General features: G+C 46.8%; 1 protein-coding gene across 1 annotated transcript; it reads left to right on the forward strand.

The window, feature by feature from the left end:
* The first annotated feature begins 1,125 nt into the window (after window positions 1-1,125).
* Window positions 1,126-105,641, forward strand: FER1L6 (fer-1 like family member 6). The gene is made up of 41 exons (XM_037048486.1): window positions 1,126-1,161; window positions 3,802-3,881; window positions 8,483-8,603; window positions 11,457-11,511; window positions 11,648-11,779; window positions 15,300-15,362; window positions 18,755-18,833; window positions 20,028-20,184; window positions 20,783-20,969; window positions 21,942-22,134; window positions 24,411-24,763; window positions 29,575-29,683; window positions 30,719-30,902; window positions 35,792-35,912; window positions 36,495-36,595; window positions 40,169-40,259; window positions 43,505-43,624; window positions 45,031-45,183; window positions 49,449-49,626; window positions 51,185-51,309; window positions 55,204-55,338; window positions 58,224-58,373; window positions 65,840-65,950; window positions 66,201-66,362; window positions 67,500-67,680; window positions 68,643-68,860; window positions 70,339-70,461; window positions 71,931-71,970; window positions 73,147-73,262; window positions 74,292-74,423; window positions 75,359-75,484; window positions 78,714-78,841; window positions 82,759-82,929; window positions 87,331-87,491; window positions 89,671-89,813; window positions 92,003-92,091; window positions 92,533-92,631; window positions 95,169-95,410; window positions 99,857-100,020; window positions 103,164-103,264; window positions 104,760-105,641. The coding sequence occupies exons 2-41, from the start codon at window positions 3,809-3,811 to the stop codon at window positions 104,941-104,943; spliced, it is 5,571 nt and encodes a 1,856-aa protein (XP_036904381.1). The 5' UTR covers window positions 1,126-1,161; window positions 3,802-3,808; the 3' UTR covers window positions 104,944-105,641.
* Window positions 105,642-144,179: the final 38,538 nt, after the last annotated feature.

A 144,179-nucleotide genomic window follows, 5' to 3' on the forward strand; every position in this document is an offset into this window, starting at 1 on the left:
GACTCCCCGGGGTTTGGGCCTGGCCGTGGTGTGGGGACAGCTGTGAAAGCTGCCCTGTATGAGTCTAACGTGCAGCCAATGTGGGACACTGATGCCCCAAAGGAACAGGATCCCGAACAGGTAAGTCGTGGTGAGAGGACCACAGGGGGCGAGGAATAAAAGTGTCAGAGTCTGGACAGAGGCAGGAAGTCGCACGGATGTTTATTTTAACATTCTTCTGTCACAACCCACAATGCAGCTGTTTCTGTGTTTGGTGGTTTGCCTTTATGAGTATATCCTAGTCTTAGGAGTAAGATGAGCACAAGGGTGGGATACTTCTCAGAAGGCATTTCCCAGAAGGCATTTGGGAACTTACTTAGGCCTCTTTAGGTACCTTAGAATGGGGCCGAAGCTTTGTTTTGTTTGGCTCTTAGAATAGACCCGTTATATGCAATTTTATTGCTCAGATAAAGAAATTTTATTAAAGATATCACTAAACATAATTTATTTTTGTAAGTTTGTAAGAGTTTTGGCATGAATAAACTCACAAACTGTCCAAGTTTTTTTTTAAAGTACTGAGGTTGTGACTCTGGGTTTCGAGGATGAGGTGCACAGGCCACCTGTGTCCTGCGTCCTCTGGGGTGGGGAGGAGAGCAGCAGGGGCCAGCACTGGTCACACCCGTGGACACAGTTAACTTAGTCTTTTGTCCGTTGGCCTGAGCAGCTTCTATTCCCCACTGAAGGTGGAAAAGGTGAGCCCAGTAGGGGAACTTGGTGATGCAGCGGAAAACCACAGGAGACCCTGCTTGCAAGCTATTTTCTAATCCCGGCTCCATGAGCTTTGAACATCACATCCCATTAGCTCTTAGTAGGGCTCTTTAGGGGTTCACCACGGGGGTCGATTAAGTCATATAAACGACACCCCAGGGAGCAGAGGAGCCTGGAGAGAAAGAAGCCCTGTGGCCAGCCGGGGACAGAGTGAGAAAGTGTGGATGGGACCCGAACCCCAGTGGCCCAGCTCCGCTTTCCGTGTGCCAGGCAGTGGGGCCCCGGGTTTCCACACGGAGCACCGCCACCTCCAACAGACGTGCTGAAGCAAGTCTAACACGTGCGCTGTCTGCTATTCTTGTTGTTTGGATACAGATATCGGAGTCACGGTAGCTTTCACCCCGAGGAGACCAGGTTGGTACGGGGGTTTCTGTGTGTCTCTCCACTCACCCCGGGGTGGCCCTGGGAGGGGACTCAGTGGATCCTAAGCCAGAGTCTCAGTCACTGTGGGACGTGGGAGGGTTCCCACCCTGGGATCCCGGGCAGACTGGAGCCGGGGGTGTGATGGTGCCTGCCCTGCAGACTTACAGGTGAGTCTTCCTGAGGTACTGGCCAATGCCACCAAATGGGCTGGAACCCCCTGACAACCTCTCGTTTGTAACAGTTGGTAATGACGATGTCTGCCTGGTGATACGTTGTAGGAAGCCTAGGAGACAATGCATGTGAAATGGTGTTCCTGGCACGTACTGAATTTCAATACGTTTGTTTAAAAATGTTACATGCATTCAGGGGCATATTCTAACCCATTTCCTTGTCATCAACATTGCAGTAATTTGTAGCGGTTTACAAGCATCGTTTCCTGTGTTAATGTTGCCCCGTGAATCAGGTCAGAAGTGTCCTTGTGCCACATGTGAGCACAACACGCTCATCCAGCCCCCACGTCCTGGCGAATTAAAGCCCCTGAGCTGAGTCTCGTGTCACCGAGTTACCCAGCACGCCAGTGGCACCATCGTTCTGGGCTGGTGGCTCTGTGTCCTCTCTGCTGTGGATGTCATGGGCCGAGGAGGAGAAATCAGGTTTTATCAAGAAGGCTTTTCACGCTGGGTGTCAGGCCGGGAGTGCCCCTGACAACTGACTCGGGTTCAGGCGACCACCTCCCGTGCTTGTGGAACAAACGTCAGCCCGCCCGAGGCAGCCGAGCTGGTGGTAAATACTTTGGGCAATTCTGAAGCATTTCTCTGCGCCCCCTGAGCAGGGAGTCTGAGGGGCACCCAGACCTGGCCTTTTGGAGCTGGTCTTCTCCGAAGCAATTACAAATCTCTCAAAGTGACTCCAGGCATCAATATCTTTTAAGCTTCCTCGTGGCCTCTAGTGGGCAGCAGGGCCAGGGGCTCTTGGTTTCGGAGACCCAGGAGCGCCTGTCTGTAAGAGGTGGGGTGCCTCTCCCCCCTTCCTGCCCAGAAGCAGTTTCGGGCATGCCCCAGTGCCTCAGTCACGAGCCGCCCAGCGGGAGACTCAGAATGCTGAGGCCATTGATGGGGAAGATGTTCCTAAAGGAGCCTAATGTCTCCCTCTGGTAGATACTGCCATTTGTCAGAAGCAATTTCCTATTCGAGGATGGAGGTAACTCTGCCTTTACAAGTAGTCTGCAGGGACCATTGGCCAAGCTCCCAGGAACTCAGCTTCTGCCCCTGTGAAAGTCGTGGTAGTGAGCTCTCTGGGACCACAACGGGCGATTCAGGGTTTGGAAGGTGCTGGCCGTGGGCCCTCAGCCTGGTGACTTTCCTTGGAAAACAGGGTAGTGAGAACTATTATGGGAAGTTTCCTTTAAGAAATTTCAGAAAATGGTAAGTTGAGGGTTGTTAAGCGACCTGTTTAAGGTTGCAAACTAGTGCTGGGGTCGGAGCCCGGGCAGTCTGGCTGTGGCGTTCCTGACCTGGGCCTCCGTGCTCTACCCCTCCTCCTCCCAGACTTGTGAGCACAATGGAAAACTCTCCTGGTCGGCCGGTTGGTCCAGGGCCTCTCCTCCCGTTGTCCCAGAATGGCAGGAATGGAGGTGGACAGGGTCAGAACCTTTGCTGCTCTCTCCCCACCCCTCCTCCAGGCCTCCCCTGCTCTTCCGCCCCCTACCTCCTCGGACTCAAGGCCAGGACTCTTCCTCTGAACTGGGACTTCCCGCCCCTCCATACAGAGACGGCTGCTCTTTGTTCGGTCTCTCAGCCCCAGAAGGGGATTCTCTCAGGAGGCCCGCAGAGTGTCGGGATGCGTTTACCGTCTGTTGGAGAGAACGGACTAGGCCCTCTTCCAGAGATGGGAGGGAGGCTCCCAATGGCTTCCCGCCCAGGCTAAGAATAACAATAATAATAGTAGCTGACCTTCAGGTCCCATACCCCGTGTTAGCTTCTGCGTACTTGTGGTGTGACCCCCATGAGTTCCAGGGCCTGTTGACCTTGGAAATGGTTGGAGAGCTGGCTCTGGAGAGGGTGTTCATAATGCTCAGGGGAACCAGCAGGCTCAAGGCCACCAGGCTAGAGCCTGGGTTGTGAAATCGGACAGACCTGGGTTCCAGTGGTAGCTCTGACTCTTGACACTGTGTGGCCTTAGACACATCACTTACCCTCTCTGGGCCTTGGCTCCTCATCTGTTAGATGGATAGGGGAGGGTTGCTGATTGGCATCCTGATTAAATGTTGTCATTTAGTTTGCATGTGTACACAGGTGAGTGAAGAAAATTGGAGAAGTACTGGCTAGTACTGTTAGTATTAGGGTTAGGCCTCATTTAAGTGCAGTTTCTTTTCTTTCTTTCTTTAAAAAAAATGATTTCTGTTCCTGTGGGGTTTTCCTGGTTTCTAGACAAATGGAACTGCCTGGATCCCTGGGTGGGTCATCCCAACACCTGTCTTTCAGTCCCCGTCCTGGGCAGATGGGGAGGCTGGTCAGCTTCCAGGAGAATTCAGTGTGTGCGTGTACACGTGTGTGTGTGCATTTTCTCCTAACACATCTAAATGAGTCAAAGTTACTATGACTGTGTTCATGTTTTTCTTCTTCTTTTCAGAAAGGGGATGTTTGGGAAGCTGAAGAAGAACAAGAATAAGGCAGAGAAGGGGTTAATCCTAGCCAACAAGGCTGCCCAAGGTGAGGTTTTCATGGGGGTGGGGGACCTGACCTCTCCCCTGGGGTCTATGGGCCTTAATGAGTGGACAGACCCCTCCTTGGCTGAGAATTCCCTTAGGGGTGAGGCGGGAAAGGTGCTTCCTGCTGGGTCTTCAGACCCTGCCGATCACAGGTGTGGGCCAAGGCAACCCGCCCTAGGATGGCTGGTCACCTGGTCTTCGGGCCAAATGGGCGGAAGGGACCCATGAAGCAGCAGCAGCTGGATCTGAGCTCCTGTGTCTTCTGCTCTAATATGCAGTGTGGTCCAGGATGCGTCACTCAGTGCCTCTGAGTCTCGGTCTCCCTTTGTCAAAGAGACACAACATGGGTCGCCGAGTTGACCTCACACGGCCAGATACTTATTTACTCAAATTAAAGTTCTCAGGGAGTGGGTAGGAAAGGCTTAGGGTCTTTCCTGGTGTCCTCGAAATTATGACACTGTGGTAGGTCCTGGGGACACATGCTTGAATAAGGTCCTCCTTCAAGAACATTATGGAAAGTAATAGTTATGAGACATTTAATGAGACCGTGATGCTTTCTACTTGACATTCATCATTCATTACTCTAAAATGGAGATTCCTCTGCCCCTGGTTTACAACAGAGGTTCAGAGAGGGTGAGTGGCTTGCCCACAGCCTCACAGCTAGGAAGTGGAGAAGCTGGCTCCCGAGCCTGGGTCAGTCTCACACCAGAGCCTACGCTTCCCCGCTCCAGCTAGGAGCCCTCCCAGCACAGGGGAGGGAGGAGCATGCTGCCCGAGATTGAGGGCCGCCAACCACAGGTGTTTCGGGGGAGCTGGCTCCTGTGGCTCCTTCTGATAGAGTCTTCAGCCCACAAAGCAAACAGGGCAGAGAGAATCAGCCCCCTCCTGGAAAGTAAACAGCGCCCATCCTGCTGGCCAGGGGCCACCCTGCAGGAGGCTGACGAAACAGAGTCCATGGAAGTGAGTCCGCATTGGTGTTTCCTTGTTGGGCTGGCCTCGGGGGTTATGGCTTTTCTGGGTGAAATGTTTTCAGATTCTTGAAGTCTGTGGCTCTTCTGTTTGTGTATTTTGAGGCACACTGGCTATGCCCTAATTTTCTAAAATTCTAGTTACCTCAACTCCTCTGTTAATTGGTTACCCGGCAAAGAGTTCTTCGGTACCTCCCACGATCCCCCATTCATTCGTCTGCTCCACAGACAATGGAATGTTCGCTGAGGGCTGGGCACTCTGCTGGGTCCTGGGTGCACAATGGTGAACACAGGGTGGTCTAGGAGGGGGCAGCTCTGTGTAGGTCTCTTCCGTTGGCCCCTCCGGATCTACTCTGCACCCTTCTCCACCTGCTCTCTGTCCCGGGAGGCTAATTTCTGTGGATGTTCCACCCAGGTCCCTTCCCTGTGGGGTGCTCCAGCAGCAGGTCTGAGAGAGGGAGGAGTGTGAGGTCGTGATTGGGGTCCCTCAGCTGAAGACTGGGCGCTGCTCCTAATGGGGAAGCTGACCGAAATGTCTAGGTTCTGGTAGCTGCTCTCTCTCCTCACTTTGGGGCGCCTCCAAGGGCTAACAGCTTGTTGCTGTGAGCCCCAGCAAGCCACAACCCTCTGTGGTGCTCCCACACCCATGCCTTTGCAAAACAAGGCCTCAGGTGGCCCTGCTCCGGATGGGCCATTCATTATCTATCGGGGTCCTGATGAGGCAACTGCGTTACAAGTTGAGAACAGAAGGTCAGGAGAACAGACGGTGTACTGCACCAGAGGCTGCAGACAACATTGTTCAGACGGTCAGAGGGGGGTTCTCTGGGGAGGCACCATCTGAGCTGAAACTTCAAGGGAGAGAAGCTGCCTGCCAGGGGTGGGCAGGGAGGCGGCTGAGACTCCGTTAGAGGGAGGCCTGTGAAGACAGATTCCAAACGGGAGAGAGTTTGTTTTCAGTTCCTGTCTAGACTCACAGGAACTGAGACAGGCCCGTGAGGCCAGACAGCACGATGGCAGGACAGAGGGACAAGAGGGCTAGGAGGAGGAGACGAGAGCCACACTGAGGAGTGAACTTCAGCTTCATTCTAAGTACAATGGAAGGAAAGCCACGGAAGGGTTTTAAGAAGAGAAGCCCCCCCGAGGCGAGCTTTGTTCAGACGGACTCTCTGCACACTCTGTGCTGAGTGGGTTGGAGAGAAGACGTAGGAACCTAGTCAATGAATGAATGCTTGCATGCCAGCCCCAGGGGAGGCGGACTGCCTTCCTACCTCCCGGGTCTGTGCCACCCTCCAGCAGGTGACCTAGGGGGAGGGGTCAGCGTTTTGTTCCGTCTTTCGTCCTTGGTGTGTAACAGAGCACAGTTTCTGGCATGTGGAAGTACAGAGGCATGTTCGCTGCTTACATTTGGTCCCCATCCTTGAGGCCTCTGTTGCCACGTGAAGGAGAAAGACTTAATTTTCTCTTGCTGCTACCGGAGAGCAGCCAGGCGCTGGCCTTTTGTCTGGCATCCCTGCCGGCGGGCTCCTCTTTTGTTTCTCTGGCGAGAGAAGAGTCCGCGGTGACTGTGTCCATTTGGTCACCCTTTCCGCGAGTACTGAGCACCTGCAAAGGCCTGTGTCCCCGAGCCCCTCTAGCCCGGGGGATGCATTACTCCGCCTGCTCTCTGGCTCGGCACTGTTCTTCTTGGTTCCTGATTACAATAGAACCAAAATACTTTAAAACTGGAAGATGTTTAGAGATTATTAAGTTGACAGGTTGGCAGGTTCCTGGAGCCGGGGGTTCTGAGAAAGAGCTTCAGGACATCTGCAGAGGGTGGTGGGAGGCCCGTGGGAGGTGCCCTGCCCGGCATTTCACCCCCTGGCCCCTAGAACAGTTTGGTATGCATGGACTTGTGTTATTTATTGAAGATGGATATAAAATTACATTTGTGAAAGAATATGTTGCTCTTAAGAGGTTTAAAACCACTTTTTCTTATCTAATCCTTTCATTGTGTAAGCAAGGTGGGGGCAGGGAGCCAAGAAATTCTGAGTGACTTACCCCAGTCACCCAACTTGAAATCCACACAAGGCATACCGACCACGTATCCGGCCAGTATGCTGCTAGGGGCTGTCCACAGTGTGTTTAATTTTCCTAATAGCTCTGCAGGGTGGAAGCCACTAGCGTTGCTTTGCTTTAGGGGTGAAGAAAACAGGGCTGAAAGAATTTAAGTAAATTGTCCCAAGTCTTAGAGCCAGAAAATGACAGAGCCGGGATTTGAACCCAAACCGTTTGGAGTCAGGTCTTTGCACTGCACCACGTGGAGTCTCTTCATGTCAGAGAGTGTTCCATCCCCTTTTTAGTTTTTGCCAAAAACCTGGTTGAGATGTGCTTCTCAAGATTTGCTACGCAGTAGAACAAGCTGGAGAATTTATAAAACTTTTGATATCTAGGCAACATTATGAATACATTAAATTAGAATCCTCTTGGTGGGGGAAGGGGACGTGTAAAGAACATGTTTAGAAGTTTTCTTAACATGTGTGTATTAGTTTCCTATGGCTGCTGTAACAAATACCACAAACTTGGCGGCTCTATTCTCCAGGGGAAACAGAGACCAGAAGTCCACCATGAGCACCGGCTGGTGTGGCTCCGTAGACTGAGTGCTATCCTTTGAACCAAAAGGTCACTGGTTCGATTCCCAGTCGGGGCACATGCCTGGATTGTGGGCCAGATCCCCAGTAGGGGATACATGAGAGGCAACCATGCAATGATGTTTCTCTCCTTCTTTCTTCTTCCCTTTCCCTCACTCTGAAAATAAATAAATAGAATCTAAAGAAAAAGAGAAGTCCACCATCAGTGTCACTGGGACCAATCAGGATTTGCAGGGCCCCACTGCCTTAGGAGAATCTGTTTCTTGCTCCTTCCAGCTTCTGGTGGTGGCAGCAGCATTCCTTGGTTGGTGGCAGCATCAGTCCAGTCTCCGCCTCGGGGTCACGTTGCATTTCACTTTTGTCCCGCCCCCTTTCTCTTCCGAGGATGCCTGTGATTGCTGTTAGGACCCACCTGTGTTTTGCAGGGTAATCTCCTTATCTCAAATCCTTAATTTTCTCACACCTGCAAAGATGCTTTTTCCAAATAGTGTCACATCTACAGGTTCCAGGGACCGAGACCTGCTATCTTTGGGGAACATTATTCAACCTACATCACCTTGCTACTCAAAATTGGCCCCCAGGTGACCTCGCTGTTAGAAACCCCAGACCTGCTGAGTCAGAATCTGCATTTTAGCAGTTTCTCAGGAGGTCCTGTGCACATCAAATGTTGCCAATGAGTTTCAGAGGGAATAAATCACTCGTCTACATCTCATTGTGGCAAGCTTATGACTTGAAAATGTGTCTTTTAATTCATACTAAAGTTTTCTTTCCGTAATACTATGCATTTAAATACACACTTTATTTGGGAAACAGAAGGTGTATATTCTTTTAGAGAATTAAGATATGTGTCTGGCTTTCTGTCAGTAATGTGTGAAGTTTCATTCTAGCAAGGGCCACCTTCTCGTTGCCTTGTACCCTTGTGGCACAGCGCTGGACACAGAGCGGAGACCCAGATCACCTCTACCTGTATACCTAACAAGGTTTTTCCTTCTTTTGGACTCCTCTAGATGGTCAAGGTGAAGCTGGAGCACCAGAGGAGGGCCCTTCTCTCCAGGAAGGACCGAGAGGAGATCTGATTTATGATGACGCGTCTATCCCTCCTGTCCCCTCGGCTCTTCCAAAGAGAAGGTATGTTGGTGCGGGTACTAAGCACACATTTGCTGAGCACCTTCTCTGTATCAGGCGTGCCTGCAGGCTCTGGGGCAGGGACTAGCACCTCGTCACTGTCTGCAAGGAGGCAACGGTCTAAGGAAGATGAAGTATGTGTCCTCATGTCCTGTTTTGTCTGTGGCAGTCCCAGCCTCTTGATCTGGGGTAGCCTTTGGCGGGCCAGGGGCCTGGCTCTATGCGCTTCTGGTTTTAAACCCCCCGAATTTAGGTCCAAGTGTCCCTCAGAGTTCAGGAATGACAGCAACAACAGGAGACAGACTCAGGAGCTGTCCCTCACCTGCTCTTTAATTCACCGATATGCTAGATATCTTGGCTCTGTGTCTGTCCCAAATGAGAAAGTGCTTCTTACACGATTCAACAAAAAGTCAGAGTGAACTGGCTTTCTGCGTGCAATGCGTGGTGTCAGTTAGCTCTTGACGTGCACCAAATGACCCCCAAATTCAGTGGTTTCACAAAACCAACATTTATGATTGTTCATGAGTCTGTAAATTAGCTGGGTAGTTTTCCAAGTGCCAGATAGTCACAGATTCATCGGTTATGTGTCTGTGGTCATTTGGCAGCTCTGTGGGTTTTAGTCTGGGGGTTGGCTGGTGGTGCCAGGCCCGGGTTTGCTTCAGCTGGGACCCCTGGGCTCTCCTCCAAACGGTATCAGATCCTCCGACAGGCTCGTCTGTTCCAATGGTGGTGATGGCAATATTCTGAGAGAGAGTGGAAGTGCACGGGCCTCGTTTGGGAATTGGCAAGTCAGTGCATTCTATTGACCAGTGCAGGTCATGAGACCAGCCCGCATCACTCTAAGTTACACAGCAAAGAGCATGGACACGAGGACGCCGACAGTTGGAGCCAACAGTGCTTTCAGCCCACCGTGGTTGTTTACGGCAGTTTCTTCCTCGTGATAATTCCTCGTGCCACCCATCTTCTTTCCCAATGAGTGCCTCTCTGCGTGGCAGAGCCTGAGTTGTCACCGCAGCGCCATGACAGGAAGGCCGTGCGTGTGTGTGAGGGGCAGAGGGCCGGTGACCAATGGGAATCAGAGAAGGTGGTATCGCAGAGGCCGCCCTTTAACAGAAGAGGGAAACTGGCATGAGCACACTTGCTGCAGTATCTCCTCCCCCTGCACGGCCCCGTGACAGCGCCCAACCCCCAACCCCCGAATGGGGAGAAATTTCAATTATTTTTAAGTGGCTTTTAAGGGCTTACTCACCCTCTGTTTCACCAGGTAATAGCACTGAACGGAGGAAAGCAGGACAAAGAGAACTAATGAGTGGCTGACTTTTCTTTTCTCCTCGGTCAGAACATTCTCCATCAGTTGAAATTCTACCCACCAACTGATGCTCAGTTCAGATCCAGCTCTGTAGGGACATCTTTGTTGCTGGCCCCGGCTCTCAGGAACTTCTCTCTTCTCTGATCTGTGGCATTTTTTTTTCCTATGACACATTTTAGATTTACCAACTCTCTCTTTATGTGCTTGGGTCCTCTGCCCTGAATAGACGGCTAGCGTTTTGAGGGCCACGATGATAGTTTTCGTCTTTGTTTTTCCTCTGAGGAAATCAGAGAGCTTTCCCACAGCAAATGATTGGTAGAAATTTGCCGTTTTAGCCCTGGCTGGTGTAGCTCAGTGGATTGAGCGCGGACCTGCGAACCAGACGATCGCGGTTTGATTCCCAGTCAGGGCACATGCTTGGGTTGCAGGCCAGTTTCCGGCAGGGGCCAGTTCTCTGCAGGGGATGCATGAGAAGCAACCACACATTGATGTTTCCTTCCTCACTCCTTCCCTTCCCCTCTAAAGATGAATAAATAAAATATTTAAAAAAAAGAAATTTGCCGTTTTATTAATGAACACATGCTTTTTGATATCTTTCCTTCCCTACATGCATTATCTCCTTGAATCTCCACGCAGCAGGAATGATCATTCCACTGTCAGATGAGGAAGCTGGGGAGCACAAGCATTGCCATTCGAATCAGCTTGACTGCAAAGCCTTGAGAGATTTTTGCTCCTTTACCCTTTCTCTACTGGACTCAATTATCAGGGGAAATGGAGTGAAGTCAGATGCAAGGTGGCGTTGTTGGAAGACAAGAGAATGCATTTAAAAGGAACTCGGGTGCAGTTCATTTCCTGCCGGTAGCTGCTTCTGGGACAGGATTCTTCATCTGTCTCCGCTGTTAGCCAGTCTTCGTACTCAGCTGTGGGCACAGCTGTTTTCAATGACTTACGACAGCCCCGATACAGGAAGTCTTCCAGAATGTGAAATCTCACTGAGACAGCATCTTGGTTCTTCCTTCCGATTTTCTCTTTTATCAACTTCTCCAGATGCAATCGTGGGACTCAGAACCGTATCTAATGGAAACGGCAGAGTGGTCCCGTGGAACGGACCAGGCAGGAGCCGAGGGACGTCCTTATTGAGACCCAGCCCTGCTGCTGCCTTGCTGAGGGGCTTCGGTTTCTCATTCTGTGAAACAAAAAATAAAGAGTACTGGTGATCATGTACACAATGAGAGTTGACATTTATTCTTGCCAGGTCCTGGATTAAATGTGTACATGCGTTACCTCATTAAATTCTAGCAGTCACCTCATGGGGTTCAGTGCTATTGTTAGCTCCACTCTTAGGATGGGGAAACTGAGTCCCGGAGCAGTTAAGTCACTTGTCCATTTATACTTATCTCCCCGAGAGATGTAAATAAGGAAAGAGAATATGTGATCCAATACAAATAGAAGTACTTAGAAATACCTAGGGAAATATTATCATGGCTTATGGATCTAAAATATGTCCCAACCTGATGAAATATGGTTGTTAAACTTCCTTTTAATAGATCAAAACTGATGACTAAGATCCACGATGGGGAGGTCAGATCCCAAAATTATCAAGTAAGTGACTGACCCCTCCTACCAGCCCCACCCTGCCCCCCTCCCCTGCCCCCTCCCCTGCCCCCCTGCCCCCTGCAGTGCTTCCCGTGTGAAGCCAGAGCCAGGTCCCCAGCGCCTACGCTGCCTTGTGTTGCAGATTGCCATAACCATCACCGAGGCCCGCCAGCTGGTGGGCGAGAACATCGATCCGGTGGTGGTCATTGAGGTTGGGGACGAGAAGAAGCAAAGCACGGTGAAGGAAGGGACCAACAGCCCATTTTACAATGAAGTAAGTCACACAGGTCACCAGCGTCCTCTCCACTGCCGCTCTCTGGTATTCCGGAGCCAAACAGAAACCCCTGCCCCTCGTAGACCTCCCGATCACCCGCTTCAGCCCACAGCAAACTCTATGAGCCTCCTTAACAAACAGCCCCACGACACTGAACAAAAAGATAAGGAAAAGGATAGGTAAGAAATTCCTATGCATTTTAAATACATTACTGTGTTTTTAATAAGACCCATGTTTGTATTTCTTGCAAGAGCATTTCATTCATTATAAGCTCTGGGTTTATATTAAAAAATGTGTTGGATGCTGGTTGATGAGAAGGTACATTCTTTTGTAGAAGAGAGACACTGGAAATGTAATCATTACTTTTGAAACCGGCATGCTCTGTGGGAAAGTGATATAGAGGTATTTTTCTAAGCAGTGTAAAAATTGTAAAGGAAACCATCAAAGAGGGATGTGAAGCTTCTAAACACTAAATACTCAGACATTCTCTTTGGAAAGTAGAAAAGATTACACAGTATAAAGATGGTACAAGTTATGAAGAGTGTAAAGTGATATTTGATGAGAAATATGTGTCCCACTCATCTCTGATCCTTAATTGCCGAGTCCTCCTGCTCCCCGAGGACAGCCGGGGAGCTGTCCCCGAGGACAAATGTCCGTTCTCGCGGACATTTGTCTGCCCTTTCAGAGATCTCTCAGGCATGGACAATGCAAATACACATTGTAACCAAGTGGGAGCATTCTACACACTGTCCTGCCCTTGCTGTTTTCACGAAACAGCGGGGACTGGCGGTTAGCCTACATCAGGCCGTGTGGTTGGGTCTCATTTTCTGCTGTTTGCTGTAGAGTTCCCTAGTGCAATCGATGTGCTTTAATTTACGAAGCCAGTCAGCTTCACAGTGATGGATATTAAATTTGTTTCCGTCTTTGGCTACTACTTGTAATAATACTTATATGGCGTAACTGGGACAAAGAGTACGTGCATGTAAAATTTTGGGATCTCCAAACTGCCCTCCAAAGCGGTAACAATTTACCCTCTAACTGTGTTCAGNAGGCATGGACAATGCAAATACACATTGTAACCAAGTGGGAACATTCTACACACTGTCCTGCCCTTGCTGTTTTCACCAAACATTGGGACTGGCGGTTAGCCTACATCAGGCCGTGTGGTTGGGTCTCATTTTCTGCTGTTTGCTGTAGAGTTCCCTAGTGCAATCAATGTGCTTTAATTTACGAAGCCAGTCAGCTTCACAGTGATGGATATTAAATTTGTTTCCGTCTTTGGCTACTACTTGTAATAATACTTATATGGCGTAACTGGGACAAAGAGTACGTGCATGTAAAATTTTGGGATCTCCAAACTGCCCTCCAAAGCGGTAACAATTTACTCTCTAACTGTGTTCAGGAGTGCTTGTTGTCCCTTAGACACTGTGAATTATCAAAAAATGCAGTAACCTCCTAATTCCTTTCCTGATGGGAAAGGTAATTGAAAAGGAAGGCAGAGAGAGTGCGGGCAATGAAATCCACAGAAAGCACCCAAATCCCGTCAGAGCTGTTAGAGCTGTTAACTTCCTTCCTCTCTGCGCCACTCCTGCCTCTGAGCATTTACCGGGAGCTGAAGAGGCAGCTGTCCCCTTGCTGGTCCTCTCACCACCTCTGTCACAGCTTTGGCACAGATGGGATGTGAAATCATGTGTATGAGACTGATTTAATGCAAAGCTCTGCAGATATGTCATTTATTATAATCAGTAGTTGCTTCATGCATACAACTCCTGATCTAAATGACATCGCGTGTAATCCGTTGGAACCCAGATAAAAACAGAAGTGGAAGTAAAAACCTTTGTGACAGCTTCTGACCCTGATTTTCAAGCCCTGAGTGCATTCAATGTTGAAGGAGCTGGTTAGTAGGGGCTGGGGACTATTTCCCAGCTAGAAAAATGTGTGCAGGCCCCGAGGTCTCCAGCACCTGTGTGAAGCAGTTAAGTCTGAAACGGGAAATTCAGCAGAAGGCAGTAACCATTGGAACTAATTTATTGGTCCAAAGGAACCCGCAGCACCTCATATTTTAGGGAGCGTAGAATTTCATGAAGGTGAATTTTGCACATAAAAGAAATTCTGAACACAAAACTTTAAAAAGGTTTGAACGCGTGTATGTGAAAGACTTCCTAAGATGTTAGGCGTTTTTCTATTTTTTTAAAAGAAGGCAGTGGTTCTGCTGTGCCTTTCACTGGCACCAGGGACAGCCGTTTTGAAGGTCACACTGTAACACAGGATGACATCGCTCAGTGTCCACATGCTGGTTTTTCTGTTTTGCCCCGATATTGCCCTGAGGTTTTTCTGATATTAAAAGCGGGCTGTTAGTGTGTTAACGGTCCCTTCTCTCTTTCCTAGTGGTGTCGTGTTCATCGCTGGCGTCCTTGGGTCATTCCTCCATCCCGTAGCTTAAATGAAATAAGGAAAGAAAGGAAGGAAGAAAGGAAGGAAGAGAGCAAAATAACCTCGTAGTTCCGCCTCTCCCAACACCCATCAGTTCTCAAAACTAAAAACCCATAAATAAGAGAAAGAACCTTTCTAGTTTTCTGCACCTAAATATCATATGCTCTCACCTGTAAAAGGTGCTCAGTGAAGTTCGGATAATAAAATACCCTGTCCCCAAGCCCCTTGTGGGAGAATCAGAAGCCCCAGACGAATGTAGCTTTGGCCCCAGGCCCAGTGATAACTAGCTTTATGTCTCTCTCTTTCTTTTTTTAAAAAAATATTATTTTACTTTATTTTTATTTTTCAATCACAGCTGACATTCGATATTATTTTATATTAGTTTCAGGTGTACAGTGTGATGGTGAGATATTTATACAATTTCCCTCTATAAGTCTGATACCCACCTGGCACCAGGCGTAGTTATTACGATGTTACTGACTGCCGCATTAGGCCATGTCTAATGCACACTTCTTTGCCCAAATTTCTGAGGCAAAAATGAGGATGTGCATTGTCCATGGGTAGCACCTAAACATGGGTGCGTATTATACGCAGCAGAATTTGGTATATTCCACACTGAGATGCTCTTTCCACCCATCACTCTCTGTGGGTCAGTAAATAAAAGATTTGACAGTACCAGACTTGCAAAGGTGTGGAGAAGTGGCTGAGTTTATCTGCTGCCAGTGGGAACGCAAAGTGACCTAGCACCCTGGGAAAGAAACTTCTTGCTGCCTGCTAAATATTTACTCGCAGGCACAGCGTGGGCCAACAGGTCACTTCTCATGTCCTTTTTAGAGGAAAACTCACAAATGTCCTGGTGAAGGCACAGGTGGTGGCGTTCTTTATTCATTTTTTATTTGGAAAAAAAATCGAAAACAAGTTAAATGACTTTCCATAGGAGATGACCAATCAATCAATGATATAAATTCATGCCATTGAGGACCACTCAGCAGGTAGTTAGATCGATCCAGACTGAAACCTACTCCAGAACAGGGCTGTTAAGTGCAAGGCTGGGATTTATGGTCAGAATGAACTTTATGTTTTATAGTACTTTGTCTTCGACTTCCTTGGGCCCCAAGTGCATCTTTTTGACAAGATCATCAAAATCTCAGTAAGTATTTCACTGGTCGGTGGGGGAGGGATTCTAGGCATTGGGAACCTTCTGGGGCAGCTCGGCCTGCTTAGGGGAGAATAGACTCAGGAGGGAGGATAGAACTTGAAATAACCAGAGCAGAGGAGTTTGGGAAGGGCAAAATCTATGCTTGTTGGAAGCCAGATGTAATTCACTACTGGGCCACCGTGAACTGAATTGCGTAGCTTACTAATGTGGGAATGTGAAAAATAGGCTTCAAATGACAATGGATTGCCTTTCTGAGCTGGCTTCTATCTTTTTAATGAAGCAAATGTTAATGCTTCTCTCTTAGATTGATATCTACAGTAATGATCATTAATTCCTCCCCGAGTTAGTAATACATAGAGAAATGGATAAATCGTTAGCAATACATAGGGAAAGAATTAGGAAGGAACCAAATATATCAGAGGATCAGAAGATGTACATAATTTTGAGCAAGTGGTTACCATTTGGCTTCTTAATAGTACTTGCCTTTGAGTGTAGACCCCCAGACCTACCCATGGGGGACTGAGTTGGCTGCACAGACCCCTCCTCAGCCCTGGCAGGTGAATTCCTACCTCCATGGATCGCGTCTGAAGAGTAGAGACAGAGAACTTTCTGGTCCAGGCAGGTGACTTAGCCAGGTGGGCCCATCACCTGGAGGGCAGCAGCGGGAAGGGCAAAGGCCCACGCTGGAGCTTGCACGGGAGGGAATGCAAACAGAACCACTCCCAACCTCGTGCCAGCATAAGGGGCAGAGGTCAGTGGGCGACAGACGGCATCTGTCTCACCAGTTTGAGAAATCGCAGCTCCTCGCACGGAGAGGGTAGTGCGGATGTTCATGCCTGAAAGGGTGGGGTGGGGGTGGCCGGGCACAGGCTCTCTTCCAGATGGTTCTCAAAGGACACAATTCCCGCTTCCGCACCAACGTAAGACGTGTGGAGAATGAGGGGATGTTTTTCTAACAGTGACACCAACTCTGATGAGAACTGTGAAGATGGTGAAACTTAGACTTCCTTGCCCGTCTTTATCGTTCACTCATCTATATTTTAATATTATGTTACATATGTATATATATGTATATTCACATATACCATGTTATATATCAGTCTTGTATGAGGCTTAGCAGTAGTGGAAATTATGACATTATCCTTCCCAAAGGCACTTGAAGAATGTGACTCTTGAAGAATGAAAAGTCATCCAGAGCCAAACGTTCTTCGTGTTTAAATTTCAGGCATGATGACAAGTGGTGCAGAAGATATTTCGGGACCTGGGACATTGCCCAGGACTTTGGTACATTGCATAGCTCAGGCAATGACTTGTGTGTGAGATTGGCTTTATAGCAGGCTCCCAAGGGACTCTAAGCTTGCAGATAAACAGTTAATTGCTAGACTTTCATTCTGTGTCATCGACAAGGTCCTGACTCCATGTGGGACAAGTGGGTTTTTAGACAGAGGATCAAAGCTGATCGTGCCCATCGATGGTCTTCTAACTTAGAAGAAGACGATCTGTGGTCTCCATAAATGACCCTTTGGGACAGAGACCAAAAATAGTAAAGGGAAAACTTCCCTTGAGGGGGGAGTATTTAATACAAATGTTCTGCTCATTCATGAACTCGATGTCAGCCTGCCTAGCATAAAATCAACATGGGAGAAGAAGGAGGGAGTGCTGTAAGCAGGTGCTGTTGGGACAGACCACTGCAGCAGACCCTGGTGGTGCCAAAGACCGTCTTCCTTCCACAGTGGTCCCAGTCACGCAGGGTGTCCCACACTCTGTGTGTCGGGTACCCAGGAGTTCTGCTCATCTCATGCTTGCCCACCCCAGTTGCTTGGCGCTCAGCCTGGGTGGACGATCTGAGGAGGCCTCCTGTGTTATTTAAAGATCTGGTTGGGGCTCTTGCACCCCATCATGTCCACTGGGACCCAGATGCCTTTGACCTGAGAATAGCTTGAGTCAGCCTTGTGTTCTTGCTCGGGCCTTTGGAGAGCCACCTTAGCAACTGCAACCCTGGAGGGGCTGGACTGAGCTCGGTGAGTGTGGCCTGAAATAGCTGCTTGGCTCGGGCCAGCTGCCCTTACTTCCCCTCGGTTATCTAACATCCTCACAGAGTGCGGGCAAGGGAGAAAGAGTGGGAAGGGAGGTGGGAAGGGCCGGACGTCTGCCCTCTTGAAGTCAATTGAGTTTGTTTCTTATTGCCTCCACCAGAGGAGCTGTGTAGAAGCTACAACAGCCTCCCATTCACTCATCACCTGATTGGTCAATCATTCATTAGTTCCCTCAAAGTTTATCAGATACCTACCACGAACAAGGCCACATGGTGGGTCGAAGAGAGTAGGAAACTGTCCTTGATTCAAGGGACTCATAGGATTTTATGATTAGGAGAAAATTTAGAGATCATCTAGTCTAACTTCCAGTCAGGGCAGGAATTCTTATCTACAGCCTCCATGACATGATGTTCTCAGGCTCTACTTGATTACATCCAGTGACAGGGTGGTCACGACTCCTCAGAAAGCCCATTCCATGGCTGAGAAGCTCTGTGGTAACAATTGTCCTCATGGCGAGCTGAAATCTCTCTTCCTGGTGCTCAGGAGCCACTGGAAACCTACCCCCTGTTCCAGAGGGAAGCACTTCTGAGAGCGAAAGACATTTAAGTTACCGTTGCCCTTCCTCTGCATCCCCATCTTTCTCTTTCCTGGGTTAAAGGCTAAACTCCTCCTGATTCTTTAGCAGCGTCTCACAAAGTGTTGTTTCTGAATCCAGGGCCAGCTCTGACACTTTCCTCTAGAACTTAGCTCGTCTTATAATATTGGCATCAAAACGTATTGCTGTAACCAGCCAGGCACTGTATTGTCCTCTGATTAGAGGATGGCCATCTCCCTTGTTTGACTCTTGTGCATGTCCAAAACTTCTCAAAGCAGTATGTGATGAATTGTCCGAGAAGATTGTGAGCAAAATACCGTGGGAGTTTAGGAGAGAAGGGGAATACTTTTAGCTGTGGGGGGATCCAGGGAGGGCTGCCTGGAGGCGGCAACATTTGCTCTAGGCACTGAAGGATGGATCAAGTTTCCACAGGCAAAGATGGGTGTTTAAGGTTTGGCTGCATTTTTGCTAAATGAACTTTTGTTTGTCTAAATCCCTTTCAGGCAGTGGGATTTGTTAGGTGCCCTTCAGTAGATGATTAGCTGAAAACCTGCTAGGAGACAGAGGCACTCCTGGACACCCTTTACAGCCCTGAGTTTTGGTGGCCAAATGTCACTGTGCTTCAGAGGAGAGTCAAGGCCAGGCAAGGTTCCAGGCCTAGCCCGCGGTTTGAAGGCTCAGAAACCCGTTCCACCAGCTTATCCCCCAAAAGAAACGTAGTTCTGTGGACTCACTGCTCCGTCTCGTCTCAGGTGTTCCACCACAAGCTAATAGGAAGCATGCTGATTGGCGCCTTCAAAGTGGACCTGGGCACGGTGTACGACCAACCTGGTAAGAAAGCTCCAGAGCCTCTTACTCTTCTCTGGCTGGCCCTGCCTGGGGGTCAGCTTGGTGCTGCGCTCACCCATTTAGCCATCCATTCCGCAGCCCTGGGCACCGGTTACAGGAAGCTGACTGAAGACATGGCTCTTTTTCTCAGTTTAGGAGCCCATGGTAAAGTTATGTGTCCATCCTTCTGAGTAGTTTTCTTATTATGACAAATTCTGTCTAAATTAGTGCTGTGAGACATCATCTGTAAAGTATAGGAAAACACAGAAGGTAGGAATATGGATTCTGGAGCCAGACTGGCAGGGTTCAAATTCTCCTCTGCTCTTTTCTAGCTGTGCAACCTTGGGCAGGTGGTTTCACTTCTCTGTGCCTTGGTTTCCCCATCTTAAAAGGTGGGGATAAAGCAGTACTTTCCTCATAGGGTTTTGGGGGGATTAAGTTAGCAAATATATATAAAGTGCTTAGTGTAAGACCCAGCAAAGAATAATGACTGTGGGTGTTGCCATATAAGGATCTGTTATAAATAATCGTTATTATCCCTGATTCATAAGAAATGAAACTCAGAGACGTTAGGTAATTTGTCCAAGGTCAAGGTCTAATTAGTAATAAAGCCAACAACAAACACAGATATTCTCGTGAAAGCCCTCTTCCCTTCGATGGTGATTCAAAGTCACGTGGCCAAGGGTTCAGGTCCTATGAGTCTGAAGAACCTTTACTGATTCGGTCGGGATCAGCATCTACTCAGCTCCTTCACCTTCTGTGGTCTGTATTGCCTGCTCTAACAATTTCTTTGTATGGCTAGGCCAGAAGCACAGGTTTTTGTATGAGATTTGATGTTTGGACACACGGTGTAAGCCAAAACAAAAAACAAAAAAATCCATGAGCCACATTTACAGCCTGTGAAATAATATGTGACTTCTGTGCTCCATTAATGTCATCCTGTCCCATCAAAGCTAGAATCCTGGCTAGGGAATTCCCAGCAGGCTGAAGTCTGGTTGCAGAAAATGATGGAGAACAGGATGGGAAGTAAAGGGGAGGAGGGGAAGGGGGAGGCACCATGAGACTTGGAAGTAGCCCAGGTGAGCTACCCCCTCAGTGGAGTGTGGAGGACCCTGGGTGTGGCAGGGGCGGGGGGACTGGGTGGAGCTATTGGGTCCACCTGCACAAGACATCTGAGCTGTCAGGATGCTTTTACAGGTCATCAGTTCTGCGACAAGTGGGCCCTGCTCACAGACCCTGGTGACATCAGGACTGGCACGAAGGGGTACCTGAAGTGTGACATCAGCGTGATTGGGAAGGGCGACGTCTTAAAGACCAACCCGAAAACCCCCGATGCTGAGGAGCAAATAGAAAAGTGAGACAGACGCCCCCTGGACTCTGCAATGGAAACGATACATCCCAGTTTCCACATCTCTTTTCCTCCCCCTCTTTCCTTACGGGTACATGAGAACGGCCAAGTGCATGCGTGCCCACCTGGGATTCTGCTCTGTCGGAGGCACCTCGCTGTGTCTTATCAAAGGCGTAACTATCTGTTGGGCAATCAGCTTCTAAGACAAGAAAATCCTGTCTCCCTGTAACAACCTATAATGACAAGCTATTGCTGAGCTTCTCTGACTTATTTGAATTTAGCTGATTTCCCTTTGAAAGAGTTATACTTTCGAACACTGGTTTGTAAAATGGGAAGACAATGAACCTCTTTTAAGGGGCAGTGTGGGCGGCAGTGTTTATTCCATTACTGTCGGACGTAAATGAGTTTGCATTCACTCTGATCACACCCTTCCCTGTCATTAAAGTAGGAAGAAAACTCATTTTAGCAATAGATCCTAATCGTTTCAGATTTTTATCATGTATTAGGGTCCTTCTTTATGCTTTCACATTGATTCTAGCTTTTCTATTCTTTCCAGTGAGAGCGACTTTTAATTTTTGTCTGTTCATGTTTGTCCCCCTTGAAGGAACCTTCTTATCCCTCAAGGTTTTCCATCAGAGAGACCCTGGGCCAGGTTCTACGTGAGGCTGTACAGAGCAGAAGGGCTGCCCAAAATGAACTCCAGCATCATGGCGAATGTCACCAAAGCGTTTGTGGGTGACAGTAAGGACCTCGTGGATCCCTTCGTGGAGGTCTCCTTTGCTGGGCAGATGGTGAGGAATTGTTGTTACTAACAGTGTTACGCCTGGGCCAGAACCCTGCTCTTTGCCCAGGACATTTCTAGCCCAAATGAAATTAAGTGAAAAACAAACTTAGGAAGTGCATTGGGAAACAAGGCAGGCCACAAAGAGGCATGGAGTCACGTAGCAAGAAAGAAGGGACAGGTAACTCACTCGCTGTGCCCTGGAAATCATAGAGAGGAACGATGGGGGACCACGGTTTAGGACCCAGGCCCTTACCCAGTCCCCAGGCCCTGCAGAATTACCACCCTCCTCCCAGGCTGTTCCACTATCTGCCCAGGTAGTTCTTGTCCTAGTGAGCCTGGGCATCCCTGTTCCCAGCTACTCCCTGCTCAAGAGCCATTGAAAGTGCCAGGGCCTGGGCACATAGCTGGGGCTCAGTCCTGGGTGGCTGCACTTTGAAGCTTCAGCTGACACACATACTGTCTCTGCCCTTAAACATGTGTCTGCCCTGGCCCCTCCACTTGGCAGGGTGAACCCTGGTATTTTTTACTTGGACGACCTTGGCAGTCAGATAGGACATCACCTCCATTTCATGATGAGGAGACTGAGGTCCAGACTGGGGAAGTGATTTGCACAGATTCCTACTTTTATAGAACATGAACTCAGGGTCTAACTCTAACCTGCTATGTTCCTGGAGGTGCATGGTACAACGTCTGTTCATAGCACAGGTGTGAGTTTCAGCCCCGTCCCAGCGTGACGATGAGAACTTCCCGAGGGCAGAACCTGAGACGTACTCACTCTGCCCCCGATGCCTGCCATGGGGTCTGGCGCAGAGTAGGATATCAGTGATGCTCACTGTGTGTAACTGATGCGCACAGGTGTCAGGTGGAAGACGGTTCCTTGTTTTTAACAACTCACTTCACATTCCCAGTGGATTTGACAGGTTTTCGTGGGTCAGTCGAGGGCCTGATCCATTTTGCATCCTCCTGGCTCTGTTTTCAGGGGCGGACCACGGTGCAGAAGAACTGTGCCGACCCCGTGTGGCACGAGCAGGTGGTCTTCAAGGAGATGTTCCCTCCCTTGTGTCGGAGGGTAAAAATCCAGGTGTGGGATGAAGGCAGCGTGAATGATGTAGCACTGGCAACCCACTTCATAGACCTGAAGAAAATCTCCAACGAACAGGATGGAGATAAAGGTAAAGCCTCACATGTCTCGCCGGGACATAGGGCCTCAGAATGGTCCATCTGGAGCCCCCATCCTTCAGGTGGGAGGCTCGGAGCAGGCACTGTGTTAGGCCCCTTCCATGTTCTGTGTGGTCTCTGGCTTGGGTTGGTTCAGGACAGTGGATGGATCCAGACTCTGGGAGCCAGGAGGCTGTGTCCCCATCCCAGGTCTTCCAAAAGCATACCTGTGTGTCCTTGAGGCCGTCACTCCCTCTCTCTGGGCCTTGGATTTAAGTGTTTGGAGTAGATCGGACATGGGCAAACTATGGACTGCAGGCTACACGCGGCCTGCCACGTATTTTTGCGTGGCTCATAAGCTAAAAATGGTTTTTACATGATTAAATGATCCCCCCAAAGTGTGCCCCAACTGACTCATGCGAGTGGGAACCGTGAGTAGTGCAGGAAGGCACTACTCACATTGCACTCAGAGGGCCCGGGAGGGAGTAGAGGCCCCGCCCAGCCGCCGAGCCAGCCGAAAGAGCTTCTACCCAGGACAAGGCTGCTTCTTCGCAAAGCCCAAACCAGCAGGTGACGAGTCTCTAAATACCCCGACCACCACCCCCATCCTTTTAATCCAAGGCGGTCTTTCTCGGCATGACAAATCTGAGCTAACAGATGTACATATTTGTACGTGTATGTACACATACACGCACGCACTGGAGGCCTGGCGCACGCGGAGATCAAGATTGCGTTCTCGTGCCCCTCGCAGAGCGGCACCATGGGAAGGTCTTCATAAATACCTGTTGCTTAACTCTTCCTACTGCGGAAGGGTTCGCACAGGGTTAGTACAGAAAGCACACTCTGCCTGTCCACAGGATTTCTCACCTGGATGTGAACGTGTTTTACCCACGGCTTTGCAGGAACATCTTGATGGAGTTCAGGGCGATGTATAAGAGTGTTTAAAAAGTAGACACTAGGGGCCATAAAATCTTTCTGCTCTTTTTAACACAGTACCTCTGCTTCTTACAACTGACTCAACAGAAGGACCTACTCTAGACCCTGGGGCTGTGGGGGCAGGGCGAGGAAACGTTCAGGCACAAAACCATTGATAGCAAATGGAAATATTTCCTTGTCAACAATAGGGGACTTGATAATCAAATTGTGGTATGTATATTTACTTAAAGTAATGGCTAATTACTTCAGCTCTTCCTAAGGGCCCGAGAGAAGCACTTAACAGATATTATCCCCTTTAATCCTGATCGGTGAGCGACGTGCCATCAGCATCTTCGTTTCACAGATGGGGACAGGGAGGCATAGGGAAGTTATCAAACCTGCCTGGCAAAATGGAACGTTCTGTTGCCAAGGAGATAGGTGCATAGATACTGGGTATTTTCCCAGACACTATATATTAAGAAAGGAAAATACTTAGGCTAAGAGTAAATTACAGCCATGAGGTTTTTTTCAGTTTTGCATTTAGAGCGGATCATAGAACATTTCCTTCCTTCACTCTCCAGCTCCCTAGGAGCCATCAGGGTCTTCAGTTTGGGTGACGATGCAGTCCCCAAGCCAGTTTGCCCACATCTATTCTTATACCCATTCACGCGGCAGCCAGACCGATCTTAAAACACACATCTGATGACACTTTATCTTTCCTTAAGACCCTCTGAAACACTCCAATGATTTCTAGCATAAGGACCTCCTCATCGAGGCCTTCAGACCCATTCATTTCTCTAAATCATCTCTCGCAGCCAGCCACTGTGGCTTTCTCTTTCAGCTTCTTCTGCCTCCGAGCTCCTTTCCAGAGGCCCATGCTGTGTCCGCCTGGAAATCTCTCTGTTCTCTCCTTTCTCTCTCTGCCTAACTCCTCTCCATGCTACATCAGCCTGTTATTTGTTCTTGCAGCACCAGGGACATCTCCTTCATAGCGTCTATAATGTCAACATTTGCTTCATGTTTGTATCTGCTTTGATCTCCACTGAGCTCTATATTTAGAGCCTAGCCGGGTGTCTGCGCATGTTAGGAGTCAGTAAACATTTGATGAATGAATGAACAGACAAGGATGCATAGCAACATTCATAATATTATTTCAACTGTGAACAAGGATAAACATTTGCATGGAAGGAAGACTAGAAAGAAATATAGCAAAATGGTACTTATGGTTGTCTATTGTAATACAAAGATGCTGTCAATATTTTCTCATCTTATTTGTGTATTCTACATTTCTAAGTGAATGTGTACAACTTTCATAAAGCAAAACATAATCAATTTGCAAGCATAAGCAGGCAACTAAAGTCTGGGACCTTCCTAGGCTTCCTACCTACCTTTGGGCCCGCCTGGATTAACCTGTATGGCTCACCCCGGAACCACAGCCTGATGGACGACTACCAGGAACTGAATGAAGGCTTTGGAGAAGGCGTGTCATTCCGGGGCCGAATTTTGGTAGAAATTGCTGTGGAAATCCTCTCGGGAGGGGCACAGGAGTCTAAATTTTCCAAGGCGCTCAAGGACCTCAAGCTGCCTTCGAAAGACAAAGACTCGAAATCTTCCAAAGGCTCGAATAAGGACAAGGGTGACAAAACCGAGGATGCGAAACCCCCGCAGGCTTCAGACAAAACCAACTCAACTGATGTCGAGGTGGAACATTTTGATGTACCCGCAGAGGTAAGTCAGGGCCCGGCTTCACCGCACACACCTGTGAGGGGAGCCCAATGCGGAGAGACACCTGCCACAGGTTCCCAAAGGCCTGCAAGGTCTCACTCCCCCTGTAAATGGGGGTTGGCTAAACCCCGTTTTCCAGGGCACGTCTGCCTTTTTCCGCACACACCACAGCCATCTGCTGATGACAAATGCCTTCAGCGTCCCCCCAGACACAATTCCCATAGAAACCAAAGTAATGGAGAAATAGAGGTTCTCTGGAGGAGCTGGTGCGAGTGGGTGGTGGGGTGATCCACTGAACTGTGTCTGTGGCCCAGTTTTGTTTTAGCTTTGTTATTATGCTCTGGGTGTGAGGTAATGTGGGAGGAGGGACGAAAAGGAGGAAGAGTGGGTGACAAGCTGGGACACGGGAGACCGAGAAACCAATTCCTCCGCCCCAAGCCTGTGGGGAAATCAACTCAAGGGAATGCTCGTCTTTGCTTGTTACTCAGCGTCAAGCACGTTAGCATTTTCCAGCCTGGTTCTGCTCCGGGGAAGGATCTGGGCTCTGAGACGAGCACAAACTGTGAATAACCTCTCAACTGTTCAGTTTAGCAACAGCACTTTGCACCATAAGCAAATGAGAGAACTTTATGTTTTGTTGCTAGGAGGGGTGGGTAGATTCTAGGTCTCGGCTTGGATGATTCTGCCTCTGTGAGCGTGTGTCTCAGGTCAACCAGTTATTTCAGGTGGGGAAGGAGGGAGATGGCTGGCCTCCCAGAGCTGCCCATTTCTTGGAAAGACTAGGCAGACTGATGGATTGTAGCATGGGTCACCTTAGCCTTGGAGGGCCCACTTACTTTTCCTGCTGGGATCTCATAAATCTTAAGAAACTGTGAGGGAGAGGTTGGAGCACATGGCTGGAAATCTCGGGGGTTGCTTTTATTCATGGCTCTGATAGTAATAACACCTCATTGTGTTTCAGTTTACTCATCCACAAAATGGGGTAATAGCAGCCCCTCTGTGATAGGTGTCTCCTGGGGGTAAGTGAGGGAATGGCTGTGAAATGGTCAGCAGAGTTCTTAGCACACGGATAGTTGTACCCAGACAACAAACACATTTGCCATTGTCCTTACCGATGTTGCTATGGTTTTCTCCCACCACCAGGGGGCAGCTATTCAGAGCTCTCCACACCCTTGTCTGTGACTTAGTTTGGGTATTTTGCCCACCTCCCCAGCTCTCCCGTTTGAAATTATGTCAGGAGATATTCTCTGGACAACAGTTTGTTGTTAAAACTGACATGGCCTTGATGTGATTGTGTTTATGTGTATTTCTTCAGAGAATATGTCGACTTTGGGAACTTGACTTTTTGGACTTTGCTAGAAATTGTGGGCAGTTTAGTAGTCACCTGAGCCAGTATCCCCTGTAAATGACCTTGTGTCAATCCCTTCTGCTGTCAGGACTGGCCATTCTTTTCCGAACAGGGATTGCCAAGTAGAAAGGGGCTAGCAGATTTCCTTAACCCAAGTCAGGACTCCCAAGATATTTTGCTGAGGTCATCTGAAGAAGTAAATTGTAGCAGAAAGCAAGAGTGGCTGGAAATTCATGTAGAGCAGGGTGTACATTTTTCTTCAAGGCCCAGGTGGGCCATGTTTGCTACTGTGTAGAAGGTCATAGGGGAGGGGGAAATGCAGGCATCTCTCAACCCTTCTCTCTCTTCCCCCTTCTCCTCATCTTGGATTCATGTTTGCGGGCAGTGTTTTTGCAAATTACCCCAACATTTAGCAGTTCATAACAATACACACTTATTTTCCTTGTGGGGAGGAATTTGGGGATAACTTAGCTTGGTGGTTCTGGCTCAGAATCTCTATGAGGTTTCAATTAAAATATTGGTAGGGCCCTGGCTACAGTGGCTCAGTGGGTTGAGTGCTGGCCCAGGAACCAAAAGGTCACCGGTTCGATTCCCAGGCAGGGCACGTGCCTGGGTTGCAGGCCAGGTCCTCAGTAGGGGGCACGTGAGAGGCAGCCAATTGATGTTTCTCTAGCACGTTGATCTTTCTCTCTCCCTTACCTTCTCTCTAAAAGTAAGTGAATAAAATCTTTTTTAAAAATGTGGGTAGGGGCTGCAGTCACTGGGAGGTTTGACTGGGCGCTCTGACATTGCCCGAAGTCCACCAGCTGGGAAGCAGCAGAGTTGAGATTTAAAGAGGGTTTGTCTGTCTACGGAGCCTGCGGTCGCTCTTCCAGGCCACAGACCTGCATTCCCTCCCTCCAGGTCTCTGCGTAATTTTCACCCTCCGCCCAGAGAGTAAACCTGGCCTGGGGCAGGTGAGATAAGCAGCCGGTTTACAGCCTGTGGATGCAAGCGGCTGCAGGTGGGAGGGGCGTGTGCTCAGTGACTCAGGGCCCACACGGGGCCCCCACCCTGCCTGGTGTTTTCTGGTCAACAGAGACATTTCCTGCTGACCTGAGAACACAGGAGGCTCCTGTGGGAAGGAAGAGGTGACCTTCACCTGATGGTGTGGAAACCCTCTGGCTCTCTGAGCGTCAGGGTTTGTGGTTCTTGATTGAGAGGGACTCTTAACCTCTGAGGCTACAGTTGCTTTAATCCTTAGAAGAATCTTGTTGCTTTTTCCATGGAAGATAATAAATCCAGCCACAAAGCCAGGAAGCATAGACTACAGGCGTCCGGCTCATTCGGCCTCTTTGCTCAGAATGTGATGCTATGTCGCCATGTCCCAGCCTGTTCCATGTTAATAGGAATCATTTGTAAATAATTATGTATTATCTCGGGATGGCTTCCGTCTTGTGACCTGTGTGAAAGGTTAGCGTGAGTGGAGCCATTTTACAATGGAGTCAGGGGGACAGCTTCCTACATCTTATTCCTTCCCTGAACCTCAGGAAAGTTTGAACGGGGCAAAATAACCTTTGGACCGGGCCAGAGCAGCGCTGCCTTCCAAACAAACGTTTGTGGAGCTAACAGGAAAGCAGACCTGTTATCACAGGGACTGACCATGGTAGACATCCCTTAGACTCGGTGACCAGCACGTGTAGCTAGACAGTAACTTAGGTTATTCACAGCAGTAGAAACTCCTTTCTTCTGTGTATGTTATTATTTCCCTTCCCTTTGTCTTAAAAACCCTTGGCTTCCACCCTATAACCGGAACACTAGTTGGGTTTCTGCCTAAATGAGGCTTCCCAAAGTTGTGATTCTTTTGGATCTCAGATAAGCGCTTGTTGCCCCTCACTTTGGCTTTTTATTTTTAGGTTAACACCTGCCATAGCTCAGTCTTTCAGAAAATAGGCTGTCTTTAACTCGCTGTGTGATCTTGGCAAGCCCTTGGCTCTCTCTGAGCTCTAGTTTATTCAGGTGAAAGGTGGATGTTGGAGGAGATGAACTCTGGGGCCCCTTTCAATGTAAAAGCAATTTACACTGTTGTGCCTCTGGGGCCCAGACCCCTCAGAGCAGCAGCCACAGTGCACATAGCCCACACTGGATGCACTTGACCGGCCGGTACTTGTGCGAGAGCCTGACCACCCACCCTGTTAATCTGGGCTTTTTGTCATTTCTGGAAGTGAAGTCTGACTTTGAGTCAAGCACCAAGACATTGAGTTAATACATGTTAGAATTCCAAGAGGAGTGGGTCTTTGTTCAGAATTCTTGGGAAGGTTACTAACTCAACCTCAAGCTTTAGTATCCTCAGTTTCCTTATCCGTGCAATGGGAGTGATCCAAATGTTGACCTCCCAAGGGTGTTCAGAGGAACAGCTATAATGCATGTGACCCTCCTGCATAATCCATGAAACTACGCTCAAATGTAAGGGTTTAATCCTGTGATTCTGGGTATCTCATGTTTGGTTTTCTATTGTCTAAATGCCCGCCCACCAGAAGGTGATTCCCTGTCTCTGTTTCGCAGCAGCATCTTAGAAAGATACATATGCCAAGATTATCCTTTCAAGTTAAAAGGATGTCCATCAACAGACATTGGGTAAAGGAGGTGCAGTCATGTATACAATGGAATATTATTGGTTATAAAAAGGAATGAAATGTTACCTTTTGTGACAACATGGATGGACCCAGAGGGTATTGTGCTAAATAGAATAAGGCAGACAGAGAAAGACAAAGACAAATACCATATAGTTTCACTTTCATGTGGAATCCAAAGAACAAAATAGACAAACCAGCAAACCAACATACTCGTAGATACAGAGAACAGACTGAATGTTTCCAGAGAGGAAGGGGGTCAGAAAGCTGGGTGGAAACAGTGAAGGGATTAAGAAGAACAAATTGGCCGTTACAAAATAGTCGTGGGATGTAAACGGCAGCACAGGAAGTACAGTCCATATTATTGTAGTGACTGTGTACGGCGCCAGGTGGGTACTAGACTGGTCGGGGGATCTCTTTGTAAATTATATAAATCTCTAACCACTATGCTGTACACGTGAAACTAATATAAAACAATATTGAATGTCAGCTGTAATTGAGACATTGTAAACATAAATGTCAAAAAAGAGGTATTTTATTGTCCGGTAGGAGGTCCGAAGGTTGAGACTGCATCGTTTTAGATACATAGCTGGTTTTTGAGTGTGTGATTTGCAGGTCCTGGTTCCTGCCTGTCTGGCTAGTGAGGAAATTATGTGTTGTTTCAGGCTGACACTGAGACACAAACGCTTGTGAGCTCCTCTGCTCCAGGTTAGCCTCAGCCCCATGACGATCAAACCACACACACACACACACACACACACACACACATGCACTCACAAACACATGCACTCACGCACACACGCACGCACACACACACCCCAGGCCTATCTCACACACATTTTCTCTTTCTACAGATTGTACCAGAAAAATATGAGGAATTTTTGCTCTTTGGAGCATTTTTTGAAGCTACCATGATTGACCGGAAGATTGGAGATAAACCCATTAGCTTCGAAGTTTCCATTGGTGAGTGCAGGCCAGCACAGTGCCTGGCGCGCGGCCGGGGCTTTGCAACCGTTTCTCAAGTGAGCGAGTGAGTGAGCGAGGGCCTTACCTGCAAATGAGAGCGCTCAGAAAACAATGAATTATTCCTTTCCACTCTTGTGCCCCTACATAAGGGAGAGGTTTATTTTTGTACTTAGAAGATATATTAAGAGTCCTGGCTGGTGTGGCTCCGTGGACTGAGTGCCAGCCTGCAAATCAGAGGGTCACTGGTTTGATCCCCAGTCCAGGCATGTGTGTGGGTTGCAGGCCGGGTCCCTGGTGCGGGGTGTACGAGAGGCAACCACACGTTGATGTTTCTCTCCCTCTCTTTCTCCCTCCCTTCCCCTCTCTAAACATAAGTAAATAAAATCCTTAAAAGTGTGTGTGTGTGTAGATAGATAGATAGATAGATATCTAAATATAGATATATGTATACCTGTCTGAATCCAAACTACGTATATACACACGCATATACATAGTCTGGGTTCAGACAGATTTGGGTTACTAATCCTGGCCCCATCATCTGAGGCTCACTTAATTTCTCTGGGTCTCAGTTTCTTCATCTGTGAAATAGAAATGATGAGAACTTCTCATAGAACTGTTTCCAGGGTTCGGTGAGTCGGTGCAGGCAAAGGGTATGCGTAGAGGAGAAGCTGTTATTATAACGCCTTCGATCTTCCTGGGCTGATGCACAAACCTGTTCTAAGAAAGGACATTCCTTCACAGAAGGCCTTGGTTCACATTTGGGAAGCTCTGCTTCAAAGAAAGACAGGGAGATGGAATCCAGTTAATTTGTAACTTTTTCTTAAACAAATGAGAACATAGCATGGATGTCGATGTTGGCTCATTGTCACTGTCAATCTTATTTTTTGGTCTGACCAAGCTCTTCCTACCTGCATAATGAGATCTAATTTCTGTGCCCTGGGAGGACATGAACTTGGATCTCTTACGTTAGGCGGCCTGATTCTGCTTACTGACTGACACTTGGCCTCTCTCCCCTTGCTGCTGCCTCTGCAGGTAATTTCGGGAACTTGATTGATGGAGGGTCCCATCACGGGAGTAAGAAGAAACCAGCGGATTCAGCTGAAGAAGACACCCTTCCACTGCTACATGGAGGAGAAAGGGGCGCAGCCCCCGAGGCGGACATCCCTATGGTCTCCACCACTCGCCCCGAGAAGCCACTTGTGACAGAAGGGAACAGGTAGGGGACACAGCAGGGGCAACAGTTGCTGACGGTGGGAGTCTCACCATTTTCTGGCTGTGTTAGTTTCAGTTCTTCCCTAAAACCAGAAATATTACTATTTTTTTATTTCAGTTATGGAAGTAGGCATAAATCTGGGCAACTCGGTAAGTGCCACTTTACCGAATCCTTAGTGACATGTCAACAGCTTTCCAAATGACACATCTGTAATTTATGTCAGGGCAGAGCAATGAGAATGGTCAGTATGGCCAGATCTATAGCCCCCTTTATTCTATAACTATGATGCATAATAGGATAGGAAGGTCGGAATTTAATATTTGAATCCAAATCCTATTAACAGTTATTATATTCATCTGAGCTCTATGCTATTATGTAAACTCAATTTACTGGCATCATTAAATACAGCGTTTCTCCTTTTATTTTGCCATAGTCCAACTGAAGAACTAAAAAAAAAAAATTGCTAGCTGCCAGAAAAGACTATTTCAGAAAACAGCGGGGGCACCTGCATGTATCCTCACTGACCTTGAACCCACGTAAAATTTCAACGTGCTAAGAGAAGTAAAAATGACAGAATTCTGTTTTAAGAAGGGGGTTCAAGCACCAACCAAGTGATTTATGAGAAGGGAAAGCCACGCATAGTGAGGTCCTCTGTGTCTGAGCCTCGGACTCTGAATAAAAACGTCACTCTTTGCATGGATTCCCAAAAGAGAACATTGCGTTTGTCACTGACGTGCGAGGAGATTGGACCCACCTCACTGGTGTGCTCCTCTCTCTGCTCCACTCCATCTAGACTCTCACTCTGGGCACGGGCGCATGGCTTCCTGACCCTGTTAGAAAGACGGGCTCACAGTCTCTTTTCCCAGGCAGGCTTCTTTCCTGAACAGCAGATCCAGACCCCTCCCCTCGGGGGTCCCTATGTCGTTCCCAGGCTCATTGTCAGCACAGAGAAGGTAGCTTCCCTCCCTGCCCTCCCCAGATCACAGATGACCCTGCCGTCCTCTGAGTCCTCAGAGCAGCAAAGTTGATGGTTGTTCTGCTTTTTCTTCCGGCCCACATCCACTCAGAGATAAAGCCTGGTTGATTCTAGATCTTAAGTATTGCTCCTATCTGTTGCCATTTCTTTCATCTTGGCAGTCGGCGTCTTCGTCTGGGTTATTTCGTTTCTTTAATTTAGATTATTTTATTGTTGTTCAATTGCGGTCGTCTGTATTTTTCCCCCACCCCTCTCCCCACCCCCTCCAAACCCACCTCCCTCCCTTGCTTCCACCCTCCCCCTTGGTTTTGTCCACGTGTCCTTTACAGTAGTTCCTGAAAACCCTTCTCCCCACTGTCCCCTCCTGCCTCCCCTCTGGCTATTGTTAGAATGTTCTTAGTTTCAATTACTCTGGTTATATTTTGTTTGCTTTTTTCTTTTGTTGATTATGTTTCGGTTAAAGGTGAGGATCACATGGTATTTGTCCCTTACCACCTGGCTTATTTCACTCAGCATAATGCTTTCCAGTTCTATCTTCGTCTGGATTATTTTAAAAACCTTTTACCTGCCTCGGATGTTCGAGAAATTTACCAAACTGTCCTTCTGAACCAGTGGCTCCCCTAATTGACACCATCCTTTGGCTGCCAGTGGCTTTCAGGATTAATTTCAGAGGCCCTGACTGAGTTTTTCAATCCCCATCTTCTTCTCTTCTACCTTCATCTCCAGCCACCCCTCCCCAAACTCCCCCTTTCCTCCAGCTGTACAGTGGCCCTGACCATCCCCCAAACTGCTGCTTCTGGTCCTTTTAAACCTGCCCTTCCCTTTGCCAGGCAACAGATCCCCTTCAGAACCGCTGGCTCCCAGTAACCTTCTAGAGGAAGATCAAGTTCCCTTTCCTGAATCTCAAGTCTGATTTGAACTTTATATTCACCTCCAAGCACCAATGACGCTGCAGGAAGACATGCTCACTGTCTGTCTGTCTGTCTCCCTGTTAGACTGGGAGCATTCTGAGGGCAGGGCCCACGTTATCACTGTGTATCTGCGCATCTTAACACATAACACATGTATCTCCGCACTAACACATATCCCTCGCACAGGGTAGCTCGTAACTGTTTCCGAACGAGTCAAGGTGTTGCCGTATGTGGTCGGGCATGGCGTACTCTGGAAGCAGAGAGGGGGAGTGGGTGACTAACTCTGCCTTAGGAGGAAGTGATGAGTTGGGAAAGGTCACAGAAAAGGTGACATCCTAAAGGATGAGAAGGGGCTTAAGGGATGGAGAGAGAGTCTTTGGGACAAAGTAGGAAGGTGTAAGTGGAAATAATCTCAGCTGTTGTCCTCTCATTTTTGAGCATACCCCACATTTTCTAATGAGGTCCTGTCCCTCCCATGGACCACTTCCTTCTCCCAGTGACCACCTTACCCCGTTCTGTGGGCCATCTTCTTTGGGGCCTTTTCCAGGTCCCATGCAGCCACACTTGGCTGTCTATCCTCCTTTACACACCCCAAAAGAACCCCAAATTCCCCAGCCCCTCAACATCTTCTCTCCCCCTTTTTAAAACTGAGAGCTTCGATGGTGGATCCTGTGGCAGGGTCTGCAGCCCTTCTCCGAGACTCCTGGGACCTGCTCTGCATCCTCTCCCCAGGGCCAGGCAGCGAGAACCTCCCCCGCCTCGTGGGGCCAGCCTATTCTTGACCACTGATGACAGTGTCAGGGGGTGTAGTGTGGGAAGGGCTAGGGAGGGCCGGAGAGGTCTCCAGGAACCCTTGGATGCAGCTCATATTAACGCTGGCCAGCTGGCTCGAGGAGACCAGAATAAGTCATGTTGGTATTTTGGGGGCTTTCTGTGTATTTCTCAGTCGCCGTATTGAGGATCTGTCCACATAATGGCAAGCCAGGGTAGCAGCAGCTGCATTGAAGGGGCCTCTGTCTATAATAGACCTCTACATATGTGCACACAGAAACATGCATGCACATACATATAGTATTTTATATACTATACATACACATATACACAATTATTTGACTGTTGCCTCCATTAAAATACTACCTTATAAGGGGTGGTTTAACGTGGCATTTAAAATGTCACTGTGTGCTTGTTCGGGGCTTCCCAGTTTTGCAAGTTGCATGCATTCACGTATAATTTACGTGTTGGGCTGGAGCTCAGGAATGAGACTGGTGCACAAGACACCTAGTGATGGGTGATCATTTGATTCTCAGATCCCAGGCCTACCCTTGCCCAAAGTCACAAGGCTGGTCAGGGCAGCTGTTCAAACTGGCAGCCCTCTCTTCCCACTGGCAACATGGTGCCCTCCCATCTGCCACCCTCCATCTGCACCGTAATTCACCTGAGAGCCCACAGCATCCTGGTCCACACAGACACAGTAAGACCCAGTGAGACCAGGAGGACCCTGGGAGCCAAAGAGACAAAGGCCTTGAACATCATTAGCAGAAAATAACCCAAACCAAAGAAACCTTGAAACAAAGCACAGCATGAGAGGGAATTTATTCAGTCACAGGATTCTCAGTGGAGTAATTTTGAAAAGAGAGAAAAGTATTTTTGATTCTAACCTCTCTTATTTTATATTTTGTTTTCTTGCTGTAATAACAACCTTAGTTTCTGCCAAGAATTTATTTGGCTTCTCTCCTCAACGGACACCTACTGGTTTATTTTCTGCAGAACAGATCACAGGGCATGATCTCCAAAAGAAATTTGGGCTGGAGAGCTAAAACAAAACAACAATCATGCCTTCTTTCAGGCTGAAGTTCTCTTCAGCTTTTGGGGATGTAAATGAAACAACTTCTCCTCTTCTTCCTCCTCCTCCTCCTCCTTTGTTTCTCTCTCTCTCTCCCTCCTTCACTCTCTCTCCCCCCCACCCCCATAAACATGTGACTGCAAACACTGTCTATATTTATCGGGGCCACCTGTCTGTCCCACCACACCCATCCCTAGATATTTGCTTTGGTCTTCCTTCCACATTTTTTCACACTGGGTGCTTGTGGGAAAATTACAGGGGTGTGGGGGGGAATCCTAGTTAAACATGTAGCTGTCATGAGGTAGGGAACTTGGCCTTTTTGCTACAGCCTCTCCTACCTCAACCCCCTTCACTCTCATTCCTTTCCTCCTTGGGAACTAAAATTGACAAATTCTTTCCCTCTTTCTTGTCTTCAGTGTCTCCGGTTAACTGACTTTTTCTCATCCACATTGGAGCATACCCAACTGTCACCCTCAAAATTCTCTTTAGCTCTACATTTCCCCTGCTAGCTAGTTTGACATCTCTGTTGTCCCTTCTTAGCCAAGTGAGTCACCTATATTATTAGCACTAATGCCTGGTAATGATACATATTGGATGGAGGGATGGATGGATGGATGGGTGGAAGGATAGATGGATGGATGGATGGGTTGATGGATGAATGGATGAGGGAATGGATGGCAGGCAAGCCATGGAATACTGAAGTTTGAAACACATGCCTTAATCCTCATTAATACTATTATTACCCTCCTACATTTCTCTGGAAATTTCAGCTAAATACATGTTATTTCAAGCGATCCTTACCCATTGCCTAGCATATAGACATTAAAGGGAAATGTTAGCTCCCAGCTACCACCACCCTTTCCTCTCTCAGTTAACAACCTACTTCCTTGAAGAAGGCTCGCCTGACAAATCCTGCCCTCTGGTGATTATTTCTGAGCTTTGCCCTGGGTCTGATAGCAGCAGCTGTTGGTACCTGTGCATTGTGGCCACATACTGTTCCTTGGTTATTGTTCATGAGTCCCAAGTACAGGCTAAGGGCGGAGTTAATAGTCTGATAGTTTTGTTCACCCCACAAAGATCATACAAAACATGAACAGGTAAATAGAATTGCCTGAAAAATGCTGATTGCCAACGAATGTCCAGACCTAATGTGTTTTCACAGGAATTACAACTACTTGCCATTTGAGGCCAAGAAGCCCTGTGTCTACTTCACCAGTTCCTGGGGGGACCAGACATTTAGGCTGTACTGGTCCAACGTGCTGGAGAAAATGGCAGACTTGCTGGTAGGTAACTGCCAGGTGGTGGATGTGAACACTGGGAAGCTGGAGGTAGAAAGATTCTTTTATCTACCCAGGAGAAGGTCTTGGCCTTGGTTTAGATACAAATACACTGAGATTGTTGCATTTGGAGGGCACAGGACTCTTCTACCAATGGACCCAGGGGAACAGGAATACATTTTGCAAAATGCCTGGACTTTGAATCAGACTGTCTGAATTCAGATCCCTGCTCTGCGTCTTACTGATGTAGGACCCAAGGTGGGCTGTATTCCTCATCTCCAAAGGGCAGGTGTTGACAACTTTCTCACAACACTGATACAGCCTGGCTTCACCTAGTATAAAATCCTGAGTCCCTAACACGGTGGATAATTTTCCACAAGATCAGGCCCAAATCCAGTTAAGAAAAGAAAGGTTCAGAGTAGCATGCGGTAACGTTTCCCAGTTCAGGCGTGAGATAACGGAGGAAATCTTCATTTCTAATACAAACAAAGACAGCTAAACACTATTTCCGGAATGGTGCAATCGGTATCTCCAGCGCAATGTCTCATTCCCATCATTCCTCTCCCCACCTCCGTGGTTTGTTTTCAGGAAGAAAGCATAGAAGAGGTGAAAGCCTTGGTCAAGGTTTCGGAGGAAGCACCGGAGGAGAAGATGAAGACGGTGCTCGATGACTTCATCAGTCAGAGCAGGTACCAGCTGCATGGAGTCAGCTTTTAATTATCTTAGGAAATAGTCCGTTTCACGTGGATCCAGGCGGGATGCGTCCATCTTTATTTTGTTCGGGAGCTTAGCTGGCTCTAGAGGGATGACGGCTGCTTCCTGAAACATTAGCAACTGAAACATAAAGCAGAGGGAGAAAGAAAGGAGATCAAGACTCACTGCTGAGAGTCTTTATGAAACAAGAAAAATGCCGGCAGTGCCCAGCATGGTTCTCTGCATTGGGTAGATGCTCAGTAATTACACTGAGAGTCTGTGGATCAGTTATATCAAATACCATTTAATAGAACTTGTCATATAACGCATTAATAAGAAGCAATGAATGACTCTTTTTCCCAGGAGGTGCACAATACAATCAAAGATGCAAAAAATAGTGTATCAGTCACTAAATACGGAGTAACAAGTAACCCTCAAATTTAGTGACTTAACACAGTATGTACGATCTCACAGCTTCTGTGGGCGCAGCTGGGTCCCTTGCCCTGAGCGTCTCGCAGACTACCGTTGAGGCCTTGACCGAGTTCTCTCGAGGCTCAGCTAGGAAGAATTCGCTTCCAGCAGCACTCACTTGGTTATTTGCAGAATTCAGTCCTTCACAGACTATTAGAGAGAGGACTTTCATTTCTTTAAAGTGGATGGTTAGAAATGAGACTCAAGTCCTTGCCCTGTGGGCTTCTCCAACCTACCTTTCACAACATCATTCAGCTGATGGAAGGCAAAAACCAGTAGATAGGGGACAGCAACATTCTGGTGTTCTGTTCTTATTTTATTTTTTTATTGTTGTTCAATTACAGTTGTTCCCATTTTCCCCCATTGCTCTCCCCTGCCCTGCCCACCCACCTTCCACATTCAATCCTCTCCCCACACTGTTGTCCTTGTCTGTGGGTCGTTTATACAGGTTCCTTGACTTGGCCCTTCCCCTTCTTTCTCCTGTTATGGTGTTCTGTTTTTCAAGTTCTAGCTTTCCTAATGTCTGCACTACCCAAGCATTTTTATTGTAAAAAAAGGAAAGCAAAGAAATAAATATGTAGGTTTTTTTCCTATTTGAATTTCTTTCTGGTTTTACATCGTAGAAGCAATATATACGCCAGTGCTACCCCTGCTGTGAGCTCAATGCCACCGGCAATTCCTATTAAGCATCTTTAAAAAGCTTCATGAGCTCATAGTTTTAGAAACTGTTTCTGGGCAAATCAATAGCTCAATAACTTTTCTATGTTGGGGGTTACCTTGGGGCAACGATCGTTCCTCTTTCAAGTCTAGAATCAACTTAAAAATATCCATAGGGGTTAGACAGGGATGAAAATGTTAGTTTTATATTAGGTGAACCTGGGTTGAGAAAGCAGCTTGGACCTGCAGTCCTGAAGGGCTTCCTGGTGCCCCCTGCCCATTTGGGGTGGGACAGCTGGCCCTCGGGGCTTTCCCCAGGAAGGGACAGACCATTTGCCGCGTGGAGGTGAGGAGGCTGCCCCCAGCTGGCCGCAGGCTGGGGCTGAAAGACAGGTGAACAGAAACTGGTGCCGGGGTCACCTATCCCGATTTTGATGAGGAAATAAGTTGTTTTTCCCGCTGCAAGCAAGGGAGAGAGGCAAGTCAGCAGTGTTCCTCCAACCTCACCGGGCTGGTCCGTCTCGGGAGTGGAATGGGCTGAAATTCCTGGTGCCTCTAGGGAAGGTGGATGAGTGAAGACAAGACTCCCTCCTTGAAATATAATGCTTTTAATTCCTTCTAGAGATTAAGAGGAAATGTAACCTGACTAGAAATCCAAAGAGACTTCCCAACGAGGCCTCCACTGGCCAGGGGCAGAGCTCTGGCAGGAGTGGCGTCTTGGACGTCCCCTCTCGTCTCTTTTGTCATTGATTTCTTTCATCAGGGAAGCACTACAATGCTCTTCTTACAAAAGAAAAAGAAGGAAAATGCAGGAATGTAACCAGTAAAATTTTCTCCATGCTTTCTCCAATCCCACTCTCCTGAGAGGAGTTTCAATTTTCCTCTTGTATTTTCTCCTGAGCATTTGCAAACACACACCCCCCCCCCCATAAAAATGCTCTACTTCTCTCCCTGAGAGCCAGCACACACTTCGTTCAGCAGGTCGCCTTCTTTCTCAATGACCTATCACTGGCGTCCTTCTAGAGCAGGACGTCACCGTCATCCTCACTGTGCAATCCATCGGGTGGGTCAGCGTTTTGACTAGTCCCTGATATCGAAGTTCTTGCCATTTCTTCGCCCCTGTGNTCTTTCATCAGGGAAGCACTACAGTGCTCTTCTTACAAAAGAAAAAAAAGGAAAATGCAGGAATGTAACCAGTAAAATTTTCTCCATGCTTTCTCCAATCCCACTCTCCTGAGAGGGGTTTCAATTTTCCTTTTGTATTTTCTCCTGAGCATTTGCAAACACACACCCCCCCCCCCATAAAAATGCTCTACTTCTCTCCCTGAGAGCCAGCACACACTTCGTTCAGCAGGTCGCCTTCTTTCTCAACGACCTATCACTGGCGTCCTTCTAGAGCAGGACGTCACCGTCATCCTCACTGTGCAATCCATCGGGTGGGTCAGCGTTTTGACTAGTCCCTGATATCGAAGTTCTTGCCATTTCTTCGCCCCTGTGAACAATGCCCCAGTAAACAGTGTTTTGTAAACATATACTTACAAACTGTTCAGTTATTTTTAAAGGATAGAATTCTCGTGAAAATTTGAATTAAATTACATAGACATTTAAACGTTGACAGGTGCTGTAAAGTCGCCTCTGAAACATTCTGACAATGTACCTGCTCAAAGAACGGAGAATAGTGACTTCTTCCCCAGCCTGGACACCCATCACACCTTTTTAATGTTTTTATTGTTGTTCAAGTACAGTCATCTCCGTTTCCCCCGACCACTCCCCTCGCCCCAGCCATCCCCACTTCCCACCCTTGATCCTACCCTCCTTTGGTTTTGTCCACGTGTCCTTTATAGATTTTTAATAGATGAAAATGATATTGCACTTAAGTTATCTCTGATTAAGGCAATATCTCATTTCTCCAAGTTTCAAAGCCATTTATATCTCTTCAACTGTATTCATAATTTTTACCATTTTCCTATTGAACACATTTTTAACTCCATTCCTCAAAATGACTCTTCAGTTCTTTTTACAGTTTAAAAAAATATGGAGACACAGCCCAGTATTGAGTCTAAGATATTTGCTTTACAAACAAATTTTCAGGTACCTTTGGTGTGTGTTAAATTTGTAAGATGAAGGAAGGCCGATTTATTATTTGTTTGTTGATATAAACTTGAACAGCAATCATAATAGGTATGTACTGAAAGAAACTGGAAAAATGAACATTTATCCCTCCTGTGGGGTCGAGGCATCATTTTTTTCCCAGATAAGGAAAAAAAATCTCATTTTGTTGCTTAGAGAAGTTGGTGCATCATTGCTTAATCTTAAATGACAAATCTTGGTTCTGTGAGTTCATCAACTTTGCCATTGTATTGCAAGGATTATATTTATAAATCTCAGGAATTATATAAATGAATTTCTCCTAAGTAGGTTTCAAAATTGTTCTCTTCTAGTGCCTTTGTCTCTGAAGCAGAGAAAAAGCCCAAGATGTTGAACCAAACTACTTTAGATAAGAAACGACTCACGCTCTGTTGGCAGGAGCTGGTATGTGCAAATCTATTTATACTTTGAAGAGAATTGAAATGTGCTTTAAAAATAACCCTCAGGGATAAGGCATAGGTCAGAGGCTACCTGAGGAGAAGGTTTTCAAGGTCATACATCTGTGTGACGTAGATGCATAAGTAAGAAGGAAATACGACCTGCAAAGGAACTAGCATTTATTGAATGTTTACAAGAGCAAGCTGGAAGCCCACCAGTCCTGCGTCCTATTCTGCTGGATTTCCCCTTGTTCATTTTCTTGATATTTGCATTTTGTCAAAGGCTGTAAACTCTTTTCACTTTCACTCTTTCACTCTTTCACTTCTGTCTCATAAGCTGAGAGAGCAAAAACAACAACCAAGCAAATAACTATGCTTCCTCTTCTTGGTTTCCGCCCATTAAGAAAAAAGTTGTAAGCAAAGTTGTAAACGTTTACAGTGGAATAGGATTCAGCCATAAAAAGAGAATGAAATCTTGCCATCTGCAACAACATGGACCTATAGGGTATTATGTTCAGGTAAATAAGTCAGACAGAGAAATACAAATGCCAGATCGTTTCACTTCCATGTGAAATCTAAAAAGCAAAATAAATGAAGAAGCGGAACAAAAACAGGCTCATAGATGCAGAGAACATTTGGTGGGGCGGGGAGGTGAATGCAAGGTGAAGGGATTAAGAATTACACACTGGTAGTTACAGAACAGTCACAGGGATATAAAGCACAGCATAAAGAATGTAGTTAATAATATTGTAATAGCTTTCCATGGTGCCAGGTGGGTACCAGACTTATTGGGGGTAATCATAAGTTATATAAATGTCTTATCATAGGGTTGTACACCTGAAACTGATATAAAATTGTACATCAGCTATAATTTTAAAATACAAAGTACTTTTTTAAGTTGTAAGGACTTCTTGAGAACAGGGCTCTAGCACGTACCCATCTCTGTCACGGAGACCCTGCAAGGTGCGGGTGCCTTATGGGTGCTCAGTCCCTGCTGAGTAAGGGATGACTGAGAAATGCCAGACCAAGTCAGACCCTGGCTTATCTTACCTCCTGGACTCAGTCCAGCAATGGCCCCAAGGGACAGTTTATAGGAGGTCATGGTAATTCTGCAAAGAAAAATTACTCAGTGTCTGACTCACTAGGAATAGTTTAAAGATGTGAGTTGTATCCAGAGAGATTCAATGATTTTTTAAAGGTCACAGCTAGTTGCTCATCATCTAGAGACTCAAACTCAAGTCTCAAAACTCCTGGTCCATCCTTCTTTCCAGAAAAATAGTGGAGGTTTGTGCACTCATTTTCTGTGCTATAGGCAGGCCCGTCCCCACCGTAGAGAGGATCTGCCTCCAGGCCAGTTCTTCAGCACTGTGACTGCCCTCCTTGCCTTGTCAGCGTCATCCCTACCCATCGCCCATATGGCCCTGTTGTCTTCTCAGCACCCGACAGTCGGCCTGAGCAAGTTCATGGTTTCGCTGTCTCTGTCATGGCCCAGCCCTCCCTGCTCCTCTCCAGACCTGTATTTCCAGCCTCCCAATGGACGTGCCCCCTGCTTGTCTCAGAGCAGCTCACACTCAAAAATGCACATGTTGTACTCATGCCCCACCACCTAACCTGGCCCCCCATCCTGTACTGGCCCGCTACACTTGTTGCTCCAAATAGAAGCCTAAGAATTCACTTGGAATCCTTTCCTCTCGCCCTAAACAGTCAGTTTGACCCCAGGCCCTGTTGATTCTGTCCCTTAAGGGCTCTGGAGCTTCTCCCACTTCTTCATCCCCAGAATCACTGCCCAGAGTGCGTGCCTCTGTGTCTCCATCATGGACTTCTGTGATTGTCTTGATTTAACCCCTCTTCCTAGCCACAACCACAGCGGCTTTCTAAAATGCAAACCTGACCAGGTCACGGTTGTTTTAAAGAAACACCGGTGATCCTAATCATTCACAGGACAATGTCCACATTTCTCAGAGGGACAGGGCTGTCCGCTCTCTTGTTCTAACCTAGCATCCCAGCCTTAGCTCCCATTACTCTCCTTCCACGCATCTATGCTTCTGCCATTTTGAACCCTCAATTATTAGGTGATGTCTTATGTAATTGTTCTCTCTGTCTGATCCATCCTTTTTCTTCTTATCAATGTATTGCCTAGTTGGCTCACTTAACAGACATTTATTTTAACACCTGCCATGTGCCAGGAGCCCCGCTAGATTCGGAGAATGCCTGGTTAAGAACTAGTGATGTTTACACTTTAGTGGGGGAGACAGAGATAAACCGGTAAGTGATAGATAAAGAAAATGATTAGAGGTCATGATAGTGAAGGAAATGTTTAAAGGTGCTGTGATGCCAGGGTGACATTTAAGTTCAGGCAAGAGAGAGGAAACCAGCTGTGCAGAGCCTAGGAGGAACATCTGTGGAAGAGGAAGCTGCACACCCGTCTGGAAGAATGAACCACGCTCGCTCGCACGTTTCAGGGCCACCCGGGGGCACATTGAGTGAAGCCCTGCGGGAGAAAGCAGGGACTGGGCAGGGCCAGCTCGCACAGGGCCTTTGAAATCCCTGTGAAGTGTTTGAGACTTTTCCCTAAGTGCATAAATGTGGGCTGAGCCAACGAATCAGAGTAAACACTTTCAGATGTTATTCACTCATTCATACTGAGCTCCTTGGCAGAATTTCTCAAACGATGCTGCCTTGGTCTGAAAGCGTCCACCAGGCCTCTAGGAAGAGGTGGTGAGAAGCATAACTAAGACTTGGACTCTGGGCTCAGCTGGGGGTCAACTCCAGCTCGCCTCTCAGAGATGCATTACTCTATGTCCTGGCTGTAGAATGGGAATACAAGTACCTACTCTCACTACTAAGGTAGCTGTGGTTGCCAGGAGAATTAGTATAGAAGTTAGAACATTGCCCAGCCCAGAATAAGAGCTTAATACATTTTAGCTGCTGTTAGTATAGTTGTTGCTAGTATCAGAAAAGCTAGATTTGGGCCTTGTCTGCCAGAGCTGTTCATGGGACCCTGACAAACTTCTGACTCTTCTGGGACTCAGCTTCTCATCTGTCTGAGGAAAGTGAGATGATGTTCATGGTCTCTACATTCCTCTGAATTTTGTATTAAATGGGGCAGCATGCTCAGTGGGGGGCCCTGAAAGAGCCCCCGTGAGTGGCTCAGTGTGGAACTCATGCAACCTTCAGGATTCCCCAGCAACAGGGCCATGCCTGTTGTCCAGATTTCTAGAAAGATCTGTACTGATTCTTGTCTTGTTTCAGGACGCGATGGCCAAGAAGGCCAAGGGGATCATTCAGCAGCAGAAGAAAAAGTTATCACTCGATGAAATGATCCATGAAGCCCAAAATTTTGTGGAAAAAATTCGGTTTCTTGTGGACGAGGTAACCAACTCGAACAGCAATCCTCATGTGGAAGATCAGGCCAGATGTCTTCCTGGTGGCGTCGGAATGTTGATAAGGATGAGAGACAGAACAGTGTTGTCTCCCGAAACCCTGCAGAGCTGACCAGGCACCGTTAGTTTAGGGGTGAAAAATGAGATTTTAAAATTAAGCCAACTAGCTACAGCTTTATTGATTTTAAAAAAATGAAACTTGACTATTCAGCAGAAATAAAAAGCATGTTCCTTAATGGACTCAAGAAAAGTCAAAATTAGCACAGGATCCTTGATAAGTTTTCAACAGAAGATTTAAACTCGTGGCCAGTAAAGGTTCAGTCAGCTTCTCATTTGTAAGTTAGTTGTAACTAGTGTCTTCCGGGGGTTTCTAGAATGATCTAAAAAGGATATTTGCTTCTGTCAGACACGGGGTTTTGTGTGGGAAGGTTGCAGGAAGAGATACAGGTTTACTGCTTCTGTTGTTCTCAAAAGTTGTATTTCTTGTAAATCAACCATTGTCTGCAGGCGTAATAAACGGTGAGACAGGCAGTCATTCTAGCAGATGCAGGGACTTCAGTAGACACCCAGAAGGCTCAAAGCAGGCACCAGGGCTTCAGGTCTGTGACTGACTAGCCCTGTGGCCAGGAAAATGTTTGCTTCCATGTCGGGGGAGAAGGGATACCCCAGGAGGATGCCAGTTACACCAGCGTGTCAGGGGTTTCGAACCACAGAGGAATCGCTTCCAGCCGAGCCATGCTGCTGCCTAGTCTAGGACACCGAACTTCCCTTCTGTTTCAGTAGCGATGCGGGTTCAGAAATGCACATTTCAAACTCTCATATCATAATAGGCCTCTTGGCAGGGATCTCTGCAATTCCTGTGTTGACTAGCTCAATTCCAAAACATAATTTTCTGTACAATTTAATCAAGTTTTTCCTGAATAACCATTTAAAATGGAGCTAAAATGCTTGCAATTCTATTTTAGGTATAAAGTCCATGTGGAATTGTTTTCCCTTCCGAGAGCAAATAGAAAGACATTCATAGAATTTTTTAATTTGAATGTTCTGGAAATGTTACCTGGTTCTTAGGAGTCCCAATGCTTGAAGCTAAAACACTATTATAAGATTGGGGGGAAAAATCCATGGGAAGGTATAGAAAATGTCTGTTTTACAGATGGAGAAAAGCAGGCCACTAAAGATGCCAAACCTTTGGTCCAATTTGCATATCATTAAAGTACAGTGAGCAGTGCGGCGAACAGGGTTTACATGCACTGCTAATTCACGATCTAAAGCTTTCTCTTTTCAAAGAAGCTACATTTCACTGCTTGATTGCAGAGATATTTTAGGATCAGAGAACTCTGGGCATGGGCTTGTTAACCCCCAGCCTATCAGATCCATTCCCCTCCATCCCTGCAGCCACAACACACCATCCCTGACGTCTTCCTCTGGATGCTCAGCAACAACAAGAGGGTAGCATACGCCCGCATCGCCTCCAAAGACCTGCTCTACTCCCCCGTCGGGGAGCAGAGGGGCAAATACTGTGGAACCATCAAAACTCATTTCCTCAAAGTAAGTCTGCACTATTTTTGACTCAAAGATGGGGGTTTTCCTGGTTTGCTCAGCATTCTTGGTATTCATATCTCTGACTCTTCCCCAAGGGTCTCAAAGGTCTAAGGAATACAATTTAATCCATAACAGAATGCCAGGCTTAATACTTATTAGCTGTGTGACCTTCAGTAAGTTATTATACTTAGCATTTCTTCATATCCTGTTCTTCAATCAAATGGAGCTGGTGTCGAGAATTAAGTGGACTGCATACAAAGCACACAGCGTGCACATCACCCAGAGCTGTCACCCAGGGACCACGGGCATTCAGACAAATGGGCATCCCATATCTGGAGGATGTCCCTAGATCCTGTCTCCTTCGTACCCAGCAAAGTGTCCGGGGCTCCGCGTGCTGTTTTCTGTCATGCGTGTGAAACGATCTTAACGATTCTGCCCCTGTAATGACTTGTAACTGAAAAAGGACGTTTTTACCCAAGTTACTCACCACATCAGGATTTTTCTTCCACTTGCTCCATCCAAGAAATTCTGAGGTCACAAGAAACATTTATCTGTCTCAGAAATAGCAAATCGTTTTAGAAGGCTCTGTGCTAAAAATACTAGAAAATCAGTGACCCGTTGCTCGCCTCCTAAATATTTTGATGTATCCTGGCATTATTTAAAATGAGAACAAACAACAAATACAGCCAGAGGCTACCTGACTGGCTTCATTATCTGTATTTTGCTTCCACCATCGGGATGGTCTCGGGTGACAGCTTTGTAAACTCTGTTGAATTCAATTGTACGGACAGGATGACGCAGCTCAATAAGATGACTCAGCAGAACTATCTTTAGTCCTGCTTTGATCATCCTCCCAGGCCTTTAACTCCCTTCCTGCTGGTGCCCTGGGCGCTCTTCTCCTCACTAAACCGGTAAATCTGAAAGAAAGGAAGAGCCCCGCCAGGCAGACAAAGTCTTCGCCCACCTGCCACTCGCCCCCGTGTCTTCGCTGGGCCTCAGGAGGTGCAGTAAGACAAAGGAGGTAAATCTAGAACCTCCAGGCCGGCGGTTTCTCAAAGGAGATTCCAGGGAACAACTGGCCTTCAAGTGGCTCCGTAAACATGCCTTGTTCAGGCCCCTCTGGGAGGTCGTGGTTGAGTCTGCCCCTTGAATGCCACTCATGAAGGCTCTGAGAAGTCCTGCAGTCGCTTCAACTCTGACAGCCCAGGCTTGCTGATCTGATTCGTCTGGGATAGCTATGTGTGCATTTTAGGAAGCCACCATTCTTAGGGGCCCAGTCTGGGGAATATGAGTCTAGAGGAAACGAAGGTGCCTCATCTAAAGGAGTGTGGCTGAGGAACGATAAATCTGTAACAGCCACCAGGATCTGATGGTCCCTGGGTCCATGGTCTTTCTTGTTCTCTAATTTAAATATACTCACAATGCCACTAACAATGCTGAAACAGAATTCGTTGAGCTCAGCCCAGGGCACCATCCCAGAGTTATCCCCCTTCTGTCTCATACCCACAGTGCCCCTAGTGGCCAAAGGGCAGGAAAGGCCATCCATTCATTACTAAAAGGAAACTTCCATTCACTTAGAGCCCAGCCAGAAGGTGATGCTCAGCCTTCCTTTCCTTTTCTTCTGGAGTCTCCTCTCCAAGCCAGTTTACCCGACGCTACCTCCAGAGGCCCCTTCTCATTCTCGCCCCCCATTCCTCTCCTGTCTTCTGCTCCACACCCCTGGGTCAGTCTCTCCTTCTCAGGCCTCCAGTTTTCCATCCAGCTCTCTAGGACGCAGAGAAAGTGAAACCACCACAAGACAGACAACCCTTTCTCTTACTAATACCGATGGACCAACTTCAACATCTTTCTCTCCCTTTTCTGACTGGCCAGGGTTTCTCTTTCTTTTAAGCCAGCTGGCATTCACCAGCACCCCAAAGGAGGTGGGCGGGGCATGGGAGAGGTGAAGACTTGAGCCTTCTGTCTCATGCAATTTTTATACATGGGCGGTCACAGGTTTTCAAGGCTCATTTGCATTCTTTAATTGTTTTTCTCACTTTTTACCCCTGCTTCACCAGGCTGTTCTCAACAATGTTGCTGGGGCTGGACAGTGGCTCCCGAGAGAGAGGAGAGTGGGGAAGTGGAGGGGCAGGGAAGACACGCCCAGGCTAGAAATGCCTGTGAAGTTAAAAATACTGCTACTATTATTATTAGGAAAAAAAGTAGACAAATCGACAGATATTTACTGAGCTCTTTCTGGGTGCCAAGCCCCTTTCAGGCACTGGGGACAACACTGTGAGCCAACCAAATTTCTACAGTGTCTACAAACGACAGAGGGGTTGCTTTTATTACAGCAAAATAACCTTAGGTTCTCCATAAATATTTGCTTTATTAAACAAGTGCTCAATGCATCTTAGCTATTATTATTATTATTATTACTATTATTATTAAAGTGATGAACTGGGAATTATTTGTCTTATAAATTTGAGAGTTGTAAGCTACAGAGTGGTTGTCTCTACCGACAACAGAATGACCACTTTTGCTGTTTGTAAGCTGGATAAAGAATGCATCCCGTTTGCCCTGGCTGGTGTAGCTCAGTGGATTGAGCATGGGCCTGTGAAGCAAAGGATCGAGGTTCGATTCCCAGTCAGGGCACATGCCTGGGTTGCAGGCCAGTTCCCAGCAGGGGACACACCAGAGGCAACCACAAATTCATATTTCTCTCACTTTCTCCTTCCCTTCCCCTCTCTCTGAAAATAAATACATAAAATATTTTTTAAAAAAGAATGCACCCCATTCCCTAGAGAATTAAATCCAAACTCCTCCACATAACCAGCAGGTTTCCTCAGCCTCGTCTGGGTCATCGTCCGTCCCAGGTCTTTCTTTTCTGAAAGCTCGTAGCAAAGCCATCCCTGGCACAGAGTGAGTGCTCACTGAACATCAGCCCGTATTACACTGTGAGCTTCTGCCTCCATGCCTTTGTCCTGCGCTTTCCTCTTCCTGGGGGGCCTTCTCCGCTGGTCCAGCTCCATGATACTGACTCAAGCCCAGCGAAATATGTGAGTCTTAAAGAAAGGATGGAAGCATCTACTGCTACTTTTCTGCTCCTGTAGCACTTTCTCTCTTACACTTGACTTTGCATTTGAGGAAGTGAATGCAAGCTGGCCTCCTTGTCTAGACTCGAGCTCTTGGAGGGAGGCTAGGGCTGTGTCTGGGTCTTTGTGATGCCCTCCTGACTCCACTCCGTCAGCAGTTCCTAGGGGCACTTGTAGTAGTTGCTGAACTGAGTTGCTCAAAATCCACTTAAGGAATGCACAGAGCAAGACAAGAAGGTGGACAACTATGCCCAATTTTGGACTCAGGGGCCCTCTGTGGGTGCCTGGGAAAAGTCAGAGCAAGTTGTAGCCTCTTGTAGCAGGACTTTGTGATTCTCCATGGGAAAGAAGTGATGTAAAAAAAGAGGACAGTACTGGTTGGAAATCCTTAGAAATACTAAGAAAAGGCTCTTAGAAGGGTCAAAAAAATCTGCAGAGGTTGCATCCTCAGAGTGAAGGCCTTGCCAGCAACCCTGAATGCAGCCCGATCTGGAGCCTGGGTCTCCTTAGAGGGGATGGAGAGTCTCCTAATCCTGGTGATGGGGAAGGGAATTAGAAGCCCCCCTGGGTGAGGAAGGGGGGCAGGAATGGGAGGTGTTAGTCTGGAAGAGAGAACATGGACGGGCAGGCAGGTTCCTTCAAGCACCTGGAGGCCTGATCTGTGAAAGAAGCAGCTGAGTCCTTCTGAATGGAGCAAAGAGGTAGAGGTGTGGCTGGAGCTCTGGGCACCTGGAGGGTCTGGGAAGACAGATTCCAGCTCCGTGTGGAAAGAGGCAGGCAGTCAGTAGGGGTTCAAAGTGCAGGGTGTAGGTCTGAAATCATCTCTCTTGGGTTTGAGTCCTGGCTCCGTCACTCAAAGGCTGAGTGTTCTTTGGGAACTTATCTAACCTCTCTGAGCAATAGGGACAATAACCATACCTATTGATTAGATTTACATGACCCAAGGCTCAGAAGTGCTTAACACAGTGCCTGTTGAGGCTTCAGGCCCCACTGCACCTTAATCCGCCCCCGGAACTGTGCATTGTGGCAACTGGGGTCTTTGGTCTCGTTTTGTTATAAGATGAGCTCCTGAGAACTGCTCTCTGAATACCCCCTGGGCATGTCCCTACGTATCCAGGAAGGACCTCGTTTCCCAAAGAGCAAGGCCCACGCTCAGCTCTTATTAACACGGTGGGCTTCCTTGCGACCTTTCCGCAGCTTCCTGGAAAACGGTCTGCTGGCTGGTCGGTGCAAGCGAAAGTCGACGTGTACCTGTGGCTGGGCTCCACCAGACACTCTGGCGCCATTCTGGACAACTTGCCAGCAGGCTATGAAGCAGAAATGTCACCCACAGTGGCCGGCTCCGGTCATCTTCCAGCCTGCCTGGTCTACCAAGGTACAAGGCCCGAAGGGGAAAGCGGGTCTTAGGTATCTCCGGTTAGCTCCTGAGAAAACAGGGAGGAAGGGGACATGCATGTGTTATTTGTGCCTTATCTTAAGATCAACTTATTTGCTTTCCTTTAATATAGATTCTAAGTTTTCTTCCTCACCTTCCATGTCTGATCTAAAACAATGAAGTCAAGTCATTTAACACAGCTGAAATGAACATCGATATTTTTCTGTTAATGGAGAGAGAGCAACTGGTCTTTCTCTGTAGGCAGACTATATGGGTCAAGTTTGAATTTTAAGCAAAAGGTGTGTTTTATATAAATGCCAATGAGTCCTTGTATTGGTGTGACCTGTAGAACCGAAGCAGATTTCTCCCCGTTCACGGCACTGGGGTTTTGGTCTGTCAACAGTGGGCATTTACATTCCCTCGTAAGGACCCAGTGGAAACTGGTATCAGTGAGGTCTCTCATGTTTCTCTAGCTTGTTTCTTGGCTTGATTGCTTTAAAATTTTTTTTAAATTCTCACCCAAAAATATGTTCACTAATTTTAGAGAGAGAAGAAGGGGGAGAGAGAGAAATATCAATGTGAGAGATAAACATTGATTGTTGTCTCCTGTACATACCCCAGCTGGGGATAAAGCCTGCAACCTAGGTATGTGCCCTGACTGGGAATTGAACCCGCAACCTTTTGGTGTATGGGGCGATGCTCCAACCAACTGAGCCACCCAGCCAGGGTTTGGCTTGGCTGCCTTTAGAAATTCAGATTGCTTTATGTAATCCTTTCTCCTTTGTAGATATTTTCTATGAATGCCATCATGCTTACATTTCCATATAATTTTAAATTTTGTTATAAGTATTAGTTGCGTTTTGCTTCTGTTTCCAAACTGATTCGATTTGCAGCATCTCTTGCCACGGAGTTCAGGTAGCATAGAGCAGTTCTGCCTTCGTGTCGCCTGAAGCCCAGTTTTAAATCGAGCCAACGTTGGGAACCTGGGAGACCTGTCGGCACACCCAGGCCTTCCTGGGTCACAGAAGGCTCCTCCGATGTTGAGTGACCTTGACTGCCAGGGGAATCTTGGGGGCCCAGTAGTTAGAGAAGAAAAGCTTCTGGAGATGGCAACTTTCTTACACACACACCAGTGCAAACAGAAGAATGACTAGGAATTAAAATGTGGTATTTTTGGAAGAAAAGGAGATTTTGGAACCTGACAGAAATGAAGTCCAGGCTCTGGCACTTTTTAGCTTTGTAGACTTGGAAAAGTATTTTAGCCTTTTGGTGAGGCTTTTCGCTCATTTACCAGATGGAGATCATTATATGTATCTCACAGGGTTGTTATGGAGATCAAACCCCACAGTGAAGCACCAAGGAGAGTGCCTGGCTCCCAAGTGTCCATGAACATGGCCTCTTTGCTGCCTCCAATTCGGCCTCCGGCGCTGGTGGTGCTGTGGTCTCCTTTGCCCGTCTCTGGATAAACCCACAGACTCACTGTGCACATGGACACCCACGAGCACTTACTGTTCCTAAAAGCCTACTAATGCCTGCGCTTTCCCCTGTCTGCCCACAGACCGGCATATCTTTCAGCTGAGAGCGCACATGTACCAAGCCCGGGGCCTTATCGCGGCCGACAGCAACGGACTTTCAGACCCATTTGCCAAGGTCACGTTCCTTTCCCACTGCCAGACCACAAAGGTAACCAGGGAAGCCCGCCTGCTTTCTTCCTGCGTCCCACAGCTGATCCATAGCAGACCCCAGGAAAGAAAAAGCATGGGCCCGTCGCAAGTTCCCGTGTCTCTCTCTGGGTGTGTATGTGTTTCAGACTCAAAACCTCAGGTGCAAGGAAGGACGAACATGGGGTCTGTTGTTCAAGTGTGATCCATTGTCCTGAAGCGAGGAGAGCAAGTTACTCAGACAAAGGAAGGGCGGCAGGAAAAGCAGGACCTGGCTCCTAGAGCTCCTCCTACTGAAGTGCCAGGAGCAAGGTCAAGTTTCGTGGGGGGTAGACAAACAGGAGAACAGCACCCAGACGCCCCGCACAGGCTTGCGATCCAGTCTCACTGAGGGGTCCTGGTGGGGAGGAATTTTTCTAGCTTTGAGGTCAGGAAGCCTGGACTTGGCACTACAACTTCGTGCTTACCAGCTGGGGCACTTGCATCCTCTCAGCATCCCTGCCATTCGGTGTCTCGCTCTTCTGCCAAGTACAACTTCCTGATGGATGCTGTAAGGCCTGATGGAGATGGATGGAGACCCGTTTCCTCTGGGCTTTCTCCCCCTTCTGTACCCTGAGTGCTGAAATGTGAAAAGGGTTCCTAATCGGTGCGGTCCACTAGGCTTTCTCATTCAATCATATCCTCTAGGATTTACTCTGTTCTCTGCAGGTGCCCTGTTCTGAGAGAGGGAAGGTCCCTAAAGAGTTTGCCCATCTCTGAGAGGGAAGACAGAGGACACAGCTGATAAGTGGAAGTTTCATTCTAGCTCGTCTACTTTCTAGCTGCATTTACTCACCAAACCTTGGTCTGTCATCTTAAAGTAGGGCTGTTGTGAAGAATAAAAAAGTTAAGGGAGTGAATGATTGATGAATGGTGGCCATTAGGTAGGTTGATGTTAGAGGGCTGGCATTCCTTTCCAAAGTGAGGCCCGTCATCTGGGTGACGGGTCAGACCACGTTTTGATTTACGACGTGCAGACCGTGATCATAGGGGAACCAGCACCGAGTGCACTTCACCAGCTCCGGCCGGTGTCTGCTCTGCACCGGGCCCCAGGCTGGGGCTCGGGGGAGCTGGGGGACCAGCCCCTGCTCCCAAGGAGTATGTGGTCTGGGCGTGAGACAGGCAGGCCTCCACACAGGTGAGTCAGCTACTCTGTGATGAACCCTGTAGTGCTGGGCCTCCAAGGGGCACAGAAGGGAGAGCCTGGCTCTGTCTGGAAGGGGAGACAAGAGAGACCTCGGAAGGAAGGCGACTCCACTCCCAGTGAATGAGCGTGAAACCCGGAAGAGTGCAGACTACTTCCTCCTTTCTGTCTTGAGAGGCAGCACATCAAGTGCAGTGATTAAAAGTCTAGACGCTGGAGCCACGTTGCCTGGGTTCATATTGATGGGCAAACCCTTTATGGAGTTTCCCTCTCTCAGAACAGGGCACCCGCAGAGAACAGAGTAAATCCCAGAGGATACAATTTTGTTAGAAACAAGTACCTTAGTGAACCAAGACTGACACATAGTAGGTGTTCAGCAAATGTTTACTCCTTTATAAAAGAGTGTTGTTGGGGCGGAGTGGGGTAGGCCATAAACACTGAGCACCTACAGTGTTGCAGGTACTTAATATGCTTTGTCTCGAACAATGGTTATAACAACTCCACAAGGTAGGTGCCAACCCCATTTAAATGAGGAACACCGTGGGTGAGAGAGGCTGAATCACCTGCCCGAGTTGAATGTAAGGCACCCATGAAACCAGTGTCCCAGAGGTACCTGAGGTTAAAGCCACACCCTGTCCAATTTCCTCAGTCCATTTTTAAAGGTTTAGCTAAATGGAACTACAATCTCCCAAATAATGTCATGTAACATGATTATAATGAATAACTCCTTAAGGAAGCTCTAAAGAAAAAAAGCTAGTGGTGGACACCTTGGCAGAAAAGTGGAAGAATATATTGTTGTTTGAGTGAGGTGTGTGGTACCTCTTGAAGGTAGCCACGGTCCTTTTACTCATGGAAACAACTCTGAGGGTAAGCCAATGCCCTCCCATTCATTCATGTACATCATAGGTCCTGAATAAGTATGTGCTGAATGAATGAATGAATGCATGCTGACCTCTGGAATCTTATCAAGTGGCATTTATAGCCCGAAGTGCCAAGGAAGATATCAAAATATTTCTGCAGGAAAGATACTGTAAGGATCATAAATTGCTTTGGTATCACACTGTATGGGTGAATGCTGAAAAATAGATCACATTTCCATTTTTAAAAGCAAGATGAAGACACGTGGTTCTTTGTGATGTCAGTCACTGACACAGGCTAGCTTTGTGCTGCAACTCCCTGGCTCCTGTTTATAGGCTGCATGAAATGATTCTTTGTCCAGAAAGTTAAGATTTTTGTCTGAAAGGTTATGTCACAAATGTTACTGTGTTTGAGGCATAAAATATCCCATGAGCAGAAAAACAACAAAAGAAGGAAATTGTGAAATGCACACTCTATTTATGACTCAGATAAAGAAGGGCAATGAAAAACCCCTTCGTGACCAAGGTGCCAATGATTCATGCTGTGTCTAGAGATGCATTTGATGTAAAATTCTAAGGTGACCATTTTACCTGGGCTTTGGAAGCTGGGTAGTTAATCCAGGCCAGATCTCTCTCTGATCCCTCCTGGAGTGAATGATGAGAAGCAAAGGTGCCGTTCAGAGGTGGTGTGGAAATTCCCCAGGACCCAGCAGTCACTCTGCCGTGTTCACTGTGAAATCACCCACTTGCTCAGGCAGCCTGGAAAAAAGGAAGATACAGCTGTAGCCTCTTCCCAGGAGTGGCCTCGCATGACTAGGGGGCAGTTTCTGTCTGGGTGCAGAATCCAGCCATTTGTAGAACCGTCTTAGCCCTTCCTTAGCTCTCTGAAGCTCGTGTGTTCCTGAACATCCAACTGAACAGAGTGGAGGATGCAAACCCGACTACAACCCCCCTTCTGAAGGTACCACTTGAAAGGCCCGGCAGGGGGGCTGTGAGCCACTTCTAGGTGAGCTGCTCCTGGTTCTGGACCACATATGCAGGTTGTGGTCCTTATTTGTCCTTTGGCTTCTCCATCTTGAGTGATGGGTACAGCCAACTACCAAGACCACAGTTTGCTAAGGTAGAAAGAATGATGCCATGCAAAATGGTAAGGATTGTTTTGAAGGTGCTGGTTTCTTCAATGCAGTCAAATAAATAGCCACAACACAATAGAATTCTGTAAAAGGAATATTAGATTTAAATCCCACTTCAGAGTATTTGATGACAAAATTGTATCTGCTCACAAGTGGAGAATCACCAGATAGCCCCCACCCTCAGTTTGCCCCTCCATAAGATAGAGATAACATTAGCATCTACTTGGTGGGATGAAGGAGTTAGCAGCCTGGGCTTTGGTACCAGAGATCCTGGTTGAATCTCAGTGCTGCTACTTGCTGGCTCTGGACACATGAGCCTCGGTTTCCTGATGTAAAATGTGAATAGACAGCTATACACACCTCCCAAAATTGTGAAGTTTGCATGCAACAGGGCATGTAAAGTGCAACCGCCAGCATATAGTAAGTGCTCAATGAAGGGTAGGGTCTTATCATCACAGCGCGCTAGTGTGAGGATTGAGTTGAAATGATACATGCACAAATGGCATTAAACATTGGAGGGGCTCTACCTGGGTAAGTGTCTGCAGGGCGAGGAATCTTTTCATCCACTAGTATCTAGTACGTAGCAGTACACCAGTCTACATTGCCCCTTGAATGTTGAACGAGTGAGCAGTGATGACGAGGACATGCTGTCTCTGCTCTTCCTAAGTAACTGTTGAATGCATCTCAGGAGCCCTCCCCCCAACTGAATGGTCTGTTGCTTTTCTTTCGGCCCCACCTTCCAGGTCATTTCCCAGACTCTCTCCCCAACCTGGAACCAGATGCTGCTGTTCAGTGACTTGGTGCTGCACGGAGACCACAGGGAGCTGGCGGAGTCCCCACCGTTGGTGGTGGTGGAGCTGTATGACAGTGACGCGGTGGTGAGTGTCCCAGGACAGTGCCACCTGTGCCTTGCTAACTTACTTCATTTAAACAGCCCGTTAATGCTCGGGGTCCGGATGTGCCTGGCGGCCATGCTGGCCCGTGGAAACGATGCGATGCGTTACTGAACCAGGGAAATTGGCGATGAACATTTGCTTCGTTCACTAAAGGGTTTTTCACCTAGGGTTCCATTTAGACTGCAATTAAAATGGGATCTGGGTCACAGAGCTCCCATTGACACACACAGCTTCAGGAAAAGGTACTTTATAAAGCATCCCCAGCTTGTGCCCAGCCCCCAGCCAGTTCCCTGTCCTATTTCTGCGTAGTGAAAATGCCCATGCCTTTTGAAAACAAGGAGGCATTTACTGATTTTGCCTGGCTGGAAGGAACCGGAAGGCTATTGTCACCTATTCAGCCTTTGTAACTGAGTTGTTTTGTTCTGGGTTGTGGCTTCTGAATCCTGAAACATTTTAGTCTCTATCCCATTTCTGTTGTGATGTTAACCTCTTTCTCTCTGGAGAAATCTGTTTCCGAAGTGTTAAATAGATTGAGAAGCTTACTGGAGATTTATTTTTTGCTAATTACAAATCAAATGTGTTTTTTTACGTTAAGAAGTCTAAAATGAAAGGCAAACATTTATTTATTTTCTCTGATGCCTCTATCTACCCCCTCGGAAAGCTGCAGAAGCACAAGTGTATTAAGTGGGACAGTTTTCCAAAAAGTCTTTCCTATGCTCCCTCATCTGCTCACCTCACAGCATCCTGGCAGCTCTGACCTTGACCCAAGGTCAGGAGGAAATTAGGATGGGAAAATTGCAGGAGGAGAGTAGGCACCCTGGGGAGCACAAATCTCCCTCTTGCTTCCTAGAGAAGAAAACAGAGACCCAGAAAGGTCAAATGCCTTGTTCAAGGTCACAACCAGCTGGAGGCAGAGGCTCCTGTGTCCACTCTTTGCTGCACATTTGGGTGTGGGTGTATCTCCTTAGAGACACATGTCATTCTTCCCGTCTCTGCCTCTCTCTCTGTGTCTCCCCGACTCCGGGTGCCGTTCCACCAGCTGTAAGTTGGAGCTAGATGTATGTATTTATGCAACGTGAGTTCTATTCTTGGGCACGTAGTATAGATGTTCTGTCGAAACAGCCATAAAATAAGCACCTTTTCAATTTTGTTCCTGGTAACGTGGCTCTAATACTGAGTATTTTTTACTTGAAAACCATAACAACATCTTTGAAACATCTTTGAAAGCTCCCCCTAAACCAACTGGCTCCACGGATTTCCCTTAGTTCTGCTTTGCCTTTCAGACTCCTGCTGGGTCTCTGTTCCCAGACCACAGGCCCCACCCCACGCCAAAACCTTCACAGATGGCAAGCTCACATTCTCACATCAAGCAGAAAAGGAAATGTAGGAGAGAGAAAAAAGTGTGAATGCTTTGTGCTCTCTTCCTGGACAGGTGCATACAAACCTTAGCTCCACTGGGCCCACAACCCTGCGGTGACGGTCAGATTCCAGGGTTCTGACTCTGCCAGACACGTGGTTTCAGTCTAGAGCTTTCTCTCTTTCCGTAGTGCCTTGTGCCCTCCCTCATTCGTCATCAGGGTCTGCTGGCTGTGTAGGAAATGAGTTTATTTTTGGCAAATTTCTTTTTTGGGTTTATGTTGACTCTTTTGTCTCCAGGGGTAATTTCAACCATTCCCAGCTGGATCATGGACAAAATGAGTACACGGCACAGCTCTGCCTGTACCCAGGCTGGGAACGGGTCTGACCCTACTGGGGGTAGCAGCAGGCAGCTTTGTTTCCAAGTGTGACCAAAGGAAACCTCATTTCCAACTCACCCAAGCTTCCTTCTACAGCCAGGAATGCAAGGGATGGCTCCTGAGTCCAAAGGCAGTGAAGCTGAGCAACTGCTGAAACCCAGCCTCAGCCAGAGGGAGTGTGGGTGCTGTTCTTGGACTTCAAACATCATTAATTCAACAGCTTTCACTCAATAAATATGTAATGAGTACCTGCTCTGTGCCAGGGGGCGAGGCGGTGAATAAAGCAGGCAACACCACCTGTGTGGGGCTTACATTCTAGGAGTTCCTGAGATAAACAGCAAGCAAAGCAGCCCACGCCCTAGCCACATGCAGCTCCTGGGGCCCGTGGAGCCGTGCTCCTGGGAGCAGGTGTGGGGAAGAGGCAGGGGGCGATGCCATCTAATAGTTCTTAAATTTAGGGACCACATCCATCCATACATATAAAATATTTTAACACTCTCTTTTACTCCTCAGAAAAATAAGGTAGAATTGTTCTGTCACTTAAACATGCTGACCTTTGTCATCATCACCATCGTCATCGTTATGATCATTGTCCTCATACCATGTGTTGAGCGCTCATTGTATATCAGTCACTATGCAAAGCACATACGTCACTTTATCAACCTCCGTGGCCTTATTAATAGGTAGTAGTTTTAACCCCTTTGAAGGTATAAGACTCAAAAGAGGTTGAGTAGATGCCCAAGGCTATAGGGTTGCCAGACTCCAAAGCTCACATTCCGACCACAATGGTTTCCTGCGGCGGAGAGCCTTTGGCCTGTGCCCTGCCACCTCTTCTCTCCTTTTCCCCTGGAAGTCTACCCTAGATGATTATTTTAACTTTAATCTGCTGAGCTCTATCTGCTGAGGAGAGAGAGAATCCCTAAGATAGTCTTGGGCCCGGAAGTCCCTAAGATGATCCTCTCAGAGTTTTTCCTGGGAGCCCAAGTTTTGGAAAGGGGTGAGAGGAAAGCAGCAAGAGGGAGACACTGAGGCTGACAGTTTCGTGAAGGTTATTTACAAAGTTGTCCTGGTGCAGGCCAGAACCAGGCAGGTGGCCATCAGGGTCAAACATTCATTTCTTTTCTGCCTTAGGGAAAGCCAGAATATTTGGGCGCCACCGTGGCTGCTCCGGTGGTGAAGCTGGCGGACCAGGACTATGAGGCACCCAAGCTGAGCTATCACCCCGTCTTTTGTGGGAGCCTCCCTGGAGGGGACCTCCTGGCTGTGTTCGAGCTATTACAGGTAAGTGAAACAGAAATGACAGCTGCCCTGGCCATCGTCTAACTGGTCTACCTGGCCAGAGACGCAGCCTCACTGGAAGTGCACTCCGGTGAGACTGTGCCTGGCCCCTCCCTGCTGGCCTGTGTCTCCCTCTGGGGATCTGGGAGGTGCCACTGAAGAACACAGGCTATTTCCACAACCCCTGTGATACAAGTTAGAATCCCAGGATGAAATATCCTTATGGGTTTAGCCAACGATGCTCGTTCAAGTCCTTCAGCTTCCGACAGACCAAGAGAGGATAGCAAAGAGGAAGGGAGCAAATATTTTGGGGACTTACCTTATGCCTGGTGTTGTGTTTGCTGCCTTGTGTACCTCTCATCACACTAGACCTCCCTCAGCCCTGTTGAGCTAGGTGTTATGATTCCCATTCTACAGAGAGTAAACTGAGGATTAATGCAATTGACTGGCTTACCTGATCATGCAGCTAGCTGGTGATTGGGCTGAGAGTTGAACTTAGACCTTTAAAGATCTTGGCTCCTTACACTATGTTACACAGTGTTCCAAAGACAAGGGCTCTTGATCTGTCCCACCAGATGTAGGGTGATTTATAAACACACATCTTAAAAGACTTTTTCAGAAAGCAAAGGCGGGAAACTTGGGGAGGGAAGCCCAGACTCTCAAGTCTGGCTGTCCAGCAAAGGACCCAGTGGGTCATACAGAAGACCTTGAAGAGAAGTGACGGGGTGGGTCTCTGTCAGAGAGCGCTCTCTCCCTGACCATTTTATTCTCTGAGAGCAGGTGGCACTTCACCTTTGGGCTAGACCAGTCCCTCTGTGGGGAGGCCTGTTCTTCAGAAATCCCAATTTCTAAAAACGTCTCGCTTAGCAGAGAAACTAGAAGACAAGCATTCCTAACACACAGAGCATAGGTAAGAGTGAAAGTGATGAGGGATGGCAGGGTTCAGAGCCCATTTCCATGACTTCTTAGAGTGTGACTTGGGTGAGATTCTTAACCCCCTTGCATTTCACCTGCGAAGTGGGGATGGTAGTGTACCGGAAGTCACCGGCATGAAGTGAGCACTCAGTAAATACTGCCTGTTTTACTAGTAGTAATATCATTATGAAATGGGCCATTAAGGCAAAATAGAGTGAAAAGAGCCCTGGCTGGGTAGCTCAGTTGGTTAGAGCATCATCCTGATACATCAAGGTTGCAGGTTTGATCCCCCGTCAGGGCACATGCAAGAATCGACCAACGAAAGCATAAATAAGTGCAATAACAAATCAATATTTTTTTCTGTCTCATGTCTGCTCTCTCTAAAATCAACAAATAAAAAATTTTAAAAATACAGTGAAAAGAAAGTTTAAGGAATGGTTTATGTTACGTATTCCAAAAACATGCTTTGTTTTCATTTTTAAAGTTACTCTCCATTCATGGCAAGAGGTACCTGTTTTCTTTGGCAATGTGAAAGTTTCATTCATTCAAACGAACCTATATCTAACGACGACATTTACTGGGTGCTACAGTCCAGGTGGCAGAAGTGGCGGAGGGGTGGTTGGCGTGGGAAGCTGAGTCTCGTCAGGGCTCCCATTTTACACGTCGGGAAGCTGAGGCTCGTTGTTAGTTTGTTCCTTTTTTTTAATATTCCACACATGAGTGAAATCACTCGGTTCTTGTCCTTTTCCGTCCGACTGACTTCACTTAGGATGACACTCTCAAGATCCATCCACGTCGTTGCAGATGGCAATATTCCATGTTTTTATGGCTGAGTGGTATTCCATGGTGCATATGCACCACATCCCCTTTCTCCAATCATCTGTCAAGGACACGGGTTGTTTTCACATCTTGGCTATTGTGAATAAAGCTGCAGTGAACATAGAGGGATGTATATCTTCACAAATAGGTGTTTTTATAATTTTAGGGAAATACTCAAAAGAGGGATTGCCAGGCCATATGGGAGTCCTATAAGATATGGTAGTTCTATGAAAAAGAAGGAAACTAGACTTCGGTGGGAAGCAGGCAATAGAGTACTTGCATCAAATTATATCTTGAATACCTGAAAATTATGTAATGTTATTAACCAATGTTACCCCAGTGAATTTAATCTTTAAAAAAGGAAGCTGAAAAGCTGAGGCTCAAGGTTAACTGAATTGGATTCAGCCCACCACTCTTGTCATTACACGAAGCTCCCTGAAGCGCTGGGTGTGGGTCCCCTAACCTGTCAGCGAGGGGCTGGCCCTGCTGCTTGCTCCCTACAGGCCCTCCGAGGGCTGGGCTCTGTCCACACCAGGGTCGGTCTCTCCTCNTGCAGGCCAACTCCCAGCAGGGGACACACAAAAGGCAACCATACATTGATGTTTCTCTCCCTCTCTCCTTCCCCTCTAAAGATAAATAAATAAAAAAATTAAAAAAAAATTTTAAAAATACAGTGAGAAGAAAGTTTAAGGAATGCTTTATGTTACATATTCCAAAAACATGTTTTGTTTTCATTTTTAAAGTTACTCTCCATTCATGGCAAGAGGCACCTGTTTTCTTTGGCAATGTGAAAGTTTCATTCATTCAAATGAACCTATATCTAATGACGACATTTACTGGGTGCTGCAGTCCAGGTGGCGGAAGTGGCGGAGGGGTGGCTGGCGTGGGAAGCTGAGTCTCGTCAGGGCTCCCATTTTACACGTCGGGAAGCTGGGGCTCGTTGTTAGTTTGTTCCTTTTTTTAATATTCCACACATGAATGAAATCACTCAATTCTTATCCTTTTCCATCCGACTGACTTCACTTAGGATGACACTCTCAAGATCCATCCATGTCGTTGCAGATGGCAATATTCCATGTTTTTATGGCTGAGTGGTATTCCATGGTGCATATGTACCACATCCCCTTTCTCCAATCAACTGTCAAGGACACGGGTTGTTTCACATCTTGGCTATTGTGAATAAAGCTGCAGTGAACATAGAGGGATGTATATCTTCACAAATAGGTGTTTTTATAATTTTAGGGAAATACTCAAAAGAGGGATTGCCAGGCCATATGGGAGTCCTATAAGATATGGTAGTTCTATGAAAAAGAAGGAAACTAGACTTCGGTGGGAAGCAGGCAATAGAGTACTTGCATCAAATTATATCTTGAATACCTGAAAATTATGTAATGTTATTAACCAATGTTACCCCAGTGAATTTAATCTTTAAAAAAGGAAGCTGAAAAGCTGAGGCTCAAGGTTAACTGAATTGGATTCAGCCCACCACTCTTGTCATTACACGAAGCTCCCTGAAGCGCTGGGTGTGGGTCCCCTAACCTGTCAGCGAGGGGCTGGCCCTGCTGCTTGCTCCCTACAGGCCCTCCGAGGGCTGGGCTCTGTCCACACCAGGGTCGGTCTCTCCTCGCCCCTCACTTCCTCCACGCTGGGCTTCCTGACAGCTGAGTTAATAGAGGAAGCATTGTCAGAGGCAAGCCACCCAAGAGATAAAATTCATTAGGGTTCCATTAGGACTTCTCATTTCATTACTTGTTCACAACGTCATTTAATCATCAGCACAGCTGCCTTCGCATGTGGCTCTCGTACATGCTGAGAGCCCGGAGCTGGAAAATGCCTCCCCTCGCCCCCAGCTGCTCTCACTTTCCACCTGCGATGGCTCACCTAGCCTCTCCATCTCCTTTCCTGAGACAATCCCCTGTCTGGGAGGAAGGGTTCAGTACGTTGGTTTTTCCGTGCCCCAGACTGCATCCAGCGTGTCTATTTCCCTTCCCTGCCCAAGCTGGCTGCCTCCCCCGCACCCTGTTATCCCAGTCCAGGCTCGGACCCCACTGTTCCTTCTGAATCTCCACCCTGAAAGCTCAGACTCAGCTTTAATTCTTCACTCTGTGTCTCTATCCACAGCCAGGCCCAGCCCGTGCTGAGACGGCTTCCATCCTTCCTGTCCTCCCCGACTCCGCTTCTCCTCGCCAGTGTTGCATTGGCCTCCTTCCTGGTATTTCGGCTTCCTACCCTTTTCTTGTTCACTTCACCCTCCACGGTCCTCCCAGAACACAAGTTGCACCATACCACTCTCTCCTTCAAAAATCATCCATGGCTCCCTGCTTCTTATTACCTCCAAAAAAATTCCCCGAGTCTAGTACAGTCCCTCCAAATAAGCAAAAAGGAAATTCGGGAACTGCTTCATAATATATCCCTCCTGGAGACTGGAAATGCCCTTTACCATGGTGAAGACTCTGAGAAGATCTGACCTTTTCCAAAGGTTTTTGACCATGAAACTGTGTGTGTGTGTGTGTGTGTGTATGTGTGTGTGTATGTTTTGCATAACTCTTCATAGCTCATGAAAAGAGAGATCTGGCCCAGAGGAGAATGNAAAAATTCCCTGAAGTCTAGTACAGTCCCTCCAAATAAGCAAAAAGAAAACTCGAGAACTGCTTCATAGCATATCCCTCCTGGGGACTGGAAATGCCCTTTACCACGGTGAAGACTCTGAGAAGATCTGACCTTTTCCAAAGGTTTTTGACCATGAAACTGTGTGTGTGTATATGTGTGTGTGTATGTTTTGCATAACTCTTCATAGCTCATGAAAAGAGAGATCTGGCCCAGAGGAGAATGCCAAATTTCCATAGGTTGGCGTTTAAACTCTCCCAAAATCTGTCTTCAAGCTGCTTTTTCTGCTCCCATTTCATCTTGCTGCTCTATACACACGATGGCCCCTTTCTGCCGGGCTGCTCCAAGTCCCCGGAACCTGACCACCCAGATGTGCTCCTGTGCTTTTAGTCGGGCCGTTACCCCATTCGGGGAATATCTCTGCCCGCCCCAACCCCCATGCTGCATTTACTTCCTTAGGAAAAACATCATCATCAAAGTTCAGAACGAGAGATGCCTCCTCCAGGAAGCTTTCCCCACCCTCACCTCAGCCAAATTAAGTGTTTTCTTCTGTCTGACAGCACATCGCCTCATTTTCTATTTAATTCTGTGTATGGCAAGGTCAGCTGTGTGCAGGCTTCTCATGCATGACCCTGAGAGTGGCAGTTCCTTAAATTTTGCACCCTAGGTCCTATTCTGGCCCTGCAGCTGGACCTCGATTGAGGCCCCGGTATTTTGTCTTTCCTGGCATATTAGAGCAACCTGGCTTTGGGGCAATTTATCCTGTGCACCCCTGAGTCTTACCTTCTGCCTTCATAACAGTTGCTTATCTTCCCCAGGCCCCGTGCACTGAGTAACTACACACCACGTAGTTTCGTATGCCAGCAGCTGACTCATTTCCCTGTGAAAAACCTTTCATCTTAGACCGGGGGCAAAGTCACTGAATCTCCACCATGTAGTGAACTCCTTCGAGGCCTGTGCTGAACACTCTGGGCATCTTTCGGGCCCTCACGAAACAAAACTTTGTCAGGGTGTCCCCCAGGCTGGCGTTCCAGCAGGGCCAGGATGAGCAAACAACCAAACACGTGGCAGGCGCCGGCCTGGGCCTCCATCCCAGATGTTCTGAGCCCGAGCCTCGCTCAGGTCCTTCCCACCAGGCAGCGTGGGCCGTGCCTCCTCCGCATCCCCCAGCTGTTCTGTCTGGTCTGGCTCATTCTGCAGCTTCACTGTCGTGAGCCTGTTTGCCATTCGCAGTGTCTGCTGCCTGCTTCCTCCGAGCTTTCTTATAATTAAATTGACCGCACCTGCCGCTGCCAACTAGACTATGTCCGTGGAAAAGAAACAGTGCCCTGTTTGGGCTCTGCGGGTTTTGCTGAGCAGCAATTAGGCTTCTGCAGACCTGTGGAGCGAATGTGTCAGTCAGCCAATAAGCATGTATCAAGGGCCTGCAGGATGCAAGCATTGCTTGAGGGGCTTGGAGACTGAAGTAAAGTAAACAAACGCTTCCTCCCAGCAGAGTCAGCGAGGCAGGCGAGGCGAAGAACCTCCTTCTCCAGAGCAATGCTTGACACATGCCAAGGGGCTTGAGGAATCATCTGGCCCAGTATCTGGGGCCCAGAGAGGGAAAAGGACTCATGCAGAGTCACATAGCAGAGCCTGGGGGCCAGGCTCAGTATGCATTTCTGCACTAAGCTTCCAGAGAGGACACACTATGTGCCAAGGACAGTGGCCGGGCTCAAATCAGGGACAGGTTCCTGAAAGACGGACGTGTGGAGCCAGGTCCTGGAGGCGGTGTGGGTGGCCTGCACGGTTAAGAGAGACCCTGTCCTTAGTAGACTCTCTGAGTCATGCGTGTGAGAGTCTGATAACGCGTGATTGTTTTCCCACTCCTTGGTGAACTCTAAATGCACAGAAAATAGCATCTTTCCATCCTTGGAGGTCTGTCTTCAAAAGGCTTCATTTTCTGTTTCACTGATTAAGATGTGGTTTCTATCTGATTAAGCAGGAATCTCTGGTAGCAGTGCAAAATGAGGAATAGTTAAGTCTCAGAGGGTCAGCTCTAATCAGAGGCCCCTCCTAGTCCCTGGCTGGAGTTCTGATGCTGTTTTATCAGGTTGTGAGGATCTATCTGTCTTTTTTTTTCCTCCCCTCTCTCTTAACCTATCTACTCTGCGGTACATCGTTAAGTGCTCACTAGGTGAGGGTTACTTTTGTGAATGAAGACCCTTGTCAATTCATAAATAATTCAGCGTGGCAAAATGCATCATCTCAGTTGCATTTTAAGCTGGAAACATTGGCTTTGTTAAAATAATGACTTTTTTTGTGAAGGAAAGGATTTTAATCAATTGCATAATTTGGCTGATGGCAATAACAGGTGAACGAGGGGGAATAAAGCAACTCAGAGTCACATGTGTCTCACTGGGGTGGGACAGTCCCAGAAACATCCTCTTTCCCCCACTGTCCACTTTCCATCAGCTACCAAGCCCAGCTACACCCAAGACATGCATGTCCTTCTCGCCGTCCCCACGGATACCTCCTGATTCCAGGGTGCAGTGTCTGCTGCCTAGATTGTTGTCCAGCCTGTCTGCATTTGAACTACAGCAGGGAATTAGGGTATTTCCATTAGGAGACTGTCTTTCTACCAAAATGAAATCTGTCAGCCTATACATACCTTCTATTCATGGGTCATTTTTTATTTTTCAATTAGTCGACAGACAATATTACATTAATTTCAGGCATACTACATAGGAGTTACACGTTTATATAACTTAGGATGTGATTCCCCCCACCTGGTGGGATCCCACCTGGCACCACACATAGTTATTATAATGTTAGTGACTTTATTCCCTATGCTGTACTTTACTTCCCGGAGACTGTTCTTAAAACCGCCACTTTGTACTTCTTAATCCCTTCAGAGCAAGAAAAACACCATGTGATTTCACTTATAAATGGAATCTATAAAAACAAGATAAATGAACAAACAAAACAGAAGCAGACTCGCAGACACAGGGAACAAATCTATAGTTGCCAGGTCGGGGGAGGGTTGGGGGGCTGGGTGTGTGACCACTGTCTTGCGGATAGGGTGCGGGCGCTGTTGGCCTTCCCTGCCTGCCCCAGGCCGTCTAACGCGCACCTGTTCTTTGTGGTAGGTCCCTTCGTCTGGGCTGCAAGGGCTCCCTCCCACTGAGCCGCCAGATGTCGCCCAGATCTACCCGGTTCCTGCCAGCATTCGGCCAGTGCTGAGTAAATACCGAGTGGAGGTACGCCGGCGCAGGGAGGGATTCAGCTGACTTCGGGGACTGAAGGGCAGTGGTGCCCTGCAATAGGGTCACACATTGTATGAGGGGAACGGTGGGGTGGGATAGAAACACGGTTGATCGGACAGGGCCCTTGAGTTACTGCACAGGCCTTTCCTGGAGGAACACACTGGAGTTCTCAGGCGGCACGCGGACTTGCACGCTGGCTCCTCCTGGGGACTTTGAGTGACAGCTCTGCTGGTCCTCTCCTCAGGTTCTCTTCTGGGGCGTCCGGGAAATGAAGAAGGTGCAGCTGCTCTCAGTGGACCGTCCCCAGGTTCTCATCGAGTGTGGGGGACGAGGAGTCAAGTCCTGTGTGATCCAAAGCTACAAGAACAACCCAAACTTCAGCATCCAGGCCGACGCTTTCGAAGTGGTGCGGGCAGCTCCTTTTCCCACCGGCCGGTGCCCTACAGATCGACTTGGCTGGGGGAGGTGTTGTGGAGTTTCGGGGTGTCCACTACCTGCAAGGAAGAGCAGTCTAACTGAGAGAAAAGCTGGAAGTTCAGATTGAGATAAAACAGACTTTTGCTGCTGTTCGGTTTGCTTTTGAAAGGGTCCAGGCTCCATCTCCCAGTAAACCAAGTCAGGTGAAGAGCGGTTCCCAGTGAAGCCCCAGTTCATTCATCACCATCAGCATCACCTGGGACCTTTGGGAAATGCAAATTCCCAGGCCCTACCCCACACCTTCTGAGTCACAAACTGTGGGGGGCTGGTCTCCAGTTAGGACAGCTCTGGCTTAACAAGCCCTTCAATACATTCTAAAGTTTGAGAACCGCTGGCCTAGAAGACACCCTCACAAGACTCATTTTAGTGGTTAGACTAAAAAAAATTATTTGTGCATAAAATGGCAATAGTTTACATGTGAATTTATGCTTCTGAAGCAATTTTCTTTGGCATCTGTGCCTTTGTTTCAATATTTCAACATCCTTTTCTGTGCTCTGATTGGGAGCAAATGGTGGAGTTTGCTTCCTACAATGCAGTCAGTGCCAACAGACGCATATGCTAAATCAGCAGACTGGAATTAAAGAAAGTGCATTGTGTGTGCAAACATTTCACCTCAAGCTTTGCTGAGCTCCGGGGGCCCCTGGGGAAGCAAGCGGCAGGGCACGAGCCCCTCACCCTCAGCTCCATTTTAAATGGCTCCCCATTAGGTCCTGGGCCTGGGTAAACACCTGTTTGAGATGAGAGTTCTCCTGGTGAATGATGACAAAATCAGGTGATTAACAACAGCTGCCATTTGGAAGTGCGTGGTTTTTGCAACGCAAAGCTAGGATGAACTGTTCGTGCCACTCTCCACGTTTTGGCTAATTTCTCCTTGGCTCGGGGAGGCAATGCTCCAGACTTCTCGCAAGCTGCAAGAGCGGCCTAGAACAGAATGACAAGGCAGGGACAGTGGGAGGAGGTGTGTCCGGCTGACTTTGGTCCTCCCCCGAGACAGGTCAGCAGGGCACTGGCAGCCAGGCCAGGCCCAGGCGGAGCCTCCACTTCCTTCTGGCCTCTCCCCTCGCAGGAGCTGCCCGAGAACGAGCTGCTGCACCCGCCCCTGAGCATCTGCGTGGTGGACTGGAGAGCTTTCGGGAGGAGCACCCTGGTGGGCACCTACACCGTCAACTGCTTGAAGCAGTTCTTGTGGAAATCCAGGGAGCCCCTCGCCCTCCCCTCACAGGTCAATGGAACCCCAGTTGGGCAAGGTAGGATGCTCCTCCCAGGTTCTGGGGCTGCAGACTGAAAGCTGTCTGCTGGGGGACCCACACAAAGGTGCAGCCACCCCCAATGAGCTGGATTTTTCTGAAGAATTTACTCCTCCAGTCCCACCTCTACTTCTTTAGTTGTCAGATTCTTACTTTAAGAATGACCTCAGAGTCACCTCCTCCGAGAAGTCTTCCTTGAGTATTACTCGCACTCCCTCCTCCCTCTACTCCCTGACACTTTTCTTGGCTTGATGCTGTTTGCTTTTGGTCCACTTTCTATCTTGGGTGCACTGAATTGAGTTCACTGCACTTCTCAGTTGATGTTGTACCATTATCATTGGTCAGTTCAAAGTTTCTCACTATATCCACCCCCTTCCCGTGCTGTATCCCCTGCCCTCACGCCCAGTCCCCTCCCCATTGTAGGTGCTGCACCACCCGTTCTTGTGCAATGTAAACCCATGTAATTTACACTTACAACACGGTGCTATAACCTTCATTTGGCTTCCTCCTCTTTTCGTCAAAGCCATGTTTTAACATCTATCCGTGTTTTTCCATGTATATTAGCTTGTTACCACTGCCTGCTGCTTCTGCTCCACTTTGCTTTTCCTTTTCCCTCATATTAGACCCCTAGGCTGCCTTCAACTCCCCACTTCCACAAACAATGCTGTGATAAATGGCCTCCGTTCATTCAAATTACTCTGAGGATCAATAATGAGTACAACCATTTATTGAGTACCTATTAAGCAGCTAATGCCTTACATCCTGATCTCATTTATGACCACAGTGACCTGGGTATTTTCACTGTCATTTTATGAAGAAGGAAAATGAGGTTCAGGGATACTGGGAACTTGCCGTATTTGCATCCAGGACTGTCTGATCTCCAGTCTTGGGTCCCTGGAATGACCTGCCTGTACTAGAGCCCTGTTGCCTGACCAGCTGTGCTTTCATTTTGCTCATTTTAGATCTGCTGGTAGCCACTGAGCCCTCTGGGCCCCTCAGCTCCTCCCAGGAGCCCCCAACAGACCACATTTATGTGGATGTAGAGCCACCGGCCACGGTGGTGCCCGACTCTGCCCAGGTTCAGCAGGCCGGCCTGGTGAACGTCCCTGACTCGTCCCCTGTGCTGGAGTCCGAACACACACCTGCAGCCCAGGAGCCGCCAAAGGACGGGGGAGCTAAGGTCAGAATACAATCCCTCTTCATGCTTACAAGGCTCATTAAGAGTTTGTACTGGAGGCTCTAATCTTCCTACCTACCAGCTGTGCAAACACGGGCAAGCAACTTCACGTTTCTAAGTATCAGTTTCCTCACCTGTAAAATGGGGATGTTGACACCCACTTTGCAACATGGTTGATAGAATCAGATAAGTCAATGTATAAGAACTTAAAGTGCCGGTCAAACGGGACAGTAATATCTAACTGAACAGAAACTTTTCTCAATGTATTAGCTTGAAAAGACAATGGTTTCCACATCTAGGCCTAATCCACAGACATTTAGAACCTACTTTGTTCAAGGTTATATGGAACAAAAAGATGTGTTTTCTGGATTCTGAAGGGGAGTGAGACTTCTCCCCAGTTCGCTGAGATGCTGGAAGGGGAGATGGGCACGAACACAGAGAACCATAAGCCAAGGATGTGATTTATCTTCCCATGTCATAAATTTAAGTACCCTATCATGGCACATCAATTTACTTGAAGAAGAAGGCAGTTTGAAGAAAGTCCTAAGAGATTGTTTGCCCAGCAAATGGCAAAGGCTGAAATACAAAGCAGAGTAACATAGATTAATGGATGTTTGCTCAGGTTGCTCCCATCTCATCCGGACTCCATGTGCCCCTCAAGGGGTCCTCCTCCTCCCACCAGCATGGCACTGGCCATTTTATGTTAGACTTCTTAGTTTAAGTGTTTGTTGCTACCATAAAACTGTGAGCTCCATTAAGGGGAAGGTAGTTTTTTTCAAGCCTTTCTGTATTCCCTGCCTTTGATAGAGTGCCCGGCACGTTCATAAGTGGAGCCCCAGATGCATCTGAGTGAATAGATACTGGGTGCATGACACGTCTTGCATGGACAGTCTCTGCCAAGAGGGCAACTCTCTTCTCCAACAAACATGGCCTTTGTGCCAAACACGTTACTGTCTCTCCTACTCCCTTCATGCAGGTCGTAGGTATCATTTCTTTGCACCCATTTAACTTAGAAATGATGCTAGAGGAGAATTGTCCACATTCTGTCACTTAACTCTCACAACAGTGAAGTAAGCAAGGATTATTGTCCCAAATCTACAGTTTGCTTAATGACTCATAACGCAGGTCTGTCTGAAGCAAATGCCCCGTCTACTATTATATCATAAGCCCATCTCCCCTGCTGAATTCTAAGCTTCCCAAATGTGGGGATTATGTCTCATTCCCATTACACCCCCAAAGTCAGGCACAGTATCTTACACCTGTTCAAGAAATGTTTGCTGAATAAACAAATGAATGAACAGATTATTAAACTTTCATTTACTGAAGTGGTACAGAGAGCTGCAACCACAAAACCTGCCAGCACTTCCATCTGCCCCCCAGGGTTCACCTGTGTGTTCTGTTTTTGGGAAACCAGTCAACCACCAGCAGATCCACACGCATCCATGGGGTCTTACTAACAGTCCACCCTCATCTTTTGCCAGGATGCCGGGAAATCTTGCCGGAGGTCTACCAAAAGGAGAAAGAGGACCATAGCAGATGAATCTGCTGAAAATGTCATCGACTGGTGGTCCAAATACTATGCTTCCCTGAAGAAAGCACAGAAGGTAGAAATGCCCTTGGCCATCATAGTCAAGGAGCTCGATAAGAAAGTTGTCTCTGTTACCACCCTTCCCCTCTTTTAAATTCCACTATAGGTAGGCTCTACTCAGGTGCGACTCTGTTGACTGTAGGAGGGTTCAAAGCCCGGAAGGACCAGGGGTCTAGACTTGCTGCACCCCACCTTCTGGTTGGAGACACCAGCTCTGTTGTAAATGCTGGAAGGACGTTCAGTCCAGTATGGCATCTAGAGAATCTGCCCAGCAGTCAGACTCAGGGGGGTCCAGGGAGGAGAATGGGGTCTCTGCACAGGTGGGCATCAGTGATGGGGCCTTCAGGTCCGCCTAGAGATAGCCAGCTCAGACGGCTCCAGGTCTCCAGCAGGATTCTACGTGCACATGGGAAGTTATCCAAGTAAAGGCAGAGGTCCTGGCCTTAGCGAGTGGGAATAATCAGTGTGTTGCTAGCACAGTAGCATGGAAAATGGACGGGATCTAGTGATAAAGCTGAAGAATCAGTGGGGAGTGGGTCTGGAGGTTTGACCAAAGCTCAGCTGAATTTGGTAAGACGTCTCATTCCTGAGTAAGAAAGGAAAGGAAACTTAGTCAGCTATCTCTATATGCAATTGGATAGAAAGTCTTCTGATTCTTGAGTTTAGAAAGACCATGGTTTATTTATTTAGGACTATCCATGAAGATTGATGTATAGTTAAATAAACAAATCAAATATTAGTCCCTTACTCAAACTCTCTCTTTTTGTTGCAATGGACAATGGACACACCGTTCTGGGGGAGTGCTCAGGCCTTTCTTCTTTCTCTGCTCACCTCCCCAGTCCCTGGGCCAACCCAACAAGCCAACATACCAGCAGGCAAAACTCAGAGCTGCAGACTGAGGTGATCAGCCTGAAGTGATGCTCCAGGGAAGTGGAAAACCAGTAGGAACAGGGGTTGATTTTCTAGCAGGAGAGAGAAGGCTGCACACAAAGACAAGGAAGTCTACAGCTTGGTGGCACTTTCCTTGGGTGCGTGGGCACCTTCCTCTAGGGCAGGGCCTCTCACTGCCCTTGGATCTCAGGTGTTTACAGTGAGCCTTCATTAGGGGGCCGACTTAGGGACTGTTTAAATACCCTTAAAGTGGCATCTCTGCTGTGGCTGGCTCAGTTGGTTGGAGTGGCTCAGCTGGTTGGAGTGTCATCCTGTAACTGACAGGTTGAGGATTTGAGCCTGGTCAGGGCATGTACCTAGGTTGTAGTTTCAATCCTTGGTCCAGACAAGTATGGGAGACAACTGATCAATGTTTCTCTCTCTCTTCTTCTTTTCTCTAAAAGCAATGAGAAAATATCCTCAGGTGAGGATTTAAAAAAATGACATCTATGAGAATGCAGAGGGCTGACATAACTGAATTAGAACTCTTAGCAATTAGCATTAGTGAATGAGACATGACAGTGTCGATAATCTTGTGTCTGTCTTTTCTCAAAGGAAAAGGAGGGAAATCCCAAAGAGAAAAAAGGCAATACAGGTAAGTAGCTGTTCTGGGGACATTAGAACATTGAAGAAGGCCATTTGCATGAGAGAATTATAAAATGGAAGCCATGCGAAGTCCGTGAGAGCTTCCCTTGTTTCCCAGGGGTGGAACCAATGTCCGGAAGATGCCAGCACTTTAAAAAGGTCATGTTGCTGATTTCAGCTGTACTTGGACCAGATCTCAGGTCTCCTGAATCCAGTTCAGTGATGAAATCAACCCTTTGGCTCATGCCCCTACATTGACAGTCTTAATGTAGAAAGAGCAGAGTAAAAATAGAAGTGAGTTGGGATGACAGGCCAAAGCCAACCTGATAAACTTTAATAGGGGTGACCTGGATTTAGCTTCCAAAACTCAGTGTACAAGGATTGGATGAATTTGGTTTGGCAGAAATCAAATGAAAGAAGCCTGGGATCAGAAACGACCACCAATTCAAATCAAGCCAACAGAAGGTCTTGGCCTAAAAACAACAATAACACCAAGTGGCTAGTTTCAAGTGACACGGGTGGGTGCAAGAAAACCGGAGGCAGGCTCAGTTCCTCAGACCAGTCCTAAGTAGCGTATTTCATCCGAAGGCCATCTCATGACATAAAGAACACTACCTTCATTTTGCAGGTGGTGACCCACCCACATCCAGAGAGACTGAGTAACTTGCCCAAGTTTACACAGCTAGAAAATCACAGAGCTAGAAGTCCTCCTCAGGCAGTTTATTTCTAGAGCCTGCTCCTAAAAAATTGCTGAGTAATCTCTCTAACTTTGTGCGAGACCCTTAACATATGTGAGTCTCAGGTAATTAAACTAGGTGAACATCCAGTTCCTAAACAGATCTGAGAGGGAATGGAACTCAAAGTGTCGAAGTCAGTTCTTTGCTAGTTGGGTGTCTGGGCAAATTATTTCCCCGTCTCTGTGCCTTGTTTAAGGAATTCTTACATGTACCAGGACAGGTCAGCAAAACTGGCCCCAGGGGACCTGTTGGCATTGTGTTCCTATGGGAGAGGCATTTCTTCCAGTTCTGCAGTGCGCTATAAAAGTCCTACAGCAAAATGTTATATTTCTTTTTGGAAGGAAGTGTCATGACCCATGCCAGAGCCAAAGGAAAGAGGGAGCTTGACTTTGTTTCTTCTCATCTCAACATCCATGAGAAGTCTAACGGTTTCCACTACATATCCGCAGAGGCAAAACCAGATGACGTAGTAGTGAATGTAGAAGAAGGCCCGAAGAAGAAGAAAGACAAATTGCTCAAGAAGAAAGTCAGAGAAGATGAACTCCCCAACCTGGCTGTCTTGAAGGTGTGTGGACACAGCCACCACCCCCTTGGGTGGGGTGGGAAGCTCGGAAGGGGCTTGTTGGTGCTTTAGTCAGTCCTAGCAGCTCCTTCGTCTGCACTGACTTCATTATTATCATTGGTGCAGAGATAGAAAGTTTAACAAGCACGTAAGCTAAGGCAGTGGAGCTTCCTAAATTTTTATTTTCTATGTCTTCATATTAAAAAGGGGCATAACGTACATTGGTTAGCCCAGACAGTGGGCTAATTGACAGTGTACGAGGTAATTGACAGTGTACGAGTTCCCCTTGGCTCACCTCGTGGAGCTTAACATCGCCGTGCGCATGTGTACACCCTCAGGATAGCAGGGTTTTTAACTCGAACTAAAGTCAGTTCCATCTGACCGATTTTAACATTAGCCAGAGGCTATTAGCTAGAGGCATATGGATGGATATGAAAACTGGGAGTATGAAAATTATGTATGGAGGTAACAAATTTAGGTAAGTAATTTTGATAGAAAATTTGAATAAGTGATTTAATTACATTACCAATCCTAAAACTCAATTCAATTTTGCATTTCTAAAGTGCATATACAATTTCCCACTTGGAAAACTCATGTCTATATGTATTATAATAAAAACATATTTTATCACTTTATATATGTTAATAATTAGATGCCTAATGAACATATATTGATTTGATCATCCTCAAAATATCATAGTCTATATCCAAAAACCAATGACATCAATGAGCTCTTAAAATGTTTGTCATATTCCTATTTTTATATTATATTTAAAAATTTTTGGTTTAGCTATACTTTTGGGAATTTCAGAGTTTATTAAAAAGGAGGTGTTATAAATTTTAGAGAGAGATTTAGATTCTGGAATGCTGTGTCACCATATTTCTTATTTTGCTAAAGATAAATTAACAACAGCCTCTAGCTTTTTCCAAGGGGTGTGTACAAAGTGTGGCTTGGGAGAAGCTTGGCATTTCTTAATCAGTCCTGGTCCTTTTTTCCTTTGTCTGAACATACACATCTCCCTTTTCTCTAAAGATATATGATGGCGACCTCGAGAGTGAATTTAATAATTTTGAAGACTGGGTGAAAACCTTTGAGCTCTTTAGAGGGAAGTCTACGGAAGACGACCATGGCCTTGATGGAGACCGAGTCATAGGAAAGTTTAAGGCAAGTTCCAGAGTTGACTCTCTTATCTGGTTTTCCTCTCCAAAGATGTCAGGTATGACTGAATTCTATTAATGGGATTGTGATAGGGAACCAGTATAAGGAAAATCCTACACCTTTATACCAGATCCTTTCTAGAACCTCACAAGACCCAGCCCCAGTGTTTTGAGAGATATGGTTCATGGCCGGTGAAGTGGGTTGGAACTCAGTCTAGTGAAACATTTGGAGAGAGAGTTGTTACATAAAAGAATCCGTAGAATTTACTTCGCTCTTCCCATCCCTGACCTACCAAATGTATAAATTATGCAAATCTACCAGGTGGGTGATCAAACTAACCAAGTAATACTAACCCTTCACCTAGCAGAGTTACAGTGTCAGCATTACAAAGCAGTAGCTGACACTTAAAGAGCCTACTGCACGCTGGGCCCTTTATATGCAGTGTTGTGTGTCAGAAATAGCATGGGTGTTGCCGTTGGCTGATGTAGATTTTGAGCCTCGTTATAATACGAATTACTCTAGCTTCATGATCTTGAGCAGTAGTACTTGACCTCTCTGAGCCCTGGTTACAGCCTCTGAAAATCAAAATACTGCGGTCAGGACTGAATGAGATAACAGGAGAAAGCATGAGCTCAGCACCCGCATGTCCAAGGCACTCAGTGTCCCATCTGACGCTCCTATTCAGGTTCCTCACACAACAGCCCTGTGGGGAGGTGTTGCTGTGCCAACACCGACTGATTCACTGACGGGCCCCGAAGAAGCTCAGAAGCAAGCAGCTCACATAAATCGCCCGGGGACCCCCCGAGGGCACGGGGAATGAATGCCAACCCAGGTCCTGCTGGGCCCCCGGCAGTGCGCGGTTTCCCAGTGTTGTGCCCTTGATGGTGTTTGGTGGGACCGCGGACCATCTCATTTCAATGGGCCATGCTTTGTGGTTCCAGGGCTCTTTCTGCATTTACAAAAGCCCCGAGGATTCCAGCACGGAGGACAGAGGACAGCTGAGAATCCAGCAAGGGATTCCACCCAACCACCCGGTCAAAGTGCTGATCCGGGTGTACATTGTGGCGGTGAGCTATCCTTATTTACTCTGAGGGGCTGTCTTCGTCTGCTCGGGCTGCCTAGCGAAACGCTGCGGGCTGGGTAACTTCAACAACTGACATTCATATTCTCACAGCTCTGGGGGCTGGGAGTCCATGATCAAGGTGCCATCAGGGTCAGCTTCTAGGGAAGCCTCTCTCCCCGGCTTATAGGTGGCCACTTCATGCCGTGTCCACACATGGCCTTGCCTATATATGCACACCAGGGGACAGGGGGAGAGAGAGAGGGTTCTGGTGTCACTTCATCTCCTTATAAGGCCACTAGTCTTAATGGATTAGGGCACCACTCCTAATACCCTTTAACCTTAATTACCTCCCTAAATGCTCTGTCTCCAAATGCTGCCCCACTGGGGGTTAGAGCTTCCACACAGGAATTTTTGCGAGGTCACAGTTCAGCCAACAACAAGGCATATGAAGCTTGGTTGGTGACCTGGACATTTCTTGCTGGCTTTGCAGGATTTCTGTGTGTAGCTTTATTTGCTCTCTGGGTTTGCCTGCTAACTGGGAAGAAAACCAGATAGCCCAGAAACAGGGAGCTCACAGGCCAGACTGGTAGAAAGACAAGCAGGGCAGCTGCCACTGTGAAAACTGCACTACCCCCCACCCCCGCCCCCCGCCCCACGCTGTGACTGGGCCTTGGCACTGTGGCAGGCAGCAATTTCATCTTGAATGTGTTTCTGAAAAAATCTTTTCTGCCCTCCTGAATACGAAAGCAGTTACACTTTAATTGTGAAACTTCAGGCCCCGATTGCCAGGAAGCTCAAGGCCAAATCTGATTCTTAATCAAAGCAATTGTCTGCTGAACCTTTATGGTTCATGTATTTGTTTTCATCTCCTGAACTTGGAGTTGATTTTCATAATCCTATTTGATTGCGGTAGTCTTATTTCATATTAACTCTTCACGTACATTGCCTGCACCCTCTTTTTGAATACATAAATGAAACATAAGTCAAGGTCTTTAATGCTGAGGGAGAAGTAAATATCTTCCCCCCCCATCATACCATGCTCATGTTCCAACATCATTGCCATGCCCACCACCTGCCCAGTGTGTTCTACTCACTAGGGATGTTGAGACTGGACGTACTTGCCAGGAACCACTGGCTATGCTGGGCAGTCTTTCTAAACAGCCACCCACAGGATAGTGTAGGCCAACCTTTTCTAAATTTTGTTCAGGAGGTCACTCATGTCTTGGGAAGTGTCTTGGGTGAAATGATTAATACATATTTCTTAAAAAACAGACCATGTGGATGAATACATTTGAGAATGGTGCATATGATATTTTTTCCCTCCACCAACCCCCGAGGTTCACGGAGCTCATTAGAACATTTAAGGCTCTGAAAATCCAGAAGCAAAGAAGTCTACATAACTGTTGAATCTTCAAGAGCATTTTCTAAACATAATGCCCCACACCTTTTCTCCCTCTACCAAAAACCCTGCGTAGCTATGGGGTCATGGGGCAGAGTCTGGGGGAGCCAGAAAGAGAGCGCACAAGCAGTGTGAGAAAGGGAGAAAGTGTTGGGACCACACAGATTGGGGAAGCATCATTATTTATGGATTCATCCAGCAAACGTCCACGGCACACTTTTCTCTGTCCAGTACCCTTTTGACAAAGGCCAGGAAGGCAGACCAGGTTCTTGCTCAGGAAGCAGCGTGGAGGAGGGAGAGCTTGGGCTGGAACTTGAGGACAAGCAGGACTCGAAGAAATGAAGAGTCGGGGAGCGGTGGCCCTGGGTTGCAGGGTGTAGGATACAGTTACTACGGTTGTAGACAGTCCGTGCTGTTTTTAGTCCATGGCATTTCTAGTAATAGCGATTGTGTGGTTTACTCTCTCACACTAAGATGTAATCAATTAAGTACATAATAAGTTAATTTGAAACCTTAATTTAATAAAACACCAAAAGTAAAAAAATAATGCTATTTAAAAGCTATATAAAGAAAGAAAAATCTTTCCACCTCTACAATTCCACCCCCAGAAATAACTTACTTTTTATGTATATGCAAATAAATCTATATCTATTTCTACCTGCCCACGACTCCCCCCTGGTGTTTATTTAATAGAGTCCTGCTTGATACGTTACATATCGATTTTCTATTTTCTTTTCTTAGCTAGTAATATAACTTGGAGACTTTCCCACGTCAGTACATACAGGTCTTCCTCATTCTTCTTATTAGCTACTTAGTGTCTTCCTGAGTTAACATTAGCATCCAATTATTCATTCATTCAACAAATATTAAGACCGTAGCCGAGGTCCTGGAGATAATATAATGAACAAGACAGACAGTACCCTTGCTCTCCCGGAGACCACACACTAGCCGGAGGTGGTGTGATGTTAAGAATATTTTGTGTATAAACAAAGGAACAGGTAGATAAGATGAATGTCAGAGATAACTGCTGTGTGGAGGATTAAAACTGGGTGATGTGATGAGGGTAAATAGGGAGGGGACTCTTCTGGATGACATTTCCCCTGAAGTAATTGACAAGTAGCTTGTCTACAAATGTGGCTATTAAACAACGTGCTAATGGACGTCCTTGGAAATGTAGCCGTGTGTGCTGAATGTGGGGTTGTTTCTCACTCAGCTCTCATGTTGACAGCGTTTCTCCATGTTTTCAGTATCATTCCTCCCTGACTTCCTATCCTACCCCAGCCTTCTCTTAAGAAAGTGTTTTCTTGTGATGGTTTATTGCCCAGCTTGTCTGGTGTCAGTCTTAACGAGTCCGTGCTAAATGCACACCGAGAGGTCAGGAATTCAGAGCCCATTTCTTCTGTGAGGAGCCTTGCAGTGGGTGGGGGTGGGGGCTGTGGGATTGCTTCATCCATGATTTTACAGAGAAATCAGAGCACTTAGAACCAGAACTCAGATTCGTGTCTTCTGCCTCCCGGTCCAGCATATTCCTCCTTTCTCTGTGCCAAGTGCCATGTTCCTGTGGGGAGACAACTCCAGAGAAAGTGGACTTTGGCAAAACTGATTACTCTTCTTTTAACAGCAAAATCGGGAGGTTACTGCAGTGGTTTTTAACCTTGGCTGTATACTCTGAATCATCAAGGGCACTTCTAAAAATCCCAAAGCCCAGGGCCAATTACATCAGAATACCTGAGGATGGAACTCAGGCATATTTTTTTAAGATTCCCAGGCGAGCCCAGGGTGCAGCCAGTGTTGAGAAGCACGGAGCCATGGGGCTCTCCTCTCTTCTTCCCAGGCATTCAATCTCAGCCCCGCTGATCCGGATGGCAAATCGGATCCCTACATTGTGGTCAAGCTTGGCAAAACGGAAATCAAAGACCGGGACAAATATATCCCCAAGCAGCTGAACCCAGTATTTGGAAGGTCAGTGGCCATCTGGGTGGTGTTGCCTTGTCCTCTCCTCTTGTTCCCGCTGTGTTTCTAGGGGGGCACTACATTGTTCACGTGCGTGCGCCTGAGTAAATGGCGGTGGGGGTTCAGTGCTGACCTCTGCTTGTGATAACAGCCAGTCGAGCCTAACATTGCAGAGAAAGACCCAATTCTTTCCTTGGTCCCCTCTGTTACAAAGTGGCGCACGGCGATCTTCATTCCTGCAGTTTTCCAATGATGATTTTCCTAGGTTCAGCCTCCTGCATCTGGACAGAGAGGTTCTTTTTTTACAAACAAGTCAGTCAAGGCCCAAGTCAGTCAAACCTCCCAATGCCCAGAGCGGTTTAGAACCGTATTTCAGTTCACACAGCTCATGAGTGGAAGAGAAAGGGCCAGACCTTCAGTCCTGTCTCCCACCATAGGGACTTCCCCTCGTATCATTTTGCCCCTCACTGGAGGTGACCCCTGAAAGTAAAAAAAGTTGGACTGCATTCCCCACATGTGCTTCGTTTCCTGCAAAGTGTTTTGAAGAGCTTTTCACCTGTGGACACTCAGGTGAGGCGGGCATTCCCCAGGTCACAGAAACTTACCGTGCCCACTTGTCTTCTGACATTCGTGTTCCCTGCGGGGGCTTGTGCACCTGATCACTGTCAACATTGGGGTTATGCAGCTGTGGGCTTCATCCTGCCACCTACAGGCTGTGTGACTTTATGCAGGTGGCTTGACCTCTCTGAGCCCAGCGTTCCTCATCTGTAAAGCAACAACAGTGACACTAGACTCTCGGGAGCTTTTAGGAGACTAAATGCACAGCACCTTGTACATCGTCTGTGCTAATCCATCGGAGACAATCAAAACACATTCACTTTCTCTCTCCCTTTGTAATCATTTTAGCAGTGGATACATTTTAAGTGCATTTGATTTCTTTTTCTGAGTAACAAGAAGTTTGGGATGAAATCCCCATCAGCCTTCTTTAAATTCATGTACACACTTGTGATCTCTTTGGACTCTCTGATATTTGATCAGCGCCAGACTCTTACAACTTCACTGCTTCAGAGGAAATGAGGAAATAAGTTATTTTGCCTGTTCAGGTTTATGAGAATGATTAAAACGACGCGAGGGAAACATCCCCTTGCTTCCCTGATCCAGAGGTGACCTTTAGCATTATCTGCCGTTTATGTAACTAGCACTTCATTTTGCCAAGTGCTTTGTAGTCACTTTTTATTAGCCATTCTCACCACAGTGCCCTGATGTAGACTGGTTTTATTACCCCTGCTTGTGGCTGTGACAGACAGGAGAATCGGGTGATGGAATATTTCCTCCTGCCTCGGCACTGCAAAGAATCTTCCAGAAGCCTTCCCCATGTGCACGCTTCAATGGATGGGTGTTTATGGTTACTCGAGACAGAAGTTGCTGGCTCAGTCTTGCAGTGCTCCTGAAGGAAGAGCGGTGGGCTCCTGGGCCTGACCTGAGGCCTGGGGACCCCTTCCTTGGGACCTCCCCGCTGTATGAGGATGCCATAGGCTGCGCCCTCTGACCTTTGGCACGCTGCCTGCCTCCCCTGGCCTCTGACCTGGGTTGACATGTTTGTGTGTTTACTGGCCATCTCCCACGGCCAATAAACAGTCTAGTCTGTTCAACGCCGTGTCCGCAGCACCGAGGATAGGGCATGGCACAGAGCGTGTAGCCAATAAGTATTTGTAGAATGAATGAGTGATTGCATGACTGGTGGGTGAATGAACGAATGAATGAATGAACAGATGGATGGACCAACCTCCAGTCAGGTTCCAATGGGATCTAAAGGGACCCTGTCACTTTGCCTCAGACTGAGGGGGCACCTGTCTGCAGACTTTGGTGGTTCCCCATTTTCTTACCAACCGCAGTGCCTGGCACACAGTGGATGTGTAATAATTGTCAAGTGAACAAAGGCACAAACGAAAGAACACATACCAGGGAAGAAATACGCCACTGTTTCTGAAGGCTTAGCGGTATGAAATGCTTCAAAAAGTCTCAGGTTTTACCCAAGTCACGGTGCGTTCTCTCAAGCTACCATTGCATCTGGAAATCCATACAAGTGAATATAAGTCTAGTTTTTCACTGAGGGACTGAGAGTCCAGCCAGGGCAGTTCATTCTAATGGCAGCCCCAGTGAAAAGTGAGGAGAGGTTAATCGAGCATACAGTTTGGGGGAAAGGAACAGAGCAATTGCGGCATCTGTCATGGTTGCCAGGGGCAGTTAGCACTTAAGAAGTCCTTTCTGTGTGGTAGCAGCCATGTGACAAGTACACTCAGAGACAGGCAGCTGCAGGCTTCATTGCGAGATGCCTCGGAAATCAATTACTGTTTGGAATCCAAATCCTGGAGCCCCAGGAGGCAGCACTGTGCCTGTAGGTGGAGGGTGCTTATTTCTTCCCACACAGCATGTCCCCAGCCTGCTGGAGCTGCCTCAGTCAGTTACAGTCCCCCGAGCTGGGGGCCGTGCCTGCTTTGTTCTCTCTGGGGACGGCTCATTGGCTCTGGCTGTGCTGTGATTGCAGTTCCTGCCACAATGGAGCGTGTGAGTCAGGGCTGAGTGGACTGGTGGAGCACGCAGGCAGCAGACAGGCAGGGGAACTATGGCCCTCATTCTCCCTTCCTCCCTGCCTCCTCTGTGTCCCTTGCTACCAGGCCGCCCCACCTTGTCCCAGGGCAGCGAGGGTCAGGAATCACTAGAGAAACATTGGTGTGTCTTGATTTGGTTTTCAGGGAGACATTTTCCTGACCTGCAGGGGTTCACTCGAAATTGAATCCTCATCTTCTCTAATGCTCTGTAGCTCGGATAATGCAGTGTGGCAGGAAGTCCCACAGGGCCCATGCGCCTTCAGCACCTCGCGCTGGTGTGGCATCCTGGGAAGAGCCAGGACTGAAGAGTGCTTCTATCCATTAGGTGCATTTATGCTCCTGGCCAAGTCACTGTGTTCTCTGGATTTTAATGTCTGTATCTGTAAGGTGGAGGAACTGAGGTCCCTGACAGCTCAAGGACACATGTGTTGTCCGCCACCCACAGCGATGTGCAGGCTCCAACAAGGCAGAGATGAGAAGGCGGGTCCCCTTTCTCGGGGGCTTCATGTCCTGTAGAGACAGCATTCTGGCCCTGCACTACCATGCCTTTATGATTTGTTCCCCTTTGATTGGGCTTTCATTTACAACGAACTGGGCTGGCATTCCCTGCTCAAGCAAGAGTGGAGGGGAAAGGAACGACAGTTTGGGGGCACCAGCCTAATGCCCAGAAGTAAAACATGCATTTTATAAAAACAATGTTTTATAAAAACAACATTTAGCCACCATGCTGTCCTATAAAGAAGATATCTGGCCCTGGCTGGTATAGCTCAGTGGATTGAGCACGGGCCTGCGAACCAGAGGATCGTGGTTTGATTCCCAGTCAGGGCACATGCCTGGGTTGCAAGCCAGTTCCCAGCAGGGGACGTATGAAAGGCAACCACACATTGATATTTCTCTCCCTCTCTCCTTCCCTTCCCCTCTAAAGATAAATAAATAAAATCTTTTAAAAAAAGAAGACATTTGTCCCCATTTACACATAAGGAGGTTGAGAGGGATGAAGTAACTTTCCCAAGTTTTACAATCAAAAAGTTACTGGTCTGAAACCAGGGTTGGAAATCAGTTTGAGACTAAAAACCCAGGGGTTTTCCTCTGCATCTAGCTGCTAACCTAGTTATAGTCCACAGCTGATGGCTATGAAGGAGATTATTGGCGTCTGAAAAGTGGCAACAGAATTGGAAATCGTTTGCATCTCAATGAAAAGTTAAACCAAATAAATATCCACCAAGTATTGAGTTCCTGAGCACTTAGTGCCTTTGTATGAACTGTAGGCGAGGTGAATGGTTTTGACTCCTGAGGCCTCTACTTGGACTGCAGGTCATTTGAGATCCAGGCCACATTCCCAAAGGAGTCCCTGCTCTCCGTCCTGATCTACGACCATGACATGATTGGGACAGACGACCTCATCGGCGAGACCAGGATCGACCTGGAGAACCGCTTTTATAGCAAACACCGAGCCGTCTGTGGCCTGCAGAGCCAGTATGAGATGTAAGTTCCTTCTCCGCAGGGACGCTGATGGGGTCCCCAGGCTGTGGCTTCCGGTCGTCCCTGCTCCAGGAGGGCCGGCCAAGGCTCAGCTTTAACATCTCACATGGGCTCCACGTGAGCAGGGCCGGTCTGATGAAGGTGCTCCCTGCAGTGGGGGGTGGCTGGGGTTGGGGTGGCAGCACTAGGTTCTTTAAGAGACAGGAGCCGAGTTGTATGTGTTCACTCAATCAGCTGGGCCTGGTTGGCCGAGTTCCTCAATGGAAATGATGCCAGAAGAATGATTAATATAGCACAAATGCAAATATGGTAGTTAACTGTAACACTTTAAAAATATATATATTTTATTAATTATGCTATTACAGTTGTCCCATTTTCCCCCCTTTAGTCCCTTCCGCCCTGCATCCCCCCTCCCACCCACATTTTCTGCCCCCTTAATTCATGTCCACAGGTTGTATATATAAGTTCTTTGACTTCTATATTTCTTATACTATTCTTAACCTCCCCCTGTCTATTTTATACCTACCATTTATGCTACTTATTCTCTGTACCTTCCCCACCCGCTCCTTGCTGATAACCTCCATGTGATCTCCATTTCTGTGATTCTGTTCCTATTCTAGTTGTTTGCTTATTCATTTTTATTTTTTTAGGTTTGGCTGTTGATAGTTGTGAGTTTGTTGTTGTTTTACTGTTCATATTTTTATCTTCTTTTTCTTAGATAAATCCCTTTAACATTTCATATGATAAGAGTTTGGTGATGATGAACTCCTTGAACTTGACCTTATTTGCCAAGGAAGATAGAAAGCCCTATCTCCCAAGGAAGCACTTTATCTGCCCTTCCATTCTAAATTAAAGCTTTGCTGGGTGGAGTCCTCCTGGATGTAGGTCTTTGGATTTCATGACTTGGAATACTTCTTTCCAGCCCCTTCTTGCCTGTAAGGTTTCTTTTGAGAAATCAGCTGACAGTCTGATGGGAACTTTCTTGTAGGTAACTCTTTCCTTTTCTCTTGCTGCTTTTAAGATTTTCTCCTCATGTTTAATCTTGGCTAATGTAATTATGATATACCTTGGTGTGTGCTTTTTTGGGTCCAACTTATTTGGGACTCAGCTCCCTGGACTTCCTGGAAGTCTATTTCCTTGGCCAGACTGGGGAAGTACTTCATTGTTTCTTCAAATAAGTTTTCAATTTCTTTCTCTTCCTCTTCTCCTTCTGGCACCCCTACAATTTGGATATTGGAATGTTTAAAGTTGTCCTGGAGGTTGCTAAGCCTGTCCTCATTTTTTTGTGAATTCTTGTTTCTTCATTCTGTTCCGGTTGAGTGTTTATTTCTTCTTTTTAGTCCAAAGCGTTGATTTGAGTACTGGTTTTCTTCCTATCATTGTTGGTTTCCTGTATATTTTCTTTTATTTCACTGTTCATAGCCTTCACTTTTTCTATTTTGTAACCATACTCAACCATTTCTGTGAGCATCCTGATTACCAGTGTTTTGAACTGTGCATCTGATAGGTTGGCTATCTCTTCATCACTTAGTTGTATTTTTTCTGGAGCTTTGATCTGTTCTTTCATTTGAGCCTTTTTGTTTTTAGTCTCTGAGCACCTGTTACTTAGTAAGGGGTGGAGCCTTAGGTATTTGCCAGGGCGGGGCAACTCACATCACTGCATTGTGGGGCTGTATGTGGGGGAAGGGTCAGAGAGGGAACAGTGCCACTTGCTTAGCTCTCAGCTGGCTTTCAGTCACTTCCCCCACTTCCCACAAGCAAATTGAGCCCTTCTGGTGCTGATTCCCAGGTAAGTGGGTTTGTGTACATTCTAGGACCCTGTGGGTCTCTCCAATGAACTCTCCTGTGAGGCTGGGAGTTTCTCCCACTGCCGCCTTAACCCCTACAGGTGTTTTCAATCAGAGAATTGTGGCTTTATTTCCCTGCGCTGGAACCCTGGGTTGTGTGGTATGTCTTGTTCCCCAGTTGTTCCTCCTGGTTTATCTGCACATGAATGTGGGACCATCCTGTCTGCCAGCCACCACCTTGCCCTCCCTGGTCCACCAGCCACTGCCTTGCCATGAGTCCTCTCTATCTGGCTGCCTGTCTCTGCCCCTCCTACTGGTCTGGATGAATGTTTCTTTAACGCCTTGATTGTCAGACTTCCATACAGTTCAATTTTCTGTCAGTCCTGGTTGGTTTTTGTTTTTAAATTTGTTGTTGTTCTTCTTTTGGCTATACAAGGAGGTATGGTGTGTTTACCTACACCTCCATCTTGGCTGGAAGTCCTATATATTTTAATTATAACTAACACTTATCAGAACTTATGATACACCAAGCACTTCACATGGAGTATCTTATTCAGTTTTCTCAAAACCCATTGAGCTAAATCCCTAACCTAAAAATGAGAGCATAGTGGGCTGAACTCTCACTCTTAACAAAGATTTTAAATTATGCTTAATTTGAAAATATAGCCTACCAGCTTTATTTTTAAAAATATGTTGTATCTGGTATCTTAAAAAGAATGAAAACCTTACAATTACAAATTTCAGCTAGGAAAATATTAAAATATTAGATTTTCATGGTATACTTTTGCAAATGTTTTTTTCTGAATATAATATATATTCAGTGTGGAAATTTTAGGAAATACAGAAAGTACAAAATAATGATCAAATGTTCTTACCCAGAGATAACTATGTAAAAAATTTTATGTGTTTCCTTTTAGTATTTTTTCTATGCTATCCCCCCCAAAGATTATCCTCTCTGTGCAATTTTTATGGATTTACACTTTCTGTGCAATTGTGGAAACTACTTGTCTTGGTAACCTTTCTGTTACAAGCGTTCTATAATATCATTTAATATTCTTCAACATCATTATTTGAATAGCTCAATAGTGTCCCATCAGGTGAGTTCATTATGAAATGATATAACCAATTTGCCTTCATGAACTTTAAGGCATTTATATTTTTCTTCTTTATTAGAAATATTGCTGCTGTAAGCAATCACACACAAAAGCCATTGAACACTTCTCTGGTAATCCACTCAGCATTCTTCTGTAGACGTGTGTTCCACTGAAATGAATGGACATTTTAAGGACTTTTAGTGTCCATGTCCAATGGCCCGCTGGAAGGGCTGTCCCCTTGGACTCCCGTGAACAGAGTCCGACCGCCCGTTTCCCTCAGAGAGTACATGTCAGACAAGTCTCTGCTGCTGGCCTGCTCTTCCCTGAGTCCAGAGAGCCAGTTCAGAGTTGGGACTCTAGGGAGGTATTTGCATCAAGTACCCGAGACGGCACCACTCAGAAAATGATCAGCTGGAGTCAGGGAAGGAAGCCACCGGCCAGCATGCTTTGTTCAGAAGAATTTCCTGATGGTGGAGTTACCAGGGAGCAAAATCATTTAGTCAGAGAAGTTACAACCTTTGTTTACTGAAAAGGTTTTAAAATAAGACAAAAGCACCTATGTCAGGGGAGGCCTGTGTGTGGCATGGTTGGGATGGACTTCCCAGGACCATCTGTTACATCTCTGGGACAGTGTAGGACAGCGGCCATGTTTTCATGGATTTAAATGCTTAGATGAGTTAAATGTGGATGAAATCTGTGTCCCAAAATGTGCAGAGAAATCCAAGCTCATCTTGGTTACATCAGTGCCAGTAATTAACTTATAAACAAACAACTAGCTTGTAAGGGATGAAGGGGTCAGGAAGATTTAGAAACTCAGCACCGGGCAAACCACTGATCAGAGACACAGCACGTCTAGGCTTTCTGCTTGGGTCACGAGTCTACAGCATGATTCCGGGGCGCGGAAGCAGAGAGGAGAGAAGAAACAGAGAGACTGAAAGGATGAGCTAGGCTTCCCCCTTAGAATAAATAACAGACAAATGGCTACTCTGCTAGAAACAGAACCAAAACCAAACAACAGCAACAAAAGCCTGCAAAGAAATCCACAGAGATAGAAAGCAGCTTGGTGATTGCCAAAGTCAGGGAGAGGAAGGATGAGGAATAACTGCTTACTGGACACAGGACTTTCTTCGGGGCCTTGGGAATTTTCTGGATCTAGATAGAGGTAGTGGTTGCACAATGTTGCGAGGGTTCTAAATGCCACTGAAGTGGTCAACTTTAAAATTCAATTCAATTCAAACTTGTACTTCAATTTTTAAGGTATATTAAAAAAAACTACTTGCAAAGGATTCTTAAGTCAAGCTATTCAGAAGTCCTGCTTTTCATGCAAGCAGACATATGCAGAGGTATTGGCCAGAAAAGAGGAAAAAACAAACCCTAAAACACTAGCCCAAGTGTATAGAACGGCATGTTGCATCTGAAGGAAACCGCAGATCATACTTAGGTGGCCCTTCGAATAGGGACATTGAGTGGGTCCTTCCAGGGGAAGCCAGCCTCGCCCTACCTGTCCTTTCTCTGCTTTTCAGAGAAGGATACAATGCCTGGAGAGATGCATCCAAACCCACCGAAATCCTCACCAAGCTTTGCAAAGACAACAAGCTGGATGGACCATACTTTCATCCTGGGAAGATACAGATCGGGAACCAGGTCTTTTCTGGAAAGACAGTCTTCACTGAAGAGGACACTGGTAACTCCCATAGTGCAGCCTGCTGGCTTCACACTTCTTCTGAAACGTCTGCTTCTAGTGGTACTTGTGGCTGGGGACAGTGGCCCTCTGTTGTACATGTGATGCATATTCAGAAAAGAAAATATGGAAACGTAAGGAGGATAATGAAAACCACTTATATGCCCTTAAAGCAGAGATAAGCATCACGCGGCATGCTGGCATAGTTCCCTTCAGTCTGTGTGTGTGGTGCGTGCCGTTTACCCCATTTTTATGGAGCTGTAAATGCACCAGATACAGTTTTGTGTCCTGCCTTTTCTATTCCCGATAGATTACGACAGTTCTCCTTTGTGCCTTGAAATGGCCGTTGATGATGTTCATTTTATGGTGACACCATTTATTCACATTGTGTCCACTTTTTGTAGTGACACTGTATGCTGCCACCCACCTCCCTGTACATGTTCTTGCACATTTCTGGTGTTTCCGCAGTAGAGATCCCGTAAGTAGAACTGTCGTGCCTAAAGGCAGGCAGCAATGTAAAAAAGACCGTTACGCACGGTAAGTCACTGGACCCGTGACGCCCATAAATGTTACACCAACTCTCCTGTTGGGCACTGAGATGGGATTTTCCGCAGGCTCATCCTGGCACCTGCCAGGAAGAACCAGGGAGGCTTCGCTTTGACGCCGTCGTGTGATCCCGCCATCCTGAGGCCAGGATTTCTTTTTTCCTTCTTTTTTTAAAATATTTTATTTATTTATTTTTAGAGAGAGGGGAAGGGAAGGAGAAAGAGTGGGAGAGAAACATCGATGTGTGGACATCAATGCGTCCCCTACTGGGGACTCGGCCTGCAACCCAGGCATGTGCCCCAAGTGGGAATCGAACCAGCGACCCTTTGCTTCGCAGGCCCGTGCTCAATCCACTGAGCTACACCAGCCAGGGCGGGATTTCTTTTTATCGTGTCGTTTTGGTCCCAAAAACTTCTCGGAGGTTCTTACAGGCAGAGTTCATTGACACTTAGATAGTATATTAATGACATATTGGTGAATTTATGCTGAGAAATATTCTCTTTCACAATGTACTTTTTTTAAAAGATGTTATTTATTTATTTTTAGAGGGGAAGGGAAGGAGAGAAGGAGAGAAATATCAATGTTTGGTTGCCTCTTGTGGGTCCCCTGCTGGGAACTGGCCTGCAACCCAGGCATGCACCCTGAGTGGGAATCGAACCGCGATCGTGTGGTTCGCAGGCCTATGCTCAATCCACTGAGCTACACCAGCCAGGGCTACAATGTACTTTATTAAGCCAAATCAGTTCCTTGGTTAATGTGCAGTATTTCGTGATTAAACTATTTTTTTTTTGTTTTTGCCCACCCAAAATCTGAAAGATCAGTTCTTGATGGATTAAACTTCATGACAAAGATTTAGTCCACTGATTACTTGTTTGTCCCTATCAACTTTTCCTGATTGTAATTGCTACGATTGGGAGATTTCTTTTGTGGCCCTCCCCCTTTTTAAAAAAGTTTAATTTTCTATGTCAAATTTGGCCTGTGTCAAATTCTAAACTGTCAAGATTTGATCCTTTCAACCATTTTTGCCTTAGAATGTTTGTAAATAATGTTCCTACCAGTAGTTGTTATCCATGAATTACTTTCTTTGGTAAAATGATAGATCAGAGAATCTTTTCTGTGAGCAGGAGGTGGCAGGAGGGAAACCTGAAGCAATAGTGAGAAGAGACAGACGTCACCCATGAACACATATTGTGCCCATTTCACCACGTTGTTTAGGGTCACCCTGATTCCCCAAGTCCTACCGCCCTTCCATGTTAGCAAATATCACCAGTTTTAATATCTCCGAGAAATGTTTCCCCTCCGGAACCTTGAAGCCCAGCTTGTGGTTTGTAGACTCTGGAGAGATCTGATTCAGGGAGCCCTGTACTCCGAGACCCGTGATGGTCTCTGGGTCTTCTTCGCAACCCATCTCATGTCTCACTCTCAAAAATTTTCAGCCTCTTCTTCCTTCCTACCATACTGCCCCCACCTCTTTCTGTTCTCTTTGTTCTTTTTCTCTTCTGCTGGATTCTCTTATGACTCATTGTATTTAAAGGAGCCTTTGAATGTGTTTAAAAATGCACCTGACTGCCCATCACTGTCCTCTTCCAGGAACACACAGCTGACAAGTTCCTTCATTTTTCTTTCTTCTCTGCAGATGAGACAGTGGAGTCTTATGAGCACTTGGCCCTCAAGGTTTTACACTCTTGGAGTGACATCCCAGAGGCTGGGTGCAGGCTGGTTCCTGAGCACATAGAAACCCGGCCGCTGTACCACAAGGATAAGCCAGGAATGGAGCAGGTAGTGGCCAAGACAAGTGTGACCCCGATAGGAGGGTTCATCCCCGAGGAACATGACTTTCCCCTTAAAAGTTAATCTTATGAACCCTAGAATAATGGGTCTTAAAGGGGACAGATTTCACACACAAACATGTGCCCTGCTCTGGGATACTTAACAATGTCTGGTTGTGTCAAGTAGGTAGAGGCGCTACTGACATCTCGTGGGTATAGGTCAGGATGCTATTAAATATCCTCTTCTGCACAGAACAGCTCCTCACAACAAAGAATCATTAAGCCTCAAATGCCAGTAATGTCAAGGTCAAGAAACTCTGCCCTAGCATCAGTGTTAGACTTACTGCTTTTTCCTTTTTTTATGATTGGAGCTGTTGAACTTTTAGAAGCATTCTGACATTTGAGAAACTTCAAAATCCATTGGATATGTTCAAGCCTTTCTCCAAATATCTTTTAACAAGCACACAACTCACTAAATTTCCCAGAGAGGCAATAAGTGGTGGCTAACCTTGAAGAACTGACAAGAAGAAACTGTGTGGAAAAATAACTAGAAATCTGGGTTAGAACTTAGAAGGGAAGAGGAGATAAACTTTATTAAAAGCCTTTTATGTACTATGTCCTTTACATAAATGATCTCACATAATTAGGATCATCATAGAATTGCTTATCCAAACTGTGGTCATTTTGAGAGTGGAAGAGGTCACTATTAGTAATTATGCTGATGCAATGGATTTTCCTGGGCAAACAGGGCTGTGGGGGTCACCTTACTCTTACTCCTTATATAGGAGTATTGTATACTTACTATGATCCTTTTAAGGTGAGGAAATTGAGGTTCAGAGAGTTTAACTAACTCACTCAAAGTTACTCAGCTAAGTAGAGCTGGAATTTCATCCAGGTAGGTCAAGTCCCTAGTCCTGTCCCTGCACTCACTGTGTAACTTGGGCAAAGCCATGAACTTGACTCTAATGAGGCAGGAAAACCCAGCTTGCTACCCTATCCCAGCAGAGTTGGGATGTAAATCTAGAGATGGGTCAGGAAATGCCTTAAAGGGTAAACCTTTTCCAGATGTAGAAGCTTATGATTGTTTCCTAAATTTATAATGATATTCGAAATTACTTAGTTGCTGGTAACCTTCCTTTTTCCCATCAGATGTGGCTTTTTGATTAAAGCTGAATGTCAATATATCTGGAGAGAATAAATCATCCCACTTTTGTCTAGGCCTGTAATCCTCCACTGAATTGGTTCTTCTCTTCCCAAATGCTGAAGCTTCTCTCATATTGTCCCTTCCCTTAGGAAGTCTTTTTTTCCCCTCTAACGAAAGCTCCTTCCCACTACCCCCCGTCTCATGAAAGCATATTTTTCCTACTCAAGTGGAAGCCCCAATTCCTTCTTATAAAATCACCCCTGACCACCCCAGCCCGACCTTCTTGCCTGAGCTGACAGTACTTAGAATGTATACAACAGAGCTGAACCTGTAATCCACCAGACCTCCCCAATGGCTCCTAACTCCCTTGCAACAGAACAGGTGTGATGTATGGAGTTCAAGGCAACGAATGGGAGACCCTATTCTGCCACTAATTAGCAGTAGGATTTCAGATCATTTCTTTGACTTCTCTAAGAATTTTTTTTTATGTGTAACACAGAAATATGGCTAGGGTGAGCATTTAATGAAGCTAATGGATGTTAAGGTACATTGGCAACAATAAAGCATGTACTTCTAATAGATAGCATTATCATCTTCTTAAGCTTTGGGGATTTGTAAAAAGAGCAGTCTCTAGTCAAAAAGAGACTGAATAGGAAAGAGTTGAACCCAGACTCTGCTACATATTGTCTGTGTAACAGGGGCAAGATGTTGCTCATGAGCTAAGTAGTGATAATAACATCTCCCCAGCAGGGATATTGGGGCAGTTCATGGGATAATGCTTATCAAGCACATAGCTCTTTGTCTGCCACATAACACATGCTCAGTCAGAGTTTGCTTGCCCTTCTCCTGCTCTTAATATATGCTCCGACTAATTCTTCATTAACATGTAAGTTCTGCCTTTGTCAACAAATATTCTAAACATGTATAAAGCTCCCAAGCTGCATCTAGAATCCATTTCTAGCAAAGAGATCTGTTAAAACCATGAATGGTCTATTGCCCATGGGGTATGCTCCCCCTCACCCCAAAGCTAAAGGAGGTCTTCCTTTCTTCCCAAGGGCCGCCTGCAGATGTGGGTGGACATGTTTCCCACAGATATGCCTCAGCCGGGACCTCCTGTTGACATTTCCCCAAGGCAACCCAAAGGGTAAGTGAGCTGCAGCCCAGCCTCCAGGGGAAGAGCTCATGGGAGCAGACTGAACGATCATGACATTTGATCTGGGTCTCATGTGTTGTATTGATCAATTGGCACCTGATAATTATACCTCACTTTCTACCTGGCCAATCACAGCAGCGGGGAGTGTGGAGATTGGAACGGCGGCCCCTGTGTTCTGGGACTGCAATGGAGCTTCCACATTCTGAAAAAATGGTGGTTAATAGACGGAGGATCCACTCAGAAAAATTCAGGTCTTTGGCGATTCTAGCTGAGATGGTTGGTTTTAAAGGAACCAAGACCTTAAGTGTTGATACTTTTGAACTCGGTAAAGTTGAAGAAACTTATAGACTCAAAGCAATACCAGAATCACATAAACACTCATCGACTCAGTTTTCACCGTTTCTAACCGAATGCTGCCCTCCCTGATTCCAGATATGAACTGAGAGTAACCATCTGGAACACTGAAGATGTTATTTTAGAGGATGAGAATATCTTCACAGGACAAAAGTCAAGTGATATTTATGTTAGAGGGTAAGGTCGTCAACAACCCCCCTCCTCCCTGTCTGTCCTCTTCCTGCCTCCTGAACCCCTAACCAAACCTAACCTCACGGAAGCTACTCCACCCACATCCCACAAAAGGAGTTCCTCTTATTCACCTTGTTAGGTAAACTCACTTTTGTCAAATATTTGTCTTACTTGATGATTTTGGTCGAGCTATTATCTTATTAAAACATAGCTTTGTGAAGAAATCTTGCTATATAAGCATTTCTTTAAATTAAATATTATATACTTAGACTTTTTGAGTACCATTCAAAATACCATTATACCTGAAAGAAGTAGAGAGATGGGCTTATCAATGGAAGATTAAGTGATAAGAAGATTGTAAGGCTCGAACAAATGCTAAAACTTAGACTTTCCCATTTGCTGGCTCTACTGATAAAAAAGATACCCACCTAGGCCCCAGGGAACTAAGGATATAGTCTCTTTTACACCTTGGCTATGACAGGCTTCCTTTTAGTCTCTAGTCAGGGAGAGAAATAAGAGGGTGAAGAATCAGAAGCAAAAGTGACAGAAACTTGTAGCTCAGATAACCATTCATCTCAGCCTCGTCTTGATATCTCTTTGTCTTCCCTAACCAACAACTCTTCCTCCTCACTGATGCCCCCATTTCTGGCATGCCATCAAATTTTGTCCATTTTACCTCTCAAAGAATTATCAGCACAGTTCACTTCTCTCCATCTCTACCATATCACCCCTGTAGTCTTCTTCTCCATTATCTCTTGCTGAAGCCACTGAAACACCAATATAATATGAACTGGTCTCTCCATATTCACTCATGCCTCCAATAATTTGTTCTCTAGGTTGAACCATGAGATTGCTTTTCAGAACATGATCTGATTATGTCAGTTGTGTACTTGAAACCCTTAAATGGTGCCCTGTTTTCTCTGAACATTCATTCAAATACCTAATATGCCCTCAAATATCCCATGACTAGTCCTTGCCTATTCCCCCAGCCTCATCTCGCTGGATCAATACTCCCCCTTGCTTTCTGCTCTTTGGTCCACTGAGCTTCTCTCCTTTCTCCCATAGGACTTCTGCACCTCTCTCTCTCTGGTGACTTCTGCCACCCCATCCAAATCCCTGCGTCTAAATCCCTTCCCACCGTGGCTGTAGCTCCAGGAAGTCAAGAACCATGTATCTCTGCTCTCCAACACTCTCGTAGCATCTATTTCTCACTCCTCTCCTCATAACAGGTACCACATACATATTGCTTCAGGGGGCGCCATCTGTAGCTGAATACCCACATTTTGCCATGTATAATGCACAGCTATGTTTTGGCCCAGACTTTCAGAAAAAAAAATTATTTTAATTTTTTAATTCATTTATTTATTTATTCGTATTTAGAGACAAAACCCATTATTGTATTCCGGTGTATTATTTTGTATATGGATATTGTTGTTGCTTTCTATAGTTATACTTTTAACACATAAGCATAAAGAATTAAAAACATTTACATAGACACTGAATTAGTATTACCCATGTATAATGTGCATCCTTAATTTTCCCTCAAAAGTTTTGGCAAAAAAGTGCACATTATACCCAGCAAAATACAGTAACTGTGTCCATACCCTGAGTGGTGCCACTTCCCTGAGAGGGAATGGTCTTCACCCTCCCCTGCTCTGTGGGGGAGGGATGTCTGCTTTCAGGAAACACATGGTTTGACATTATCAATTAATTTGTATAAAAAGTATCTATCTCAATAATTAATTCACTATGTAGTAGGGGATATATATTCATTGTAGCTTACTTTATTCTGGGTATGGAGGAGGAAGACCAGGAAATACTAAGATGAAGTAACCGTATCAATAATTTGGCGCACACAAAAGCACCTAACAGATATTATCACATATAGTTTCTCAGAACAATCCTATGAACTCGGTGCTGTCACTGCTTCCATGTTCCAGGTGAAAGAAAGGCACAGAGAGGTCAGGTAACTTATCTACGGCTGCACAGTTAGTAAGTGGTAGAGCCAGGACTGGAACCCAGGTGGGTGCAGGCAGCTCTCGTACCCACCATGCCACACTGATGCAGGCCTCCTGGGGTTTTGAGACCCACAACCAGGGAAAAGGGGGCCAGTTACAGGCCTGATATCACAGGTCTAAGTTAGGTCACTGTTAGAGGTCTCAACATAGTGGGTCATCTTGTTGTAACACTAAGGTGCAGAGGTGGCACCCCTGACAAAGAGGGCTCTCAGGATGAGAGGAGACCAATTCTGCTTTCACGTGTCCTGAATTTTCCTTTTTTATTGCACGGGGCTTCGGGTCTACCCACAGGCAATTGAATGCATTTCCCCAACCGGCCTTAGAATCTGTTTCTGTTTCAGATCCTTTATCATCTATTTTCCCTTTCAGATCAGTGAAAACTTCTATCTGACTCTAACTATCTAACTATTTCATGATCTGAAGACCATAATCTGTGACCACGTTGGAACCAGTTAAATCCCTCGATTAGACTGGTGCCTGAACAACCTGCCCTGAGTGTTTCGTTCTTTTTCTGCCTTTATTCAGGTGGATAAAGGGTTTGGAAGACGACAAGCAGGAGACAGACGTGCACTACAACTCCCTGACTGGCGAGGGGAACTTCAACTGGCGCTTCCTGTTTCCGTTTCAGTATCTGCCAGCTGAGAAGCACATGGTCATCACCAAGAGGGAGAACATCTTTTCCTTGGAGAAGATGGAGTGTAAGGCGCCAGCCGTGTTGGTGCTCCAGGTGTGGGATTTTGAAAGGCTCTCCTCGGATGACTTCCTGGGTAAGCCGAGGGCTTCACGGAGCCGTATGAATGCCGAGGGTTGTGTCCTATGTTTGGGGGAGCTTGGTCTGATTTAGCTACAAAGATAATAATTGCAGTGCTATTTATGATAGTAAAAAATTGGAAGCACTCCAAGGAGCCATTAATAAAGGATTGGGTGGCCCTGGCTGGTGTAGCTCAGTGGACTGAGCGCAGGCCTGCGAACCAGAGGATCGCGGTTCAATTCCCAGTCAGGGCACATGCCTGGGTTGCAGGCAGGTTCCCTGCAGGCCAGTTCCCAGCAGGGGACGCACGAAAGGCAACCGTACATCGATGTTTCTCTCCCTCTCCCCTTCCCCTCTAAAGATAAATAAATAAATAAATAAAAATCTTAAAAAACAACAACATAGCTTTGTGAAGAAATCTTGCTATATACGCATTTCTTTAAATTAAATATTATATAGTTAGACTTTTTGAGGAACATTCAAAATACCATTATATCTGAAAGAAGTAGAGAGATGGGCCATCAATGGAAGATTAAGTGAGAAGAAGAAGATTGTAAGGCTGGTACAAATGCTAAAACTTAGACCTTCCCATTTGCTGGCTCTACTGATAAAAAAGATACCCACCTAGGCCCCAGGGAACTAAGGATATAGTATCTTTTACACCTTGGCTATAACAGGCTTCCTTTTAGTCTCTAGTCAGGGAGAGAAATAAGAGGGTGAAGAATCAGAAGCAAAAGTGATAGAAATTTGTAGCTCAGATAACCATTCACCTCAGCCTCGTCTTGATATCTCTTTGTCTTCCCTAACCAACAACTCTTCCTCCGCACTGATGCCCCCATTTCTGGCATGCCATCAAATTTTGTCCATTTTACCTCTCAAAGAATTATCAGCACAGTTCACTTCTCTCCATCTCCACCATATCGCCCCCACAGTCTTCTTCTCCATTATCTCTTGCTGAAGCCACTGAAACACCAATATAATATGAACTGGTCTCTCCATATTCACTCTTGCCTCCAATAATTTGTTCTCTAGGTTGAACCATGAGATTGCTTTTCAGAACATGATCTGATTATGTCAGTTGTGTACTTGAAACCCTTTAATGGTGCCCTGTTTTCTCTGAACATTCATTCAAATACCTAATATGCCCTCAAATATCCCATGACTAGTCCTTGCCTATTCTTCCAGCCTCATCTCGCTGGATCAATACTCCCCCTTGCTTTCTGCTCTTTGGTCCACTGAGCTTCTCTCCTTTCTCCCATAGGACTTCTGCACATCTCTCTCTGGTGACTTCTGCCACCCCATCCAAATCCCTGAGTCCAAATCCCTTCCCACCGTGGCTGTAGCTCCAGGAAGTCAAGAACCATGTATCTCTGCTCTCCAACACTCTCGTAGCATCTGTTTCTCACTCCTCTCCTCATAACAGGTACCACATACATATTGCTTCAGGGGGCGCCATCTGTAGCTGAATACCCACATTTTGCCATGTATAATGCACAGCTATGTTTTGGCCCAGACTTTCAGAAAAAAAAATTATTTTAATTTTTTAATTCATTTATTTATTTATTCGTATTTAGAGACAAAACCCATTATTGTATTCCGGTGTATTATTTTGTATATGGATATTGTTGTTGCTTTCTATAGTTATACTTTTAACACATAAGCATAAAGAATTAAAAACATTTACATAGACACTGAATTAGTATTACCCATGTATAATGTGCATCCTTATTTTTCCCTCAAAAGTTTTGGCAAAAAAGTGCACATTATACCCAGCAAAATACAGTATCTGTGTCCATACCCTGAGTGGTGCCACTTCCCTGAGAGGAAATGGTCTTCACCCTCCCCTGCTCTGTGGGGGAGGGATGTCTGCTTTCAGGAAACACATGGTTTGACATTATCAATTAATTTGTATGAAAAGTATCTATCTCAATAATTAATTCACTATGTAGTAGGGGATATATATTCATTGTAGCTTACTTTATTCTGGGTATGGAGGAGGAAGACTAGGAAATACTAAGATGAAGTAACCGTATCAATCATTTGGCGCACACAAAGCACCTAACAGATATTATCACATATAGTTTCTCAGAACAACCCTATGAACTCGGTGCTGTCACTGCTTCCATGTTCCAGGTGAAAGAAAGGCACAGAGAGGTCAGGTAACTTATCTACGGCGGCACAGTTAGTAAGTGGTAGAGCCAGGACTGGAACCCAGGTGGGTGCAGGCAGCTCTCGTACCCACCATGCCACACTGATGCAGGCCTCCTGGGGTTTTGAGACCCACAACCAGGGAAAAGGGGGCCAGTTACAGGCCTGATATCACAGGTCTAAGTTAGGTCACTGTTAGAGGTCTCAACATAGTGGGTCATCTTGTTGTAACACTAAGGTGCAGAGGTGGCACCCCTGACAAAGAGGGCTCTCAGGATGAGAGGAGACCAATTCTGCTTTCACGTGTCCTGAATTTTCCTTTTTTATTGCACGGGGCTTCGGGTCTACCCACAGGCAATTGAATGCATTTCCCCAACCGGCCTTAGAATCTGTTTCTGTTTCAGATCCTTTATCATCTATTTTCCCTTTCAGATCAGTGAAAACTTCTATCTGACTCTAACTATCTAACTATTTCATGATCTGAAGACCATAATCTGTGACCACGTTGGAACCAGTTAAATCCCTCGATTAGACTGGTGCCTGAACAACCTGCCCTGAGTGTTTCGTTCTTTTTCTGCCTTTATTCAGGTGGATAAAGGGTTTGGAAGACGACAAGCAGGAGACAGACGTGCACTACAACTCCCTGACTGGCGAGGGGAACTTCAACTGGCGCTTCCTGTTTCCGTTTCAGTATCTGCCAGCTGAGAAGCACATGGTCATCACCAAGAGGGAGAACATCTTTTCCTTGGAGAAGATGGAGTGTAAGGCGCCAGCCGTGTTGGTGCTCCAGGTGTGGGATTTTGAAAGGCTCTCCTCGGATGACTTCCTGGGTAAGCCGAGGGCTTCACGGAGCCGTATGAATGCCGAGGGTTGTGTCCTATGTTTGGGGGAGCTTGGTCTGATTTAGCTACAAAGATAATAATTGCAGTGCTATTTATGATAGTAAAAAATTGGAAGCACTCCAAGGAGCCATTAATAAAGGATTGGGTGGCCCTGGCTGGTGTAGCTCAGTGGACTGAGCGCAGGCCTGCGAACCAGAGGATCGCGGTTCAATTCCCAGTCAGGGCACATGCCTGGGTTGCAGGCAGGTTCCCTGCAGGCCAGTTCCCAGCAGGGGACGCACGAAAGGCAACCGTACATCGATGTTTCTCTCCCTCTCCCCTTCCCCTCTAAAGATAAATAAATAAATAAAATAAAATAAAATAAAATAAAAAAATAAAGGATTGGGTGGATAAGTTATGGTGCTTCCATATGGTGGAAGATACATATTCAAACAGATTTAAATGGATCTTTGCTCTTCCCTTGAGAAGCTGTTACGTTTGGGGCTAATTAGTGGTTTACTCTGTGCCTCGGTTTTCCTTAGTTGTAAAAGCGGGGGTAGTAATATTGCACATCTCAGAGCCTGTTGGGAACTGTGTATGTGATAATATCATCTAACAGGTAAGCACAGTGCCTCATACACAGTAAGCACTCAATGTGATAACCCTGCAGCCACAAACATAGCATAACATTTAATGAGTTGGGTAGATGTGCAAGATGCATTAAGTAAAAAAAGAGTGCAGAAAAAATTTCCTTTCTGTAACCTATCTATGTATAAAAGAAAGTGATAGAGCCAGTCAAGGAGAAAGATGGATGATAAGGATAGAGACTAATCCATGGAGCAGTGGCCAACTTTGGGGGACAGAATTATGGACATTTTTTCTATTATTTTTTCTTATGGGCATGTTCTAAATATTCACAACTAACAAATATTACTTTTGTAATAAGAAAAGGTTATTAGTTATGGAAAGCTCTGGCAGCCCTCATAGACATTCTGAGTCTGCCTAATATTCATTCACTGAAGAATACAATGTAGAGCCCCCACCAAGGCCTTGAAGGGTGGCTACAAAGACTGTGAGAGTTAGTCCCTGACCTGGAGGGGGTAAGCGGCCTCACAGAGGAAGGTGAGGCGGGAGAAGGGGCTTCTCCTAGGCCGATCTGTGCCAGGCAGGGGAAGGCTCAGAAGACAGGCACATAATTCAGGCTGCAGTCGTGGGGCAGAGACGCCCAGCAGCAGCGACACCCGACACTGAGGCTTGACGGTTTCATACTGTAGCTCTGCACTTGTGCTTTGAGGGCACCAAATATGTCTTGATCATATTTGTATCCCCAATACCCAGCTTGTGCTAGGGATCCAATATGGAGCTGATTGAATGACTGCTGAGGGATGAATGCATGGATGGATAATGGATGGATGGATGAGTAGATGGGTGAGTTAAGAATGGGGATTGATTTTAAAAGCCTTTCCCTAACTGTTATGGGCATCTCCTCACAGGCTCCCTGGAAATGGACCTCAATAGTTTCCCCCGGGCAGCCAAGTCTGCCAAAGCCTGTGGTCTCACCAAGTTTGAAAATGCAAGCGAGGAGAGCAAGATCTCCATATTCCAGCAAAAGCGTGTGCGAGGCTGGTGGCCTTTCGCTAAAAACAAAGAACTCACAGTAAGTGGCAGCTGTAGGAGATGGGGTGGGGGGCAGGCAAGGAGCAGTCTGCTTTTTAAATGAGTCATTTGCAAACTTCCAGTGAAGTGCCTGGCAGCAAAAATAACAGAGAGCCCTTTAGGCAAAGGTTCTGCCGAGGAGCAAGAATTTTGAACCCTTTACAAATGCATTAAGCCTGCCATATTCCAGCATACTTGGCTTAATAGCTGACTCTGTCCGGGTGGTTTTGTCCTTTTGGCTTGAACTTACGCCCCCGGCATTAGTTGTGTGTTGTGTTTCTTAACATTTCTACAAATTATGCACCAAGTCTTGAATGATGTAAAATGTTACATAATTCCTTATCCCTTCACCTTCAAATACAAGACTCCATTTAGAAAGCAATCCATCCTTTGGAAATGTCCTTGAGAAAGTGATGGAAGGGAGAGCCATTCGTCCCTGTCCTTGCATTGCCGGCTTGGTCCTACTGTGTGGCACACGCTGTGGGAATTCTGACCTTTCACAAACGCCGGGAAGAAAGTTTCTTTGCCCTTTGCCCACTCTCTGTGAGGGAGGAGGGATGACAGTAGTGATGGATGAAGTTGAGAAAAAGGACTTGGTGGCCTCTTTTCTCTGCTGCTGACCTCCTCTGGGGGCAAGCATGCTCTCCACTCTGCTCCTGTGCCCAGTGGCAGCAGCATGTCCAGGGAGCCAGTCCAGAGAGAGAACTATCCTCTCTCCCTCTCTCTGCACCGGGGGTCTAGTGGGTGTGAGGCCAGGATTCCCTTTGAACTTGACTGGATGAATGGCAGCTGCCAGCCTGACTCCACAGTATCTGGTTTTAGTATGTTTTCTGGGAGTTTTCTCTTCCCTCCATCCTCTGTGTAATCCCCGCTGAGGGGAGGAATTGGGTAAAGAGAATGAGACTCCAGGCAGGTTCATTCTTTTCCATTCTCCTAAGGACTTATTGAGGGTTTGCTACATGGCAGCCTCTGGTCTTAGGTCTGGCTTCACAGCTTAGCAATTAGATCCTCAGTCAGAGAACTGATTGATGAAGTCCAGGGAGAGGAAGAGATGTATTAATAATGCAGCCATGCATGAACCAATAGAAGTGTCTGTCACACAAAAGGGAAGAGAGACGAGGGAGGGAGGGACCTAATTCACTCTGAGGGAGTTGAGGGGTCAAGCAGGGCAGAACATGAATTTTTCAAGAAACAGAGGATGATGGAAAGGTAAAAACTGCTCGCTAGCAGAGAAGACTCCTATAGGCCCTAGATCCTGGCTTCTAAACACCCATTCACACTAAAAGAAAGAGGTGTCGTTGGAGAAATGACTGAGTCCAGGTCCAGGGCAGAAAAACAGAGGATGAGTTTACTGTGACAGGGCAGTCTGAACATCCAAAAGAAAGGCGACTATGTTTTGTACAGAAAGCTTTTTCCGAGTTTGGAATTATTTCCTTAGTTCAGCTTCCCAGGACTGGAATTCCTAGGTCTGGAGTATGACCGTGTTAGATAATGCACATACTCACATGTACATATATGTATGCATGTATAGGTATAGGTGTATGTATGTATGCCCATGTGGGTCTAAGTGTATTCCTCTTCCTAAAGGGCTTTGCCAGGGTACGTCCCCACCATTGATGAATGAGACCCTGCCTCCTCTCAGGCCAGTGAGAGCTGTTAATAGCCAGAATTACTGCTGCAGAAGGCACGTCTGGCCTGAACACAGCCACCTCTCAGCCTTGCCCAGCCTCACCCTCTAGGCAGGTGAATTTGGAAACCATGAATATTCATGACATGTGCAATAACAACAAATCTAGTCTTTTCAGGACCTTTGCTTCCTGCACAGGTGTCACTGGGTTAATAGATAGTCTCTCAAACTGTCCTTTTTTTTCTTGCTCTGATGTAAATTTACATTTGGAGGATGTGATTAGCATAAGGCCTTTACCTGGTGCTTGGCTGCATACTGATGACTGAGACGGGACTTGGAACCCTCTGTGCGGCGTTTATCAGTGTGTGTCAAAGAGCACCTTCCCGTGCTGCCTTTCTGAGGCCAAATGAGTGCTTTGGGGCCACTCAGGCAGGGCAGGGAGAAAGGGACAGGCTCTTCATGACATTAAATGATGAGTCCTGTGTGCAGGGCAGGATTCATTTTTATCATCTCTGCCTCCCTTTTCTTCGCATCTTTTTCCCTCTGGGAAGCTGGGTCCTTGGGACGTCTTTGGTATTTTCCTCTATGGGCAGGATATGTTTCTCATTAAATTATGTGTTTCTACCCATGAAACAGTGTCAAAGGTAACAGCCATCATTTTTTAAGAAGTGACTGTACAGGACTCAACCTCGTGACCAGGCACAAAGTTGAGTCCTGTATAGGTGCTCTTTTATTTATTGTTCAAAGCAGCCTTATGGGATGCATGCGGTTGACATCCCCACAAAAATGTGACCAAAAGAGGGAAGGTAACAGACCCAGGTCACACAGCGAATGAGTGGCAGAGCCTGGTTTCAGACACAGCTGTGTCTGCGCCGTGTCCTATTCACCCAGTTCTTACGCTGCACTCTGCCACACGGTGCTATGCTGCCCTACACTATAATGTTCCGTAGGCTACCCAAGTTCAGCCCCTGGATAAAAGTCAAAATCATGTTCTAATGCCAGAGCCATGGCAATAATTGTGGAGTTCCTCTGAAATCTAACAGAAAAGGCATATTTATTTATTGTTAAATAAATATTCAGCTTCTTTTCTTCCATGAAAGGAGTCCCTTGGACATGTACAACAGCAGAGGGTAGAGTTTCATATCAGAGGGCATGAGTGCAGATCCTAATTTTATAACACAGCTTAGCAAACCTCATTCAATCTTGGTTTCCTCAGCCATAAATGATTACAAATTAAATAGTACATGTGCCTGGGTACACATGTGTCTGTATACACCTAGGACTCTCTCTTTTCACAAAACTCAATAGTATTGTAATATCATTTCAGAGCTCACATTGTTCATCCTAAAAAAAGGCTTTTTGCAGAGCCAGACAGGTACCACTATTTCTCAAAATCAAGCAGCCGCTTCATCAAAGCACTTCCCGGCAATCTCCCACATAATGACATTTTCCCGGAAGGTTGGTGGTGCCCCAGCAGGTCTTTGTGACCAGCAACTGAAGCTTTTATCTTCCTGCAGGGGAAGGTGGAAGCTGAGTTCCACCTCGTGACTGCAGAAGAAGCTGAGAAAAACCCCGTGGGAAAAGCGAGGAAGGAGCCAGAGCCCCTGGCCAAGCCCAAGTGAGTGGCGTCCTCGGTGGGGGCGGCGGCAGAACTGGGGAAGGCCCTCTGAGTCCCACTATGAGAGGATGGAGGCACCGGGGTATCCAGCCTTTTGGCGTCTCTGGGCCACACATTAAATACATTGCAACACGTAATCACACAAAAAACCCCATAATGCTGTAAGTAAATGTATGATTTTATTATGCTGGGCTGCATTTTATCCTGGGCTGCACATGGGCCGCAGGCTGGACACCCTGCGAGGATCCCGCCAGGAGAACTGAGAAGCCAGGAGGCGCCAGCAGGTGCCATCAATCCACGCAGCTTTTTTTTCTGTCATTGAAACTTCTCTAAAAACAAGACAGAGGCGAGTGGAGGGGGCACGTTTTCTGTAACACTGCCACAGAAGCACTTCTAGAGTGATTCCATGTATTTCTGGCTTACTTTTATGTGAATGTGAATTTCACATGGTTTTCTCATCTACTCATTCTGTAATCTTACATGCAAAATTGGGTTCAGATATCACTTATCCTTTACTGAAAAGTTTTCTTTCGTTCCCACAGTTGTCATAATTAGGACTTTTTAATGGTTATCGCATAGTCCATAGTCTTGATGCCCACAGTTGAATTGGTTACCCCCCATGACTGAATATTTAACTTATATCTACCTTTTTTCCATTATCATAATATGACAAAAAGGTTTCCCCTTTATGAAGTATTACTTTAAAGTAAATTCCCCAAAAGTGGAATTACTAGAAGCGTTACTGTATTCAATTTAATCCACGGTTATATATCAATATAAAAAAGTCAACATATACAGATATGAAATATGCATGCAACATACTCTTTCAAATTCTATTTGTGCTCTCCCTCCCCAGACCCCAAGTGTCTCAAGCTAAGTGGTCCCTTCTCTGACTGTACCTTTCATCTACCCCAGTGTTAGGAACTGATTTACTAATTCAAAATCACTTATTGAGCTCCCCCAGTGTGCACCGACTAAAAAAACCCTCTGAAGAACACTAAAGAGATGTAAGACCTAAGCTCTGCTTCCTGAGAGCCCTCAGTATGTTCAGGGAGACACACAGGATAGTCAAGTGCTCAGGATAGTCATCATACTATATAAGACAAATAGGTTATGTTCAGAAAGGGGCCAAGTCAAGTGATAGGTGAGATAAGAATTTGAAATGAGGGGGCTCATTATGGACTGGGTGGTCAGGATGGGCTTCAGGGAAGAGGTGGGGCTTGCGCTGGTCAGCGTACAGATGGGGGACCCTCAGACCTCTGTCTGGTTCTAACCAGACTCTTGCCCTCCACGAGACCAAATTATAAATGATGAGAAATCATTATTGCCCCAAAGGATAGATTGCTTCTGTGTTAAGCCACCATGGTCTACTTTTCCTATTCTCAGGCTTCTCCTTGTGGAGAAGTAGGAGTCAGAAATACTTGCCATGGTCTAGAGAATTCTGCAGGTGGGCAGCAGGACCCCCTTCCCTGATTTCCTCTTGCTTCTCTCTCAGCCGCCCAGACACCTCCTTCTCCTGGTTCGTGAGCCCCTTCAAGTGCCTGTACCACCTTGTCTGGAAGAATTACAAGAAGTACATCATCATTGCTTTCATTCTGATCATCCTCATCATCTTCCTGGTCCTATTCATCTACACCTTGCCGGGAGCCATCAGCCGAAAGATCGTTGTGGGCTCATAGCGGGTCTTGGAGGACCAGACCCTCCCTCTCACTGATTCTCTCTTCCTCCTCACCTGTAAGTATATGAGAACCTGTGCTCTTTGCAGGCACTGTGCTGAGGGCTAATGGGGTGAACCCAGAGGGCCAAGAACCAGTCCCTACGTCTAAGGACAGATCAGATCTCCTCGGAGGATGTGGGAAGGGAGCAGTCCCTGCCATCACCTCTATATTTAGAAGCTTGAAGTCATGTTTCACCCATGGGCAGCATGGAATAACGACTCCTTCCCCTCAGGGTCATCAACAGCCCCTCATATGGACTTATGCAAATGTTTTCTTTATACAACTGATTTTATCCTGAGAAGTTTAATTCTGGGCCTGAGATTTTATTGGAAGTACCTTCTTTTAAATAAAAACTTTACAGCAAATAAACTGAACACATTTTAGCAATTACAGGGTATGTAACCAGTCCCATATCTCTTAACTTTGTTTAATCCTTACAGTGTCCAACACACACTCACTCACTCGGGTTACAAAACCAGCTTGGAGAAAACGTCATATCGGTTGCCTAAAATAATTCATTGTTGAAATTCCTATCTAGAGAGGAGATGTCACTGGCTTTTCATTATAGTCAATGCTGTGGAACTTGGGGTCAGTAGTAGCAGTGAGTTCTGGAGAAATCCATTGGGGTTTATGTTCCGTGGCAATTTGCAAGTGGGAATTTTGTGAACATAAAATATAATTTTGTGTCTGTGTGTAGGGGCAGGGGCGGAGCTCCAAGTGCCAGTAAGAATTCCCTTCAGTCAGAGTTGTACACCCCACCAAATCTGGTGTTCCACAGACCACAATCTGAATGGCCACCCTTGGCGCACTATTCACCATTTAGTCTCACTACCTTTGCAGTAGATTCTATCATGACTCGAAAGCACAAACCAATTTCATAAGCAGCCTTAGAAACAATATCCTATGCACGTGACGGATGGGGCCAGTTCTTCACAGTGAACCTTTGATCTTCAAAGTATCACAGCCTGGATAGGCTACTCCATCTAAAGTGGGGAGGGGGGGGCTGGGGTTGTCAGCTAAGACAAGGAAACCAAGGACCTGGGACTTCCGGCCAAGATGGAGGCATAGGTAGACACACTGTGCCTCCTCGCACAACCAAAACGACAGCAACAATTTAAAAACAAACAGCAACCAGAACTGACAGAAAATCAAACTGTATGGAAGTCCGACAACCAAGGAGTTAAAGAAGACACACTCATCCAGACCTATAGGAGGGGTGGAGACGGGTGCGCAGAGAGGACATGCAGCGAGGCAGTGACTGGCAGACCCAGCATCACATTGTGGAGCAGGGCACCCAAGGCTGCAGCTGGCCCGCAAGACTATGGCGGCGGCTGGTAGAGCAGGCAGTCCCACATTCGAGCGCAGATAAGCCAGGAGGAACAATCGAAGAGCAAGATAGATCGCACAACCCAGAGCTCCAGTGTGGGGAGATCAAGCCTCCACCCACTGACTGAAAACACCTGTGGGGGTTGAGGCAGTGGGAGAAACTCCCAGCCTCACAGGAGAGTTCACTGGAGAGACCCACAGGGTCATAGAATGTACACAAGCCAACCCACCTGGGAATCAACACTAGAAGGGCCCAAATTGCTTGTGGGAAGCAGGGGAAGTGACTGAAAGCCTGCAGAGAGTAAAGCATCACCACTATTCCCTCTTGGACCCCTTCCCTGCATACAGCATCACAACTCAGACACATGAGTTACTCCACCTGGGTGAATACCTAAGGCTCTGCCCCTCACTACGTAACAGGCACATCAAGACAAAAAAATGGCCCAGAGGAAAAAACAGATCAAAGCTCCAGAAAGAATACAACTAAGCAACGAAGAGATAGCCAAACTATCAGATGCACAGTTCAAACACTGGTAATCAGGATGCTCACAGAATCAGTTGAATTTGGTCGCAAATTAGATGAAAAAATGAAGGCTACACTAAGTGAAATAAAGGAAAATGTACAGGGAACCAACAGTGATGGGAAGGAAACCAGGACTCAAATCAATGCTTTAGACCAGAAGGAAGAAAGAAACATCCAACCAGGAAAGAATGAGGAAATAAGAATTTTAAAAAATGAGGAGAGGCTTTGGAACCTCCAGGACATCTTTAATGTTCCAACATCTGAATTATAAGGGTACCAGAAGGGGCAGAGGAAGAACAACAAGTGGAAAAGTTATTTGAACAAATAATAAAGGAGAATTTCCCCAATCTGGTAAAGGAAATAGACTTCTAGGAAGTCCAGGAAGCTCAGAGAGTCCCAAAGAAGGTGGACCCAAAGAGGAACACACCAAGGCACATCATAATTACATTAGCCAAGATTAAAAAAGGAGAGAATTGAAGAAGCAGCAACAGAAAACAGTCACCTACAAAGAAGTTCCCATCAGACTGTCAGCTGATTTCTCAAAAGAGACCTTACAGGCAAGAAGGGGCTGGAAAGAAGTATTCCAAGTCATGAAAGGCAAGGCCTTACATTCAAGATGGCTCTATCCAGCAAAGCTTTCATTTAGAATGGGAGGACAGATAAAGCGCTTCTCAGATAAGGTCAAGTTCAAGGAGTTCATCATCACCAACCCCTTATTATATGTAATGTTAAAGGGATTTATCTAGGAAAAAGAAAATAAAAAATATAAACAGTAAAATGACAGCAAACTCACAATTATTAACAACCACACCCAAAACAAAAACAAACATGAACTAAGCAAACAACTAGAACAGGAACAGAACCAGAGAAATGGAGATCACATGGAGGGTTATCAGCAGGGAAGGGGAGGGTGGGAATGGGGGAAAGGTACAGAGAATAAGTAGCATAAATGGTAGGTAGAAAATAGAAAGGGGGAAGGTAAGAATAGTATAGAAAATGTAGAAGCCAAAGAACTTATATGTACAACCCATGGACATGAACTGGGGGTAGGGGGTGGCAGGCAGTAATACAAATGGGTTGGGGGTATGTGGGGCAAGGGACAATAAAGGGAGGAAAATAGGACAACTGTAATAGCATAATCAATAAAATACACTTTTTTAAAAAAAGCTAAATCAAAAAGCAAAAGCAGAACATACGTCTGCAGTGTTGTTGAAAGGAACAGCGTTATTTTAGGACAGATCAGGAAAAAGGTAATTTACTACTTTGTGCTGGATTCTGGATGGTAGGATGACAAAGAAACTGTAGCTAAAACAATGCTCCTGTTCATATCCATAATAAAAACAAGCTAAAATGGAAAACCCTTTAAAGTTAAATAGAACTCATCTTTAATGTCCAAATGCTGAAAAGCCTTGAGCACAAGTATTTGAAATACTTTCAGATCAGATGGTATCATAAATGCGATAAGAAGAAAACAAGGATAATTTTGGAATCAACTCAGTCTTGTGTTCTATATGTAGGTTATTGCTTGCGGCCTTTTTTTTTTTTTTTACCACATGTTAAAAAAAGAGTGCAATAAGGTTCTAAGCCTCGTTTTGCAGCTCTGTCCCTAAAGATATTACAGTTTTAAAATAAAAATATTCAAAAACTCCTTTTCCAAGAAATGAGTTACAGTTCCTACTTGTGTTCTTAAATATGACTAATTTAAATTTATTCATTTGGCAGATTAAAGCTGTTTCAGAGTGGTTTTGTTTATGTATTTTACATTTGCATCCTTTCTCCCAAACTAAGCAAAATGAAACTAATACCAGCAACAACAATATCCTCAAACAACCACAGGGTGGGGTACCCAGTTCCTGTCTCCAGTACTTGAACATTTGGTACCTTTCTTGGTCTTTCCCTTAAAAGACACATAAAGGGCAAATACAAGGTTAACTTCACAGCCAGGGCCAGTTGGTGTTTATCTACTCAACAGGTAATTATTGCACTCCATCCTCATCGCAGGTGCTGGGATCAACACAGGGCACACAAAAGCACACAATCGGGTAAAGTAAGTCCCTGCTCTAATGGGGCATGGAGTTTGACAGAAAGAAGACATTCATCAAATAATCACACACATAGGTAATCATAGTGTATGTGCTGCCGAAGTGAGCACAGATGATAGACCGAAGGATGGAACAAGAGCCAGATACTGAAAGTGGGAAGAACACCTCAGAAAGGGCAGCCACGAAGGCTTCCTGGGGAAGTAACAGGTGAAGGGAGAGGAAGGGTAAGGGAGAAGGATGGAGAGGAAGAAGAGCACCCCGGATAGAGAAGCTAGCACGTGCAAAGGCCCTGAGATGGGAGGGAGCGATGTCTGTGGAAAGTCAGGGTAAGTATGATTTGGGCATTTTGTATTTATGTGGTTAGGTATCAAGTGACAGGCAGAGGGTCCTGAAACGGGGCTGAAAAGTCATAGAAAGTCCACAGTCTTAAGGGCTTGGGTCCTTAAAAGCAATGGCCAGCAATGGGTTTTTAAGCCAGGGAGAGGCACGATCAGATTTTCATTTCACCTGGAGAATAGATGGAGTGTTTTGTGGTGGGTTGGATGGTTGTTTCTACTCAGTGATGACGGCAGAGGAGGGAAGTGGAGGGATCAGAGATCATATCTTGAAGGCTGCAGGGTGGTCTAAGGGGGAGTTGGTGTTCTGGGATTGACACTGCTTTGTAGAGGCTTGTGTGACCTAAGGCAGGTAGCTTCACATCTCCGGTCTCAACTTTCCTCGTCTGACATATGGGGAGGTTTGTACATATGGTGATGAAAATCCACGGTGTATTCTGGCACACAGCTAACACATTGGTGGATCTGTAGCATAGAGGGTTTGAAGGGATGGACTGAGCCCAGAGCCACATTGTGAAGGGCCTTGAATGCCACGCTAAGAGAGTTGGCCCTTCCGCAGCAGAAAGTGGGGATCCTTGGGAGGGTTTAAGCAGGGAAGCTGTGCATCAGAGAAGTCGCTGTGCCTACAGTGCATGGTGAGTTGACAGGACGAGACCCATAGATAGGGGACATTTTAGGAAGCAATGGCAAAGCTCTGGTCAGAGGTGAGAACCTGTCGGGGTCATGGGCATGGGGATGAAGAGTAAGAGCCGGATTTCGGAATGTTGGTGAGGTTCTCCACCCCCGTGTATCTCCCCATCCTCAGCACGCAAGATGCCTGCCGGAGAAAACGGACGTTCGAATCCTGGCTCCACCACTTCTATCCAGGCAGGTCAAGTAACCTCTCAAAGTCTTAATTTTTTCTCACCTGCTAAGAAGGAATTATTATCTTCTTGGCAAGAGATGTGGAGACTGGAGAAAAAAGTATGCGAAGTGCCCAGCGTGTGCCTGGCAGGAGGCAAGTCCTCAACGGGTAATAGCTGGTGTCACAAGTGTCATTTCTGTGGGTGGAATTGACCAGATGTGGAGTCTGATGGGATATGAGAGGTGAGGGAGGCAGATCAGACCTATGTTTTAGAAATGTTTTGGCACACGGACCAGGAAGGTTTTCAACCAGTAAAACTCCCAAGTGTATTTTTTTTCTACCGATGCTGTAACAGATCACAAAAAACCATGTGGATTATGGCAATGCAAACTTATCATACAGTTCTGTAGAAGTCCCACACAGATCTCACCAAACTAAAATCAAGGTGTCTACAGGCTGCCTTCCCTTCTGGAGGTTCCAGAGGAGAATCTGTATCCTGTCATTTTCTAGCTTCCGGAGGCCGCCTGCATCCCTTGGTTTGTGGTCCCTTCCTCCACCTTCAAAGCCAAACCTCAACCAACCTCATTGTCTCTCTCTGTGCCTTTCGCCTGCAGTTACATCTGACTGTAGCTGGGAAGTGCTTGCTTTTGAGGACCCATGAGATTATATTGGACTCACCTGGATAATCCAGGATAACTTCCCCATCTCAAGATCCTTAACTTAATACTTAATCATATCCTCAAAGACTCTTTGCCTAGTGAATTAACAGTCACAGATTCTAGAGATTAAGACATGGATTTTTTTTTTCTCAGAGGAAGGCATGAGTCTGTCAACCACAGTGAGCATTATCCCCTGGGTCTTGCAGTTCAGTCCGATTTGGAAGTCATTTCAGTAGAGCTTTGGAAGTTGGTGGGATGATTACGGTGCATGAAAGAAAGAGGCTCCACGGACATTTTCCTCCAGCAGCAAGATGTTTCCATTACTTGTTCAGCCTCTTAAGTAGCGGCCGTCTCTGGATCCATTCAGTCCCTTCCAACTCATTAAAATCTCCCCAGCACAGTGGGAGGATGAGGTACATTCAGAGACAGCGATGAAAAGGCCTCCGGCTCACTCACGGGTTCCCAAATCAGCCTCTGAAATTCAGCTTCCCTTTAGCATAGCAGTCGCTCCTCCCAAGGCAAGAGAGAACACTTGTCTCTGGTCCCCACCGTTGGTAAAGGGCAATTTGTAAAGACAACCCTCTGATTCTCCCTGAATCATCGTACTGGTGCAAAAACGGATATAATAGCAGCGAACCTTGGGCAGAGACACCAAAGAGCTATGTGACCTTGGCAGAGTTACTCAACAACTCTGAATAGCATCTTGCTGATAAATAAAGATGATACCCATCTATGGGATTGCCTATGTGCAGGCAGGTGTGGGATGGGTGGTGGCCCTTTACTGAGGATGGAGGTAGAAGAACATTTATAAAGTACCTGGTTTGCTGTCTTCTATATCTTAGTATCCAAATTAATGATCACTTACTACTTAAGGCACAAACAATTAGCCCTGGCTGGCACAGCTCAGTGGATTGAGCGCAGGCCTGTGAATCAGAGGGTTACCGGTTTGATTCCCAGTCTAGGGCACAGGCCTGGGTTGCCAGCCAGGTCCCCGGTGTGGGGGTGGGGCATGTGAGAGGCAACCACACACTGGAAAAAAAAGGGACAAACAATGAAAGTTTGTTGTGTGCTGTTGTAGATTATAAAGTAATACATATATTTTCTCGCTAATGCCTCCAACTGTCTCATTTTGTAGACAAGAATACAGCTCCAGGGAGTTCTTCCAAGATCACCCAGCTCCTCTGTAACAGACCAAAGATCCCAGTGCAGGCAGACGCCTCTCTCCTGCCCCTTGGCCCTCTCTTTTCCAGGAGGCTGTTTGCTGACTGCTTTAAGGTGGGTGGGGCTGCCTCCAGTCAGAAAATTCCTTAGTAACATTTGAAGGCTGTCCCGGGCCTTCAGGGTCCAGCCACAACCCCTGGAATATTTAAGTGTGTTTCACACAACATCGTGGATGGACTTTTAAGTCCCTTTTTACATGAACCATCACATATTATGTTAGGAAAATATAGCAGAAATCTCTCACTCATGTTACCCAAGAGCTTTCTGACATTCTTTTCTCCTTTTCTCACTTCTTGTCATGAGAATCTCCCCACCCTAGTGCACTAAACAACCTCGGAAGTGTAGACATTGAACTGAGCTCTTTGTAAGTCAGACATAGATTTGGAACTTAGTTATGTGAAGAAGCAGGCAGAGTAGACAGCACTTGATCATCCCAGAAGCTGCTGGCTGCATACCTGATATCTACTTTCAACTTTTTTCTCAGTCACGGGAGCTCTGCTCTACTGGGGGCAGCAATGTGCAGAGCTCAAAGAGAACACCTTTCGGTCTCTTGCGATTGGGGGTAGCCAAGGCTATGTGAGTATAACTCAGTGGTAGGGCTTACAGGAAATTTCACTGAAGGCACTTCACTCAGCTGACAGACTCTTTATGCCTTTCCCTCTTCCTCGTTCATCCCACCTGAATTGTGGGTGTGATGGCTGGCACTCCATTAGTTATCTTGGACCATGAGGCAACTTTGACTATGGAAGCCACCACAAAAAAAGAGTGGGGCAGAAAGATAGGACTGTAGGCTGCTTTGATCACAGGGGCCCTTCAGGGTAACACTTAGTTCCACAGGAAAAGTAGAGCAATGAGTCTCCAACACTGACTATTGAATGCTTCCATTTGGAGGTGACATAAGACACTTTCACCCACATTTCACTGACCAAAACAAGTTGTGTTCACGTGCCCAACTTCAAGACAGCAGGAAACCACCACCCCTCGTGTGCTCAGCAGAGGAGAGTCGGATGCTGGGGAACAACACTAGTGCTTTCTACACAGGGGTGTGGTTATTCCCAAATCACAGATCAAATAACTAAGTGCCCCAGCCAATCACTGGGGAGTTCTGGGTTTTAAAGCCATCTTCTCTACTTATTCCCAACAAAAATAGCTACTACATTGTAATATACTGGAGATAGACTATTTTCTCCCCAAAGAATTATCCAATTTCCTTTCTGTCCCCATCTTTGTCATATTTACGATGATTTAATGAGAATGCTTGCTAACTATAAGCTGACTACTTTTTAATAATACAACAGAGTTCAGAGAGTGGTGAATCATTTTTATGGCTTTCCTGAGCTCTTTCCCCAGAACTCCTCACAGCTCTAAGAGTTCACTTGGGGCTCTTAGGAGATTCCCAAGCGGCTCCTTTCTTCCTGTCGCACTCGGGAAGCACTGCGGGAGTCGTAGCAGTTAGGTTAGGGTCCAGGCTTGTAGAGGCACCAGAGGGGGCCACTAAGTGGAAGTAAAGTTGCATGGATGTCCATTTTAAAAATAAGCATCATAAGTATTGATATATGATGCTCTGCTCACATTGGTCCTCCCCACCAGAAGGGGGCTCCCTTTCCTCTGCCAAGTCCCCACGCACTTACCCTCCCTGGTGGTACAGACACATTGTAGCTGGCTATAGAATCAGTACCTACTTGTCGTGAGGCCTTATTTATTCATCCTTGCATACTGAGTCTCCTCAGGTCCTCAGACTGATGGTAGAAATGGGATTGCAGTAAAGGTAATACCCCCAAATTGGGATTCTTTTGACCCAGTCTGTTTGTAGGACCTCAGCCACCTAAAAAGTCTTATTCCCTTACAGAGCCCTAAAAGTTTTTGCATAAAACCTTAAACCAGGCCTAGGACAGTTCACCCACCACCATTTCATCTCCAGAGACAAGGACAGGAAGATATGTAGACACCAGTTACACCGGTGTGGCCTTGTGACAATTGTTGCCAATGACAATTATGAAGAAGTCTGGTGGCTGGGGCTTTTGAAATACTGTAGTTTACATGATGACAGGAGTGGCTCAGCTTTTTCCCTTTGTCTTATCCTTTGATTCCTTCTTGGAATGTAGGCGTGATGGTTGGAGGTACAGCAGGCTTTTCTGCACATGAGGACTGAAGCCAAAGCTGATGATAGTGCATCAAGCAGTGCGTAGGAGTCTTAGTGCTGCACTGGCCCCCTTCAGACTTCCTTTCATAGGAGTTAGGGAGGGACCTTAACCTGTGAGTCAGGTGTTCTGTGCCTAGTAGTCAATAGGAATCCTAGCTGGTACAAAATGGCAAAGAACATGTCTCCAGAATTACAGAGGATCTTAAATTGCTTCTAAGGAAAAACACACCCACAGTGGTAGAGAAGACGCAGGGACTGGCCATATTGGGGAGCAGAGGCAGGACAGAAGTCTGCTTTGCATAGACCACGGTTAAGACCTGGTCCCTTCCCCTCTCCCCAACATCAGCATCACACGCACGAAAGCAGAGGGCAGGGGCAGGTGCAAGGGTGAAACTAAAACTTCATAAAAACTCTTCAATAATTCAGTGACTTGGTCATTTGGTGAGCTGGCTTTCAGTACATTAGCTTTCAGGGAATTGATTTTTCACAGAGCCTGTGTTTTCAGCTGGAACTGTTGCCATTTCCCAGGGCAGCAAAACCTCCAACAATGGCTGCAGACTCCTCCGTGCCAGAGCTGAGCTGTGGCCCCTCTCCCAGGCATTGCGCTGGCAGGGAGCCGCTTTGTCCCAGAGCCCGGCAGGAACCTTGTGGACACACTAACTCTGTGGGATTCAGACATCAGCTGCTTGAGTTGGGCAGAGAAACCCGTGGGGACGCCTGGGCTTTCCTTACGCTGAGCCTCCCCTCTGAGGACTGGTACAGAACAGGGAGGAAGGAAAATGAGAATCGTGTCCCAGATCCACCCCGATGACCTTCAGATCACCCAGTGGTGGTGCTACAGTTTTAAACAAGTATCTGTCCCACAAGTATCCGACCCTGCTTCTCAATCATCACCAACTGTTAAGTTCTGATCTGGGTTTTCACAAAGCACAAACCAGAACATCCTCCTCCTCCCCAAGCACCTTCTCTGAATTAAAATTGGAATTTAGGGATATGCCCTGCACTTAAGTTGCACTTCCCACCTTTTGAACCAGCATGGCTGAAGATATAATTTGGTGTGTTATCTGCTTAACTGAGGAGAGAATCCTAAGGCAAAGATTTTTGGTCTCAATTCAACTACTTCCTGAATGAGTGGCCTTAAATGTCCCTAAGGAAGACTTCATTCTAAAGTGGAGCTGGGTGGCACTTCCCCAGGGGCAGGGGAGGGCTTGATCTAAAACAGCAAGGGTGGGACTGCTCTGCACAGGGATGGGTACCGTCCAAACATCTGCAACTATGTATCAAGGGACTGACCTATCGCCTCCAGAGCCGTGAAACACTGAAACCAATTCAACTAGAAAATGAAGAAATTAATTCATTTATTCATTCGTTAGTCCATCCATTCATCCATCCATTCATTTATTCCAAAAGTGTTTCTTGACCGACTCCATTACCTCTGTGTTTGGTGCTGGAGACCCAGAGATGAAAATGAATGAAAGTGTAGCCTGGGATGGAGGCGGAGACAGATGGCGTGCAGTGATGCCGTGCGTGGCGATTCCATAAGTGCCCAGACCTCCTTCCCCTCCACTTCTCTCAGTTCTGGGCTCAGGGACCTAACGACGTGAATCTGATCACTGCTGGGAGTGAAAAGCAAAGCTTCCAACCACTTCTCCACTGGTGGCTGAATGGAAACTCGCTTTTCTTACTTTTAACCCGAAGGAGAAACTAAGCACTTTAAAAATGACAGAAGTCCTTCAGACCTAGCAGGAAGAAACTGCACTCAGACCTAGCAAAGCCAGACAGTAAACACTTGAACTAGCAGGGGCTGAGAAAACCTTCCCTACTGAGCATCCACCAGGGAGGCTTAAAATAAACCTTTTGAAAAGCTGAGCAAAAGTGGGACTCAGCTCCTCCTTTCCAGGGTGTTGCAAACCCCATATCAAAGCTCTGTCTTGGAGCAAAGAAATTATTAAACACACATAGACGGCCACACAGTCAGAGGACCCTCAGCCCCCGGAGGACGTCACACGTGGGCAGCACCCTCTGTACTGTGGTGGCAGCTGGAAGGCCACCTGGCTCCCCCAATGCCAGGTCCTAGCCTTGGCCCTCCTGCTCCACTCCACCCTGCCCTCCGAGTTACCGCTCAACTCCGTTGTGAGTTCATTCTTCCAGCTTAAGGTATTGGCCCCGTAACCCACTCCAGGTGTTTGTAAAAATGGTCAAAATTAGTTGAGTCAAGTTCTGGGTTTTCTCTGAAAGGAGTGAACAGTGAGTCATTGGGAACAGAGGAGACTTCTCTGGGGTGTCTATCAAGAAACTGCCCTTGCCTGGGGGTTCTCAAACTTCAGGGGGCCCTGGAACCATCCAGAAGGCTTGGTGATGCAGGTCGCTCCTCCACCCCCCACCCCCCCCACACACACAGCTGGATAAACATTTCAGGTTCAAGATCCAACCCTCAACACTCTGAGGCTGATCCTCCACTGTCTCCTGTCATCTGATGTGGCTGCTGCGGAGTTGGTGTCACCGCGGTTCCGGTCCCTTTGGGGGTGATTGCTTCTCCTCCGTGGTAGCCGCAAACACTTTCCCTCCATTCACTTGTTCTCACGCTCTGCTGCACCGTGCCCAGGCTTGGTGCGGGGTTTTGTTTGCTTGTTTTGTAGGCCAGTTGGTCCCTTTTTTTTTTTTTTCATTTTGAGAGCTCAGGTCTGTCTTCAGTTCTGGAAATGTCTCAGGCAAGAAATCTCTAAATGTTGCTCTCCAGCCTTTTTTCTTTTATCCTTTTTTATTCCTATTAGAGGTAGAGCCTATCTTCTCGTTCACTCCTCTCTCTTTCTTATCCTTTCAGTTTTCTGTTTCCTTATCTCTTCCTATGTAATAGTACAGCTCCCTGGTCAACTCTTTGGCAATCTCCAGAAGGCTGTACTCACTAAAAGAACAAATCGGCTGTCTATTCCTTCTTCATAATCACTGTTCTTGTTCGATAACGAATGGATTTGATTCATTCCTTTAACTTTGTGAGATTATCAGTACTCCCTGTCCCCCGTGTACACACTCTGATGGCTTAAGGCTCTGCCTGAGATCTGTCCCTGTGTCTGGTCTACGGAGAGTCCTCTGTCTTCCTTCAGTATGCCGTCACATATCTTTGCTTTTTTATTTGTATTACTTCCTTGTGCTTTTGCAGGGAGGGCACTTTTCCCACACTGGAGCCATCCCTCCGAGTGGGGAGTCCCAGCAGGAGCTCTAACCCTTCCCACTCCCAGCCACCTCCAGGAAGCCAGTCTCAGGATGTCTCCAAAAACCCAGAAACCGATTTGCACATTGCACATGGCTCTCCTTTAGGGAAATTCCACAGGTAGCTTCTGTGCTGTTTCTCTGTATTCAGGATGCATAGTGTGTACATGATTTGTCTAGATACTTATTTTCCTGGTCCAATTTCTTTGTTCAATCAGGAAAATCACGCCCATAGCTTCCCCACTGGCCTGCACGTTCCATGGAGCAGGACCCATCCCATGTACTCACACAGTGGCTACCCTACAGGGTTGTGTCCTGTCTGTTCATTAGCTGAATGAACAATCCCAAGAAGAAGGCAGGGTGTCTTCAATTAAAGCTATTTCTTGGTGAGCTCACTGAGGGTCAGAGTCACTGCCAGGTACCAGAGGCAGAGCTAGAACCCAGAATTTCTGACACTTGACCCAATTCAATCCATCCCAGGAGAAATAAGACAATTTCTGTTGATGATTTACTAACTAAACATTTCTGAGATCTATGGACTTATACAAACACACATAAGATATTCACTAAGATGCTTGCTAGCTTGCTCTGATTAAGTGAATTATTATGACTAAATAACTATTTATTTTTAAAAATATTTTTGTACTCATAGAACATCCTAGAATCAAATGACAGCTTTAAGGATGCTTCCCCCAGAAAAATGCACATTAGTACACAAACATGAAATTTTACATTAGTTCCAAAGAGTTCCCAGCATTCCTAAAACTGAGTTAAAGCCTTAAAAGTCTCTTTCAAAATCTTGAAATTTCAGGCCTTAGAAGGGGCCTTAAAGATAATGAATTTTTATTTTCCCCTTTCACAAAAATATATATAAAACTGAAGACCTGATTCAGGAAGTTACTGGTAGATTGATCTTAGAGTGGACGCAAAGCAGGGATGGGATGTCTGCTGGTTGGGAGTCCCCTTGCTCAGCTGGGAAAGGGACCCCCCACCTCCCTCGGACAGATGTGGACTTTGCTCAGAAACCAAACGCTCTCCCCTCTGCTCTCACTTCCCTGGGCTTCTGGCTATGGAAGGCACCCACCCAAAGCAGCACAGCTAGTTAGGAGAACCGCTGGTCACACAATCCAAGTCTCCTAAATCCCGGCCCATTGCCCTTTGTGTGACAAATTCTGTCCCCCCAAAATCTCTTTGAGCCTCATTTTCTAGCCTCCCAGACAATTTCTCTCCTTGCTTCTTTCCTTCTGGGTTCTATTTGCATTGGCTGCTTTCTCATATTACATTATTTTTTTAATTAAAAAAGTTGAAAATTACAGTTCATAAAGTGATCGATAGTTAGATTACGATGATTGAAACCAAAAATCACTTGTCTATTTCCAGTGTAACCAAACTCTTTCAAAGTAAATAGATAAATCACGACACATAACTCTATCCAAGCCCCGGAAGCAGCAGCATAAATATGATGAGACAAGATGGCCATGTGACACTTTAATCGTGTCCTGAAAATGCCACTGGAGGGTTGGGTAAACCTTGGTTATGGTAAAATAAATTAAATAAAAACAAATGATATTTGTCAAGAGATTCTGGTCCAGAGCAAAATTATGTTTTGCTGTTGATAATACACTGTGATTAAACCAAATAAATTGACCCTTCCTGATAATAAAAATTGGCAATGGCCTCAAAAATGTAATTATATAATGACTGATGAAGGAGGTTCATTCCACAGAATTGATATAAAACATATCTCAGACAAACAACAACAACAGAAAAAAGGAAAACCCTTCCCAGGGTTAGCCCCTGCCAGCCCTCCACCACCCCCAGAACGCAGGAAAGACAAGACAGTTCTGAGTGTTGGGCTGCTACTGGGAACCTGGTGTTAGGGCAGAGGAATGCCCTGCCTCCCAGTTACACAGCAGTTAAGTAACACAGGCTAGGTTTCCCGAATTGGTTTCTCTCGAAATAACAGTGCTAAGTTGTGCTTCCAGCAGTCACTGCCCAGACTGTGTTGGACCTTCTCGCCGAGGACTGAAAGAAGACCTAGATAAAGCATTATATAAAGATTGCCTATTGGCATTAGGAAGCTAGTAAGGCAAAGCCAATGTACTGAGCCAAGGTCTGGCAAAGCCAGGGGGCGTGAGATGAGAAAACAGAGCACCTTTATTACTCAGACTCTCAATTCCAAAACAAAAGCTGAGCAAGCCTAAGAGACTGAGTAGAGCTCACTGGGTTCCCACAGGACTAAAGAGGAATAAAATGAAGTTCATAATCCTCTGGAGAGGAAGGACATTGAGAGCTGTGCAAGTCAGACAACAGGCAGAGATACCACCTAAGAGCAGCAGTGGATGGGAATGGAAGATTTCTCCCAAGGACGGAAGCTTCTCGTAATTTCAGTCCCTGATTTGAGAAGGTGATCTGCCCGTAGCTTAGTTCAGGGCAGTTCCAACAGAGGGACAAAAACAAATATGACATATAGAAAAGAAAAAGCAAAATGTCAAACATACCAGCCATACATACCATTATACTAAATAAAAATGGACTACGCACTTCAGTGAAAAGGCAGGGACTGTCAACTGGATTAAAAAGAAAGATCCAACTATATGCTGTCTGCAAAAGATACGTTTTATTTTATTTTAAAGATTTATTTATTTATTTATCTTTAGAAGGGAAGGAGAGAGGGAGAGAAACATCAATGTACGGTTGCCTTTCATGCATCCCCTGCTGGGAACTGGCCTGCAGGGAACTGGTCTACAACCCAGGCATGTGCCCTGATGGGAATTGAACCGCGATCCTCTGGTTTGCAGGCCTGTGCTCAATCCACTGAGCTACACCAGCCGGGGAGCAAAAGATACGTTTTAAATATGAGGGCACAGATACATTTAAAGTAAATGGATAGAAAAGGGTTATACTACTAAAAAGAAAACTAAGCATAAAAGATCTAGTGTGCTTTCTTTCTTTTTTTTTAGATTTCATTTCTTTTTAGAGAGAGGGGAAGGGAGGGGGAAAGAGAGAGAGAAATGTCAATGTGTGGTTGACTCTCGAGTGGCCCCCACTGGGGACCTGGCCTGCATGCAACCCAAGCATGTGCCCTGACTGGGAATGGAACCCATGACCCCATGGTTCGCAGCCCGCACTCAATCCACTGAGCTACACCAGCCAGGGCTGGTGTGCTTTTATTAATATCAAAGTCATTGTTAAGATAAAGAGTATTGCTAGAGATAAAAAGAAACACTTCTAAACAATAAGAGCATCAGTTCATTAAGATATAACAATCCTAAAAGAGTATGGGCCTAATGACAAACCTTCAAAATTCTTGAAGCAAAAACTGGTCGAACTAACAGAAAAGAGAGAAAGCCATAATTCTATTACTGGGGTGGGGGTACTGGGGAGATGTTTAAGGATACAAATTTGTACCTGGTTGGTAAATAAATAAGTCCTGGAGGTCTTATCCACGGCACGGTGATTAGAGCCAACATGCTGCGTTAGAGCCAACGTGCTTCGTGACTCATTTCGAAGTTTCTGTAGACAAGATCTCCGTTATTCTCACCTCCCCCCAAATAATTACGTGATGTAACGGGGGTGTGAGCGAATGTTCCGTGGTTACCATATTGCTCTATTGAAGTGCATCAGATCAACATGCTGTGCACCTTCACCTTCTACAACGTTATACTACACTGTCTCTCCATAAAAATGGGCTTTACATAAAGTATCCAGTCCGCACCTTTACATGTTAGGAGAAGAAAAGCAATTAAATCCAGCGCACGAGGAAGGAAAACAGTGACAAGATCAGGAGTCAGTGAAATAGTTAACAATAGAAAACAAACAATAGAAGAGTTAACAAAGCTGAAAACATCAAAGAAACAGCAAAGAAAACAAAACGGCTAGTATTTGGAATGAAAGAGGGGGTGAGATATTAAGATAAGGCAATATTATAAACAACTTTATGCCAAGAACTTCAGCAACTAGACAAACTCTTTGGACCAAATACTACTGTATCTATTAAAGAGACTAAATTCATATTGTAAAAGTCCCCACAGCCCTGGCTGGTGTAGCTCAGTGGATTGAGCACAGGCCTGTGAACCAAATAACCGAGGTTCGATTCCCAGTCAGGGCACATGCCTGGGTTGCAGGCCAGTTCCCAGTGGGGGACACACGAGAGGCAACCATACATTGATATTTCTCTTCCTCTCTCCTTCCTTTCCCCTCCAAAGATAAATAAATAAAATCTTTTTAAAATTAAATAAATAAATAAAATATTTTTTAAAAAAGTCCCCACAAAGCCAGATAGTGTTACTGATAAATTCCATCAAAAACTGAAGGAAAGAATGGAAGCAGCAAGTGTCAGATGATTGAAAAGACCCAGAAGCAGGTCTCCGACCTTCATAGTTGGTGCTGTCATGCACCTGAACCCTAGTCTCTGCCCCTTTCTTCAAAATTTCCATTCCAGGCAAGAAATTTTATCAGCCCACCATGGGTCATATAGACACTTCTGGAGAAATCAAAGCATCCATGGCCAGTGAGGATGTGGAGCCCGGGCAGCCAGATAACACTGACTGCAGCCTGGGGACCAAGCCTGAGGATTGAGTGTGCGCCTCAAGCACACAGGGTGGCCCAGGCACTCTCTGCACCTTCGGGAGCCTCACCTGAACAGCAGGCACATTCGACAACAGGACGAACGTGGTCCAGGAGAGAAACACTATCGCCAATGCCCCTGCCTCCTTCCCCCTTCCCCCCTCACACACACAGTCTTGTCATCTGGCTCACACAGAAAACCAGCCCCATCACCATGAGGTTTAAGGTCAACGAAGGGGAAGAAGGAGCACGCTCAGCAGCCAAGTGGCGAACAACCCACAACGAGAGAGCCCGTCCTCGGACCCACCACCAGGTTTTCTTAGCCAGCCCCCAGGCTCATGGGCTTCTAGAACAGTCTCGCTCCCCACCGAAAACAAAGAAACAGACAGAAACCAAACCTTTGAGATCACTACAACAGCCTCTGTATTATTCATTATCTCCATTTTCCATGGAGATAGTGGGAAAGGTCACAATCAGAAGGGGCAAAGGGACCAAACCCATCTGACTGCAGATTTAGAGCATCTTATGTTGTACGATTCCTGCCTGCCTAGTTTTATCACTTTAAAAGACAATTTCAGTGGGTCTATGGGGTGACAAGTAGATTAGGAAGGTCAGGTGCAGCCATCAAAGAAGATTCTATTGCTTTTCTGTGCTGTTATACTCCCAGCTTGCCCGACAGTTGCTGTTTTGCCTACCATCCCCCAGCCCCCATTTTGCTGAGATTTGTTGTGTCTGCCAATGCGGACGTGAGAACAAAGACCACACAGCAGAACTGCTCAGTTTGCCCAAGGTGACAGAAGAGGGCAACGCACAGGGGTTTAGGCTGGGGTTTTTAAAAAGCTGAGTGATTATTTCCTCTCAGAATAAAATTATGTAAATCCACCCTCTGCGAGGAGGGGAAAGATGGCTTTTGGAGAATGAGCTAAACTAATTTTAGCTCCATTTGTGTTTATTTGTGGAACATGGACAACTTCAATGCAGAGTGTGGAGGGAGGAGAGAAGATGACACAGTTCCAGGTCCTGAAGGGGGCGCAGGTCAGACTCTGCTGGAGCATGCTTACGCTGGGCACGACGTTGGCCACACAGCTGGCAGGCAGATGACATTCCTGCCCCCTTTCCATCCATCCTTTCCGGGCCAGCCAACCCTTGGCTTGAATGCCGGGTCTCACCAGGGGCAGCGTCATGGGGGAACAGAGTGAGGGTGGGTTCCTTGCTTTGGGCAAGTCACAGCCTCTGTTTCCTGTTCTTTTCTGTGAAATGGAGCAACTCACGGTTCCTGTGGGGATTCCAGCTCACCAGGCACATAAAGCCGACACGAGTGGACTTTCAAGAAGGGTGGCATGACATCACAGAGTGTGTGAGCTGATCTCTGCCCACAGTTCCTGGCACAGAGCTCCAGCAACTCTTGGAATTTCCTACGTGATAAGAGCACTAGGAGCATTTTTTTGTTCTAATATTTGGTCTTTGACCCCAGTTCCTCACACAGGGCTGCTGAAGCCCTTGTCATTTCCTGGGTGACAGGAGTGCCATTTGTTCTATTGTGGTAACTCTGGGTGGGCTCCTGGATCGGGGCCGGACACCAGAAAGATTAAGTCGTGGTTAGAGGCTAGGAATTTTCAGCACCCCCAATCTCCTGAGAAGGGAGAAGGGCTAAAAATGAAATTAATGACTAATCACGCCTACATGATGAAGCCTCCAAAAAATCCCCAAAACATGAGCATCAAGGAGCTTCCAGGTTGGTGACACGTGCATGTTCCAGGAGGGTGACACACCTCAACTCCATGGGGACAGGAGCTCCTGCACCCGCCACCCTCCCAGACTTCGCCCTAATGTATCTCCTCATCAGGCCGCTCCTCTGTATCCTTCATCCCATCCTTCAATAAACTGGTACATGTGAATGTATCCCTGAGTTCTGTGAACCTGAGGAGAGGCTCATGGGAATCTGAGGTTTGTAGCCAAGACAGACGGACGTTGGGGTCACCTCAGGACCTACTACTTCCAGTGGCGTCTGAAGTGGGGGCAGTCTTGTGGGACAGAGCCCTTAACCTGGGGGATCTGACACAGGTAGACAGTGTTCGAATTGAGTTAGATTGTGGGACAGCTGGTGTCGTAGAGAGTTGTGTAGTGCGGGGGGAAATCCCTACACATTCGGTGGCCAAAAGTGTCAGAAGTGGAGTGTTCTGTGTGCGTAGGAACGAGAGACTCTCAGGCAGTTGTTGTTCGTGTGGCCGAGCCGCACCCGTCCTCCCGTTATCCATCAGCCATCAAGACTGTCATCGGGGGCGGTGGTGGGAACTGGGCTAGGGGCTCCCACTGCACTTCTGCACGTTGATGGGTTCCTGGAAAGTCTTTCCTACTTCAAGTTGTATAAATCAAATGAAACGCAAAATGGATTTGATACCCTTGCTATTTGTAAGTAGATAGAGGAAACTCACCATGACTGATGTTATGAAGCAAAAACTCGGCTCCTCAATTCTTTGACTTATCATTTCAAGGTTTGACATGGGGGAAGAGACCCTGCAGACAGAAGGAGACTGACTCAGTGCTCTGTGTTTTCCTGGGAGGCTGTGGATGCAGAGAAAAGAAAATGTGTCCATATGCAGTTTCACACAGATTGAAATGAAACAAACAAAATACCCTGAGCTTTCAAAAAAAATCAGTTCTGTCTTTTTAATTGTGAACTTGTTGAGGTGGTTTAAAAGTATAGACAATATCTAAAATCAATGATTAAGGGAAACGTCTCTTCAAAAATTGATTTCTTCCTTATTTCTAATCTTTAACATAACTTTTTTCCCTTTTGGCATAATAACCAAAAGTGGTGTGACACCATGCAGACTTGAAGGACAGGAAAATCGGAATTTGAGTCCCGGCTCCAGTACTGAACCTCTCCAGCCTTTATTTACCCGTCTGTGAAATGGGGAACACAATCCCACCTCGCTGGTGGCGCTGCTGGTGGTGCGAGTGGTATGCTCAATAGCACGATGATGCGCTGTGACCAAAACAGGTTTGGTTGTTATTCTTATGTCCTTTTAAACATAATTCCTGGGGCTGGGAGTGGGGAGGGGGCAGTCTCCCCACATCTGTGAGTGGCCGTCGCAATAGGCCCCTACCTACTCTGCTCACACGCAGACAGCCGATAGACTGACGGGCACAAATATGGCCTCAGTTCAGCAAATACAAAACCCAATCCCTTTTAAGAGTCCCAGACTCTGCAGGTGACTTAGCTCCGAACCTTCCCCCTTCTGAGCTCAGGCCTGCCTCGGGGAACAGTGGGGAAGGAGGGGTTGCCTCTCTGCTCTCTCACAGTTCACCTTCTCCTGCTCCCAGGGCGCCCCTTCTTCCTGATCTGCCACCAGGATCAGAGAAGGGGAGGGGGACCAAGGTAGGAGAAGAGGACAAGGATCACTGACCAGGTTACCCTGTACTCTCTGGTCTGGTCAGGGACAACATCCCAGAGTCGGAGCAACCCTGGATCCTCACTCTCACTGTCTTCATCATTCTCCTCCCAGTCTTCACCATGTCAGGCCAGGTAAGGGAGTCAGGGGACAAAAAACATTTTCTACCTTTATACTGCAAACCCTGCACGTGGTGAGGCCTCTCTTACCACATTCCCTCTCCCGACACCAGCGTATCAATGCCTGTGTGAAAACTGGGTCAGAAGAGTCTCCCTCTAACATCCTGTCACACGAAGACTAGAAATGATGTATCTCAAGTGACTGGCTTGTAGTAGGTGCTCAAGAAGTTATTGGCATGGTATAATCCTTAATAATTTTTTTCTCCCATCTAGCAGGGCTTTATGAGGAAACCCAAACAGGTGCCTGTTAAAATGCATCTGAAGCCTTTTCTGAAAATGCTCTGTAGTCAACAAGTTTGGATTTCCCAAAGCCAAAGTCTTGTTAATTATTCAACATTTGAAGAAATGCCACCAGCAAAACCACATACTTGACTATTGAAAACTCTACTCAAAAACATCCTGGCCTTGGCTCCTCCAGGGCTTGTTGGTGATGTTCCAGAACCAGAATTAAAACAAAGGACTCCACTGTGGGTTTCAATTTCCTTTTTTTTAAAAAAGTGTCATTTTCTACATATCCACTTAAGAGTCTAAAACACAAGTGTAAATAATGGTTCAGAAATCTGACTCTGAAAAATACAGATAACATGCTAATTCTGGTTCTCTCCCCTCTGAGCTCAGCAAAGGAAGATCTGGGCTATTTTTCAGTTAACCATCCCAATCAAAATGCACGAACCTTCTGGAAAATCTGAGACTACTGGTCACCCAGACCTGTGGCTGTGCACACGTCACGTGGGTGTGATGCGTTTGCACCCTGCCCCTCCGTGTGGCTGTCGGCGTTCAGGCTCCCCGGCCGAGAAAGCTAAATGTTTGGTTCTCTGGCAACATCGTGGAATCACAACTGCTCTCAACCCGCTATAACACAGCTGATACCCACAGAAAACAGAACCTGATCCTCAGAAGCTGGAGGGAGCTTTGGTAGCCAGAAGAAATTGGGGTGCAAATGCTGTCTTCTGAGCAGGCCCAGTGAGGACCTCGGTAATTTCCTTAAGTGATTTGCCTGTGAAACCCACCCTCCTTTATTAGTTGAACTTCAACGTCCCAGCCCTTTTTCTCCACCCCAACCCCCAGGTGCTGCGCACGTAACTGGCAGCCTCCCTGGCCTCTGCCGGTCCCCACCGCCCTGTGCAGCTCCACCCCTGTCCACCACCAACACTAGAGCCAACGTACTGAACTCCTACTACAGCCCTCACTTTCCCTGCATTGCTCATCGTTTCATTCTGTCTTAGGATTGCCATCTGCTTTCTGCTTACATTAGCCACCTGTTGTTGTATATTGTCTGCTTTTGCCATTAGAGCGCTTCGCGTATTAATCACAGTTATTTAAAATTTTGCTGATCTGATCATTCCAGCATCTGTAATGTATCTGAGTCTGGTTCTGACGCTCACTTTGTCTCTTCACGCTGTTTTTTTCTCGACTTTTGGCACACCTTACAATTCTTTGTCAAAAGGTAGACATGATATACTGAGTAATAGGAACTAAAGTACACAGGCCTTCACTGTGTTGATTTGTCTAGAAACTGGCCTGTGTTTAGCATCTGCTCAAGCTGTACACACCAGAACCTTCCAGCCCCTCTAGCATCCCTTTGTTTGTCTTTAGGTTTCCCTAAGAACTCCTCCTTACAAAAACCACGATGAAGGGACACAAACCATTGAAGGTGAGGAGAGACTGCGGAGGAGAACTTGAATGAGGTGAGCGTGTGCAAGCCCGTGTCTGCGCCTCGCTGCTCTTGGAGCCCCACCCCACGGTTGCTATGCTGGAGTCCTGTGGGCCCGTGTCCCTGGATTGTGACCTTCACAAGCGTTTCTTCATCTCTCTCCATCTCCCCATCACCTTGAGAGAAACAGGAAGGGTACCGGGGGCTGGAGTCTAACAAAGGCCCCTTCCTCGGGTGGAGTAGGGTCTGGTAAAGCCTTTTCTCTTTCTGGGTAGGCCTTTGCATGTAGAATGCTCTGGCATATTTCCAAATGCTTATTTTTCTTCTCCCTTTGCCAGAGCCACCAGGGGATAANTGAGCGTGTGCAAGCCCGTGTTCTTGGAGCCCCACCCCGCTGTTGCTATGCTGGAGTCCCGTGGATGCCACGGATGTAAGAAGGAGGGGAAGCGTTCTGCAACCTCACGAAATCTCAGTGTTCGGTGGGCCCGTGTCCCTGGATTGTGACCTTCACAAGCGTTTCTTCATCTCTCCCCATCTCCCCATCACCTTGAGAGAAACAGGAAGGGTACCGGGGGCTGGAGTCTAACAAAGGCCCCTTCCTCGGGTGGAGTAGGGTCTGGTAAAGCCTTTTCTCTTTCTGGGTAGGCCTTTGCATGTAGAATGCTCTGGCATATTTCCAAATGCTTATTTTTCTTCTCCCTTTGCCAGAGCCACCAGGGGATAATTCTTGATTTTCACTGTGAGAGGCTGATAGGGTTCTTGGACATAAAGCCCATGAAAATGTGACCCCCCCACCCTCCCCGCTTCAAAGACTGTGGCCCTCAGTATTTTCTCTCAAACTAGTCCACACTTAGGCTTCAGAAATTCATTCAATTACCTGTGGTTGGATATAAAGGGTTTCTTCTCTCTGAATGAATTAATTCTATTCAAATAACACTGAAGTAAACATTCAAGCTAAATATTTGTCATATTCTTTTTTTTTAATCCTCATCTGAGAACATTTTATTTTCATTGCTTTTTAGAGAGAGAAAAAAATCAATGTGAGAGAGAAACATCAGTTGGTTGCCTCCCATACACGCCCAGACTGGGGATCTAACCTGCAACCTAGGCGTGAGCCCAGACCAGGAATTAAACCCACAACCCTTTGGTTATAGGATGATGCTCCAACCAACTGAGCTACACCAGTCAGGGCTTTGTCATATTCTTAACCATTTCCTTCGACTGAATTTATGGACATAGCATTGCTAACTTAAATGGTATGAACAAGTTAAAGCTTCTCCAAAGTGCAGCTGATTGCTCTCCAGGGGGCAGAAAGATTGCAGCAAATTATGCGACTCTCGGCAGCCCTCTGTGCCTTCAGTATGGCTAGGATTTATGATTTTTTAAACTGACAATCCAGTAAGCTAAAAACACTATGTCACTTTCCCAAAATTACTTGTATTTACCTGTGAGACTCCTCATTTACAGAGTAATTATAGGTGTCTATTAGTATTAAACGTCTAGGCAGTAAGAGGGCAGATGGGAAACACTACCATTAGAAGCTTGGCAGGGTCCCCCAGGTAGACCAGAGACAGGGCAGGTGGCGCTGTTATAGCAGAGCAGCCAGTGGGCGGGGCCGTGGGCCCCAGGCCAGACTGAGACAGGCAGAGAATGGGAGGTGGGAGGCAGCTCTCATCCTATGTGACACCAGGTGTCCTCCATCATGCAAGAGGTCATTTAATACCTCTGGAGTGCTTGAGTCTGTTTCCTAAAAAAGCATCTGTCATCCATCAGACATGTGTGGCTGTCATCACAGTGAATGGATTGATTGAAAGCATGACTTAATTGTTGTTCTATAAGTGCTAGCTTTATACATACGTGAATCCAAGAGCACACGCACACTCACAGCCCCCCTGGCTGTCGGAATCCTGGTCTTCTCTGCCAGGTGCAAATCAGTCCTCATCCCACTATAACGAACGGATGCTGCAGTTCATCTAGTAGCTTCTCCCACGGGCTGTAACAACAGTCACGTAGGAGGAGTGCAAGATGATAGGGGTTGAACCTGGCCCAGAGGGTTTTCTTCACAGCTGTTCTCCTCCGATTTCAACCCTGAACATCTTGCTGCTCAAGAACTTAACAATAATGGTAGTGACTTGTGTTCGTTTCCAAAGGATTTTTGACCCCAGGTCCCTGAAGGCAGGAGCTCTCCAGGTGCCCCACTTCCTCAGTCTGAATTAGTGACCACCTCATAGTCCTGGCTTCATTTCAGTTTACTGAATTGGATACATTGAAGTACATTTTATTGAGTTGTCTAGACTCTGGCATAAAGGAGACCTCTGTGCTGATAATGGCTGGCATCCTAGGATACTTAGCACCCAAGGCCATAAAAATACACTCACTTCTCTAGGCTATTTCATCTGGAGCCCTTAGATTTTATCAGAGCTGGTTGTGTCAGATGTACTCAGGGGCAATCCGATGCTTACAAGTCCAGGGACCTGAGACTTCACACCAAGATGCACTCACTCCTTGAAGGACTGCTATAGACTTGGGTCCCACAAATAGAGAAATTTCCACAGAGCTCCTTTTGTCCGATTCCCATCAATGAAAAGAAAAGGCAAGGTGCATTTGTAATTGTGTGCCCTGCATTACGTGACCTACTCCTCGCATTCTGACTGGCGTTCACGAAAACAGAAGACACCAGGCCCAATTTTGTACATTTGATGGCTGGAGTGACTGTACACAGAGTAGCTTCTGAGAGCTTCTGGGTCTATTCCAAACCTTGTTTTTCCTTCACCCCACGCCCTCAGTGCCAAGCACAGGAAGGCATGTTTCTGTCACTCTGTGACCTCTCTAGCTCTGCCTGCCTGTGTTGCTATGGCTGAGCTGGCGCCGTTGGACAGCTGAAGGATTCCTGAGGGCACGGCGCCCTGCTGTTTAAGCTTGATGCCCGGGCATGGTGGGAGTTCAAGTTCTCTGATTCCTGCCCAAATAAGGCCAGCTTCTGCCCGGCTGTTCCATGGTGGGTGGTGCATGCCGAGGGTGCCCACCCTGGGACCTGGCCAATCTGTTTATGCAGGGCACTGAGGTGTGGGTACACAGAGGTACACAGCCCCACCACACTCTCCAACCGAGGAGGCCCCAGGGAGAGCTCTGCATTTGAGGTTATTGATCACTGATCAGCTGTCATTTCTAAAGGTGGCACTGCAGCCCTGTCCAGCTCTTTGAACTGCATTTTAACGGTTGGGACCCTTATGACGTAGAAATGGAGGCTTCATCCCATGACCTTCACCCTCACCAGGTTTGGGTCATTTTACAGATGCAGACACTGAGGTTCAGAGGGATCTGTCCGATGGTGGCATGACCAACGAATGTCAGGGGAGAGAGACTCCTCACAGGCATTTGTCACTGCAGTTCCCCACTCCCTGAACCTCTCGTCTACCCCTTAGTGATTTTCAGCCCTGCAGTTCCAAAATACATCACATTCCCACAATCCTTTGCAGCTCACTGCACACGTGACTTCAGTCCCACACACTAGATGCACGCAAGGCCTGGATCAGAAGCGAATGCTCTACGGAGGAGTCCTTGGGCTGGGGAAGCAAATGTGCTGGAGACGTCCACTCCCATGGGCGCTGCAGTGGCAGTCACTCCAGGGCCCTTACCACAGCAGGGCAGTCCAATGGCCCTGGGGAGGGTCACAGTGCTTTCCCTGAGGTAGCTCCCACACCGCTGACCCTGCCGACACAGATTCACAGTTCTCTGCCCCTTCTCAGTTTCTGGGACCCACTCATACCTTTAAATAAATCCTTCCCTTGGTGAAAGTAGCAAGAGTTGATTTTGTTGTTTGCAACCAAAAACCTGACCGATGCCAACTGGAGCCCAGGATTTTTGATCCCTAAACTCGGGGCTCTTTTCCTTGGCCCACACTGTCAGGCATTGGCTTTAAGCTCACATCTGACTGACTCTCTTCCTTTCTCCTGAAAGGAGAAGCTGGAAATAAAGTAACTGGAGATAAAGAAATGAGGGCAGCCGAAAAGAGAACTTTGGACTCTGGGACCCCATTAAAGTGGACAGCCCGGGTGGGGTGACAGAGAGGAGAATTGAGGACACTGGGCCTCGTTAGGGGACAGCAGAAGGAGAGGCGGGGAGCAAAGAGAATAGGGAAGGGAAAAGAAAAGAGAACTCGTGTTTCCTAGCAGTGACTTTGTGCCGGAACACATTACAAACAACACCAAGAATAGCAACAAAATGCACGTAAGATGGCTGTCCATAGCGTGTCTTGTCTCCCCAGTTTCTAAGGAGGATTCTTTGTTTCGGCTCTTGAGGTGTTTTTGGAGAAACAGGGTTAAGGAATAAGCAAAAGAAATGCGCCAGAGTCACACAGAGAAGAAAGACAAGATACAGGACATGGAAGAGAGGGGATTGGAGGTGGGCAGGATGGGGGAGGGCAACAAAGAAATTGAAGAGAGAGGTGCTGTGACGTGTGGGACTTTGGGGAGGGTGGTATTTTAAAAGGGTTTGGGAAGACTTGCTGGTGTTGCCATAACATTGTTCCCTCTGCCTCCTCTTTCCAGAGGCTTCGGACCCGCCCCATTATTCTTCAAACATTTTGATGCGCATTTGTCATCCTTTTGGAAGCATCTCCATTCTGGGACCCGTCTTAGGAAGGAACAAATGTGCTACCTCATTTGACCTTCGTTAGTATCCTGTGAGGTGAGCACTATCGTGATCCCCATTTCTCGGTTTAAGAATCTGAGGACCAGGAGAGGTCTAATGGCTGATCCAAAGTCACACAGCTCTCAGACCAGGATTTGGATGGAGACCGGAAAGACCCCCTGCAGTGGGGAAGGTAGAAGTGACATGTGTCAACCTCCTTCGCAGCCCTGGGTGCTCACGTGGGTTTGGGAACTCTTGAGCTGATGGAGGGTTCCGCCAATGGCTTAGATCCCTGCCTTAAAATGTAAAAGCTACGATGTCCCACACGACAACTGTTCCAAAGACAAAAAGATAGAACCTCCAAAACTATAATCAAGCGCTAACCTGGGTAAGTTATTCAGAAAATAAAAATTAATTACACTGAAAAGAAAAATAGCCGTGTAATACCTCCCTGCTCTGCCCATAGCACAAGAAGGCAGTTAATTTAATACACACTTTTCAAAATGTGTACATGCAGCTGCCTCACGGTTGTTTACCTCCATACAGAGCAGAAAATGATGACAGAGAAGTCACCACTCTGTAATTATTTCAGTCTAATGAGCTAGTATTAGGGCCTGGCAGAAATTGACTGCCCTGTACTGTATAAGAGCTTTACAAATGGCATTTCCTTTATCCTCACTGGGTCCCTAAGATGTTGACACTATTGACACTCTGAGTCACATCTTACAAAGGATTCAATGCGGCTCCAAAGGGTCAAGTGACCTGCTCAGTCACACAGCGTCTGGATGTCAATAGGAGACCATAGACCCTGGAGTGCCTGGGTGGTCCCAGTTTATACCTGTTCCCTCAGGGTAATTATTGAGCGACCTCCTTTCAATCTCAAAAGTGCCCCCTTTAGATGACAATTGGTGGGGTCACCCTAGTCATCAGTGACAACACTGAGGTGAGCACAGGTCGGACTGGCTCTCTAGCCCGTGGTCACTGGGCTCTAGGCCTACAGAGGGATTTCCATCAAGCAAGCCCAACCTCGGAGACTCTTATCCAGCGGGCCCAGGAATCTCCATTTGAACAAGTATTTCCCCTGCCCCAACCCGGTGGCTCTGTTGCCAATGGCAGAAGGGCCATATTTGAAGGGAGACTCCTGTGCTATGCTACCTTGTATTAGTTTGCTAGGGCTGCCATCACAAGACACCACAGATTGGGTGGCTTAAACACAGAGGCTTATCGTCTCAGTTCTGGAGGCCGCAAGTCCAAAGTCAAGGTGCTGGCAGGTTTGGTTTCCTCTGTGGCCTCTCTCCTTGGCTTAGAGACAGCCACCTTCTCCTTCTGTTCTCACACAGTCTTTCCTCTGTGCAAGCACACGCAGGATCTTCGCCCCACTATCCTGATTCTCCAGGAGGCTGCAGTGCAAATATACGTCCACTCCTGCTTGCCAGGCATTAGAGCTTCCTCTTCTTCCCAACGCCCAGAGGGAACTATTCTATCCCGTCCCACAGAGCCTAGGAATCACAGAGAAGTGGATCTTCCATCCCCTGGGCAAGGACCACTGGCTCCAGTGTGCACCTTTGTCTTTCTGGAAAATCAGTCTGGGAGGTGGGCAGAGAAAATCTTTCCTCACGTATTAGAGAGCACTGGCTTGCACACGCTCACCTCATTCAAGTTCTCCTCCACAGTCTCTCCTCGCCTTCAGTGGTTTGTGTCCCTTCATCATGATTTTTGTCCTATTCATGGGCTACCCAAATAAAAGTGACCTTAGTCACTTTCTTCAAATCCAGTCACTCTTTAACTCGAGTTCATTTTAAACGGAAACATCATATGATTATCAGAAATGGAAAACCCGAACCCGGAAGGCTGTTCCCTGTTACTGCAGTCCTTGCAACAGCCAAGGGAAGCTCGAAATGATGATCGGTATGAAAGCTGAGCAGTGTTACAGTTCTAATCAGACAGTGTCGTACCCCGAAGACACTGGGCCTGCAGCCCGCTCTCTCCAGATAAAGAAAGTTGGAAAGGGGATGGTTTCCTCCCTCTGATTTCATGCTGTTTCATGCCTTGCCCGCAGATGATCTTTAGTCATGATAAGTAGAACTCGGAGTGTCTATTCTGTGCCTCAGAAACACTGGGCTCAGGACTGGAAATCCTGCTCTTCAAAGAGACTGGTCACACCTGTCGCAGGCCCCTCAGCAGCCAGCCCCTGCGCCTGTATCTGCGCCCCCTGCCACTTCCCACTCCGGCCCTGCGGGAGGCCTTCCATACAACTGTGTCATTCATTGCTGCTAGCTGTAAGGTCTCTGAGGGTCTTCAAGGGGACATTTCTAAAGCGCCATGGGCCAATCGTGGTCATGCCACCGTTGTCAGGATAAATGACACCAGAAAAAGATGGTTGCTGTTGAATGACATAATCCTACCTTTGTCCACACACCATAGGGTGATGAGACTTGGCCAACTTGCTGTCTTCGAACCCGTTTTCCTCCCCACGGAAGGAGTAAGACAACAAGCAGTCAGGTGTGGCTGCGGTGCAGGGGAGGGGCCATGGTGTGTCCCCAGCCTACCTTCTCTTGTGTCCACTGCATGGGCTCATGGAACCTGGAGAGAAGGCAGCCTCCACATGCCCGGGCCAGGTCACCAGGGCAGCACAGGACTCGAGCAAAAGTCCCAGCGTGATGACAGCTGTGCTGCCTGGCCTCGGCCTCTACGTGTGAATTTTCTCGTGGCATCGGGACCCAGGAGTGTGTGTTCGTGGGTCTCTGTCAGATACCACCTCCCACTGGGCAACACCACTGCGCATAGAGGCAAGAGTAGCCCAGTGGGTGGGTGAGTGGGGGGAGTGCCATGGTGTTACTTGTGTGGACTCTGTGGGGTGGCAGGAGATTTTAGTTTCTACATTTAAACAAGGTATTTTATGAAACTTTTTATTCCTTGAGTGGATTTAATTTTCTTTCTCACTGATCTGGATTTTCCAATTTTAGTATAATAATGACAAGATAATCTGTAATTGAAAAAAGTTGTTAAAATGGTCTCTCTAGCCACAAAGTCNGGCAAGAGTAGCCCAGTGGGTGGGGGGGGGGGAGTGCCATGGTGTTACTTGTGTGGACTCTGTGGGGTGGCAGGCGATTTTAGTTTCTACATTTAAACAAGGTATTTTATGAAACTTTTTATTCCTTGAGTGGATTTAATTTTCTTTCTCACTGATCTGGATTTTCCAATTTTAGTATAATAATGACAAGATAATCTGTAATTGAAAAAAGTTGTTAAAATTGTCTCTCTAGCCACAAAGTCATATATAACCAGCTATTCCTTGAAAATTAAAAATACACACCTGGTCCCAAAATGTCAAACTCTGTGATTTTAATTCCAATTTTATTGTTTCATGTGGTACATTATTATCTTACACGTTCACTGAAAAACAACCAAAAAAAACACGTACGTTAGCTTTTCAAATTCAGTTTGTTTTGCCTCGGAACCCTGTTTTCCATAGAAGTCCTAACCATAGCCTATAGAATTGTGTTCCAGCAGACATGCTTTTAGAAAAATTGATCCAGGTCATTTTTCCTTCCCCATTGGACACCTGGCAGAACCAAGGCCCAGGGAGATAGAGTGACTCACTGAGAAAGTCTCACTGCCGTGAAGAAACCAGGCTAGAGCTTAAACTGAAGTTCTCTTGTGCAAGACCAGTGTGTAATCCTGCGGGCTGTGCACACACAGCTCCAGGGCACATTGTCCCCCCCCCCCCCTCCNCTAACCATAGCCTATAGAATTGTGTTCCAGCAGACATGCTTTTAGAAAAATTGATCCAGGTCATTTTTCCTTCCCCATTGGACACCTGGCAGAACCAAGGCCCAGGGAGATAGAATGACTCATTGAGAAAGTCTCACTGCCGTGAAGAAACCAGGCTAGAGCTTAAACTGAAGTTCTCCTGTGCAAGACCAGTGTGTAATCCTGCGGGCTGCGCACACACAGCTCCAGGGCACATTGTCCCCCACCCCCCCCCCCGAGAGCCACACCCCCTGGAGCTGTGCAGGACATACCTGCCGGCTGCATGGCACTCAGTTCACAAGATGACGTGGCCGTGACTGGGGAGGCTCTGGATTGAACGGATGAGTGAAACATTTTCTATTATTAGTAGAAAGCAATAAATGGTCTCGTAGCTCATAGGTTAAACTGCCTAACTACTTTTCAGAAGATCTTGAGGAAGGAGACCAAACAGCTTTGCTCTTCTACAAACTGGAGTTCTCCATGTAGGACGCCGACTTTTGAGCAGTTCTGAGAATCAGAATATTTCTCTCTCTCTCCCCTCCTTCCGCCTGTTTTTAAAAAGACACCAAGTCCCAGAGATGTGCGGGAAGCGTTTGCTCTGAGATAAGCCTCCTGGGTGCTGTTGTCACAGCTACAGCTGTTGGAACGGCGTTCTCCAACCTGCCAAGGAATCCCATTTTCAGGAAAAATTTCACTGCACCTATTTTTGGTCTTCTTTCCCACTGTACCAACTTAGCCAGCCCTCCTGATGGCAACGGAAATGCCAAGATATTTTGAAAGTTCTTTTCTCCTTCCATCTCACCCTTCCCTGTTGCACACAGGTGGCAGCACCCCTGGCAATGTGTCCCCTTTTTCATCCCACTGTGTTGGCCCAGGCATGGAGATGTCTCTCTTAGCTTCTCTGAACTGGAAAGTCGGCCTTGATTTCTCTTCCCCACCAGGTCGAGTACACGAGAAAGTCCTGCTGAGTCCAAGGCTCTCATTCCCCTCCAATCCTTCCACTGCTCACAGTCCAAGTCAGCGCCAGCCACTGCTGCCAGCCTCATCCACTGGTACGGTCCCCTCCTAACTGGTCTTCCTGCCCCCAACCGAGACAGCTTTGAGCCTCTCTCTGGTCTTTCCACTGGTCACTGATGTCCCTCCGCCCTCTGCCGACAGCCCCTCCTCACCCTCTATCCCTCAGTTTAAGTCGGTACTGTTTTCCACCCCCTTCCTTTGTATTTTCTAGAATCCCATGATAATCTATGAATATTATTGGTGATTGCTTAATCCCATGAGCTACCTGGGCACGAGAGAGAAAAGCATCCTTTCTCAATCGCCTCCCATCCCCGCACTGAGCGCCATTCCCTGCTCAGGTTTCGCCTCTCAGCTCTGCGACGTCAGCAAGTTCGCTAACCTCTCTCTTTGCTGCACACGGACCCACTGAGCTCCACCTCCCAGGTCACTTTGGGAATTGAGAGAGCTCCTTTGCAAAGAGTCTGGAATAATGTGTGGCCCATCGTAGGTATTTAATGCCAGTTCCCTTCTCTTTCTACCTTGGGGAGGCCCTGGGGGGACATGGGTTTGTAAGTCAGGACCTGGATTATAAATGACAGTAACTGAATTTGAACTCATTGGGATGAAAAAGGGGGGGTGCTTTTAGCGGGTGTCTCTAAGCCAGAGGAGCAGAGTGGAAGGCGAAAGCAGGGACTCACGTGCCCTCTAACCGCCCCCCCTCCTCCCCTCTCGTTTGCTCCCTCTGGCTCTGTGTGTGTTTGGGGGTGGGTATGGGGTGGCGTCTTATCCCGGCTCCTTCCTGTCTGTCACTGTTAGTCTCTCAACTGTCTGCCTTTCTGCATCAGAAAACTCATCTCTGCAGAGCTTGACCTCACCCTAGAGCCTCCCGTCTAGAGAGAAATGGTGCTTCTTTATCTGAGCTCCGGTTAGAGGAATGCCAGGGAGAACCCGGACTGCCTGGCTTGAACCCGGACTCCCTGCTCCGCAGACAGTCATAGGGTCGGGGAGGTGGAGACATACAGCTCTTACTCAGAGTAGGATAGGCTGAGGGACAACCCCCACCCCCATAAAGGAAGGGGCTGCATTGCCACGGAGTGGAGGACTTCCAAGAAGACAACACCATGGATGTCCCCGTGAGAAACTGATAGAATACAAAACAGTGTGTGCCATGGCACAGTGGTAATGACACTGCCCCCAAGTTCTTGTTGTGTCTTTCTCCCTAATTTCCCTAATTCTCCCTACGGTCAGGTGTACACCAGGCAATTAGTGTTTGTTGCCTGGATAAATGAATGGACAATGTAAGCACCAAGGTTTTTATTCCGGTCGGTGCTCCTCAGTGGCACACTGCTTCTGGGATGCTGGCCTAGGGAAGCAGTTACATAATGGCCCGCAGAGTCCCCAAGAAATTTGGCTCTCTCTCGTTAGTTACTTATATCTTAGAATGGTATCGCCGAGACTTGCCAATTCTCCTTTGCCTCGCTTGGCTTCTCCCATGAGTTTCCATGTTCCTATTTATAAATCTCACCTGAGCCCAGCAATCCGGGCCTGATTCTCTCCTCCCTGCCCCGCTCTGTTCCTCCTAGGGGCAGGGCTTTGGTTAACCTGAAATAGCTTTCAGAGGAGGGACAGCTGTTCATACTAATGTGTTGTGGCCCCAACCAGCTCCCTGTCAAAGAGGCAGCCTTTTCTAATGGCCTGTTTAGCCCCTGCTTCAAGGACAGGAGGGTCACTTAGCAGCTTTCCTGCTGAATGCAGGGAAAAGTCAACAGGCTGTGAGAGCAAGTAACTGAGCCAGAGTCCCAGAGGTCCAGACCAACCCAGTTCCAAGCCTGGCGAGTTCCCTGTCCCTAGCCATGGCTAAAGCTTGGACACCTTTCCTCAACCCCTAGAGAAGAAGGCAGCCACTGTGGGCTGAGCACCTAGGCCCTGTGTGGACGCCTGGGCACTGCAATGATTCCGACCAACACCTACCCTTGCAAGGCTCATGTCCGCAGCAGGCGACTGGGAGGAGGAGCCATTACTACAACAGAGTGTGACCCACCGAGGTCTCCGACCTTGAGCCGCATGATGAGATTAGAGTGCAAATGGTTTTTGCACCTGGGAAGACCTTGGTTTGACTCCAAAAAGTCCTCTAGGGCTCATTTACCAGCTCATGGGAACCACTAAAAAAGAATCCTTTAAAGTCATTTATGTATGGTCATAGGAATTTTAAAGCTGGGGGAATCCTGAAGGTAATCTGGCCCCAAACCCTTAGTTCAGGAGGGAACAAAACAGAACTGGGTTATACAGTCAAATCATGGATGTACTGTGCAAACTGCTCCCAAGGAGGTCATCTTAATAATGTATATTATTTTCTGTTAAAAGAAAAAAGTAAACATTTATGCATGAAGCCCTGAGTTACACATACTTACTGTCACATTTCATTCTCCCAATAATGGCATGAGTGGTTTTATTCCAGTTACAAAGGAGGGGACTGAAACAGAGAGAAGTTAAATGACATGCCCAAGGTCACAGCTGGTAGATGATGACTGGGAATTTGAACTCAGGCTTATTTATTTCCAACGCCTCTATTCCTATGAGAATGGAAATGTATTGGATTAATGTTAAAAGCCTGGGTTCTCTTCTTAAATCTACTACTAACAAGTTATGCGAACTGGGAAGTTCCGTTCACCTTATTGAGACTTAGTTCCTGTCTCATTAATGACGAGAATCGAGCTGGGCCAGAGATGACAATACATGGCCTGCGAATGACCACCTTCCTTTCCTACGCCCGAGACAGACATGACTTTAAGACCAGGGCACCATTTGAGCTCAGGCTTCTGAGCTCAGGCTTCTCACACAGTGCCATTCAGCCACTGTCCATCCGTCCCAACTGGCATGAAATATGACTGCAGCCCTTTGTCCCAGGGAGCTCTCAGATCCATCCCAACCCTGTGTAGCGTGCACAGCCTCTTGCCCTGGACACTGTCATTTCTCTGCAGTGCTGGGAGAAAGATGGGAGCCGCTTCTCTGTGCTTCTGCAGAGCAGGACCCCACGGGATGCAGAGTCCCACTGTCCTCCTGGCTGATGGCAGGGCTGTGCCCAGAACTCCGGGGGCTCTGCATGATGGAAAACGCCCCTCGTGCCTGACATTTGCTGGATACCACATCATTCTCTCGGGAAATGAATCTGTATTGCTCAAATGGCTTCATATCGACTCCGGGGCAGCCAGAGAGGTGTGCGGCAAAACACCGCAGCCCTCACAGGCTGACGGGCACGCAGACCAGAGGGGGAGGAGGGGGCGATGGGGCCAGTCAGCCAGAGCTAGCTATGGAAAATACCCAGAAGTGCCAGGCTGCGTCAGCTGAGCCCGGGACAGGAGGTGACAAGGGAATGGAACATCAAAACAACACTGACGTCTGATGCTGAGCTGACAAGTGCCGTCAAATGCGGCACCCGGGAGATGGCAGTCGGGGTGCGGATCCCAGGGCACTGGGCCAAGGCACAGGCCACCCCGGCCCGGACCTCAGCAGGGTTTCCTCACATAGCACTCGGGGGTCAACCTGTCCTGCCAGCGGCCACCAGGGGGGAAAAAAGCGGTCCCTTCTTCAAGGTGTCTATTTGAGTCCCGTGTCAAATGACCTGAGACTGTCCTGGCTCTGCCCTAGAAGGCGAATGAGCTTGACTCTGAAGGAAGCCCGGCCTGGCCCTGAGAGGACGACACACTACAGGTGAGGAAGCAGGCAGGGACCAGCCTGCAGGCGTGGAATGAGGGACCTACTCCCCAAGGGGCCCAGGCCCCTGCCCTGCCCCTCTCCAGGTGGGGCTCCGATGCACCAGCTCTCTTGAGCCCCGTTTTCAGTTTAGGCTACTCAACCGTGATTTTTAGTAGCCGAGACCATGAAGACTCACTAGGGGACTCAGATAAAACAAAACACACTTTCTCCAAGAAAGAGAAATATTTCTCCTATTTGAAAGGATCCAGATCTGCCTCCCTCCCCATAAGCATCAGAAAGGATGGGTTGGGGGCTTCGCAGCCTGGCTTCTGCCAGCCTTCCAGGCAGTTGGGCAGCCACTGACCTTGGAGACCCACTTCTCCAGCTGAACAAGCTGACCCTTGGGAGTAGAGAAAGCTCCCTGTCCCATCCCCTTACCCAGTGCCACTTTGTTATGGAACCTCCCTTCTGGTCCTGGCCCTCTGCAGCAGTGTGACTCGGTCTGGCCTAAGGACTCTGCCGGCCTCGGTATTGTGAGGACAGGCTGCTGAGACCTGAGGCGTCCTCGGGGGCTTGAAACAATCTAGGAAACTGGTGTTTGGGAGGGAGTGTGGGGGACTGAGGGGAAGGAGAAACGAGCCTCTTCCTAATTTCCTTGTTGTTCAACCACTAGAATCCCATAATTATAGTTAATAATGGCTGTCATTTATCTACAAGTCAGTATGCGCCAGAGCTGTGGGATGCGCTTTCTGCATATCATCACTCAGCACGTTTTGAGGGGTGCGGCTCAGTGAAGTTAGACATCTCACTGGAGGGTGTTCATCTCTTTATAGGTGTCAGACCTGGGACCCAATCCCGTCTCTGTCTGACTTGCAGTCTTGGCCGCAATTGCCTTAATCTGACAACCACTGTCCTTCGCCACCTCCCAGCGTTCTTCATTGTGGAGGATGTGGGGCCAGACCAGGGCTGTGAATGTCCTCACAGCAGGTGCTCACAGACGTCCTACACTCACCCTCTGCTGCCTGCTCTCGAGAGGGCACCCCCGTGTCCCGTTCACTCCCATCGTTACTGCGGGAGCTCACTCCTTTTTGTGCACGGGCCAACCTGCGGCTTTGCTCCAAACTGGCCCTATTGCAAGTCCCATTGCGACAACACCCCAGAGGGATGCTCCTGCTAACAGACAGTGGGACAGGGAACCGTTGTCCTTTTCTCCAGCCTCTTGTTGTCACTGTAACATCTCTGGACCCTTACCTCCTCCTCCTGAGGGTCACTGAGGCCCTGCATGGTTGCATGACCTGCCCATGGTTGCCAGGGGAACAGAGCAAGGACCGGAGCCTGACTTTCCTAATTTCCAGCCACTCCCTCACACAGCACTCTCTCTCTGGGAAGAGAGCCTGGGAATCCTGCCACCGCCTGGTGGACGGCACGGCGGAAGGTCAGAATCATCTCTTTGCCAGCCAGGATGCTCACACATTGCCAAGTGTTGCTCCAGCTGCTCCCTGACAAAAAGCACCTAATGGTCATGATGGCGGGGCGCACTGAATCTAGAGCTGTGCGGCCTTGGCTTGGAGCCCAGCCTTCCTACTGACTAGTGGTGTGTCTTCCACCAAAGGCTTAATCGCCCTGTGCCTCAGTTTCCCCATCTGTAAAATGGGGGTAATGCCTTCATGAGGTTGTTATGAGCATCATATATATACATACACACACACACACACACACACATATGTTATGCCTGGCCCTTTATAAAGGTTTTCTCATTGGATCTTACATGGAAGCAGGTATTATCATTACCTTCACGTGCATGTGAGGAAACTGAGGCACAGAGCCAAGAAGTATATAAATTTTATATATTCACATTTATAAATCTTATTTCAAATTTTGTATTTGAAAACAATATAAAGCACTGCCACTCTTCTCACTAAATTATTTTGTGTTGGTAAATATATATATATATATGTATATATATATAACAAAAAGGTATATAAAATATATGTGATATATTTAATCTATTTTATTTATAAATATAAATATTTACATTTGTTTATTTACCAACACAAAATAACTTAGTGAGAAGAGTGGCAGTGCTTTGTACTGTTTTCAAATTTCTTTTTTAAAAACATATTTTATTTATTTATTTTTAGAGAGAGGAAGGGAGGGAAAAAGAGAAGGAGAGAAACATAAATGTGTGGTTGCCTCTCACACCCCCTATTGGGGACCTACCCGCAACCCAGGCATGAACCCTGACTGGGAATTGAACCAGCGACCCTTTGGCTCACAGGCTGGCCCTCAATTCACTGAGCCACCCCAGCCAGGGCTCCAATTTCTCTAATATCTGCCTTAAAAGGCCTCTGGACTCATAATGTTTTGGTTGGAGTGTACGAAGAAGGTCTCACCTCACTCAGAAATGCATTTTAAAGGTCGGGGAGGGGGTGGGTTTTAATAGCCTTTTCAGATAACTGTGGATATTCTTTGATACCGTATCAAACTTGGCAAGTGGTAGTTTCTTAAAGACTAATGACAGTGTGGAATCTGAAATATCAATGACCTTTTTGAACTCTGTTCCATTAAAGTCCATTATTGAGTTATTGCACACTTTAAATGAATCTTTTACCCACATACGGATCTTGTGCCACCATGCACTGTCGTTTGGAAAACATCAGCTCACTGAATTATACGTACGCTCCCAATGTTAACGCAGCTCCTTACCTCATAACCGAAAAGAATTACATTTGCCGTTATATCCTGAATCCCGTGTAAGAAAAGTGTGATTATTTGGGAGGCTGTCCACGCTCCCAGTGTCTTATATAAGAGTTTTCAAAATTCTGACGTTCACTTCAAAATGTGGATTTTATCACCACAACAAATTCTGCCAGTAGATGTTTTTGAGGTGACAGGTTGGCTTCACTCATTTTTGAGAAACTGTTTGCCAATTACCTCAGTCTGATACACCATAGTTTGTCAGCCAGTCATTTTTTTAAAGCAAAAAATAACATGGTATTCTGGGGGGAAAAATGGACTAGTTCAGCTCATAACTCAAACCATAGCGCACCCCGTCCCCCTCGGACGCCCGCTGCCTTCCAGCGCAGGGAAGCAGCATTTCACGGCACTTCCCATTTCAGCCCACAGACGGTTAAAGAGGTGTGCTCAGAAGTCAAGGCATCATCAGATGAACACTTTTTACTGCTTCATCAAGGACAGCCTTCTAAGAGATCATTTCAGTAATAAGACAAAATGCATAAGAAGCTAAAGTCGCAGAACACACCACTCAGGATGAACACTTCAGCATGTTCCTTTCTGTGCACATTTAGCGATCACACAGATTATTTAAGTGTACTCAACAGATTCTTTGGTCTTCAGAAGAACATAATTTGGAAATGTCTTGATGAATGGTGTGTTAGTTTCTCCACAATTGAAAAAGGAAATAGGATAATCAATGACTCAAATATAAGTTTTTGGTTATAAAAATAATCTTGCGACTTCCCTGGCAATTAAAATGTTAAATCTCTTCTTTGTAACTCATACAGAGCAGTACCTGAGGTTATGCGTGGAACTAAGTCATTGTTGACATAGAAGTACTTAGTAGAATATTGACAGTATAATTATTATATTATACTTAAAAAGGGGGGGTGTGTCTGGACATGCTTATTTGAAACAGGTATGAATATTGTGGTCAGTACATGGCAGTAATGATCACACTAGAGCAGTCTGGGCCCACTGTTCTGGTTTGCACCAAGCTGCTGGCAGTTTGACCCGCATTATCTTGCTTCATCAGTGCAAATGTCAACATCAAAAAAATAAATAAATGAACATGGCAGAAGGGCCAGAATATCTTAGTGTTACTACAAAAATATATTTGAGATCACATACTCCATGAAACGGGTTCAGACTCCCCCAGGTCCACGGAACACACTTTGAGAACTTCTGCCCTTAGACACCTTCTAGTTCCAAGAATCCAGGACCTTCCCCCAACACCGAAGATGAATGTAAAGATGACTTCGTCTAAGCCCACCATCAGCAAAG

This window comes from Sturnira hondurensis, unplaced genomic scaffold (genome assembly GCF_014824575.4).
Source record: "Sturnira hondurensis isolate 20B ecotype Veracruz unplaced genomic scaffold, ASM1482457v3 Scaffold0006413, whole genome shotgun sequence".
Lineage (NCBI taxonomy): Eukaryota > Metazoa > Chordata > Mammalia > Chiroptera > Phyllostomidae > Sturnira > Sturnira hondurensis.

Coding starts and splice junctions, on each gene's coding strand:
- FER1L6 (XM_037048486.1), top strand. CDS start 3,809: ATGTTTGGGAAGCTGAAGAAGAACAAGAATAAGGCAGAGAAGGGGTTA. Junction 20,970..21,941: donor TCTCCTTTGCTGGGCAGATG/GTGAGGAATTGT, acceptor CTCTGTTTTCAG/GGGCGGACCACGGTGCAGAA. Junction 92,092..92,532: donor TCCCCAAGGCAACCCAAAGG/GTAAGTGAGCTG, acceptor CCCTGATTCCAG/ATATGAACTGAGAGTAACCA.